At 41.8% G+C, this 143,440-nt stretch overlaps 4 protein-coding genes and 1 long non-coding RNA gene across 8 annotated transcripts in view; 1 reads left to right on the top strand and 4 right to left on the bottom strand.

The window, feature by feature from the left end:
- LOC135180207 (uncharacterized) overlaps positions 1 to 7,597 on the bottom strand; it is a 7,647-nt gene extending 50 nt beyond the window's left edge. The window contains exons 1-5 of one of the 2 annotated variants that reach the window (XR_010304328.1): positions 7,583 to 7,597; positions 4,490 to 4,599; positions 4,267 to 4,347; positions 1,521 to 1,681; positions 1 to 481 (exon numbers count right to left, since the gene is read on the bottom strand). The exon at positions 1 to 481 is cut by the window's left edge and continues 50 nt beyond it. This is a non-coding gene — a long non-coding RNA (uncharacterized LOC135180207). The remainder of the gene's footprint in view (positions 482 to 1,520; positions 1,682 to 4,266; positions 4,348 to 4,489; positions 4,600 to 7,582) is intronic. The other variant, XR_010304329.1, reaches the window with a different exon arrangement.
- Positions 7,598 to 9,713: 2,116 nt separating this feature from the next.
- Positions 9,714 to 32,452, top strand: TMPRSS2 (transmembrane serine protease 2). The gene is made up of 15 exons (XM_064152557.1): positions 9,714 to 9,915; positions 15,618 to 15,775; positions 17,001 to 17,066; positions 18,329 to 18,524; positions 18,818 to 18,901; positions 20,369 to 20,488; positions 22,810 to 22,939; positions 23,910 to 24,020; positions 25,003 to 25,046; positions 25,751 to 25,925; positions 27,505 to 27,680; positions 28,662 to 28,757; positions 29,643 to 29,785; positions 30,336 to 30,488; positions 30,737 to 32,452. The coding sequence occupies exons 3-15, from the start codon at positions 17,052 to 17,054 to the stop codon at positions 30,746 to 30,748; spliced, it is 1,455 nt and encodes a 484-aa protein (XP_064008627.1). The 5' UTR covers positions 9,714 to 9,915; positions 15,618 to 15,775; positions 17,001 to 17,051; the 3' UTR covers positions 30,749 to 32,452.
- LOC135180205 (interferon-induced GTP-binding protein Mx-like) lies at positions 31,776 to 52,346 on the bottom strand. Its single transcript, XM_064152555.1, has 15 exons — positions 52,276 to 52,346; positions 50,809 to 51,127; positions 48,284 to 48,479; positions 47,173 to 47,310; positions 46,549 to 46,703; positions 44,475 to 44,613; positions 43,808 to 44,006; positions 42,992 to 43,070; positions 41,887 to 42,009; positions 40,916 to 41,057; positions 39,002 to 39,160; positions 37,951 to 38,027; positions 36,284 to 36,526; positions 33,641 to 33,757; positions 31,776 to 31,927 (listed from the first exon to the last, which is right to left on the bottom strand). The coding sequence occupies exons 2-15, from the start codon at positions 51,025 to 51,027 to the stop codon at positions 31,805 to 31,807; spliced, it is 2,109 nt and encodes a 702-aa protein (XP_064008625.1). The 5' UTR covers positions 51,028 to 51,127; positions 52,276 to 52,346; the 3' UTR covers positions 31,776 to 31,804.
- A 10,775-nt stretch (positions 52,347 to 63,121) lies between these two features.
- FAM3B (FAM3 metabolism regulating signaling molecule B) lies at positions 63,122 to 80,035 on the bottom strand. 3 transcript variants are annotated; one of them, XM_064152163.1, is made up of 9 exons: positions 79,857 to 80,035; positions 79,558 to 79,751; positions 72,201 to 72,344; positions 70,831 to 70,954; positions 70,127 to 70,185; positions 67,602 to 67,652; positions 65,799 to 65,886; positions 64,930 to 65,062; positions 63,122 to 63,337 (listed from the first exon to the last, which is right to left on the bottom strand). In XM_064152163.1, exons 2-9 carry the CDS (start codon positions 79,622 to 79,624, stop codon positions 63,248 to 63,250), a joined length of 756 nt encoding a protein of 251 aa, XP_064008233.1. In that variant the 5' UTR covers positions 79,625 to 79,751; positions 79,857 to 80,035; the 3' UTR covers positions 63,122 to 63,247. The 3 variants fall into 3 exon arrangements, with proteins under 3 accessions (XP_064008233.1, XP_064008234.1, XP_064008235.1); XM_064152164.1 differs by lacking the exons at positions 79,558 to 79,751; positions 79,857 to 80,035 and adding an exon at positions 75,415 to 75,570; XM_064152165.1 differs by lacking the exons at positions 72,201 to 72,344; positions 79,558 to 79,751; positions 79,857 to 80,035 and adding an exon at positions 75,415 to 75,570.
- Positions 80,036 to 86,343: 6,308 nt separating this feature from the next.
- On the bottom strand, positions 86,344 to 139,981 carry BACE2 (beta-secretase 2). The gene is made up of 9 exons (XM_064152554.1): positions 139,370 to 139,981; positions 116,148 to 116,236; positions 108,917 to 109,133; positions 107,224 to 107,352; positions 105,404 to 105,538; positions 102,707 to 102,808; positions 96,841 to 96,990; positions 95,507 to 95,675; positions 86,344 to 88,551 (listed from the first exon to the last, which is right to left on the bottom strand). Exons 1-9 carry the CDS (start codon positions 139,919 to 139,921, stop codon positions 88,298 to 88,300), a joined length of 1,797 nt encoding a protein of 598 aa, XP_064008624.1. The 5' UTR covers positions 139,922 to 139,981; the 3' UTR covers positions 86,344 to 88,297.
- Between the last annotated feature and the right edge of the window lie 3,459 nt (positions 139,982 to 143,440).

Raw genomic sequence — 143,440 nt, 5'->3', positions numbered from 1 at the left:
ATCCCCTGTACACTGTCTAGCCCACCCAAGGGTTGCCAACACCTACGACACGCTTTATGGTGAGCTGTCTGCCTTGGCTGTTCCTGCTGCTGCTCTTTGAGAGATTATCTTGCTGTGCAGCCTACCGTTCTTTGAATTAGTTTCCCGGGTCTGAACGCTGATGTGGTTACCAGTTGACCTTCCCAGCTTTTGCGCTTGCACTCTCTTGATAAGCCACCCTTCCCGGGAACGAGCCTGCAGAACTCAGGAAGCGGCAGGACACAAAAGCACCGATTAACTTCTGAAGAACTCTCTCACTCCTGAGCCGCAAGCTGAGCTTGCAACTGCGTCTCTCTGGCTTCAGCCAAGCCAGTTTAAGAAGCAGTTAACTTGTTTTCACACGATAGGCGCCTCGGCGCTGTGTTCAAAGGTGTGAAAATCCTCCTTATCAAGAGTTCTTCGGAACTAAGGTCGCTGGAAGCAGGGCAGAGACTTGTTTCATCTTGAAAATTCGAGAGAAAGAGAGAAAATAAACCAAAGTAATGTTTTGACTTACTGCATAATACCTGTTAGTAATAACAGTTCCAACATGTATACAGACACAAGGAAAATTCAACAAAACCAGAGCCTTTAATAGAGGAGTGAAAAATGAATGAAAACGGGGGGGAAAAGCACACCAAGCAACTGACTGAGAACAAAATCACAATGTGTCTCCCACAAAACCTGAGTAAGGGAGGAAGTCTTGAAGTTGACTTTAAAATAAGAGAATAAATTGAAATACAACTCCCCCAAAACAGTTGTAGCCCAGTTGGTTCAGATACTTGTTATCTATGGGATTAGGTAGGAATGTGCCTGCAGAAAAAGTGGCAAGACTAAACCAGTCCAGATACTGGACTGGTTTAGTTTTTTACTGCTGAAGGATGTCCTTGCACCAGTCCATCTGTTCATGAGCACTGCAATGCCTATGTCTCTACATACACACAGCAACACAAGCTGGAGTTAGGGCATACTTCGCACACAGTAGGATTAATTGAACTGAACTGTGAGAAATGAAACCTGCTTACAAATATAGCAGGATAGAAAATGCCTTTTTGGATGAGAGAAAGAAGCTTGGAAGAAAGAGAAATGCAGTCTAGCGTAACAGGCCTATAAACAAAATGGTAGAAAAAAAGTCTGGGGACATGGAAGATTGTACCAGGAAAGAATTTTTTTTCCATGGGAAATGGATGAGACAACCTAATTTCTCATGTCTTCTTCCTCCACAACCTCTCTGTGGGCAATAAAAATACATGGTCTGAAATTGTGTTTAGTAAAACTATGTGAGGAGTCACTCTAAAGCAAAGCAACTACTTACTTTTATAGTTCCAAATACAAAAATGTTACAGGAAAATATGAACTGGTGGCACACAACTAAACTGCCAAATATCTGTAGCTACAACTCCAAAGCAACCTGCATTTTTATCAGGAAATTATTAAGATACTTAATACTTAAAAACAAGCAAGGCAGTTGAGTTAGATTTCCAAATACCTCAAATACTTACAAGTTCATGCACCTTTAGAGCTGTCCAGAAGACCATGTTCTACATACTGTGTTTTTTCCACATTTTATTCTTTCCGTTCTAGCATCCTCGCTAGGAGTTGGACAAGATGATCTTTTGAGGTCCCTTTTAGCCCCTAACATTCTGTGATTCATGGATCTGTGCTGATGCCAGAGGTGGGAAAAAGAAACCCTGAGCACAAACACAAGATGTTAATAAACTTAACTATCAGATCATCTTATTCTGTTATTTGACTTTCATCTATGCTACCTGTTCTGAATTGTTTTTTTCTTCAGACAGACAGCAATATAATCAGTAACTTGCAAAGAAACTCTATAAGCCCCACTCAGCCCAATTAGTAACAGAAATACAGTGTTAAGATCTAAAGCACAGGCTTTGTCAGCTTGGGATATTTATGAAAGCACTCTTTCCCCAAGGCCATTTTCTACAGTATACCTGCAGTCTTGCCCAAGTGGCAGTGAAGATGCCAGCCCTGGCTAGTTTTTTTTTGAACAGGAGGACTGCTGTTAGAATATTTAGGAATCATAGAATCAACCAGGTTGGAAGAGACCTCCAAGCTCATCCAGTCCAACCTAGCACCCAGCCCTATCCAGTCAACTAGACCATGGCACTAAGTGCCTCACCCAGGCTTTTCTTGAACACCTCCAGGCACGGTGCCTCCACCACCTCCCTGGGCAGCCCATTCCAATGCCAATCACTCTCTCTGTGAAGAACTTCCTCCTAACATCCAGCCTATACTTCCCCCGGCACAACTTGAGACTGTGTCCCCTTGTTCTATTGCTGGTTGTCTGGGAGAAGAGGCCAACCCCCACCTGGCTACGATGTCCCTTCAGGTAGTTGTAGACAGCAATGAGGTCACCCCTGAGCCTCCTCTTCTCCAGGCTGCACACCCCCAGCTCCCTCAGCCTCTCCTCATAGGGTTGGTGTTCCAGACCCCCCACCAGCTTTGTTGCCCTTCTCTGGACACGTTCCAGCATCATCCCTAGCAGAACCTTGTATTAGCTAGATTGTACTCCTCTCTCAGAATGGCTTCAAATAACCTTCTGAAAATCAGCCACCAAGTGACTGCACAGGATTCTGATGACCTATGTCTGATCAATCTCAGAGAAAACAAATACTTCCAGCTAGCTGCTTTTAGCTTCATATGAAGCTTTGGTGTGGTGGAGATTTCATCCCAACGGAATTTTAGAGCTAGTAAGAAAAAGCTTGGTAATCAAGCAAGTAAAATAGCACAGAAATTTCCTCTTTAAAGAAATTACTTGCTTAATTGCAAAGTGTTGGCAATTAAGTAAAGGTGAAATTGAAACATTAATCTTTCACCTCTTAGAAGAAAACAGTAGTGCCACAGTTCTCATTAGTCACCAGAAAGGATCTGTTTTCTCCTACCACCTTCTCTAAAGGCAAATATTTTGGCTTTGTTGTATTTGCACCTTCAAAGGCAAGACTTCTTTACATAGGTGGCAGGAAAGCAAACACAATTCTTTGTTAAAGAATTAATGTAGCCACCAAACCAGCATAAACCAATGAAGAGAGAGAGACCTGAATAAAGAACAATCAAGATGAAGAAATGTAAACCTATTTTAGACATTAATGAGGAAAATGCAGCAAGTAGTAAGAATGCCAAGTGTAGGATGTTCCACTACAGGTGGGTAAGTTTTGTATTGAGTTATGGAATAGTGGTAACTGTGATTCAGAAACATTTGCAGATATCACTTTTTTTCTTCATCCATATTGCTAATATGGCTTCATTGAACCTCTTCAGTAATAACAATAATAATTATAAATAAGGGAACATTTTGGAGTCAACCTGTTAAATGTGCCTTACTCAAAACCATAAAGTTACCCTGTGAAATGTTACAGATGACATTATCTAGCTGCTTCCATGGAAAGTACAGCTTCCTGAACATCCAGGAACTGCAAAAGTTCCTTCATTTGGAGTATTTTTTTCCAGAAATACAGTCACAGGAACAGAAGTAATGAATCTGCTTAAGCAAACAGTGCTTTCAAGTAATTGCATTTAAACATATCTTTTCCAGAGTCAATTGATGGGTTGCTTAAGACCATAGAGGTGAAACTGGATGGCATTTTCACTCACTTATAACATGCATGATCCAGTGAGCTGGATCAGTATTTTGTTTGTGACCAATCAGTGATTTACAGTTCTGTGCCTCCACCTGCACAGTTTATCAAGGAATTAAAACAATGTCCAATTGTTGATAAAAATCAAGTACTTATGCTGGATGCAGGAACAGACCATAAAAGCTTGCCTTGCTGCAGGTAAATATAAGGAGGACACTTTATTGTTACCCTTTTTTAACAGGTTAATCAACAAGTTTTCAAGCACACTGCAAATATTTGGTTAAATGTGAAGGTAGCTATTTTCCTCCCAATAATGCATACCATTGATTCCCTTTTAAAGGGCAAGAAATGGAAGTAGGTGGAAACAAGTTTTCCAAAGTTATACAGTAAGACTGGAGCTGGATTAAAAGTGAAAAAATCCCCAACTCTCTGTTATTCAGACAAACAAAAGGCAATTCTTTTCCAATAGGATTTATCTTGCATTTTCTCATGCAGGTATTCAGAAAATTCAGCTATCCAAATGTATAGCCATGGCACTTTGGGACATGGTTTAATAGCCATGGTGGTGTTGGTTTGAAGGTTGGGCTTGATGATCATGGAGAGGTTTTCCAATCAAAACAATCCCAAATGACAACAAAATACTACTTACCCTTGAGCTCCCAGTTCCACCAAGTACTTCAGTTTGTCATGAGCGAGCAGAGAGAAGCAGCTGAACATAGAGGAGCTCAGCCTAAATAAGGAGACCCAGCCAACACCCGTGGGTTATGTTAGAGTGACTATCAAGCCTCTATCCTGCCTAACCGGGGGGCCCACCAGGCCCCCCGGCCTTTAGATCCCACTCCCATTCACCCAGTGTGTACATGGGTACTCACCAGCAGCAACAGGATGAGGATCCCTCTGCCCAGTTGGGCACAGCTTAGGGTCCTACCTTTCCTGGGTCCATTAAAAAGGGGAGTGAGCAGGGAGAGCAAAGTGGTCACACCTGGGGTGGGAGGAGACTCAAATGGAACCCAGGTGCTCTGGGTTTGGGAGAAAAAAAGAGGAAATGCAGTGTGGGGGGGGGAATGGATCAGATATGGTGCAAAAGGTGAGGTGCTAGTGAAAGGAGGGAGATGGAGAGGGAAAGGATGGAGATGAAAACAGGAAGATGAGGGAAAGAGGAGAAGGAGAGGAAAAGAGGGAGATGGGAGAGAAGTGGGATTAAAAACAATTAAAAAAATGAAAAGTGGACTGTAAAAAAAAAAAAAAAAAAAGGTGGCCCTGCTCTGGCAGGGGGGGTGGACTAGGTGTGGACTAGATGATCTTTCTAGGTCACTTCCAGCCCCTAACATTCTGAGCTTCTGAGCTGAACTTCTGAGACTGTGTCCCCTTGTTCTGTTGCTCTCTCATCCTGTCATTGGACATCACTGAGAAGAGCCAAAACATTGCTTTCAGTTTCTAACTGGAAAAAGCAATAATCTTGATTTAAGAATTACTATGGTCTGTTGCTTTTTATTTTCCCAACCAGTATTTTTATGCATGCATTAGCCAAACTAAATATATTTGATTCTCATTTCTCCTGAAACAAAATTCTATCACTAACTGTTTAAAGCTAACTGCATAGGAACTGATTAATTTTCCTTCTTCAAATTAATACGCAATAAGATGTTTTTTAATGTAAGCAAAATTGTATTTGTGTAATTTCTTTATAGAAGAGCAGTGAAATCAGTCTGCATTGAAACTCATAATCACCAATGCATTGTAGTTGCTTCAGGCCTGTTTGCTGCCACAAGAGTAACTGTAAACCTGTTTTAACTGGCTGAGTCGTTTGGATTTATGGCTGCATTGTGTTACAAGTGCAAGAGAAAGGTAAGAGCTAGACCAGTGAAGAAAAGAATCCTGAGTATCATGAGAAAGTTGTACAATAAATTAAAGCTGTCATTCATTTTCTGTGTGTTATTTTAATGTGGATAGCAGGTTAAATTTGTAGGTCAAAATCTATTCTCATGTAGGAAAATGTGGCTGTATTTACATAGTAAGCCCCAAAATATCTAACAACGATCAGTATTTGATTTTCCATTCTCTCTTGCTTTATTATAACAGACAAGAAACCCATTGAAATAACATGCATTTAAAAAGTGAAGTTAAGGTGACTTATTATTCCTGACAGTTTCTTCCCTCTGGGAAAGGGTAAAGAATTTCATAACTATGAGACTTTCTCTGTCTATATACTAGAAAGCTAAACTGGGAAGGGAAAAAAAACCCAAACAACAACGAGAACCAAGAAAAAAGGTGACAATTTTCTGGTTTTCCACCTCCTAGGGCTTGAAACTCCTAAATAGAGTTCCAAAAGGCTGGGAAAGAAGTGAGAACGTTCACAGGGACACACCTTTCTAATCTGCAAGTCCATGAGACCCTCTCCTAGTTTTGAGATAACAGGGTAATTGCTTAAGGTATTGTGGTCTTTTTCTCATCATATTTAGTACCCTAACGAAGGACTGCCTCCTGTTTCACAAGCATTCAACAATTAGAAATAAAAATATTATTTGTGATGATGTCTGCCTATTTATTTTCACTTTCAAATACACCTGCAGTAGGTAAATTTATGTCTATGTACTCTTGGGTAATACCAGCAGATGCAAATGTACTTCCAAAGTAAACATATAGTTAGTTTAAGCTGAGTTATTTAATGACTAATTCAGTTCCCTGGTTTGATGTAGTTTTATGGGTGAGTGCATAACTAGCATCTGTTGTAAAGTGTCAGCCACAGAGCTTTCTCTGATAGTAATGATGAAAAAAAATGCACAAAGGGCTCCACTACACTGAGGCATAACCTGGTCTTAAAGCTGGCTTATCAAAATGAAGGAGATGTTGAGCTAGGTAAGTCAGTTCCACATCTGAATCATCTTGGAGGTTTTTTTTTGTTGTTGTTTGTTTTATATGTTTATATGCTTTAGCACCAAATCTTCCTGGAGATGCCTCTAATTCTGGTTCTGTTGGTGTGATACCTTGTGTGGTAGCCTCAAAGTGGCAAGGGCAAGATTGTTCTGACGTGCTTTGAGTAAGTCTGGGTCTGTTGGTGTGATACCTTGTGTGGTAGTCTCAAAGTGGCAAGGGCAAGATCGTTCTGACATGCTTTGAGTAAGTCTGGGTCTGTTGGTGTGATACCTTGTGTGGTAGTCTCAAAGTGGCAAGGGCAAGATCATTCTGACATGCTTTGAGTAAGTACTCTGTAGTTTGACTTTAGAGAGACCTTATCCTCCAGTGCTCTGGGTTTTTGAGAAGAATCGTAGGCAGGGATTCAGAAATGTGAAAGACAAAGGAGGAAACTACATATTGGTTATTAATAGAGTAGGAAACAATCTGTGGTGACAAAGCGCTGCAGAAACGAAGTGACTTATGATTAACAAGTGGGCAGAGCTACCTTAGAGAATAAAGGAGGCATCATAGCAAGACAAAGGTATCATGTGGTAGGATGTACAACAGTGGGTGATGCTTAGCACCAGCCCATAGAAGTGCTAGCTTGTATGCCTGTTTAAAAAAGAAAAAAACCCAACCCCCACAAAACCTGCACACACATAAATACGGAGGAGTAAATTGTTTACAAAACATTCAACTGTTAGCATTTAAGTGAGAGAAAGGTGTTTGGAGTAAGTGTTGAGACAGACAGTATTAGGCTGAGTCATGTCGAAGCTCTCAGACACCCGGAATTCTGGGCAGTGAACTCTAGGAAAGCACCTAACTCACCTGCCTCTCCTAAAACATACAGTCAGCGTGAAAAAAACAAACCCTGCCCTTATCTCTCCCTTAAAGTTTGCTTATAATTCTTTAATAAAATGAAAACTCGGCATCCTGTTCAGAAAAAGCCAAGTTACATAATTAAAATACAATAATACATTCATAGACCTATTTTGGAAGAGATTATAGGGCCAAACTGAACAGACTTGATAGCTCCTGCTGCCAAGGGGAGGCAGTGTGCCACTCACCACCTCTGCTGCCATTCCAGCTCTCTAGTTCCTTTGACCTTTGTTAGCAATCTGAGATAACCCTGGGGAATATTAACCCAGTTGAAAAAAGGGAAGTTAGAAAGGCCAACCGTTCAGCGAGCCAGCCTGCAGGGACAGAGGGAGGGGAGAACTGAGCGAAAGGGGGTGGGAAGGTGCTGCTCACTGGCCAGCTCAGCCCTCTCTCTGAGAAGAAAAGGTGTTAACAGCGGTAATCAACGAGCTTCTGGCTCATGCCCACATCTTCAAGTCTGTAACTAAGCAGAGTGCCATTCGCTTTGATGGCGTTAACCTGAATCCACCCCAAGGCAGGTCTGGTACTGCTTTGTAGTGCACAAAGCGAGGTGGGTCCTTGTAAACAGTGTAAAGCTTCCCTGGCAGAGGAGCACACTGCTCCTCGGCACAGCGTATTTGTTACCTGTTAACGTGTCCTTCTGCCCAGTTTCGATTGTAACGGCTGAAGAATTGCTGCAATGCCTAAGAAGTGGCAACATAAAACCACCAACTTACAAAGAAATCAGCCTTACATGTTTTACATCTCCCTTTCTCCTTATCTGTAGACATTGTGCAAGACATTTGCACAAATTCAAAGTGAAATCCAGGATATTCTTAAACTCAAAAGGAATATCTTAAAAAAATGGTTAGATATTCTAATAACTCAGTGAGTTTAATGTTGAGAGAGGAGCTAGATGTCACTCATACAGGAGTACATAGCTGCCAAATGACTTTCGAGGGGGGGAAATAGGAATTTCTGTAAAGCAGAACAAATCTTGAGGCATCTTTCCTTCTGACTGTAATACCAAGTGACTACTATGCAGAGCCATTTCTCTTCATCTTGTTAAAGAAAGAGGAAAACCTTAGGACTAGATACCCTATGTCAAGCCTAAAATATCTCTAAGCTCCTGAAAGCCCTTGACAGAGCTACTGTAAGAACTAGGACATGTAAGAGGCAGACATGTTAGAGAAGAACCACAAGAGGTAACAAAACAGTACATTTTGGTTGTGACAGCATAATTTTGTGTTTCCCTTCACGTGAAGTGTGAGGTCAAAGTTGAATCCATGTTGGAAAACTATTGAATCTCACTGATTCTTCTTCAGAGAGCATAAGCAAAAGTACTTGTACAAAAAGGGTAATCTGAAAAGCCCAAGTTAAAGTTTAAAGATGTTTCAGACGGTAGTCCTTATGTTTTTACACTAAAAGGTCCTTAGATATATTTCTCTTTGAATAAACACATAGAGCTGGAAGTATGATCTTGGCTTCTTGGTGTGCTTGATGTAAATTCCTTGATATGCATTTGAAAATACAAGTAAGCTCCAACACTTGTCATGCCAAACTGGCATACTCTGGCTTATCTGTAGCATGTAGCAATATTGTAGCTACTTTTGAGCTGCTATTAAATGTGATTGGAATTTCTTCAAACACCAAGGTACTCTGAGGTTTTGAGGATATAAGTAGGTTGGGCGTTTTGGGTTTTTTCCCCAGCGGAGCTCAGATTTGTCAGAGAAATACTTTGCTCGTTTGTAGGTCTGCTTTACAGAGAGTTCCCGCAAGTGAGTGTTTTAATCAACATGACGATAGTGGTTGCACTGACTTAAGAGTGGCCCTCAGTTAAATGGCTCTAAAGGGCAAAAGGAAAAGGAAGTAATTTCCATAGGCTGAGTATTTTATGTGCAATCTTTATCAGCTTCTGACCTGCCCTGTTCAAGGAAGCGTTGTAACTTACTTGCCTGCAAAACGCAGGCTAATGAAGGCTGATGGTGCATGTCCAGAAAAGGCACAGTTCACGTAAGCTAAAGCAGCAAAAGCAAAACCTGGGACAGGTCTGCTCAGAGGAGCCGCGGCGCTTCTGTTCCCGGGGGTTCCTTACACCTACAAGCACTTTCGGGGTGTTTCGGGCTTTAACTGGAGCTCTCTTTGCTTCCTTCAAGCCTGTTTGTTTTGCAAACAGGAGGAGGTCTAGGACAAGAGGGAGCCTCAGTCCGGTATGATCAAGCCGGAGGCGGCTGCCAGACCGCCCCCCCGGGCAGAAAGGGTTGTCTGTGCCGCACGGCCGGGCCCTCGTGGAAGGCTAATGGGCGCCGTACCAACATCCCTCGGCCTGCTTCTTGCCTGCGGGGCGGGCAGCGCCCTCCTCCCCGACGGCGGAGGAAAGGGGCCGGGCGACGCATCCACCTGGCGGCACCTGCCCCTTCCCCGCCGCTCCCCTCACCGGTAGCTCCTCCCCGGCAACTCCTCCCCGGCTGCAGCCGCTGGTCCCGCCTCGGCTCCTGCATCCCGTCCCGCTTCAGGTCCGTTCCAGCGGAGGCAGCCTCAGGTAAGTGTGGCGCTACCTTCCCTTCCACTCGGCCCAGCCGCGGCCACTTCGCCCCGCATGGGTTCTTCTCCGGGGCGAGTGGAGCCATCTCCCGGGCCCGGCGGCTCTTGCCGGGAGCCGTCCTTGTGGCTCCGAGTCGCGCCTGTGGTTTTGGGGAACTAAGGAACTCAAGGTCTGCTTTGGGACAGAGATGGGCTGAGGAAGTACCCCGGAGGCATCTGAAAGTTGCCGTCCCGCGGGAGCAGGGGAAGCAAGGTCCCGGCAGGGAGATGCCTGGCGCGGAGAGCCCGCGGGGGCTACCGATGCTGGGGTAATCGGAATCGATGTCTCCTGAGAGCTAGAAAAGGAGGCATCAACTGATGAAATTGAGGGGGAGCCGTGCGAGCGTCCTTTTAAGCCATATTTCACTCTGCTTTACCCGTTTGCTCCTCGCTGGTACGTGTAGGACGAAACAATTCCGTGTCCCCGCGGACCGGTGGGTGAGGCAAGTTGGGAGCTAAACGAGCGCAAAAGGAGTGAATGGGTGCTGCGAAGTGAATAACGCGATCCGACGGGGTGGAGGAGGAAGGTATGGGGCAGTCTACGCTGCCTCACCTTGTCCCTCTGAAAGCCGAGGTTCCCCTTTCCTCGCCGTCGTGCTGAAGGGAGGCGAGACGCTGCGAGACTGGGCACCTTTGTCAAGGTCACGTAGTCCAGGAGTCGCTCATGCGGAAAATACAGAAGCATCTGGTTCTTGGGCCTCTTCATTACGTGTTAATGTCACCGCCGCTTTGGTTTCTTAGCGCAAAAGAGGTAATTTTGGTTACAGTTGTGACAATCTGTCAAGTAATTTTGGAAGAGAGTAACTTCGTTCCTGGAGTGCCATCCCACGGGAGCCGTGCCATTGAAACTTCTCGGCCCAGGCTTTGCATACTGAAACCAACCCTGCTCTGTACCTCCCCTCGGGTGGTTTTACTGACGAGCACAGTTTATCTGGACCTCGAATTTCACCTCGTACTTCGGGGGGTGTGGGTGACAAATGCATTTAAAAGAACATTTTCACAGGGTAATGTTTTTACTACGTATTCCTGTTTGACTCGACGGAAGAGAGTGTGCCCTCAGTGTTTCAGAAAGAGCCAGAGGAAGCAGCTTCACCTCTGAAGGATGATTGGCATCAACTAAGGCAGTATCAGGTGGGGGTGGAGATGGACGTTGTACGTGACGTAGATCAACGAAACTGGGAAATGATTGCTGTTGCGGCTGTTACCTATGTACCCATGTAATTTAAAGGCTAAATGTAAAGCCGAAAGACAGGTGGACCGAGACAAAAATTTGATGTCATACTAGGACTTAAAATGTCTTCTTCCCTTAATTTTTAGACTTAAAAAAAAATTATACAGGTACACAGGAAAGTCAGGCTAGAGCAAATCTGTCATAGCCTAGCCTGAAAAAGGAAATAAGGGGAAAGTATATTCCTAGATCTTAATGGAAAGGGGAAGAATGAAAGAGTATTCTAGGATTTTGGTTAAAATATTTTTCTTGGAGCTCCTGTTCCTGGAGATATGGGCTTTTTCTTCTGTGTCAGTCAAGGACTGGTCCACACTGAGTAGTTGTTCTACTATTGCAAAAGTAGCTCAGCTGTGTCTCTGCTACTACATCAGAACTTCTCACATCTTTGATCTGTGCATCTTTAAACTTGTTTCTGGCAATCTGAGCCTCCCGGTGGAGTGAGTTTAAATCTCTAGCAAGCAAGCTTGCTTTTGTTTCTTTTCTGTCCCAGACCCCTTAGAAGTGCTTTAAAGAATTTGTGGTTTGCAGGTTGAAAACAGGTGACCTGAGCAAATCTCAAAGTAAGTCTGATTTGTTAACATTGCTAGTTTTTGTTTTTCTGCACAGTGAGTACCTACGGGTACCAGATTAATACAATGATGACATGCAAGTTGAATACGGTGAAAAAAAAACTATTCTTAAGAGGTTTTTCCTCTTGCCAGAGACTTTCAGTGACAGAGACTTGAATTTTACTGCCAGAAGATGAAGTTGTTTAGCTATGGAAAGAGAGGGGCAGAAGCAGAATCAGGAATGTTGTGTAGGGGAGGAAGACATCCAAATGCCAGGATGGCTGTAGCCACATCCTTTAGCAACACTGTGATCTGTGCACAAAAAGTGATGCGTGCCACAGCTACTGCTGTGGGCAGTAGTTACCTCTGCAGTAGTCCATGTCCTCCCACGCCAGCAAATCTGGTTCTTCTGGGCTCTTGGTCCCTTCTATTTCAGAAACAGCTGATTTTTGTGTTTTGGGTTTGCACGTGATGTGCTTCTTGTGACAGTCTGAGTTTCATGGTGACATCAGTTTTCAGAGACGACAAACAGATGACTATTTGTGGTATGAATACAGCATCCTATAACTGTTTAAAATGAGACTGCTACACTCAGAACTCTCTATTATTTTTTTCATTGTGGAAGTGCTATTAATCTTGTTTTGCTGGCCTTAAGAAGTGTTGTGGACTTTATTTTAGCTGCCTGTAGTGCTTAACAAGGGTTAATGTGGGTGGTTTTTCTTTTTTTGACACCTGTTGATAGGTAGTTCTACAGTTTACTGATATTTTAGGACCTAATCTAAAATAGCTTCAAAGCTATCTTAGGATATCTAAGAATGCTGAGGCTGTACTTGTTGCAACCTTTGATATATTTACATAGTTTTGTATAGTTCTCTTAAAAGATGTGTAACATTACTTCATTGGCATACTGAGTAGAGCTTACTCGTGTTGAAAAGGTTAGACAAAAGCTCAGGACATTAGAAGAACCTAATTTTAGTGACTTTCAGACACTTAGTCAATTTGTCTTTGACCCCTTCAAGAGGATAAATTTTACCCTGTGAAATAAATTCATTTTTTTATTAAACCATCATGCTAAAAATACTAATTCCCACTTACTGATGAAGTATCAAGGAAATCTTGTTAATGAAACAAGATGAACATTCTTATTTAGTTACTTTCTCTTTTGAGAGAAAACGAGAAAGTCCATACAGAGATGGACTTTTTTTTTCTTCTTTTTTTTTCTTTTTTTTCCTTTTTTTTTCTTCTTTTTTTTTCTTCTTCTTTTTTTCCCTGTTTTTTTCCTTTATTTTCTTTCATTTTTTATTTTCTTTTAAAATTTTTTCTTTTCTTTTTTTAAATTTTTTTTCTTACCTTTTCTCCCCTCTTTTTTCTTTTTTTCTTTGTTTTTCTTTATTCTTCCTTTCTGTACTTAATTTGCAAGTCATGATAATTTTTCGTGCTGCTTGTTAAGCAGGAATCTTGACCACGCATCTTTTCTCTTGCTCAGGAAGCAAAGTCAGGAATTCAGCTAGTATGTTAAAAGATCATGTCAATGAATCTGCAGTCACCTCTTTACTGTTTGTTAGCAGGTTTTTTTTCCTCTTTTTTTCTTAATTAGGAAAAAATCCCCTGCTCCCTTTCCTGCCTATGTCCATATCATGGTTATATTGCGTTTAAGGTATGATTTTTAGGTAGCCATAAAATATTTTCATACATAAAAAAATGAAAGAGTACTTCCCTCCTGGATGGAATTAGTCCTTTCTGTCTTCACGGCTATTGCAAGTTTGTTAATTTACATGTGCTGTATTTCTTCCCTTAGATAAAGGGAATGCTGTTCTCCTTTTAGAAGCTGAACTTGACTTCATGCATTTGGCTTTTAGCTGTTCTGTGATCTCCTTTCTTGCTTCCATGTGGTTGCTTTTGCTAGCTGTGACGAACTAGTTTGCGTTGGTGGTTGTTTTTGTTGATACCTATCATAGGACTTGGCAAACAGCTAATGACATTTCTATTTCAGGAAATAGCACAAAATACATATTGAAGTAAAATGTAAATGCAGGAAGCACTGTGTTGCCAGTGGAACTCTGGTTTCATTGGCTAAGTTGAAATCGCAGTGCTGTATTAGCATATCTGATGGTGATTTTTCCATCCTATTGACTTAAGCATCTAGGCATGGAAATAACATCTAGTCATTTCCTTGTAAAAACTCGTGAAAACTCTGTGCCTCCAAAGCATCAATATTAACTGTTATGACATGGTGTGTGCTAAGGAAGTACCAGTATTATTTCTCTCATAGAGAACCAGGATGAAAGCTGGCAAGTTTGGCTTCATTGACACAATGAAGCTAAATCTTTAGGATTTCTTTGTCTTTCTTTCTGCTGTCTTTTTGGGATGTTTGCTCCTGGCTAGCAAAAAAAACATGCATTATAAAGGAGCCAGGGCCGTGATGCTGCTGTGAGCATGCAGAAGTTGAGGCTCACTTTTTCCTAGCAGTAATGGAGTGAGTGACGTAGGAGAGTGTGGTGGTGAGGACCACTTAATAGCTAAGCAGCATGACTACTCTGCTTGGTGGTTTTCCTGCCTGCAGAATGGAGTGGCTGTCACTGTGATAGGAAGAAGGACAAGCCTCTGGAGGACTTATCAGCCTATGAAGTTTTTATTCAGTAAAGTATTATGTTATCAAATGACATACAGACTCACTCTACTGCAACTTTGGTTTAATGCTTGTCCTACTCTGTACTGGAGTAAAATAAAGGTTTTGAAATTCAAGGGCTTGACTGCCCATGAGTGACAGGTACCAAGGTATACTTTTTTTCCAGATCAAGGTGTTAGCAAGCTAACCTGCAAGGCTTTGTTTCCTTGGGCCCTGTCTCTTACACCTTCAAGCCTATTGCAGGAGTGAGCTTCATCCATATTTCCTTGCCTAAGGGATCTCTGTATGCTTTAACTCCACCAACTCTCTTTAAAAGTCTGTTGAGGTTTGTTTCTGCAGATGTAGCCAGTAAAGTGCCATTATAGCTTAGCAAACATCAGGACTGGCAACAGGAGGAAAAGATAATTACCTAGTCCTGCTGTACTATTTACACCAGAGAAGGTTTATGATACTTTTATGAGGGATCTGTTTGAGTCTGTGAGGTGAATTAGAGGCCAAAGCATTAGACTGAGACAAGATGGATCATTCTTTTCTAGCTCTGTAGTTGTTGGGATGGAGAATGTTTGACAGATTTGTTTCTCCATGATCCAGTTTCCTTATCTGTGAGGTTACCTACCATATCCTGAATGTGTTGTAAAACATTTCCAAGTGTTAATGATGAGTGGTTAAGAAGACAAAGTTATATCATTATCATCTGTTACACAGAGATTTTTGCCTTAAACTATTTGCAAACTAATAGGAGCCCAGCCCAGTGGGTTTAGTTTAATGGTTTTGTGTATGTGTAATACCTTGGAAATCTGTATGTACCTATGACTTCCTTGTGCTTTGATAATCAAAAATTGTTATTAATCAAAAGCTAGATGGGAAATGGATTAACAAGAACTAAATTTGGATTGATAATTGAAAGCCATTTAAACAATAGAGATTCTTTTTTCCTCAGTTCACTTAAAAAACAAAACAGAAAAGTCAAACCAAGAACAGTATCCCACACCCAACCAACCCCCCCCCAAAAAAAAATCAGAAGCCCCAAAACCCCAAAATCAAACCAACAACCAAAAAACCTCCAAACAAACTGAAACAGAAGCTAAGAAGACTGTCACTTGCCAATTTGCAAAGCCTTTCCAATGGTCGTGTGAAAAATACTGTGGTTATCCTTTGGTCACAATATTTGTTGGCTTAGCACAGAATCACCACATAGCATTCTTCTGCCTGCTGTCTCTAAATTTCCTAATCCTTTCCCCCCTGCTCCTTTTCAGAGAACAAGGAACAAAAATACCTTCTTGTGACTTCTTCCTTGCCACTTGGATCTGGGCAGAGCTACACTTTCAGACTCTGTTCTGAGAAGCTGGGTAAGAATGGATGCAACATAAAGCGGAATTCCTGAAGCCCTAGTCACCAATCTGATGGACTTACTGTAAGTTGGAGTCCTGACTTGTTTTTTGCTTGTCTGCTCTGCAAATAGAAGTTCAACAGTAAACTGTTATTTGTTTTTTTGCTAGCGCAAATAACCGTGTGCCAGGACCAGCCTTTCTGAGCTGTCACAAATTATTAGCATGCTCAAGGTGCCATGCTGCTTTGAAATCTGCTTCAGAGACATATGCAGTTATATTTTGGGTGAGATGACACCTTGGCACAGATTCTAAAACGTAGCTTTTTGCTGGGGGCCTGAATTGTGCTGTGTCCTCTTAAAGCTACTCTTTATGGTTGTGGCTTTCAAGAGGGGTCATGGCCATGTGCCTGTGTGCAGGGCACTGTTCTGTAAGTTGGGGCAAGGTATTTCTCAGTGCATGACTGAGGTGCTCACTGAGCTTTTTTTTGTGTGTGTGCAGAGAAACATTATGAGAGGATTTAATAGATTATTTATCAAAATGATTGCTTGTGAGGGCTTATAACTGCCTATTGCAGAACTGTGGCAATAAACATTTTGTATTTCTTGTGTCTTTCCTAATCTGGGGTTTTACTCCATGTTAATCTTTAACTTTAAAATAAACTGCTGCATGCTGGAAACATTGGATGTAGCTCCTCTCTTCTGCTCTATTTGAAAAACTTTTGTGTTGGTGTAACATGTTGGCTTCTCTGCCTGTTTTTGGGATGGTAGCTACAACACACAACCAAGAGAGCAACGGTTTGCAATGGATAAGAGTGAAAAAGATGAGGCTTGTGACGCTGGTAGCTGTGGCATTATCAAACGAGTTTGCTGAATTTGTGTTTTCTGATGCTTTGTCCATGTTCTTTTTTCCTGTGTCCTAAACCCCAGACTGATACATGAGTAAGTGTTGAGAGAGGCGGGAGGACCTGAACTTGGTGCTGACACTGTGTGGGATTGTTGCCAGGATATTCTTTAACTCTCATTCTGTCAGCGAGAGTGAGCACTAACTTAATCTGCTCGGTTTGTGTGGCACTCGTGTTAATGAATAGTTGCCACTGTATAATCCTCAAGGTTGTGTGGAGAAGCTATTGAGATCTGATTTCATGCTGCACCTTAATTTGTACTCTCTTTGAAATGCTTCCTTTTTTTTCTTCTTTTTCCCCCCCTCCCTTCTCCTCAGACCTGGCATTTTTCTAAAGGAAAAACTGACACGAAAGGCAGACAAAGTTCTGCTTGTGACTACTTTTGGGTTTTGTTTGTTTTTATTTAGGTCTGTGCTTTGCTTCCAAACACTTGAACTGTTTCTGTACTGCTGACAAAGATGACCTCCACTGTAGTAAGTAAACAAAGTATTTGTCACTGAATTTATTTTGCTCTTAACAAGGTTTTATTCCTTTACAAGTTGCAGCCTGTTGAGTGATGTCCTGGCTAGTGAGTCTTTTAAAACTGTAGAGTATTTGTTTTCTTTCCTGCAAAAAGGGCAAGATCTACTGTAAGGCAGGTGTGAAAGATTTGATTAACTAACATCTCAATTGCTCAGACACCCCTGTGAGAGATATATGTTTTTAAAGCTTATTTTTGAGGGATGGATTAGAATGGCTTCTAACTAGTTCTTAAAACTTTCCCAGGATAAATATTCCACCCCACCTGTTGCAGGCCCAGTGTGTTTCAGAAACAGCTTAAGTATGCCTACTCTTGTCATAGGACAAAATGAAGCATTCATCCTACAACTGCATACATGAAGACTGAAATGTGTCTGAGTTTCTTTTGATGACTGTACTGCTCTGTGCTGGTTTGAGGCTAATTGGAATATTTTAATGAGATCAATTAGATCATTGGTTGTGAAAAGAAAGCAGTGATGATGTCTGTATCATTCACTGCTTTTCTGAGAGGGATAAAAACCTAAAATGTAAATAATTTGTCCTGGGACAAAGTTGCCCTGTTCAGTTCTCCTTTGATCTGATCTAATATCTCTCCTCCAATCTCAGCTAACAGCTAACATACAAGCTTTTGGTTTTGTTTGCCTGTCTGAGGGAGAAAGAGAGGGTAGCTTTGAGCTGTTCTGGGCAGTTTCTTTGTTTGCTTTTCTGTATTATTTCCAATTTGCAGGTAGTTGTAAATACTTGTGAATACATTGTGTCTGCATGCTTGTAAATTTTGTCATGCTGTAAATATAGCTTCATCTTACCTAGAAGCCCTCTAAGCTAGTCTGGTAAATTTCAAATAGTGGCAGTGGGAGAAAGTTCCTAACCCACATCACTTATTTCTGCCTGTTCAGATGTTCCAGTGCAACGATTTTTGTGGCCAGCTAGAGGGTTGGGCTCAATAATCCTTCTTAGGTTGAATTACTTTGGATGGGGAAACTGATCTCTTCATACTCCTTCCAGCCTCAGTCTGTTCTTTTTATTACTGAAAATATAAGGTATAAGACATATCCTGTAAATCTCTTTCTGCTGGTAGCATGTGTACACACACATGATGTCTCTCTGGTTTGGCAGAATTAGTAGAATGTTGAATGTAGATGGCATCTGAAATTTATTTTGTCCTAACTTGTTTTGAATTTTTTCCCATTTCCTTTGCCTCAACATCCTCATATAGAGTCCAACGCCATACTATGAAAATCATGGCTTTCAGCCAGAACATGCCTTCTCTGCCAGGCAGCCTGTAGGTGCTAACCAGTATCAACAGTGCTTTCCAACAAATGTGCCATCAGTGCCAACCTACGTCCCGACTGTTGTTACCACCCAGTCAACTAGGCCAGCAGCCCCTTCGCCTAGGAGAACGTGTGCATCGAGTAAGTTTTGTTGGGCTTTCTTCCAATACTAGAATCAAGGCTTTCCAAAATAAGATAATGAATAAGAGGGATCTTACCCTTCCAACTCCTGTACTGAGGGGGCCATCCCCCTGTTGATGGAGAAGTAATAGCTGGCTGGGATGCTGGTGTGGTGATTTGGAGAAAAGGTGGTGGAATGGAGAAAAGTTTGCCTGGCAAAAAAATGCCTGGTGTTTATGTCAAGGATAGGACTGGAGGCTGAAAACTATCTTCTTTGTGAACCTAATTTATCTTTCTTTTTGTTCTCATTTCAGGCATAAGGAAAATCATAATCATTATAATATCTATTTTAATAGTCATTTGCTGTGCAATTGCTGCTTTCTTCATTTGGTATTTTGGTAAGAACTTCTTTGGTCTGTTATGAAAGCAAAGATGTATTACACTTCTAGACATACATTCTTATCTCCCATTTTGTGCTGAATTAAGGACAGGGAAGTCTTTGTTGCCTCTCTTTTGAGAGAAGAACTAAAATTGCACCTAGTGACTTAGTTTGGGGTGGTAGGATTTTTTAATTAGGTTGTGCTGGGGTTTTGGGGATTTGGGGGGAGGGAAGGGTTGGGTGTTTTTTGTTGTTGTTACTGTTGCTTGTTTATTTTTTTCCTTAATGAGCAATGCTGCTGTCACTTTCACAGAGTAAATATGTTCTTGATGTTAAGTGATGCCATCATATTTTTTACTCTTTTGGAGCAGCTTATTCAGGTGACTTCTCTGGAAAGCTCCAGTCCATCTGACAGAAGCTGATGCAGTACATCTGTACAGTGCTACAGCTATTAGTAAACAGCAGTCTGACCCTCTTGCAAGGGCTTTTGCATGGGGGGGTGACTGGCACATGGCTGTGTGTGGCCAACATGTTCTGCAGTGCGTTTCATTAGGGCAGCCACTGCTCAGCACCCTCTCTCTGTTCCAGATTTGAACTTTGATTCATTTCAAGTGAAGGAAACAGTCTGAAGTAAATTTGCATACCTTAACTACAAGACTGTAAACTGTGAAGACACTTTGTTTTGGTAAAATGGGTTCTCTCTTGTCAGAAATAACCAATGTCAGTTTATTTGTCTCTGAGAGGCTTTTGCTTTGAAAATGGGTTAATGTTGTGTGGGTCCAGTCTGTCTCTCAGCTGTTAGCCACACCACAGATGATACATTCACCTGGCAAGTCATGGCCAACCAGGGTGACTGAGCTCTGAAGCTGAGCTAGAGCAATTCAGTTCAGTTTTGATGAAGTTTGTCTTGTGCTGTCTTGATTTCCATTTCAGTGAAAGCCTCTTTCCAAAGGAAACAAACAAAAAGATTTGCTATGATTTTAGAAGCCTCTCTTTTCTGTTCTGTGCCAGAAAAGAAAGGGGGGAGAGAGAAGGGAGTTCTTTTCAGGCTATTAGGATGACACTTTGTGTTCTTAGCATTGTTTGGGTTTGGTTTTTTTTTAAACTCACTTTCCATTCACCCTGTGTAAACCAATCTAGTTTCAAGTGGTAGCAAAAGCAGAAGGATGTAATTGAAGTAATTGTTTTCTTCCTCCTTTTCTGTTTCTAAGTTTTGTCAGTGTGAAGCTGACTACTTTTAGACAACTTAATGGTGCTTCCTTATTCAGGGGTGGTAGTAGAGAAAATCCAGTCAGTTACATTAGCGACTTACTCTGACAAGTGATGTAAATGACAGAGCAGTACATCTTCTGTTGACCCAGGCTGGGTAAACTATCAGGGTTTGCTCTGTCAAAGTGGAATACTGCTTAAGATGAAAGTTGGCAGTAGTCCTCTGAGGCTAAGCTGACGTTCAACCTAACGCCTGTGTTGCTCTCTCTCCCTGTAGTGGACAATCATTGTGTCGTCTCCTTAATAGAGTGTGGATCTTCAGGAGTATGCATTCCACCCTCACAGTGGTGCGATGGAGTGAGTGACTGCCCCAATGGGGAAGATGAAACCCGGTGTGGTGAGTGTTGACACTCAAGGGAGGGACTGCAGTCAGCTGCAGTAGTTCTTGAGCAAATTGCCTTGTCCACTACTTGCCTAAGTTATAATAGGACCATTTTAGCCTTGAAGTCTGAGTCTAGACATTCAGTTTGTTCTCAGTCTGATTGAAAACATGAAACAAGATTGAGTTTGCTTAACTTTGAATCAGTTTTTAATATACTGCCTTTTGAATTGCCTGAGGTTTGTGCAAGACTGAATGCAACATTGTCTCTGGAATGAACAATTACCATTGACTTAGCAGACCTTCAGGTGACAATATAAATCCAGTGGTCTTCACTCAGGCCTGTCTTTTTTCTGCATATTTTGCATTTCTTGTTCTCCCAATAAGATTTTTAACTACCTCTTAACTTCTTTGTGTAAGAAAGCCTGGTCTGATCGGTGTTTCTAACTGAAAAGATGTTAAGAGATTCTTCAGCACATGTCAGTTTGTCCATTCCTGTGATGGTTTGGGTGTTCCTCACCCCCTCCCCACTTTTGGAAATCACCCAGACTAGACTCAGCTGGCTCTGGAAATATGAATGAAGCTTATATTTACAGCTGGCACAATATACAAGCAGATATTTCCAGTATATACAGTTATATACAGAAATATATAAGGTAAAAGGTAATACAGAAAGACAACTTCCCTCCCAGAAACCTGAGTCCCCAGGAGGGGCTCTCAACTGCCCCTTCACCTTCCCCCTACCCCTCCTGACCTTACCCCAGTGCCAAGGAAGAATAGAGGTTCGGCCAGGGGGTTAGGAAGCAAAGTGGATTAGTCCAAAATGGAGGGTGAGGTTAGAGAATGAGCTTCATCTCTGAGCTCGCCAACAGCAGAAGTGAGAGAAGACTCCCTTATCTATGTTTTGATTCCATTTTTACACATCTCAGCAAGCCTATGAGTGAAGTAGACCTCACCACTGTTTTAGTTCCACAGCCTGTAGTCTGGTCCCTCTCACCAAAATATTCTAGTTAGCTTCAAATTAGCACAGTTCCAAAGATGTGGCACCTGAGTGGTGCTGTTGCACTCTGGAACTCTGGCTGCACTCTTGTTCTTTCTCTGGGAACTTTTATTCTGCACATACCTCATGCAGGGTTAGCATTTTCTGGCATATGCTCCAAAGCTGTTCCTCTCCATTTGGTTGAATAATGGGATTTTGGAGAAGCTTGTTCAATCTCTTCTTTTGCTTGAAATGTTTGATATTAAATTGTTGCACAAATAAATGTGTAATGGAGCATGGAATACTAGATGTAATTGCTTCTTGTTACATTCTTGCTTTACAAGCACTTCTGAAGAAATTTGGTGTGCTAAAGTACAAAATATATTACAATGGATTGTATTTTACTTACATACAATCTGTAGTAAGCAAGAAATTTATAAGAAAAGACTGGCTATTGTAATCTTTATCAATGGTAGAATGGGAAGGGAATTTTGAGCATAAAAGCTGAAATGGAATCATAGAAATGGAAAGGTGAGCATCATCTCGTACACTTGCATTTGCAAATTGGCAGTTCTTTTAAATTGCCTTATGCAAAAGAATAAAGTCATTGTGATTTTTCCATCTACTTGATGTTTACTCAGTGTTTGAGGAGAGGTTGGCAGTAAATTAATACCAGTTCCTACATACAAGAAAATATTTTGAGTGATATTACACATAAGTAGATAAAGAGAAGTAGTATAACATGTGATGTTCTTTGTTTCTTTTTCTTTCTTTCCTTTTTTCTTTCCTTTTTTTTCTTTCCTTTTTTTCTTTCCTTTTTTTTCTTTCCTTTTTTCTTTCCTTTTTTTCTTTCCTTTCTTTTTCTTTCCTTTTTTTCTTTCCTTTTTTTTCTTTCCTTTTTTTTTCTTTCCTTTTTTTTCTTTCCTTTTTTTCTTTCCTTTTTTTTTTCTTTCCTTTTTTTCCTTCCTTTTTTTTCTTCCTTTTTTTCCTTCCTTTTTTTCCTTCCTTTTTTTTCCTTCCTTTTTTTTCCTTCCTTTTTTTTCTTTCCTTTTTTTTCTTTCCTTTTTTTTCCTTCCTTTTTTTTTCCTTCCTTTTTTTTTCTTTCCTTTTTTTTCTTTCCTTTTTTTTCTTTCCTTTTTTTTTCTTTCCTTTTTTTTTCTTTCCTTTTTTTTCTTTCCTTTTTTTTCTTTCCTTTTTTTTTCTTTCCTTTTTTTTTCTTTCCTTTTTTTTTTCTTTCCTTTTTTTTTCTTTCCTTTTTTTTTTCTTTCCTTTTTTTTTCTTTCCTTTTTTTTTCTTTCCTTTTTTTTCCTTTCCTTTTTTTTTTCTTTCCTTTTTTTCTTCCTTCTTCATTTTCTGGCAGTTAGACTTTTTGGACCAAACTTTATTCTGGAAGTTTATTCACCTGTCAGCAAATCCTGGTATCCTGTTTGTCAAGATGGCTGGAATGATGATTATGGGAAGGTTGCGTGTAAAGACATGGGCTACAGTGTGTAAGTTTTTGCACATGCAAGTTAAAACATCTCTCTTGCTGTTCTTAAGAATATCTGAAATAATAAACAGTGAACCTAGTTGGGTCTGATTTTTGTGATGCTAGCTGTTACAGAGTCAAAACAAAATGTTGCTCCCAAGAGTAACGAGGCCTGAGACATTTGAAATGGTTATTTAGTAGGGTCACTTGTATCCAAAACAGTACATACAGCCATCTTCCAGAGCTTGCTTCAGATCATCATAATTGCCCAATGGCATCCAGTCTGACTTAACTTGTCATCATCAGTATTACATGGAAAGCCTTGATAGTCTGATAATGCAAGTAATGCCAGCACATGGAAGATCTTCACAAACATTTGCAGCCCTGAGTGCTGTCGGAGGTCTCCCCATGTAACATCATAGCCTAAATTCTGCTGTGGTTGATGTTGCCTCTCTTTTGTACAGTTGGCAAATACTGTATTCTGTTGTGTGTGGAGTAATAGAGTGAATCACTTGCCCAGGCAGATAGAACTTGTGTGTGCCCATGGCTGCATTACAGCACTTTGAATTCAGGTCTCTACACCAACATTGACCCCAGTAGTTCCAACTCCAGCTCAGCAGCAACAACACCAAGCTGGTCCTCAGCTAGAAAGCCTTGCAGAAGAGCAACCTCTCTCATTGTCCCACAGACATGAGGCTCTCACAACTTGTTGGACCTGAATTTTGCTGTGCTGCATGAGTGTCTCAGCAAAAGCATCTCTTCTTCTTGCCCTGGTTAATGAAGCTGAGGATTCCTCTTCATGTTAGATAAAAAAATCTAGTAACTGTTGGATGGGAATTGGAAAAAGAACCTGAGTCTCTGGCATTGAGGTTCTGTGTTTAGTTGAAAATAAAAATGGTGTTGTTCTTGTCAGAAGATCTAGCTTGACAGATTCCTGTTGCCTGTTTGAAAGCTGAAACTACTGGTTTCATAATGGACTTTCTGTTTTGCAGAGATACATATTATTATAGTCAAGGAATAGCAACTGAAATCAGCTATAAGACTTACATGAAGGTGAACACAAGTGCTGGGAATATAGACTTGTACAAAAAGCTGTATAGCAGGTATCTTTCTTTATTACTAATTTCTTTCCTTTCCTCAGGGATCTTTTGAGCTGTTGTTAAGAGCTGTAGCTTCTGCCCGTAACATAATACAGGCACATCTTTTAATGGGGATTGTTAGAGGGAAAGAGACTTAGCAGTGGTTGCCATCAGATTAAGTACTCTTCCTTCTATTTAAAAATACAGCTGTCCCTTTTCCATCCTTTCTCTCATCTTCTAATGGAGAAAATGCCCCCTCCTGTTCCCTTGATGGTTTCTAGAAGGTTGCCATGTCAAAGACACCTTTCTAAAGCTCTGTGACCATCAGCAGTAATTTCTGTATGCTGAGAATAGCTGTGACACGTTCACAGCAGCTGGTACACATAGATATGTATACACTACATACATACATATATGAACATACAGCATGTAAAATGGCAGAGCACTTGAACAGGCTGCCCAGAGAGCTGGAGGCATTTAAAACCCACCTGGATATGTTCCTGTGTGATTTACTCTAGGTGATCTTGCTCTAGCAAGGGGGGTTGGACCTTCAGTGGTCTCTTGCAGACCCTACCATTCTGTGATTCTGTGTGAAAGTGGATTTTCACTGTGGAAAGTATATATATTTGAATGCTTATTAGACAACTCTGAATCATTTAGACTACTGTGCCTCCAAAGTTCCCATGGACTTTTTTGTTTAGGGTTTTAAATCAGCTCAATTTTTATTCATGTTGCCCCCTAATAGACTTACAAACCTTTTGTACTGGTGAATGCAGCCTTCCACATGACAATTTTGGTGCATGCAAGAAGTGGTGGAGGTCAGAGCGCTCCTGATAGGGTAGCTGGAGAAAGTGAAGAGAGGAAGGAGCCCTCAGCAGGAGGAGGAGGGTGAAGGCAGCTGGAAAGGGTATCTGGAAAGGGTAGGAAGCAGCTAGAGGCTGAACTTTTCCTACCATTTGCTTCACTGTGTGCCTAATGTGCTGTTTGTCTTTTAATTATTTCTTAGTGATTCCTGCACGTCAGGAAGTGTGGTTTCTCTGCGCTGCATTGGTAAGTGACTTATGTTTCTTAAACTTCTGCTTGTTCATGCTTTGAAACCTGCTGGCTGGGAAATCCTCCTGAATCTGAATAAATAATTGCCCTCTTTGGATGGGCAGATGATTGAACTATAGTTCCTCTGCTTGAAATGGTACAGTTTAAGGAGCAGAGCAAGAGAGTAGGTGAGGAGGATGCTGGATCCCTGTTTGCTTTTGTCTTTGCTGCCATTGATGCCTTTAAATTGCTTGCCTGTAGTGAAGCTTTTTAGCTTTCACTGGGCAGGGGTAGTGGCACATCTGTGGTGTATTTGCTACCCAGTGGCTGGCCATCGGGCAGTGTGTTCCTGACAGTGATGGCTGTTACTGTCATTTTTTGTTGCACAACACCAAGGTGTGTGTGTCTGTATGGCTTGTCAGAGATGCTTGAATGCCTCACTGAAAGGTGTAGTCAACCACTTTTTTTGTGGTGAACTGAGGGCAGCAGCTACCAAACGCTAATCTTTCATTTGCAGTGTGAAGGGGATTGAGGCTACAGGACACTCAGAATTTCAGTGTCCAAGGCAGGAGCCTGAGCTGTAGTATATTGAATGCCAGCAGTGCAGAAGTCAGACACAGCCTGCACTCCCCTCTGCTAGCAAAGCCTGAGATGCAGAAGCTCTCTTCCAGACCAGCTCACCTGTAACTAATGCCCATGTGTGTGTGTAATTGACTCCTCAGCGTGCGGCCTGCCCACTAAAAGTGTGAACATTATGAACAGAATCGTGGGTGGCAGCGGGGCAGTACTCGGGCAGTGGCCATGGCAGGTCAGCCTCCACGTGAAGGGCATCCATGTCTGTGGGGGCTCCATCATCACCCGCCAGTGGATAGTGACAGCAGCACACTGCGTGGAAGGGTGAGTCTCGCCCGTGTGGGCATCAAAGCAACTGACTTGCTCACTTGTTTCTCAAATGGCGACTTTTCTTGTTCAGCAAAGGCTAAATGTAGACCTATACCTGTCCAAGGAACACTACATGGGCATCTCTGAGGAAAATAGACAGTGCTTTGTTCATTTTTAACCTATGGAAGGAGGGGTGAGGGTGTTGCGGTACCTTGCGTGGAGCAGCAGGGTATGTTTGAAAGGTAGCTGCTTCTGCCGGTGGGAAAATCCACTTAGCAGAACCATTGTAATGCTTGGCTGGCTGGATCACCGTTTGAGTCCAAGCCAAGGGAAAATAACTTTGCCCTTAACCTTGAGAAAGGAATGCAAGTACTTAATTTTACATCATGATCTTACCCTTACTTTGTTTTCTGATTTGAGCTCTGTGGTATGCTTTAGGGATGGCAACCAAGCTGTAGCTCACTGACACGTGAGACCTCAGAAATAACTGCTTGATCCCCCAGCTGTGGAAATCAATAGACTCCAGTGTTGCAGTCTCAGACTATAATTTGCTGTGCTGAGTGGCTCAGGAGATAGAGAATGATACTTAATCTGTTTCAAAGACTTTGACTTTTTTTTTTAAACACATTTATGGGATCAGTCAAGCTTCCCCAAAGTTGGATATCTTGCAGTTTGTTTACCTTGTTTTTAGAAGCTGTAGTTGAGTCATAGAGTGGTTTAGGTTAGAAGGGACCTCAAAGATCATCCAGGTCCAATCCCCTGCCATAGGCAGGGACATCTCCCACTAGAACAGGTCACTCGAGGCCTCATCCAACCTGGCCTTGAGCACCTCCAGGGAGGGAGAATCCACAACCTCCCTGGGCAACCTGTGCCAGTGTTTCACCACCCTCACTGGAAAGAACTTCTTCCTAACATCTAGTTTGAATCTCCCCTCTGCCAGTTTGAACTCATTACCCCTCATCCTGTCTTTACAAGACCTTGTCAATAGTCCCTCCCTAGCCCTCCTGTAGGCCCCTTTCAGACATTGGAAGGCCACTACAAGGTCTCCTTGAAGCCTTCTCTTCTCAAGGCTAAAGAGCCCCAACTCTTGTGGCCTGTCTTCATAGCAGAGTTGCTCCAGCCCTCTGATCATCTTCATGGCCCTCCTCTGGACTTGCTCCAACAGTTCCATGTTCTTCTTGTATTGGGGGCTCCAGAAGTGCACACAGTACTGCAGATGGGGTCTGACAAGAGCAAGTAAAGGGAGAGAATCCCCTCCCTTGCCCTGCTGGCCACGCTTCTCTTGATTCAGCCCAGCACACAGTTGCTGCCTGGGCTGCATGCACACACTGCCAGGCTCATGTTGAGCTTTTCATCAGCCAAGACTCCCAGGTCCTTTTCCCCAGGGCTGCTCTCCAGCCATTCTCCACCCAGCCTGGTTCTGTACTTGGGATTGCACCGACCCAGGTGCAGGACCCTATGTGAAAGCATTGACTGTGTGTTCTTGGTTGTACATGCATTTGGCTGCAGTTTTTTAGAACCATTTTTGAAGCTCATAATCTGTTGACTCATTGCCAGAGAAGCAAAGCTTTTGATCCTTTCTTTTTTCCTGTAGGCGGTTTTCTGACCCACACGGCTGGAGAGTTTATGCTGGGATTCTGAACCAAAATGAGATGGTCTTGAGAAGTGGATATGGAGTACAGCTAATAATTTCCCATCCAGATTATGATACAGACTCCAAAGACAATGATATTGCTCTTATGAAGTTAGAGACACCACTGAGTTTTACTGGTATGTATTCAGCTCTTCTTAAGGCAAAAACCCAACAGCAATGAGCACATATTTTAAAACACTGCAGTTAATCAATAACTCCTTACAGATACTTATGGGAACAACACAAAATGTAGATAGAGATGCCTTAGAGACAGAAACAACAGAGTGGAAATAGAGGCAGAGGGCACATTGTGACTTTCTAAGTAAGATTTATTTAAATCTAGCACATTAAGGGAGTTTGTAATATATTTCTACCCCAGAATGCTTTATGATACTTAAGTGTTGCTTCATGTGTAGACTCAGCATGTAGCAGTGGAGCAGCTAAGTGCTAAACCAAGTTATGACAAATAATAATTGGAAAAAAAATCCAAGCCAGCTCCAAAATCGAATTTTACAAGAGACTCCTTGTAGGAGTAGACTATTTGTAAGCAAGCAGCAAAAATTAGAGGATAAACTAAACTTGAAGGTTTTTTTGTGTATAAGTCCTTTATGTTTCAGTACATCAATTTAAAGCTATTAGCAGTTACCTGGAGTAGCTCTCCTGCTGCTGAGAGCGGGGAGGTTGTCTGTTTGCCAGCCTTTTGTTTCATGTTTCTCGTACATAGGCATTAAATCCTACTTGCATTGTGATTATTGTCAGCAGTTTTGCAAAGAGAATGCAGGAAGGTAGTTGTGGAGATTTTCTGCTTGTCATCTACTGAGCAAAGAGCTGGTGTTAATTGTTCTAGCTGGCCTGACGAATTGAGCTAGAAACCTTTAACCGGGCTTGTTCCTCACTTTGAGGTGAAGATTAGGTAGCCATCTGAGATGAGCAGCTGCCAAGCTTGCTGCTGTAGCTTGCAATGCACAGTATTGCCTATCTGCAAGGAGGTTGAAGCACAGAGAAAATGCACGGTGTATGTGCTTTTAAGCAATGGTCCTTCAAAGACCTTTCATGTGCATTTGTACTGAATTGTTTGGCCATGTGGGATTACAGATGTTACTGTGTTTGCTTTGTAGATGCTGTGAGGCCAATCTGTCTGCCTAATCCAGGAATGATGTTCCAGCCAGATCAGCAGTGCTGGATATCTGGGTGGGGAGCAGAGTACCAAGGAGGTAAAGAATGACTCTGGTATAATTAAACTCTGGATAAATTTCTGTAATGTGTCCTTCTCCCTGTCTTATTCAGTCTGCAAACCACCATTGCACAGGCTGGGTGTGCAGTTTGAGCCAGATCAGTTGATACACTACTTTTTCACCCACTTTATAGATCCTAATATTTACACAGGGCGTTCTGTCTCTAAGCAAGTTGTGATATGTTGCATTCAGCAGACTGAGAAGAAACCTCAAATCAGTACCAGGGGCCAGAAAAATTCACACAGGAAACAATTCTGTGTCCCTGATAGCAGGGACACTTCTGGTATGACAAGGACAGCTGCATGCTAAGCTTGTCCTCTGGCAAGACCGGGAAAGGACACAGGTTTATGTTTTCCACCACCTTAGGCTAAATTATTATGATGCAAGTAAATTTGTGAGTAGCAAAAAGGAAAGGGAGGAAAGGTTTCTTTCAGTATAAGAAGGTGCTGGGGAGGGAGGATGATGTTGGAGAAGCTGAACCCTGAATATGGAAATTGGAAGCAGCTTGTGCTGGACTGTGAAATTGTGGGGAGGTCCTCTTCACCTCTTGGAGACTTCATGTGCTATTAATGGCGTTGGAGATAACACAGTTGATTTAGGGCTGGAGTTAAGCAGGTAGGTGCCATGTTGTCTTGCTTTGCAGTATACTGACAGCAAAGCAGGGTAACTCATTGACTTGGAAGGGAAATCCAATGTCAGTTGTCTCTGCATGATGGACAGTACAGCTTAACTGTCCATTCCAGTATTTCTAGTAAGTTTATTTCATCTTGAACCATACCAGCTGCTGGGATTTGTATCAGCAATGCCACGGGATGCTTGTTCTAATTTTGCCTCTGTGTCTTTTTGTGCATGTTTCAATTTTAGGTAAAACATCAAACAACTTGAATTATGTTATGGTGCCCTTAATAGAACGTTCCAGATGTAATTCTGTCTATATCTATAATGGCATGATTTTGCCTACTATGATCTGTGCTGGATATCTATCAGGAGGATTTGATTCCTGTCAGGTAATTAATCCTAATTAACAGCTAATAATGATTATTTTTGTCATCTTATTAGTAGACTTTATTAAAAATCTATTAATTACAAACATATTCCATGGATTAGAAATTAAATAAATTGGCTTTGGGTTTCTTTTATGGTGCATTCCTTTCAAAAGGAGAGCTTTTGTTTCATCTTCTGAACGGCTGCCAGCGCTGAGTTCTTGCTAAATACCCGAAGAGGGCGAGGCAGTGGTTTTTAGTGCTTCAAGGGTTGGTTTGTTATCTGGTACTTGAAAACGAATGGACGCTCTTCATCTTCACGGTGTTACCTTCTGTTATGCTTGTGAACAAAGAAGTCAATAATGCCTGTGTCATTCCGTTCCTTGAGCAAACAACTTGGAGCCCTATTGCAAGCTGAATTCACTTAATACTGTCGTTGCCTTTACAGATTGTTGCAGTGACTACCTTAAAACGGTGGTTTTGAAACTGAACCTGTATTCCTGAAGTGTGTCTTCCTGGATTGTGTCGTTCCTGATATCCAAGTCCCTTAGTAATAGGCTTGTATTTTGTGCAGGGTGACAGTGGAGGTCCGCTAGTAACTAACAAAAGCTCTGTGTGGTGGCTGGTTGGAGACACCAGCTGGGGAACTGGCTGTGCTAGTCCCAATAGACCTGGCGTGTATGGGAACATGACCGTCTTCACGGATTGGATCTATAAAAATATGCAGGTAAAATATGTGGATCTTTGGAGTAATTGTAAATGGCCTCTAATCCTCCAACTCGATTTGATTTATGTCCATCGATAAATGCATGTGACCTGTCTGCTAATCAAGCTGTTCGGTTGAGAAGCAATTCATGAGGTAGGCTGCCAGCCTGCAGCAGAATGGGAACCTGTGATTATTTTTTTTCTGGTTTTCACGTTTTGGGGGGATGTTTTTTTTTAATCTAATGTATTTATTTACTTGTTTTTAAACAGGCAAACAGATGACAACGCTTTCTGTCCTTGCTGATTGATGTCTCTGAGAACAAGAGTAAATGAAGCCACGGGTGCCTGGGATATTTATTCTCTTTGCAAATGATTGTTTTTTTTCCTCTCATCGAATTTGCTTTCTAAAAAATGACATGAAGGATTGCACACTTGGTTCTGTGCTGGCTACAGTGACTGATCTAAATCAGCGAAGGATTATCACAGTAAGCACCTTTCTTGGGGTGGTGCTTGGCAGAGTCTGTCAACTGCCTGCTGAAACGTCTGCTTTTAGTTGAGTGACTTTCACTTGATAATCAGGCACAGGCTTACAATGGCAATTTTAATCACAACTTAATTTAAGATTTTTTTCCTAGCAGGATGCTAAGGCAGTTGGTTTGGTAGTGTTTTAAAGGAAATGTTAAGTAATGTGAATGTTCAATCTCTAAGCTGCTGGTTGGCCGTTTAAAAAGCAATTGTTTTTTTGGGTACATATGAAGGGAAGTTTTCATGCACTACGGTAGAGGCACAGAAAAAAAACATTACTGTATATTCAGGTCGTTAAAAATCCTCAGGATCTCAACACAACAGTCATCCATGCCAGATCATTCAAAGTGAGACCAGTCTGACTGTCTTAAGAATTACAAGTGTCATTCCACCTTAAGCTGTGCTGAACCCCAAAAGAGGCAAGCCCTGCAGTCACCCTCGGTGAAGAAGGTGCATGCCTCAGAGCTGTCGCAGGGAGAGTTAAGTGTTTCGACGGCGAGGTCCCCGGCGGTGCATATCAAAGCTGACTCTTGAACTCTCCCTGCTGTAAGGCAAAGGGCAGTGTTTCTCAGTGAGGCTGTGTTGCAGGTGACCGGCCTCTGCTGGCAGGCATGCATACAGAGCCTGGAGGTTTTGTTCAAAGAAACACAGCTCTGCCTTTCTGTGCAACCAGATGATCTACCTCATTTGTTAAATTTGGCTTTTAACTCCTTAGAGCTCTCTTTTATGTATCTGCATGTATGTTTTTAGCAAGCTGTGATTCATATCAGAATGCCACCTCATCTAGGGGTTGAAAAATAATTTATAATCATATTACAGAGGATCAAAAAGCCATACCAGGTCACTTTTGTTAAGAAGGATAAATCTTTTGAATGAAATGACTCTTGTAGTCTTGTTTTCTCTTTTGGTACTGAAACACAATCTTACATATAAACGCTGCAAAAAAATAAATATTTTGGTTTTTTTTTACAAATAGCTTTCTATAGTAGTGGTTTTTATCTGGATCTCTTTGTAAGCAGTTGCAGGATTCAGTGTTTGAAGCACTTTGCAAATTTGATGTGAAACAAACAATCAATGCCCCTATCAAATAAAAGGAAAAAGAAAAACACCACGGGAGGTTGAGCCAAGAGATTGTTTTAATTCGAGTATGTCAGGCCCTTGAACAAACCCAGGGAAAGGGAGCTGGGTGTGCAGGATTGTTGGATGTCTTTAGAGACATCACTCTGACGTGAAATTAGGCTTAAACTTCCTTGTTTGACTTAAAGGCAGCGCATCATTCTGCTGCTACAGCTTATATTGCCTGCAGCAATGCGAACCTGCCTCGCTTGGTGTGAGACACACTCTCTTCAATGGCTCCTGAGCATCAAGTATGCCTTGGGGGATACCACAAAATAGCCAACATGTACTTCCAAAATAGAAATTAAATCAAGTTGTTATGGCATCATGCTTTCTTGTGCCTTCCGTCCTGCAGCACTGCAAATCAATAGTAGCAGTATACTGACACGTGGGAAATTTGCTGTAGTGCTCAACACAGTTAAGAACGTAGGCTGGGTCACAGATGTCAGCGATCTGCTACTGTAGTTCCAACTCATTCTGGCATGAGCCTGAGGAGAAGGCTTCCTTTCTAAGCATCTTGGAAATCACTACATGACACACTGGTACACACGCGTTTTTTTTCAGCTGAATGCAGACATTACTCTTGCTACATAAAGCACAGCTTTGCCCATGAAACTAAAGCCTCCATATGAAATATCTCATGAATACAGCATGCACTGTTATATTTTGCACTGGCTGCCAAGAAATGAAAAAGCTTTTGGGAAGCTTCTCCTTCCCCTAGGGAGAGGAAGGAGACAAGCAGGAAGCAACATGCTAAAATACTCTTCTAATGCTTAGCCCCCTGGGTGCTTTCATCCCAATCCTGCCATCAATTGAATTGCTTATCAGTCCAAAAGAGAGCCTCTCAGCCTTTCTTTACAAATCAGAGAACTGAAAAGGAGAAACGAAACCAATGGCATTCTGTGGATGTTCCCATCAGACAAAGTTCCTTTTCCTCTATAATAGCTCCTGACCATCATGTGCACTCTATCTCCTGCGCTAAGACTTTACAGTAGTGACACAGAATCATCTTTCAGGCAATGGCAGGAAATACAACTGCCCCAGTGAGGCAAAACGACAAAGGAAAGCAGGATTGCTGGGCCTATAGAGCAAAGTCCATCTAGGAAAGCTGGTTAGATAATTCTGATTTCTCCAGTTTGTGAGGTGTACAACTGAAACCCCTCAGCCTAATCAAAAAACCCAAACCAAAGACAAAACACAACCCTCAGAACTCAGGCTTCTTAATAACAATTTCAAAGGTTGTACAGAGTTCACAAAGCAAATGTTTAAAAAGGGGGTAACGTTTAAGCACAACACTCCCAATGAGTGAAGTGTTAAAAGGTATGTGTTGATGTTGCATTTTTAGTGGACTTTGCAAAGTTCTTCAATAATGCTAGATAACAAAAGCAGAACAATACGCCTGGAAACTGAAGGAATCTACATCGAGGTGAAGTTTTTTAGGTACTGGCAGGCTTTGGCGAGACGAGTAACTTGCTGTCTGAGGTAGTCCCTCTGCTTAGCAGTTTCGCTGGCCTCCTGAAGGAGATAGCTTACCTTGTCTTTTTCTTGCAAGAGATGCAACATCGCAACTTGTAACCTATCCCCAAAGTCGTGAAGGCCAAAAGACAGGATGATAAGGGGTATCTGATTTAAGAGGCGTCTGCTTGCCTCCTGCAAGAAGGGTAAAAAAAGCAGAAGACTTGCTTCTGATACAGAACTGAAAGAGGAAGAGGCTTTACACAAGCTGGGAAGAACTGACAGCATGCTTCTTAGTATGTTCTACAGAGTCACTCTTCAAGAAGTGAGTGCTTCCAGGAACTAAAAATTCTTTGCCACTACTCTCTTTTGTGCCTAAAGACCTAAAGGTTAAGAGTTACAGGAAATGTCAGCAGTTAGGGTTTTTTTGGCAAATTAAATCCAAGGTAGGCCATTCCCTGCTTAGCTCTGCCAGCTATTCTTGTGAAGAGTTCCATGAGGACACACTCAATGGGTAGTTCTTGTCAACAATTTCTGGCATCACACCTATATCCTCTGCATGCTGCTACTCTGTTATGCTAAAGGAAATCAAACAGATTTTTGCAAAAGGCTGTAAATTCTTCTATTTCAGTGGTGTTTCCCATGTGGTCATCCAGCTGTAAGTGTAAGACAGCTTTTGAGTAACCTATAGCCTTAAAGGCAAATGTCTTCAGCAGTATCAAGACTAGAGTGGGTCTGCACTACATCTATTAATATCTCCTTGAGATAACTTTCTGCAAAACCTGACAAGCTGCCTGGTCTAGTTATTGATAGAAATTAAACCAAATTGACCCAGACCTTGTGGGACCCTTTCTTCAGAGATATCTGCATGCCTTCAGGGCTTGTCTAGTACTCTTGGGCAATGGGAGGTTTACAGCCTCTGCAAACCTGGGAAGGAACTGCAGCCAGACCTCCTGGTGCCAGATGAACGTCTGTGTCTGTGTGACTGACTGTGGCTGTGTCATCTTCCTTTCTTTTTGTGGCATTCGACTTAAAAGTGATGGCGGGAAGATGAGTTAGATGCATATTTGCTTTGTCCTACAGAGTTTAGGCAGAGAAGTTAAGCTGTTTGTGCTTTTGGATACCTCTGGAGCTTGTGTGGAAGGATGGAGCTGAGTTCAAGCTGAAAAGCACCCAAGACTTGATGTTTGGAGTTTTTTTTCTAGTCTGCAAAGATCTAGACAATAGGAAGCATTTTGTCTGAGACAGCTAAAACACTTGGTCTAGGCATTCTCTTGGTACTGCTGACCACGGTGGGAGGGAGCCAAGGTGCTATAAACAGCAGGTTTTCTGCAGGCAAATTCTACCCAGAATCGTGGTAGTCCTGCTGTAGGCGACACAGCTTCATGTATGTCATTTCCACTTAACAGCTTCCATCTCATCCAAATTCTATTTGGCTCTGCATAAAATTCTTGGATATATGAGGCATTTGTTATTGCAGAAAATGTCACTTAGGACATTTAAAAAATGTGTAGTAGTGTCTAAGACTTTTGTGTTATAACACAGAGTATGGTGAGATGGGAGGAAAGAGATTATGCAGTTCTACCTTTGTCTCTTGTTCTCTGCAAGCTGATGGCTTTCTCTCCACCAGCTGGAGCAGCCTGAGCATTTCACTGCAGGAATTTGTCAAAACCCTCCTATTGAGATTCAAGGCAGGCTACTACCTACTTTACTGCATTATTGATATTGGACTTGTTGCTTTCTGAGTGAGTTGTACAAAAAAATCAAAAGCAAGTCCTGAGACTGCATGTTCTCTTTGCTCTCTTTATCATGATCCTTTGCTAAAACACCACATTTGTCCTCAGAGACTCAACTTCTGTGGAGGTATCTGCAATACAGCACATACATTCTGATCTTTACAGCCAAATCTATTTTAATGCAATGTTTTTTCATCCCTCCTCCTACCATATTCATTTAGGATCTGACTGCAAATCATTACATTCTGCAGTCAGCAGGAATATGCAGAGGGGCTTCAGGCTGACCTGAGATCTCAGGCACTGCCAAACACTGAAATGCTGTATAAAATGTTGTTAAGCTTGCAGAAATTAGTGTTATTTGAAAGCTGCAAGATGAACTTGCAGTGGAGAAAGCAATCCTAGGACTGTTGCTTCCTTTGTTGGAGAGTGGAATTTGCCATTAACTGAATATCAGTAGCAGTTACAGGGCAAAGGGCTCTTCTCCATCCTATCATCTCCTCTGTACTATAGCTGACTGTCCTTTCCTCTCCCTAATGCTTGCTTCCACAGGAAACTGTATAGACAGCAGGGAGACACCCACTTCTCCAGGAAAGGCTAGAGAAAGGTGAAAAAAAGACTCACTTGCCAATGGCATGTTCTCTGAGCAAGGGGCACCTGCACCAGGGAGCCGTGCCAGACTTGGTAGCTATCAGGGTGGTTTAGGAGCCAGGTGTCATTTTAATAACCTGCAGGCTTTCCTAATCACCATACCCTGCCCTGTGCAACTACTTCTCCCTGGTGACTGTGCTGACACAGCCTAAGACCAGCTTTGTCCTGGCACTTTCATCACTGGTCAGAAGCTGGAGGTAGCTAGATGAGACACTTACACCCTTTGGCTACTGCTCCATGCATAGTATGGCATGACTACAGCAAGATGTGGATGAGGGGTAGGTGCTACAGCATTCAGAATGCAGTGGAAGTGCTGTACTGTAGGCTGTAAACTCACATTGAAATAGGCTGTTGTGTGGCAAACCATGTCGTTGACAAGGGAGGGCTCTTGTCTCAAATTGAGTACAAGCTGAAACTCTTTCCCGATGCCAACTTTGTCAGCCTTTTCTGCCCTAAGAAGGTTTAAATCCTGAAGGTAAAGGCCATCCTGGCAGTATACAATTCTCTCCATTTTAAACTGGGTCCGAATCTGTCTTTCAGTCTCTGCTGTTTGTTTCCGTATAATGTCTTCAATTGTGATCTGGAAAAGAAAAGAATGACAAGTTCTTAGACATTTGATTGCTTTGCAAAGGTTCTGGTGCTTAGCAGTGTCCCCAGGGAATGGCAGGTTGGGCACAGTTTTCAACAGTCCTTACTGCAGCACTGCCTAACCCCAGACCAGCTCTTGGGAACCAGGTGTAATACTTTAGATTCTGATTCCTCTGTTGTGAAAGAGCAGGAAAATGTGGCAGTTTTGTCCCCTCCTTAAACGTGAGTGATATCAGTCAATACCTGATGTTTGGCCCCCAAAGGAAAACAGAACATTGTTGGGAACAAGGAGTGATGGCCAGCCATGAATTCAGCCTTCAGCCTGTCCTCAACTGTTGTATGCATTTTGTTTGTGACTACCTCTTGCAGTAGGCAGTGACAAGTAGGCACTGATGTGAACTCCATTGCCCCTCCTCCTCTTCTCAAAAGTTGCAGTCACCAAATGAACACTGCCTAACCCCTCACCATTTGAGACTTTCACTGCAGTAATCTGATACTTTCTGACTGTTTTGATACTTCCACCTAAAAGTCTGGTGTGGGCAGCAAAATTCCCTTAGTCATCCTCAAATTCCCTCAAAATGCTTGCCTAACAGCCCTAAGAAAGCCTCTCATCTTTTTTCCCCCTCATCTTCAAGCATCTACCAGAACTTCCTTTTAATTCCTCTCACCGTCATGCCTACAAACTCTCCCTGAACACTTGTGTTTGGCTGAAAGAGCTTCTTTGCTTGCTGTCTGCTTGGCCTAGGAACTCAGTAGGGTTTGACTACAGAAGTCAAAAGGCAAACCTTCTGTTTCATTCATATTTGCCTGTGAGTTCCCTTTACAAGGAATACTCGGTGAAAGACTCTGCTTTCCAGCTGCCCAACATTGCTTCTCATCTTCCTCAAGCATTGCTTCTCACCTTCCTCAAAGCACTTTCTAAGAAAAGGCCTTCAATGACACCCATATCTTTTAACTGTACCCCTAAACATACATTACTAAGATCGTGAACTGTCATCTTAACTCTCCCACAGTCAAATAATTTTGGGCTTGTATGCTGCTGCTGCTACTCCCTTTTATCAAAGATGAGGTTCCTGACTTGCCTTTCAGGGAGGGAAAAACACTGTTTAGTGCTCCGAGGCTGCACTTAAATTTGGAATGAATGGTGAACTCTCTAAGGCAGCCATAGCACACACTGTGTTGTATGCAACAAGGATGTGAACAGTTTAAGTGAGGAATAGATATTTCAGATCCTGTCAAAGTTCTGCTGAAAGGCAAAATGCATTTTCATTATTGTCATTGCAAACATGCTCTAATTTTCAAACTCTTCCTTATTTTATAAAAATCATAGGCCTGCAAGAAATTCCATGCTTGCAAGGGAATAAGTACTATAAGCATGACTCTTGCTCTTATTTTGTGCTATAGAGAGTGTCTTACCTTGACAGCCCTGTTTAGATTGGGAAAATTAGCAAAATGCTTTTTAGTGAGTTCTGTAAATTTCTCTTCAATCAATCCTAAGACAAGAAGAGACAGGCAAAATAAAGTCAGTTAAACAAGTGAGTTTTTTAAAGCCCTTCTTAACACAAGGCTTGCAAAAACTGTTTGTTTCCTACGTGGAAAAGTTTCATGTAGAAATAGCTGAGCAGCTGTACTGATGCCTTATGCCTTTATGACCAATACAAATGAGTAAGAATTTAGATTTCTAGGTGCAAGAGTGTGAGCCATGAAAGACCTCCTGTAACCACTTAGCTTCTGAGAGACTGAATATCACTGAGATTTCCTAGATTAAGCCATTTCTGTGCTTACAGCTGTGTCTGACCAGATGCACCATCGCCTGGACAAGTAAACACATCTTCATCTCACCCCCAAGTGGCTTCCCTAACAGGAGAAACTAGTGCACATAGTACAGAGCATCTAGCACAGGCCCTGTAGCTGCCTTCTGAGGTAAACACAGGAGAGAGAGAGAGGACTGTGACTACCATTTGGGGTTTTTTGAGTGTTTTTACTCAATGAACTACATACCCTTTCCTCCAGCTCCAGCAGTCACTGTACAACGAATGCCACGTAAGTAATATAATAGATATTAATAAATATAATAAAGAGTCATGTAAGGAATTGGCAAAGAAGCTAAGTTCCTAATTCACATTTGTGAATGCCATTCCCTGGGCTTCAGAATACCATGCCACTTGTCTGGCACTAGGCACTTCTACCATACTACTACTTTGCTGTGTTATTTATTATAGCTACATTTGAACTCCCACCACCCGCTGAGGAAAGTATAAAAAAATGCTAGAGACCATGTGCAGAATTTGGAGGCTCTAGAGAAGAAACAGACTCCCAGGATGAATTGGATTCACTTCTCCACTCTGAAGTATCCCAGCTGGAGTTCATGCTCCAGCAGTGAGCACAGCAGCTTATCCAGGAAAAAAATTTGCTGGACAGACCCATGCCTCCCACATGACAGCTTGGTGAGGCCTGTGAGACATACCAATCACTTTGTTCAGTATCTCAAGGGCTGGCTGCACCAGTTCTATGATTTGCTCTTTTACGATGTCCTCAAATGTCTGGTAGTTGGAAAAGGATGTGAGCTCCCGTCCACGATACTGGTCTTCGTATTTCCACATTTTACTTGGTGTAGCTTCTTTAGCTGCAATGGTAAGGTAACATTGCTCTAGTACTAAATCACACAATTTACAAATTCCAGATTTAAGAAGGAAGTATTGTACGTATGTGATTTTGGGGTAGCATCTTGTCAGCAAGAGCTGTGCTGCTCTAAGACCTGCTGTGTGCTGCTACTCTGATCTTATTGTGAAGTCAGATGTATTTGTTCAGATCAATGGGTATAATCAATCAGGTTGGAAAAGACCTTTGAGATCATCAGATCCAACCTATGACCTAAAGTGTCCAGAGGATTCCCTTGCTGGTTTGGCTGCCATGTGGTGCCTTCTGTATTTTCTGCAACTCAGTTGCCCTTTGTTCTCTGAAGATGCTGCATCCTTCTGCTAGTGCTTTCTGCTGGTTTTACATCTATTGCTTCTTGCTAGCATTGCCTTACTCTTTGATTCATCTTGATAAAATCATGTCAATTGCTTAGGTAGTTCACAGATGGGACATAAGAGGTATCTCTATCTTTCTGTCTCCACATACATGCATACATATACATATCCTTGTCTTTGGCTGCCAGCACCTCTGCAGTGCCCTTGCATTTTAGAGCCACTCATGATGTTATCATAGATGTGCATCAAAGACTAAAAGAACTTGTTTCAAGAGTTACAGCTTCACTGGCAGCTGATGAAATTTCATCTCTAGGAGCAAATGATGAGATTTCTGATGGATGTGAAAAAGATGTTGCAGGAGACAGTGAATGTCCAGCAGACTTCAGTCAGTATGTAGTCCCCTGCTCTTCAGTTCTTAACTGGGTTCAGTTAAAGAATTGGCAAGGTGGGTGGTGGACATATGGAGTATTATTTACAAGGTTTTGGTTATTTCAGACTCAGAATTGTTTTCTCCACACCTTGCAGATTAAAAAAAAAAAAAAAAAAAAAAAAAAAAAAAAAAAGACCAAAATTCCAAAACATTCTTAATAACAATAATAGAGCTAGCCAGGAGGATGACTGAGGGACTTGAGCATCTTCCTGAGGGAGAGAGACTGAGAGACCTGCTGCTTAGTCTGGAGAAGAGAAGGCTAAGAGGAGATCTTATTGATGTATACAAATATCTGAGGGGTGGGTGTCAAGTGGATGAAGCCAATCTCCTTTTGCTGGTATGCAGCAACAAGACAAGGAGCAATGGCTACAAACTGGAATATAGAAGTTTCACTTCAACATGAGGAGAAACTTCTTTACAGTAAGGGTGGCAGGGCACTGGAACAGAGAGGTTGTGGAGTCACCTCCTCTGGAGACTTTCAAAACCCACCTGGATGTATTCCTGAGCAAACTACCCTAGAGGGATCCTACCCTGGTAGGGAGGTTGGACTCGATGCTCTCTGGAGGTCCCTTCCAGCCTCTAAAGTTTTGTGATTTTGTGAACTACAACAAATTTGTTACACAGTGTAAATATATCATGTTGTGGTTATTATTATTTATGGATGTTGTCTTTGTTAATGAAGGCTGGTTCAGAGAATCGCCACATAATTCTGTGCCAGGGTCCACACTCTTGGTTTCCTTGCTTTGCTGGGAGAAGGAGACATCTGCTGATCTCTGTAATGGCAGCACTTAATGCAAGCTGGGTCTTTGTCCCCAGGGACCAAAGCAAAACTGGCCTATCACTACAGCAGACGAATGCTCCCAGCTTCTTGTTTTTTACCTTCTTGAAAACAATGCGTTGATGATGATGTGTTTACATTTAAAAGCAAGGGAATGGAAGCTCAGGTTAGCTCCAAGTGAGGGTCTTCCATGCTTACCCCTTGCAGCACACTCTTGGAGAATCACTTCCCATGTCTGAAACTCCTTGCGGATTTTTGAGAACAGTCTGGTTTCATTTCCAAACACTTGTTCCTCTCCAAGTACCATCCTGGAAATGTCTTGATTAAAGAATTTGATCAACTGTAACAAATTAAAAAACATGTAAGTAATGTAGTGAGGTTTCATTTTTCCAGACTAACTTGCTGATATTAAGTAAATCTGCTAGCATTTGATGTCAAAGCAGGGAGATGGCTCATTGAAAACATCCTTTCCTTAAATATTCAACACTTTTAGCTCCTGGGTCTTTGGTTATTGTTGTTTGGTGGTTTATTTTTTCCAAAACCAGCACAGATACAGGAGAACAAAGGTGATACTTTTTGCTTGCCCTTTTTTTTTTTTAATCCCTTTTAAAAAAATGTATTTTTGGATTCTTGTAGGATTCTTAAAACCATTTACTAAAATCTAATTGACCAAACTTGTATGAAGTCATTGAAGGCTGATGAGTCTTCCTTCATAAACACCCCTGCTAGGCCTGGTGAAAGCTTAGTGTGACCAATGAGCCCTCCAAGACGAGACACTGAGGCACTTAGATGGACTTGCAATCCATTTTTTGCAATCAGAAATGCACTTGGTCTTATGAGTGCTGTCAGGCAGGCAGGAATAAAAGCTTTCCCTATCTGAGACGTCTGATTTCAACTAATCAGCTGAGTCATTATTCAGTTCTGTGGTCATATATTAACAGAAAAATAAAGATTAGAGAAGGGGCCATGAGCTCCTGCGCTCCGTTATTTTTGCAGGTCTGATATATTCCTTCCGTGTTTGCTACGGTACTTTCAAAACACTTCAGTGATAGCTACCACAAGCTTCCTGGTGGTTCATGCTGCCAGTTTGCCTACTTTTAGGTGGGATCTTTTTCTCCCATGTTTAGCTTTTGGCTCTGCTCTGTGACCAAGCCAACGGTGATACTTACATCTGTGAGGAAATAATGCTTCTCAGAATCTGTTGGGGGTGCACCTCTATTATACCTTTGTAGATCCTGTAACATCTTTTGGAGTGTCTCACGTAGTTGGCTCTCTAGTGTTGGCAAAGTTTTCTAGGGGGTAGACAGTAAAGAAGGAATTTAGGTAGGTTGAAGGGTTTGGAAGGAAAACAAAATCCCTCTAAGCATGATCTACACCTGCATGTGGTCATCGCTGTGTTCAGGAGTCCAAGAGCTTGTTGTCCTTGCATCCCATGAGTGACAGTAAGTGTAGCAGTGCAGATATGGCCTTCATCAAAAGAAGGCAGGGGGCAAGGATCTCTCTGAGAAATAAAACTGGACCTCGCTGCAAGGCAGGCAGAGTAGCTGCACCCCGGGGCAACATTCATCTACAGTGAGACAAAAAACTGTCCTCACAGGTAATGGCAGGGAGGTAGAGATGCAGGGAATGCAGTGCTCCCTCTACTCCTCACAAATACCTGATTGAACACCACTATTTAGCTGCTTGCTTTATGGAAGGATACACACATTTTTTTTTTCTCCTTCAGGACTGAATTTAGAGTTTCCCCAAATTTTAGCATTTTCCATTAATGAAATAAGTAATGTAATAATACCATGTAATGTAACAATACATTGCTTACATGTATATAAAATTAGCACACCAATATACATATACTGATAGAGTAATAAAAAACATTAGATCTGACTTGAGAATTTCAAGACATTTACAGTTAGATAGAAATTATTGTCTTTAAGTAAGCTCACAGCAGTAACTGGTCACCCAGCCCATCCACACTCCACCAACAAAAAGAAATATCATCACTGGCATTGAAAAGGCAGGAGTCACAAACAGATGAAATGATTTTCCTACTGTCAGTCTTCAGCTTACAGGTAAATCTGAGGACAGAGTGTGAGTTTCTTTACTCTCAGTTCACTTCATTCTCAGATAATCAGACTGAAGGATAATTAAGTGCTATCTATGGATGTAATCCATATCTAAAGATGTAATTCAGTTGCAATCCAGGGCTGAAGGTCTGAACTAACATTTAAATAGTCACTAATATAAACAGGTTAGTATAGCACCTCTGATACTTACAATAATGTGTCTCACGAGTTCGTTTGTGAGCCTCTCTGCCAGACAAGGGATAGTAGCCCTTCCTTCTTCCAAAAGAAAGCTGAAAAAAAGAGGAAAAGGTGATTTTGAATAGATCATAGGTGCAGGGCAAGGAGGGAAACAGTACTGACACTCCACTCTGCTTTTCCCAGTTCAACTATATAAACTGAGTAAAGAAAGAGCCCTCTGGAAAGTGTTAGTAGAGATGCAGCAGCAGCAGCCTGTGTCTCTCTGAGTAGCATGGCTTTTATGGAAGAGATTGACAGCTATTGCTACTGGCTAAGCAAAGGGAAACAGAAGAATCTAAAAATCACACTCTAACAGCAGATTAATGTGCTGCTGTATTATTTCTGTATGTGCTAAGTATATTGATTCAAGACCCTTTGCACCTGCCATTCTTTATGTTATGCTTGAATTGTTGTTGAGTCATCTTCTGGGGAGATCTGCCCTCGGCAAAGACAGTATTCCTTCAGTGTTTGACTTGTGCTCAACCTGAAGTGTGCAGATGCTTAACTTGGATACTTGGAACTGTTACAAACTTCTGAAGTTCATTGCACTTCTCTCAGGGTTAAGGAGACATCCATATCAAACTTGTATCCAAAGCACACTTTAAAGAGTTTATCTGACATGTAAAATTCTTCTGACATACTGAAATGTGTCAGTACGAAACACAGCGATGAGGAACAGTGAATACAGTGAATGCCTCTTTATAGCCCTAACTTAACACTCAGCAAGTTAGCAGGAAGCTTTCAAGCTATTTTAATGGAGTTTTGATTAGGTCCTTTCTACAAGAAGTACCTGAAATGTTTATGACTCTTGAAGAACATTCTCTCCTTCTCAATTGCAGAGGCCAAGTCCAGTTCATCGTAGATGTCCTGCTGCCCACGACACTTCACCATCATGTAGCCTTTTTTCAGGGGGATGAGCAGGTTTTGCATTATTTTAATGACAGACTCCTCTGTTCCTTTGTCCACCAGATCAGGTTTTGTGAGGATCCCTGTGAGTTTACCCAGAGAGTAAGTTAGTTGAACACAGAAGTTAATGGTGAGAGAGGTGCAGTAGGACACTTTGTCACCAGAGTGGGAACACTCTCTACCATCTTCTATAAAGCAACTTCTCTTTGTTTTGTTTTCCCTCTCCTAGAAAGCTCTCAGCACCTGGGCTTTGCAGTACAAACCATGCTGTACAGTTGGCCTCTCACCATGTCTTTTGCCATGCAAACCTTTTTGACAAGGTAGCAGCAAAGTTTTCCCACCATTAAGCCTGAGATTTTAACTTCTCAGTTTTCACAACAGGAATATCAGCAAAACTCAAAACTGAGTGATTATTAGAGCTATTGACTCAGAGGCTGTTTTCTTCTTTGCCCTTCTTCCAATTGCCAGTTTCACAGATCTGGTATGGAATACAGAACATCAGACAAAATTATTTGCACTTATCTTCAACTTGTAATTTAAAATCACCTCACCTAGTGTCCTTTCTCCACTGGGGTCCACCTCTTGAGCCATTTTCAACGCTTCTATTGTTGCAATATCCACATTACATGGCACCACTACCAAATTCAGTGTCTCTTTGCAGCCTATTGTTTTTTTAAGTAGCGTTTTGATCTACAATGCAACACAATAGGAATGAAGTTCAGTAAAATCATAAGTTTGCATGCAGGATGTGACTATTTCTATCAGTATGACCCACCCTCTGATGACATTAAACATCACATATACTAAGGATTGTATTACAACTGCTGTCTACAACTACCTGAGGAGTGGTTGTGGCCAGGGGGAGGTTGCTCTCTTCTCTCAGGTGGCCAGCGCCAGAAAGAGAGGACACAGCCTCAGGCTGCGCCAGGGGAGATTTAGGCTGGAGGTGAGGAGAAAGTTCTTCACTGAGAGAGTCATTGGACACTGGAATGGGCTGCCCGGGGAGGTGGTGGAGTCGCCGTCCCTGGAGCTGTTCAAGGCAAGGTTGGACGTGGCACTTGGTGCCATGGTCTAGCCTTGAGCTCTGTGGTAAAGGGTTGGACTTGATGATCTATGAGGTCTCTTCCAACCTTGATGATACTGTGATACTGTGATACACACTAAAAATGGCACAGAAATGGGTCAACAGAAAAATGCAGCCTCTTTTCCTACTTCAATATTGAACTAAACATCTAGTATGGATGAGATCAGACTGTTGTTATACATGTCCTGAAAGCTATGTGAAGTTTAACTTCTCATGCATGTAATCTTTCATCTTGGAAATAACACAGATACTTAATAAATAATGACAAATTCTGACATTCAGGTACACATTTATGGACAGAAAGCAAGCTGGGTTACGCTGATAACTCTCAAACTTGTATTTCTGAAAGGAGAACAAACATCTTTGCCTTGTATTTCAGTGGAGTATTTGTGGAAAAACAAATTCACAAACCAAACCTAAGCCACATGTGACACTTAGCTGTTGCTGTTTCTATGCTTCAATGCCAAACTAGAAGAGTTGCTCATAGTTCATGTAGCATTGCAAAAGGTTCACACAGCTCTGTTGTGCTCATACTGAAGCCATTTTTTTCTGAGTTAGTGCCTCTCTTTTCTACTTCCCACCCATTCCAAATATTTGACATGCTACAATGCTATAGCTTCTAACTCTGAAGGATGCAGACAGCTGGGGACAACACAAGTGTGTGGATCATGTCATATTTGCTGTTTTCTTCAGAATGCAATAGAAAGATTACTATCTAATTGTGAAATTAAATTACTCTTCTCCAAGAAAGTAAAGCTCAGACTAGTTAGTCTTGTCTCATTTTCATAGGCATATCTAATTTACTTCAGGCTACTCTTATTCCAGATTGTTAATTAACAGTACTTTAGGACAAAAAATACACTCAGCTTCTGCACATCACTCACAGCTGGCCTTGTCCAACCAGAGTTTTATTTGCATTTCCCAGCATTTCTTCTAAAAGCAACCAGAGGAAGAGACCTCCTCCACTTTTAACTCACATTCTGTCTACTTCAAAAAAAAAAAAAAAAGGTCTACTAGGATCCCTTGAGGGATGAGATAAAACCAAGGTTGGTCTGATTCTGATGTGCATCCCTGTGTAAGGGATGTAAGAAGGCTGGTTTGCTACCTTGCTCCATAAGAGCTTAGAATCAGATCTATGCATCTTTCACAAACACATCCACAGAGCTGGTAAGAGGCAACATGTTTTTGGATCTATCTACCTTCTAGACTGATCTACCCAAGGGACATGAGGACTGCACTGCTGCACTGTTTTCAGGGTCCATATGGCTGGGTTATTCCATGGGTAGGTTGTGTCAAGGCACCTGAGGTGGTTCCTTCACAGATAATGTAGGTAGCTCCCTCTTGCACGATAGGACAGACAGGAGATCCTGGACCTCACTGTTCCTACTGGCAGTTAAGGGGTAGGCTGAAAAATAGGCCTGTTTGTCAGTGCAGCTGTACTGCTGGCTCAGTGGTGCAGTATAATGACTGCAAGGCTTGGATAGGAGATAGGTTAGAGAAGTGACCCTGTGTACAGGCTGGCACATGAGACTGCATTTTACCTGTAGCCCGATGTCTTTTGGCTGATTCCCCACAGGCACTCTGGCAATTCCAGGAAGATCAATTAGTGTCAGATCTGGGACATGTGGGGAACAGATTTCTAGGGAAATCATTTCTCCACTAATGGCACCTCCAGGACCAGCCACAATATCCTGGGCTGCAAGGAGAAAAGAGCAAAGCAATGAATACCAGCTTCAAACAATGCATTGAAGTGAAACAGAACACAAAGACTTTACCAAGTAACCACTACCACCTAAGGCTCTTTTAGGGTTGTTTTTTTTTCAGATCCAGCCACACATGTAAATTGATTTATGCAAAAATCTAAGGAAATTATTATTCAACACCTAAATATGTGGAACTGTAATATTTTACAGAGTATATAGTATGAACTTTCATTTATGCAGACAAAACACATTTAAATAGTCCACAAAGACATTGACTGCATAAAATACTCATCAGCTGCAGAAATGCTTCCTCCACATCGAGATGTTTTGTAGGCATTAATTAAGCCTTGGCTGCCTTGAAAGACAAATAGGTGATATTCTAGACTAGTCTGAAGGAAAGAGGAGAAAAGACTAAGAGGGGATTGGACAAACCAAATCAGAGTTGAATGCATTATAACTCACCAGCTCTTATTGCTCCATCCACCTCAGAGGCATTCTGCAGCTCTTTGCTGATGTTGTGGTAGGAAATTTTCCCTTTCCATGCCTGGCAGGCAGCTCCTCTTTTCAATTTCAGTTCCAAGGGACATCGAGTAACAATACCTACAGCAGTTTCAAAGACAGAGGAAGTTTTAAGCAGCTGTTATGTATGATACACAACCATGGGCTGTGTGGTGCACATGGGTTTGCCTAGTTCTTTTTACAGAGACACAGAAATTCTCAAAGGAACTTGGCCAAAGGGCTCTTCTCTGATTCCTTGTTCAGATGAGGACTGTCACCAGCACCAGATAAGGTCAACCATGGCTCTGTCCAACCACATCTTGTCATGCAAACCTCCAAGGATGGAGATTCTCACTTCTCTGGGTGATTTGCTTCAGTGTTGCATCTACCCCCTATGAAAATATTTTCCACATGAAGCCTGAAAGACCAAGTTATACTGCCAACTCATACAGATTATATGTGTGTGTATACACACAGAGAGAGCTGGAAAAGTGGATCTTCTTGAGCTACAAAATCTTCCAGCAATATTCTGTAACTTGAACAGCATTCAAGGGACGTAGTGGCAAATAAGAATCTTTGTACATTTCTATCCCCACCCTCTCTCCCCCCCTCCAAAAAAAAGGAGTATCTGTAAGAAAATCTTGCTAAAGAACCCAAATGAATCCCCAAAAAGAAATTTCAAAACTAGTCTTCTATGTGGAACTGATAATCTGCAGCAGTACTCTTTGCTGGGAAACACTGATGCTACCTTTCAGTCTGTTCACAGTTTAGGGCAAATACGCTGACACTATACTCTTACGTGCACCATGCTGGCACTACCCTGCAGTGCCCCAGCTGGACATCCATATCTTTTACTGCAAATGAGAGCTGAAAAGGCCCCTGGGGTTTCACAATTTACATACAATCTTAGTCATGGAAGTATTCAATCCTAAACCAAAACACAGGATAGAAACCAAAATGCAAACCCAAACCAAAACCCTGAAAACATTAAATAAAAAAGAAAAAAGGGGAAAAAAAATCTCTTCTTCCCCATCAAAGTGAGCTTCAGGTGAAAACCTGAGAAGTCAGTTCTTACCATTGCCCCGAGGAAGAGCAACACCAGAAAGAGCTTCTAGGACAGAGCTTTTCCCAGAGCTCTGGTCTCCGATCACTGCAATGGCAGGTAAAGACAGGTCTTTTTCTATGCCAAGAGATCTCAGACTGTCGATGAGATCAATGCAGGGTCGGATCTTTTCCTCATATTGATTGTACAAGGTATGTTCTTCTGCCTCCTAGAGTTAAACTTACAATTAATTTTCCTTAATTTTACGTAAATTGTTTCCACAAAACAAAAACTAACCCATTCTACGGCATGTTTTCCAGCTCATCCTTCATTGTTTGTCTTTGCACCTCTGTGTTAGGAAGAGGTTATCTGTAAATAGGGTGGAAGAAGTTAAGGTGGCTCAATGACCATCCTGATTAAAAATACCAATCCTTGTAAGCTAACCTAAGAAGGTAAAAGGTGTCCAGTTCTGGGCCCCTCAGTTCAGGAAGGATAAGGAACTGCTTGAGAGAGTCCAGTGTGGAGCCACAAAATCGATTAAGGGAGTGGAACATCTCTCTTACCAGGAGAGATTAAGGGAGCTGAGGCTCTTTAGCTAAGAGAAGAGGAAACTGAGGGGTGACCTCATTGATGTTTTTAAGTATGTAAAGGCTGAGTGCCCAAAGGATGGAGCCAGGCTCTTCTTGGTTATGCCCAATGACAGGACAAGTGGCAATGGATAGAAGCTGAGGCATAGGAAGTTCCATAGAAACATAAGGAGGAATTTTTCCACTGTGAGGGTGACAGAACACTGGAACAGGCTGCCCAGAGGGGTTGTGGAGTCTCTGTCTCTGGAGATATTCAAGCCCACCTGGATGTGTTCCTGTGTGGTCTGGTCTAGGGGATCCTACTCTGGCATGGGGGGTTGGACTGGATGATCTTTCAAGGTCCTTTCCAGCCCCTGACATTCTGTGATTTTGTGATTCTGTGTAAAAGGAGACCTCATTATTAAGTGTGCTTGACTAATTAACTTTTGTAATTGCCCTTTTCTTCCACTCACGTGCAGATGTACTGAAGTATGTTTATGTAAATGTAGTCTCAGTAATAAGAAAATTTAGTATAGAATAGATTGTTAAATCCTTGTTTTGTCAGACTTAGTTTGCACACAGACACCAGAAGTGTTCTTCTGTAGCATACTTAAGAGGTGGCTAAAAATCTTTTCAATCATCATGGCTCCTGATTTGGCTTACAGGTTTTATTGTCACTTCTAAGTTTTGATACACACACCAGATATTAAGGCAGGCTCTTCACTTTGATAAAAACAAATGGAATAGTTTTCAGCCCTTTACAAAGCTAGTCCACCTGCAGTCAGATATGCTCTTTATGTTCTTCTCACCACGCTCCAGTCTGACTGCTGCTTTTAGAAATGCAGTTTTGAGAACAGCCATATTTTAAAGTCCTGAACAGGCCAGGCACATTCAGACTTCATTTTTTGAAAAGAAAATCTGATGCCTCCCACCATCACCTTTGTCTATGAAAGCCACCTCTGACAACAGACCTACCCATCAGATCATAGAATCAACCAGGTGGAAAAGACCTCCAAGATCATCCAGTCCAACCTAGCACCCAGCCCTATCCAGTCAACTAGACCATGGCACTAAGTGCCTCATCCAGGCTTTTCCTGAACACCTCCAGGGACAGTGCCTCCACCACCTCCCTGGGCAGCCCATTCCAATGGCAAATCACTCTCTCTGGGAAGAACTTCCTGTAACATCCAGCCTACATCTCCCCTCGCACAACCTGAGACTGTGTCCCCTTGTTCTATTGCTGGTTGCCTGGCAGAAGAGACCAACCCCTACTTGGCTACAACCTCCCTTCAGGCAGTTGTATACAGCAATGAGGTCACCCCTGAGCCTCCTCTTCTCCAGGCTAAACAACCCCAGCTCCCTCAGGGGGGTTGTGTTCCAGGCCTTTCACCAGCTTTGCCACCCTAGATGTAATCAAAGAGAGCATACTTTCCTTTCAAGATGACAAAGACAGTACAGGTTAGTGGAGACAGGTATTTTAATACCTTATTGGGAGCCCCTCTCCACTATCTTCAGTCCAGCATTTCCTAGCTAGTAAATTCTCACCATTCTCAACTTCATTAACTGTTGCATAGACTTGAAAGCAATCTGTTTTCCGTGTCAAGTATTACACACAGGTTGCTATTATCCTTTCTCTATATTTCTGTTGAAGGTAGCAAAGCCTTAAAAAAAACCCACACACACAGAGATTTCAGGATTTCTGTTCAACATTTGCTCATTTTTACCAATGAAACAGGTACATGTTACACATGAGATAAGCTGCTAGGCTGCTGCCATCCTATTTTTCACACTTGCATTTTTTATGCCTGCAGATTAATTGCAGGTACCTTTCTTCCCAACGACTGCTTGGCCCTGATTCCAGAAGTACTCCTCTGCTTATACCTAACAACGTTAGATTGCCCAAAGACACAGGGGCATTAATTTTGCAGCACAAAGTGTAAAATAGGAGTAAGAATAAGAAGTGTTGATGGCCTTCTCTGATCTCTGTCTTACCTTGCCCTGTTCTCCATGACACTGTTCCTTCAGCTCCTTCTGCTTTCTGTCAATCTTGTTCTCAGATGTCGGAAGATCATTATCTTCTAAGTCTGTTGGGAGAGGTACTGCAAAACCTTCTGTAAGTGGTTTGATGGAAGGTGATGCAGAAACATCTTTCTTTGGGGCAAGCTTGGTTCTTTCAGGACCTTTCTCATGTGCTATACTCTTACTATCCATGGCCCGCTGATTATTTGTTTTTGCTGATCACACAGGCTGTTCACAACTGTTTCACCAATTAGTGATTATTATCTGGTTCAGTCACTCTTGTATGCAGCTTCTGAAATCAAACATCAGGCACTGAATGACATCAGCTTGCAGCAGCGATCACGGCAAAGAAAACCAAATACCACTTTTATGTACTGATTCAAACCTTCAGTAAATATCAAGGTGCCACAGTTCTAAAATCGCTCTCAAGGGATCAGGCTTGAAATACTTCTCCCTACTTCTCTTATGCTTCGATTGTGTTTTCAAAAAAAGAAGTTGCCACAGGGTAAACAAGAATATTTTGGGCAGGGGGTAAAGAAACAAACAGATAATTCACAGCAGTTTCTGCAAAAAGACAATTTTCCTCAATAAAATATTTTGCTGAGAAGTGTTTTGAGAGAGTGTAAATCCTTAACTTCAGTCACCTGGAGCCAGGAGTGCAGGGCTGTGTGGCTGCACAAGGAGGGGCTACATAGGTATGCCACTGGCAATGGCAGTAGGACACACCAAGCCACAGCCTGCAACGTGGCCAGTTGGTTTCTTTTGCATTAGAAATACTTGCCAGAGGAAAGCTTTCAAAGGCTCAGTTTGCTTGTCTGTGTGTTGGAAACTTCCCCGGCACAACATGAAACATTGCACTACTTAGCCATATCTGCATGAAATACCAATCTGCTGCTGATCCTGAAGAGGAGTTGCCTTGCTTTCTTTTAATGATCCTGGCTTTGCATCTCAAGGGCTAATAAAATTGCTATCAAACCCAGGCTGTAAAGCTGCAGCACTCAATCCACACAGCTCTTTCATTTATCCACTCTATGTCCAGACAGAGTAGCACACCCATTTCTGTCTGACATATCCTGTGATTTCAGGATATTTGGGTAAACGACATAGCCTCTGGGCTGTGCATATATTAGTTCTGTCTTATGGTACCACACATGAATACTACCAGCTAGAATGTATTGCTGAACAATGCCCTCCCACAGTAGAGACATTAAAAAGCATTTCAATTTCAATGCCATGTCTCTTCTTGAAAGAAGAAATCTTCTTCTCCATCCCAGAAAAAAACAAAGCCTGCCTGTGGCAACTTTGATCATACTTATTCTAGATTTCATACTTATTCTAGATTTTTATGCAGCCTTCTCAGATGCAGCTATTAAAATGAATGAAGATAAGAGTCAAAAATTGCATGATTAGTTTTAGAAGAAAGAAAAGAAAAAAACCTACCTTTGTAGTGTCCCAGGGCAAGGAGAAGCAGGAACTTCTTTTCAACTTTGGGTGGTTTATATTTAAAGACTCCACCCACACAGGCTAACAAGATTCAGGAGAAATGAAACCAATTCTGAGCCAAACAGTGACTCGCTTCCTGCTAGATCTGGAAATACCAGTATCATGGATTTCACTTCTCATTCCCTCCTGTTGCTTAATAGATTACAGAAACGAAACCCCTCCACAGGCACGGCTGGCCACCTCCTTGCCTGGCTCTACTACCCTGCCAGGACAGGGGTGACAGGGATAAATGGCACAGGTACTTGGAAATACTACCTACAAGCAACAACCTCCTTTTTCTCTCTCAAAAAGTCAGATCACCAAGTCAGCTAAGTTGTATTTGAGGTGTGACTTATCAGTGCTAGGCACTGTTTCAGGGCATTCAAAGTCTTCAATTGTTTTCAGGTCCTTGTGCTGTTTTCTCAACATTACTCTGTCAGGATGCTACCTCCTCTGCTGTCTTTTTTCTCCTGCCCCCAGTTTTTGTTTTTATAGGCTCTAAGCTGTTAAACATTACAACATTAAAGCCATTACAACTCTGTAGCTGGCTGTAAGCAGCTCTGCTGGTGCAAGAGCATAATTCTGGTAATTGTCAATTAATTTTCTATATATCCACAGGAAATCTACAGCACAGAAATGTGGTGTCAAGAACAAGAATACACTTTTGAGGTTTAATGTTCAATGCAACCTTATTCTGAGAATTGGCACCCTGTTATGAAACCATTTGTTCAAAGGATACTGAAATTCCTTGATGTTTAAAGGTGCTTCTGCCACTCTACCCTGCTCTGGTAAGACCTCACCTGGAGTCCCATGTCCAGCTCTGGAGTCCTCAACACAGGACATAGACCTGCTGGAGTGAGCCCAGAGGAGGGCTACAAAGACAGTCAGAGAGCTGGAGCATCTCTCTTGCAAACACAGGCTGACAGTTGGGGTTGAACAGCCTGTAGAAGAGAAGGCTCTGGAGAGACTTTATAGTGGCATTTCAATATCTGAAGGGGACCTACAGAAAGACTGGGGAAGGACTGTTTAGAAAGGCTTGTAGTGATAGGATGAGGGGCAATGGTTTTAAACTGGAGCAGGGGAGATATAGGTTAGACATTAGGAGGAAGTTCTTTAGAGCGAGAATAGTAAAATACTGTAACAGGCTGCCCAGAGATGCGAAGGGATCCAAGGTCAAATTTGATGTGGCTCCTAGCAACCTAATCTACGATTATGTTGGTGGTATCTAAATAGTTGCCAGGAGAAAACAGACTCTGACATCTGGATAGTTACAAGGGGTGAAATTTTTCCCTATTTTTTTTTTAGCTCTCCTAGTTTCTGACAATAAGAAAGGAGTGGAACAGCACTATCTATTATAGATAAGGGAAACAAAGTCCTCATTACAGTGTGTGTGGGAGAGGGAAGTCTGAAGCCTAAAATACTACATGTACTGTAGATGATTGTCCATTAACTGCTTAGGGTGACCTCAGCTTTGCATGTGCTTACTCTGTCCTGTTCCTTTAACATGCACAGGCACCCTCAGGCCAGTGTTGTAGCAGATGAAGTGAATAGGGCTGTGTGGAGTCCTCACAAATATTGAGTTTACATATCTCTCAAAACCATCACTTGTTTGTTTGCATGGAAGAAGCTTTGAGTCTACAGGACTTTTCAGCCTGTAAAATCACTACACATGCCAGACAGAGCCTTTGCAAACCTCTTGTGATGAGAACAATATAACTTGGATACTTGATACAAAAATCTACATCAAAAGGCATCTAACAATAATCACAGCAGAGGAACTCCTCATTCAGCATAGGCATGACCCCTACAAGAGGCTCTTTCTTTTCCTGCCTCAGCAAGCTTTTCAATGTGCTGAAAAGATTAATAGATTAGTGCTAATTTTGGATCAAATATGTGCAGTGCCCAAAGAAATGGCCCTCAGCAAAGGGCCTGCAGTCTAAGCCTTCTCTGCCCCGGCTGGAAGCATCTGCTATTAACACACATCTGAGCCATCACCTCTTTAACTGTACATTAAATAGCTCAATCTGGAGAGTCCCTGAGAGTAAGTGCCAAAGCAAGTGATGCTTTGCTGGTATGGAATTATAAATGTACTGGGCTGCTGTCTGCTAAAAAGCTTCTTCTCAGCCAACACTGTGAACTGTGGTAGTAGTCCTGCACACAGAGAGACTATCAGAAGCAGAGTTAAGCTCCTCTTTTTACCAAAAGGGGATTATTTTCTTTTTAACATCAGAAGGCAGAAGTTATTTTGGGCGGTGAAGGAGATGAAAAGACCCGGTCCTGCACCACTGAACTAACTGACAGTTTGAGAACCCTCAGAGCATCAAGGGCTTGGCTTTGCCAGCAATTGCATAGACCAGAGATGGTTGTTAGGTGAAAGCACAGTCCTGAAAGTCCTGTCTGTATTGCTTTTTCTAGAGACTGCATTAAGGGCTCACTTATTAGCCTTCCACTTCAAGTCTCCTGCAGTACTATGACATGCAGAGAAGCTTTGTTTTGTCCAAGGGTGCATTTTGCTTCATCCCCATGTTTTTTGAGTTCCTTGTAAAGCAAACCTCAGGATCTCAGTGTCACAGCACTTTGCCTCATGTCACAGGGGAGACTCAGTGCATCCCAACTGGATTGGTTTTGGATCAGGGCAAGTCAGAAGGTTTGCTGCAGGAGGGCACCTAATTCACCTTAGTCACTCCTGGGTTTATAATCCCTGAGAGCAAGCAAAACATTGTCCAAAGCAACCTACTTTTCTCCCAGAAGCTATGTACGGTGAGGCAAGGAGTATTTTTGCCCAACAGACCTGCCTGCATTGGCCTATGCTGAAGGAGTCAGACAGTATCTGAGCAAGCAGGAGCAGAACCAGCACAATATCTGTACTTCCAGGAGACAGGTGAACTCGTGTTAGGTTCTCAGCTGTGCCTCCAACCCTTTCTATCAAATTGAGCTATGGGTTCATAAAACAGGTCTAACCATGTACTTACACATGCACAAATATGATGGTAAAGAGCAGTGTGTGTTTTAAGTGAAGGAGATTAAAAGCCTGATGAGAAAATCCTGTGTCAGGAGAAAGCGCTTACCACAATAAATGTTAGATTCCTTGAGTTTTAATATTGGGCAACAGCACAGCAGTTATGGGTAGTGCCGTTGGTTGCAAAAGAGAAACTTGTGAGAAGTCCCACAGCAGCAGTTTCTGCAGAGTGAATGGTAGTTTTTCATTCTTTCTGCAGAAGGGACTTGTTTTTGTTTTGCTTTGAGCACATCAGCTGCAGCAGCAAAGTGAATGAAAGGCTGTTTTTCACTTTTTCCTCTCTGAATAAATCCCCCTGTAGATACACCATTTCATCTCCTATTTCTAGACCAGATTTTAATGGCCGTTAAGTGAAAAGTGCATTTAGCCATGCATGAATAGCCACTGAAATCAGGTCCCCTGCCTCCCAAGTGCCAGGGATCATGAGATCACCTGTGGGAGATCAGCCACTAGATAGTGAACCTAGAGAGAACTGAAAAGGGCTCCAGCTGGGAAGCTGGCACATTTCTAAAGGTAAAAGTTAAAGCATCCTGGGTTTTGAAGAGATTTTCTGTTACTGGTGGGGGGTATACGGAGTGCTGCAGGCTGGTCCCTGCAGAGGTGCAATTTGTTCCTCGGAGAACAGAAGAAAGTGAAGAAATGAGGGCTGTGAATTTAGCACAAAGACATTTGTGTGTCATCATGTCTGAGTAGAGGGAAACAACTTAATTCTATAGAAAAGGCTGCTATTCTGGAAACAAGGAGACTTTGATTAGGATTGTGTGAAATGGTTTTCTTTCGAACACATGCTTGGGTTTTGAAGCCCTGAGAGGCCCCCATTTTAGGGTTGAGCTTTCTCTTTCTCTGCTCCGTTTAACTTAAAACTTTCCTATTCTCTTTCCCTCCCGTACTATTGAAAGAAAAGAGTGGGAGAGATTGATTTCTTGCTTGTAGTATCCCAGGGATCCTGCCACCATCACGTGGAGGACTCTGATCATTGAAGCAGTCCTGAAATCTCATGCACGTTTGACAGAGTGGGAAAGTCTGGCTCTCCTGGCAGACTGTGGCTAGTTACACTGAAGCTGAGCTTTGGGCAAGACACTGGCCAAAACAAAAGGCCTACCTATTTCATCAGCAGTCTGCTCTCTCTTTCTCCCACCATTTCTCTGTCTCCTGCCTCTTGGAGTCCATGTTTCTTAACACTGCTTCCACATTTGGTGCTTGTAAAACTAGGGCAATTAATCCATTTTGTTGTGTTCAGTTTTGGGCACCTCATTACAAGAGGGATATGGAGGTGTTGAAGCAAGTGCAGAGGAGGGCAACAAAGCTGGTGAAGAGCCTGGAGAATAAGTCTTATGAGGAGCAACTTAAGGAGCTGGGGATGTTTAGTTTGAAAAAGAGAAGGCTGAGGGGAAACCTCACTGTTGTCTACAGCTACCTGAAAGGACATTGTGGAGAGGTTGGTGCTGGTCTCTTCTCACAGGTAAATAGTGATAGAACAAGAGGGAAGGGCCTCAAGCTACACTGGGGTCATGAGACATGATAAAAGGGTCTGAGAAGTTGTTGCTTGCAGCACTTAGCTGCAAGCACAAACTTCCATTCCTGCTGGGTCACCAGTGAGAAAATGCACTGCAAGAGGAAGCTGGAGCACCCTTGCCTTCAAACTCATGTCTATGGGGAAGAAGCAAGCCACAGCTCACAGCTATACAAAGCCGTCGATTGAATGTTAGTGGGATAACAGACTAAACTCAAGAATCATTATTATATGATCGAATTATGACAGAGAAACAAAGAACAATAATGCAAATAGTGTGCTTATACACAGAAGGTGTCACAATAATGGCACTAATACAATTAAAACTGCAGCTCACACTGCTTACCTCACTCCTCCACTGCTCCTCTGGGTTCTAACGTCAGTGGTTTCATGTTAGCAGTGCTTCTGGTGGGATACTGCAGCAAGCTGGCAGCACTTCAGTCCTTCATAGGGAAGAATACAATGTTCACGTTGATGGCTTTTGTCTTCTTCTTTTCTTTCTCCCTCACCCTCTTTTTACCTCCCACCCCACTTCTTTTCCTCCTTCCACATATGTTTTCTAATCAATCATGGATTGGTTGCCAGGCTGTTTGAAACGGGAGCCCACCTCTGGAAAGTGCAGGAAAAGAATCATAGAATCAATCATGGATTGGTTGCCAGGCTATTGGAAACGGGAGCCCACCTCTGGAAAGTGCAGGAAAGGAATCATAGAATCAATCACGGGTTGGTTGCCAGGCTATTGGAAACGGGAGCCCACCTCTGGCAAAGTGCAGGAAAGGAATCATAGAATCAATCATGGATTGGTTGCCAGGCTATTGGAAACGGGAGCCCACCTCTGGAAAGTGCAGGAAAGGAATCATAGAATCAATCATGGATTGGTTGCCAGGCTATTGGAAACGGGAGCCCACCTCTGGCAAAGTGCAGGAAAGGAATCATAGAATCAATCATGGGTTGGTTGCCAGGCTATTGGAAACGGGAGCCCACCTCTGGAAAGTGCAGGAAAGGAATCATAGAATCAATCACGGGTTGGTTGCCAGGCTATTGGAAACGGGAGCCCACCTCTGGCAAAGTGCAGGAAAGGAATCATAGAATCAATCATGGATTGGTTGCCAGGCTATTGGAAACGGGAGCCCACCTCTGGAAAGTGCAGGAAAGGAATGATAGAATCAATCACAGGTTGGTTGCCAGGCTATTGGAAACGGGAGCCCACCACTGGCAAAGTGCAGGAAGGGAAAGTTTGGCAGGTTAGATGCAAAGCTGCTGTCTTCCCTCCTAGTCGCAAGTGTGACCTCCACCCCTGTGTGTGGCTTCTAGAGCCTGCCCGGGACAGGTAACTGCAGAGCTACCGACACAGGCGAGGCGCTAGAGTCCAGAAGGACACTGCTGCCACCTGCTGGTTGCCCTTTTAAATACACAACCCCCAGCGCCGAGTGACGCTGCTGCATAAAGCTTCCAATCGGATTCCCCTGCCAGGGTTAGAAAAAGATGAATTTGCTCTGCAGGTTTTAACCTTATATTGTGGTAGAGATCCTGCATGCTGTAGTAACCACTTAGAGTGTTTCACAAAGTCACAGCATCACAAAGGAGGAGAACACAACGAATCGCTTCCTACCTGCTGCTTGAGGTCTGTCAGTGTCACAGAATCACAAAACCTTAGGAGCTGGAAGGGACTTCCAGAGATCACTGAGTCCAACCCCTCAGCCTCGTTTAGGGCAGGCAGCACAGGAGTGCATCCAGGTGTGTTTTGAAAGTCTCCAGAGAAGGAGACTCCACAACCTCCCTGGGCAGTCTGTTCCAGTGCTCCGTTAGCCTCACTGTAAAGAAGTGTCTCCTCATGTTGAGGTGGAACCTCCTGTGTTCCACCTGGTTGTTCCTTGCTCTGTCACTGGGCACTACCAAAAAGAGACTATAGCCTCCATCCGGGCAGCCACCCCACAGATACTTACAGATGCTGATACGGTCAGCCTTCTCAAGATCAAACAGTGACAGATCTCTCAGTCTTTCTTCATAGAAGAGATGTTCAAGTCCTGCAGACATACTTGCAGCTCTCTGCTGGACTCTTTCCAGCAGACCCCTGTCTCTCTTGAATTGGTAAGCCCAAAACTGGACACAATATTCCAGGTGTGGTCTCACCAGGGCAGAGTAGAGGCAGAAGGGAACCTCTTCAGACCTGCTGGACACACTTTTCTTAACGCATCCCAGGATGCCATTGGCACTCTTGGCCACAAGGACACATTGCTGTTCTACATAGAGCTTGCTATCCACTAGGAGTCCAAGGCCTTTTTCCTTGGAGTGGCTTTGAAGCAGGATGACCCCTAGTCTGTACTGGGGCTTGTTGTTATTCCTTCCCAGATGCAGTACTCCACACTTGTCCTTACTGAACTTCAGGTTTCTCTCCACCCAGCTCTCCAGTGTGCCCAGATCTCAATGGATAGCAGCACAGCCTTCCCCTGTGTCAATCACATCCCCAGGTTTGTATCACCCACAAACTTGCCAAGGGTATGTCCAATCCCCTCATTCAGGTCATTGATGAAGATACTGAAGAAAACTGGACCCAGTATTGATCCCTGGGGAACTCCACTCACCACAGGCTTCCAGCTGGACTCTGCACTGCTGATCACAAACTGGCACTGGCAGAACTGACCTCCACAGCTGGAGTTTGCCTGTGATTTAGAGCACATGACTAAAGCAGGTAAGGAAGATCTGCAGTAGGGATCACACACCTTATGGTCTTTCCACCAAACAAAATTATATGTTTAACACCAGCATCTTGTGATTACTATAAAATCCAAAGCTGTTTAACATTTATCTAGATTATTTTTTTCAGAACTGCAGTTCCATGGAAAAGCTTTTTAAGGTCCTTAAAAAGCAGTTCATTTAACAGTGCTTAGGTTCTGTGTGCCAAGCCAAAATCCCTGTAAAAATGCTTTTAATCTGAAAAACTACAGAAAAACTAAATTAGCATCTTTTGGCTCAAGCTGACCATATATCCACAAGTTCTTGAAATCAAAGTACTTCAGGCTCCTCTGCCTACCATATCTAAACACTGGCATGAAAAAAGGAAAACAAATCTGATGGTAGCTGTGATAGTTTGGGTGTTCTCCACCCACCCACACTTTAGAAATCACCCAGACTAGACTCAGCTGGCTCTGGAAATATGAATGAAGCTTATATTTACAGCTTAGCACAACATACAAGCAGATATTTACAGTATATACAGTTATATACAGAAATCTACAAGGTAAAAAAGCAATACAGAAATACAACTCTCCCCCAGAGAAACCTGAGTGCCCAGGAGGGGCTCTACCACCCCTTCACCTTCCCTCTACCCCTCTCAACCTTACCCCAGTCCCAAGGAAGAATAGAGGTTCAGCCAGGGGGTTAGGAAGCAAAGTGGATTAGTCCAAAATGGAGGGTGAGGTTAGAGACTAAGATGCAGCTCAACCAGTTCCCCAGCAGCAACCCAAGTGAGAGTGGTTATCTGTGTTTTTATTTCTTGTTCCTATACATCTCAGCAAGCCTATGAGTGAAGTAGACATCACCATTGTTTTCCTTTCACAGCCTGTGATCTAGTTCTTCTCACCAAAACATTCTAGCCTGCTGCAAGCTAGCACAGTAGCTATTCAGTACTGCAGATTATTAACACTCTTGTCTAGATGATTCCATGGCATCTCTGAAAAATCAAACCCACAATGGAGCTGATGAACATTTTGCAGGGACTTGTGCCATGAAAGGTTCTTGGGTGGCTTGACCTTTGATTCACGTTACAGGTGTGCACCTTCTGCAGCTGATAACTTGTAAAGCACAGAATGCTTGCACAGGCTGTGAAGAACAGCAGAGCAAACATAAAGAATGCAAGGTAGGGAGCACATGCATGCAGAGAATGGAGAACGTGGAGTACTTGCACATTTCATGGTAACTGCTAAATGGAAACTGATGTAAACTTTGAATGAAAATTATGTAAGAGAATTGTGGCCTAGAGTAGAAGGCAGTGATTGCCCAATGGCACAGAGCTGAGGGTTGTCTCACAGCTTGGCACTCTGAGGGCTGCAAACCATCAGTGCTGTTAATTATGCTATTCTAATTCAGACATATTACAAAGGGTAATTACAATGTGAAGAAAGAAATGTTACGCCAGTAGCAGGGGCACTGCCTGAGGAAATTATTTGTGACATGAAGCTCCCACACATCCACATCCACATATACACAAGTCATACATCTTGGTATTGATCTGGATGAGAATGCTAAAGTATAATTGGTTAGATCACTTAATTCAAAGCACACGAAAGGTCTGATTTCCCTGCAATGCCTTAGCATCCCTAGAAAGCACACAAGAGGCAGGTGGAACCCACTGCTTCAAACCTCTCATGGAATAAGCACTGGAGTATCTTCAAAACAAGTGTGTTCCACCACAGGCACTTAGGGAAGATAGATGTCTCTGACAACTCCACTCTCTTGCAAGAACATGTGTGTAAGGACAGCAGCAGATGCAGTTTTCTTAACTGCAACGTAGCCTGCAACTGCTATCAAACCTTGGGTCTTCCCTAGGTTTCAAGAATGAGGCCAAGTTCAGCAGTTTACATTTACTGCTGGATGTGTGAAATACTAAAAGAAGAGCCCTGACCTACATAACCTGTCAGATAAACAAGGAAAAAGAACAAAAGAAGAACGACTTAGATGTGGAAAAATATTGAAACAGCTCCTAAAGTACTCAGTTTGTAGCCACCTCATCAGTAACAAGGTGACATAAGGAGCAACTGTTGTGTGACTGTGAAAGCCAAAGTGATTTAGCTGCTTCCTTAGGCAGCATCCCTGGGATACAGAGATGTTTGCTCTAAGGACTGGTAGAGACTTGATACCAGAAAGCTGCTGGGAACACAGCAGCAACTATGAGTGATAGGTTTTAAGCACCATTGAGAGGGCTTCAACCAGGCAACACTGAGAACAAGAGCAGACTTAATCTGACTGTTGTCAAACACCCTGTCATGTCACAACTTCTGATTTTCTCTGCCCAAAGTCTAGAGTCCAGGCCACTCCTAAGTAGCTGCATAGAGTGCTGTAACCCATTAAAAGCACAGCACATTAAGAAAGTTGATGCTAAACAAGTGTTTTAACATTGACAAAAATGCAATGAAACATTAAAATATACCAAGTAAATTCAAGCCCAGGGATGAGAGAGCTAATGAAGACAGTCTTCAGACACTTAATAAAGACTGGCATGGTGAGTTATTCTCTCAGTTTGGTCCTTTTAGGTTAATTCAGTGTTTGGGGAATAACTAAAGTGAAAACAGTGAAATGCTACAAGAAGCAACTAAGCCCCATGGGAGGCTCCTGAAGCACAGGGGAACAAACAACAAACACCAATTAAGAAAGGTTCTGCATACTTAATGTGCTTCAGAAAAAGGGAATTTGACAAAATGGCTTCTACAGTTTCCTTACAACCATGTGTTTGATTGTGCTCAGTGACAGGACAAGAGGTCACAGGCACAAATCTGAACATAGAAAGTTCCACCTAAATATGAACAAAAATTTCTTTACTTGGAGAGTGGTAGAACACTGGAGCAGGCTGCCCAGAGAGGTGGTGGAGTCTCTGTCTCTGGAGTCACTCAAAACCTGACTGGCTAACACTCTATGCACCTGCCCTAGGGGACCATGCTTTGGTGGGGGTGTGAGGGTGTGTGAGGGGTTGGACTAGATGATGTCCAGAGGTCCCCTCCAACCCCTATCATTCTGTGATTCTACACTGCACAAATAAGTCATCATGACATTTTTTGAAGTAAGTTGAACTTACTGGAATGAAAAATAATTAGAAGAAGCCACAAAAGACTACAGCTAATATTTGGTAAAATAATTAAAGTAACTTGATCTTTACAAGTCATTGCTATTCCATTTGTCAGCATCATTAAAATGATAGCAAATGTAACTACTAGGTCTATATTTTTCCCTGAAGTGACATCACTAATAAACTGTCATCAAAATATTTTGCTTTATTGCTGGTGCTTTTGTATTAGAATTTAGACTAAGTTCTATTTCCAAATCAGTCCTTACAGGGAACAATAAAAAACCAACCCACATACAACAAAAAATAAATGAACAAACAAAACCAACTTCCCTAAAGTTACTAATGACAATGTATGCTCACTTTCAAAACTCCTGGTATTTTATGACTGACTTCCTGAACACTGTAATTCCACACCAGGGTATTTTATTTCCACTTCCCATCCTCTGTATCTCTTCGTTTTCAGGACACAGTAAAACCTCACAGAGGAAAGAAAGGTTAAAAACTGTGGAAATTATTTATTTTACAATTAGTGTCCAGATGCTAATTGGGTTCTGAAGAACATTTGCTAAAGAAATAAAAACACACATTCATCTTTACTGATGAGGTATGCATTTGTTCAGATGAGGCTTCTTGGGATACAGCCTTCTATTTGGATTTCAGCTGGCCAGCCACTGTATCTGTTCCTGTTCCTGTCAGAGTGGTTTATCTGTTTAAAAAAATTCATTTAAAAAAATCAGTATTTGATTCTCCATTTCATAGAATCACAGAATTGTCAGGAAACCTCAATGATCATCTAGTTCCAACCCTCCTGCCATGGGCAGGGACACCTCACACTAGATCAGGTCGATCAGAGCCCCATCCAGCCTGGCCTTGAAAACTTCCAGGGATTGGGTTTCCATCACCTCCCTGGGCAACCTGGTCTAGTCTCACCACCCTCACAGTGAAGAACTTCTTCCTAACATCCAATCTGAATCTACCCACTTCTAGTTTTGCTCCATTCCCCCATGTCCTATCACTACCCGACACACTAAAAAGTCCCTCACCAGCTTTCCTGTAGGCCCCCTTCAGATACTGGAAGGCCACAATAAGGTCTCCTCAGAGCCTTCTCCTCTCCAGACTGAACAGCCCCAACTCTCTCAGACTGTCTTCATAGGAGATGTGCTCCAGCCCTCTGGTCATCCTTGTGGCCTTTCTCTGGACATGCTCCAGCATGTCCATATCCTTCTTGTGTTGGTGGCTCCAGAACTAGACACAGTACTCCAGGTGGGGTCCCACCCGAGTGGAGTAAAGGGGGAGAATCACCTCCCTCAACCTGCTGGCCACACTTCTCCTTATGCAGCCCAGGATCTGGTTGGCTTTCTGGGGCACAAGTGCACACTGCTGGCTCATACTGACCTTCTCACCCACCAGTACCCCCAAGTCCCTTTCCTCGGGTCTGCTCTCAAGTCAGTCACTGCAAGTGGCTTGTCAAACCTCACACAACTGAAGAGGGTAATAGGGAAGGACTGGGAAGCTAAGTAGCACACTGCACATCTTGCTTAACAGAATGGGTGGAGATGCCACCAGTTCCTTACGCAGAGTGCTCTATTTCTGTCCCAGATGGCTGTCATAACATACGCTAAATTGAGTAACTTTTTCCTGTAGCAGCTGCGTAACATGAAGAAGATTTCAACAATATTGTTTTTCCGGGGGGAGAGGGGGAGGAACCAAACCAATGAAAGCTTCACATGCCTTTGGAGAGAGTTGGTATCACCAAGGGAACTGATTTCTGTATGGGCTTTTCTCATTTTCTGTCTGTCATACAGATGAGCATGACTGGGTTTAGAGGCAGCAAATACAAGGTCACAGATGCAAAGAGAAGTCTGACACAAAAAGGGTTGCCTTAGGCCTCCTGAAGACACCTGAGGGCAAGTTATTCAGAAAAGGTCTGTGATGTAACCACTGCTGTATTTGCTGGCAAATTTGGCATTGTCAATTTTCATATAGAACCAGTTTTCAGTTTTAGGAAGACCTTGGAATTTGTCCTCCAGAAGAAAATACAAGTCAGTATGTCAGGTTGGACCTTGCTGGTGCCTTCTGAAATTTGTCTACAGATGATTCAGTGCCAGTGTGGTAGAATTCAGTACTGTATACGGCCCAAATCGAAAGTAAAGCATGATGATGCATTACAGAACTAGCTTTGAGCAACTGAGGCTTACTGAACAGACTATGGTTATCATAGCAAATGCACAAAATCTGCACCTCCAGGTTGTATCTGATACACAGACAAACATAAAGTGAAAATAAAATGAACCTGACCTTTTCCTTCTGGATATCATCTGGCAGCTTGAAGCCTTTGGCAGCTATAAAAGCCCAGCTTGACCTGAACTTCATATTCCATATTTCTTTACTTCCCAGCTCTTCCACTAATTTTTTTGCATCATTCTTTAGCCTGAAAAAATGTATTAAAAAAACAAAAGTGTTAAAAACTCAGTACATAAGATTCCTGAAAAAGAACACAACTGATTCATGCTTTTAGATTAGTAAGTCAGCAGCAGCAAAAATGAGACGTTTAAAGATTCCAGAGAGCTGCCTTAGTAGCATGCCATTAAATTTGCAGAGCAAAACTCTTTTTCTTCTTTCTCTCTACATTCCTGATGTTAATAAAACCTATTTGCAACAGCACAGCAGAAAGGAAAATGTGTCTCAAATGCTATCTGATGTTTCAATCCTTCTTAAATAAGGACATGGACATAAGATGTTTACCAAATGAACTAAGTCTTTCCCTGCTAATTATCATACCATGAATGCAACTTAAAAAAACAAACCCTTAAAAGCACTTAAATAATTAGGCTAAGATGTAACAAAGAATGCAAGCTAGACAAATTATAAATGGAGGAATGGATACTTTCTTAATAGAAGATTGAGACCCAGTGATAACAGCAGTGCCCTTTATAATGACAACTGGTGCTTTTCAACAGATACAACACCATGCACCCACATCTTGGGAAGCACTGATGTGAGCTAGCATCAAATGGACATGGAACTAAAATCTCTGTAGGAAGGAAATGGGAGAACAACCCTGACTACAGAGTGAAATTTACCATTCCTTTAGCCCATTGTGCATCAGTGATTTGCAAGCTACTCATTGTCTCTGTTCCTCAGCCTATCAGGACTAACTCGCTTACCGGGTGTTTCCATCATCATGAGTTGCCATCAGAAGAAGGGACCCTTCTGGTGCATTTTTAATGAAAGCCATCATCTCTCCTGAGTGGTCTGTTGAATTAATTACACAACTGATTATTAATTAAACACATGTCACAGTCAATGCACTGTTTTTTTTCCCTCCCACCTTTTTTTGTCTTGTCTACTCAAAATGAGGTCTGATAGGGCAATTTTTCTGTTTACAGGATGAGTGCTTCATCCTGAAAAGGGCAGAAAGCTGCTAGCTCTCTCTGAAGGTTACGACAGCACAGATTGATCTGCACTTCTCAGTAGTAAAAAGAGATACTTCTGCACTTCTACAAACCCATGCACACACAGAACAAGTATGTATAGGGTTTCTTATGTTTACCTCACACAGCATTACACATGCAAGCAAAGCACGAAATAGCCCACTGGACATCATTGTTATTCTGTAGGTTTTCTACTACCATGCCAACTGCAGAGCTGAGTTGCACATTCCACTGTGCACCCCTTTCATTAAATGGCAGCCTATTTGCAGCACTAAACTGTTAATTGATTTTGCAATTGCTAAACTTCCAGAAGACACTATTTTTCCACATTAAAAAATGCAGCAGGCACCCTGGAGACACTACAGCCTACCTAGTGTACATAAAATTCTAGCCCCATGATTAGACCTAATGTGATTTCTATTCCTGTGGGTAAGCTCACAAGCGTTCTTATGTGGACAGAGAACTGGCTTCCAGTGCCTTATGGCATTTTGTTTCTCCTTAATAACAGGCAAGGAAACCAAGATTGTTCAAAGTTTGAAAAGTATGTTAAAAACTCTTTTCTTAAAGTAGCTATATGGAGGGATATTAAGAGACAGACTGGTGTATTTCCTATGATAATTTCAGAACTAAACTAAACACTGAACTAAACTGTGTTCAGTTCTGGGCCCCCTAGTTTAGGAGGGACATTGAGATGCTTGAGCGTGTCCAGAGAAGGGCGATGAGGCTGGTGAGAGACCTCGAGCACAGCCCTACGAGGAGAGGCTGAGGGAGCTGGGATTGTTTAGCCTGGAGAAGAGGAGGCTCAGGGGTGACCTTATTGCTGTCTACAACTACCTGAGGGGTGGTTGTGGCCAGGAGGAGGTTGCTCTCTTCTCTCAGGTGGCCAGCACCAGAACAAGAGGACACAGCCTCAGGCTGCGCCAGGGGAAATTTAGGCTGGAGGTGAGGAGAAAGTTCTTCACTGAGAGAGTCATTGGGCACTGGAATGGGCTGCCCGGGGAGGTGGTGGAGTCGCCGTCCCTGGGGCAGTTCAAGGCAAGATTGGACGTGGCACTTGGTGCCATGGTCTAGCCTTGAGCTCTGTGGTAAAGGGTTGGACTTGATGATCTGTGAGGTCTCTTCCAACCCTGATGATACTGTGATAATGTCAGGAACAGGAATTTTGCTGAGTGAAGTATCTGGATGTGGTACCTGCTTAAGTTCTACTCCTACCAGACTGAAGAAACGGTGAAAAAAACCCAGACAATATCCCTCCATCCCACCTCCCAGTTAAAAAAAAAGGCAACAAGAAAATTACAGCAAGAAATAAAACAAGACCAAACAACAGAACTTTTATCTCAATAAAGAGGAGAAATGCAGTTTTTCTGTTAAAATCTGTCATCAGATCTGGCCAGAGCATGTTTTATGAAGACAATAACTGTTTGCTTCTAGTTGATCCCTGTCAATAATACAAGCATAGTAATTTGAAAGAGCAGAATAATACCCTTTCTTAATGCTGAGACACCAATCAAAGGTCTGTTGCACTCTTTTCCTTACCTCCTTCCCACATGTCAAAAAAGTTTGCTGATGTAACTTTTCCTGTTTTATCTGTAACAAAAGTTGTGTAAATATGAGCAAAATGGTTAAATTAAATCAGCATATACAGTACTTTCAGCTAAAGCTAGGCACCTCAAATTTTGTGTATTGGTTGTTTTCTGAGGTTTTTATTGTTGGTGGTTTTGGTGGTTTTTTATTGGAAGGAATATGAAATAACATAAGTTTAAGATTTGGGGAGAATGTTTTCTATCACACAGTCTCTGAATTATCAAATGTGACCTAAACATTTTTATTACCTTTATTTTAAAGTAGGAATTCAGTTTTCTCTGTGATTCCATGTTTTTATATCTATATATTATATCTATATATGTCATGCTAGGTCACAACCATAAACAGAGAAATCAGTTAAGACTAAGGCTATTTGAATGAGCTTAATAATCTACACAGAGAGAGTGATTTGCCATTGGAATGGGCTGCCCAGGAAGATGGTGGAGTTGCCATCCCTAGAGGTGTTCAAGAAAAGACTGGATGAGGCACTTAGTACCATGGTCTGGTTGATTGGCTAGGGCTGGGTGCTAGGTTGGACTGGATGATCTTGGAGGTCTCTTCCATCCTGGTTGATTCTATGATTCTATGATTCTGTGCAAACTTTCATACCACTGGAATCTCAGTGGGCAGAAACTGAACACTCACCATTATTCTATCAGAAATTGGGCACACAAACAATTAGTCTTTCCAAAACACTTTGGTCACTATTCCTCATCAATTTTGCTGCTGTTTAGACAGCTATCTTTGCTTAAACAAGACATACACTACTGAAAATACTTTCCAGATGTCTAAATCCATGGCAATTGCATTAACTGATTTTCATTATCCAAGACCCATATCCCTGCTGCATGAGTGAATCCTTTCCATTTAGAGTGCATCAGCTCTTTTCTAGTGAAAGATTCATCAGTTCCTGATTAATTTCTGGCTCATCTTTGCTCCATGCACAGTAAAACCCATGAAGCCGAAGTCTTCTGAACATAGTATTCTAAATGGCATGTTTATCATACTGATGACGGGAACAGGTGGCAAAAACCTGTCAGAGGTAAAACAACACTCTAGAATGAGGCTTCTTCTGAGCAATGATGACAAAAAAATGCTGTAGCAAGGACTGCAGAAAACACCAAAATTCCTTTTCTCTCCCTTCATGTTGTTACTTTGGGCTGAATAGTCCTGTCTTCTTTCTTACAAAATATTGTATTACTTCATTCACAGAAAGAGTTGCTATGGAATACAACAGGATAAATTTATTGAGCTTGACTAGCTTAGCTGATCTGAATAGAAGATGTACAGAAAATGTGTCTCATAACAAAGTAGTCTGAGGCCACAGGTGCATTTACTTGCAGGTGGAGATGAAAGTGTAGCTAAAATGACTATGTGTGATAAAGGAAGAAGCTGCGTTTTAAAGTGTGTAAAATTTGATTTATCACTTCTTTTTCCTCACTAATACACAAAGATAATGTTAGTTCCCTACTCCTATTTGCTATAGCCTTGCTCATGCATCCAGGATGAGCATTTGTCTTCTTATTCTACAACTGTATGTTGAAAACTATGTTTTAACTGTTTATCTACTGTAAGCAGTAAAGTTTTTATGATTCCTTATTGGAAAAAAAATTCAGTAGCTAACTGGGAAAAAAAATGGAACAAATTCTTGTCTATGCTAACCTAATTCAGTGACTTCAATAAAAAGCATGAAGATTTAGACAAGGTCAAGATCTTGCTTAGCAATACTGAGGCAAAGAAATGGAATGTAACTCTTTTGTGATCAAATCAACCTGCCTATGCACCTGAGCACCCTTTCTCTCCCTTCCCCCACAACATTTAGGCACTGATTTTTCTCAGGACCCATTAATGAATACACTGCACTTCATCACTATTCTCCTTCATCCTAATTAAAATGGTGCCTCCAGATCTGCACCATCACCTTTCCAATAGCTCCTACTATAAACAATGACATATTATGACAATTTAATATAGACCAAGCTTTGAACTTATCTTTCTGTGCACTGACGAAGTCTGGAAAAGGAATTTGTACCTTGGTTGTACCTTGGGGCATAACTGCAATCCTCAGTTATACTGCTTGCCTCTTATCAGTAGAGCAGCAGATATCTTTTATCAAGCACTGAACCTGAAAAGCAAGTCTTTCTGCTGGAGATCATATTTTCACTATGTCACATAAGAAGCACTTCTTTTATCTAATAAAATATACATATACTTCCCTGTACCCAATTTTTATTTTCTTACACTGATTACGAACACATTTCTTTTGTTTATCCAGGAGACTATTCCCCTCTAACACAGATTTGGTTTTCTTACATTTAACATGAATTAAGCTTGGAACTTCCCTCCTTCCTTTTCTTTCTATATTTAGCTAGTAAACATTACTTGAAAACAAATAAACAAACAAACTCAGTCCCCCTAAGGGCCTTTGTAAATCAGTGCAGTACAAAATTATGTCTCGCTTTAACACTTTGACTTACAATTCACAACAGCAATGTTTATACCTCTTCCAGCATTACCCTTTTCTTTGCTTATGAGCCTGGAATTGAAATAAATACAGAATCAGTAGAACACATCTGTCTAGCATCAGTAGAATGCTTATCAAAATTTACATTTGCCAATGCTAAGTCACTTTCTGATGTCCATGTTTTCTTCAGTTACTTAAAACAAGACTTCAGCAAACAAGAGCTGTAGCTTAAAAAGCTTGCACATTGTATCAGTCCTTCAAGATGCACAATGAGTCTTTCAAAATGAGCTAGATCAGGAAAAAAACTTAATAACAATCCAGCCTGAAAGATACAGTAGTAAAAAAACATAAGATAAAATGTGAGTTCGTAGCAGTGTTATGCAGAGGCCATAATAAACAAACTATCACTGCAAGTTTTGAAGTTACTCTGTCCAGTTTGAAAAGCCATGAAAGAACCTGACTTTTGGAAGGTGTTGACCATTTAACATATTACAAATAGGCTATTTTGTGCCATGAAGACTAGAAATTGTACTTGACACTAACAGCTGTATGCATCTGATGTAGAAGAACAAATTAAATAATCTGAGATTAGGTATTCAAATAAAACGGTTTAAAAAAAAAGCCCTTTGTTAGGAGCTTACTTGCTACTATTGAACCAAAATGCAACACCTTTCTTCACACTATAAAGCAGCTGCTTAAAGTTAGACTGGTACTCACAGCTCATCCTCAAAACAAATTTTAGCCAGCTTTTCTCTGCCGCCACCAGTAAGAATCCGATATGCGTAGTTCCCAGGTGAACAGGGAGACCAGTGATCACACTTCTGCCTTTTTGGCACTGGGACTACAATAACAAAGATGAGAAAACGTTTTCTTGGATGATGCATAAGCAATTTCTACACGGAAAGAATTACTTGATATCAACATGCTAAGCTCATATATACACAGAAGCCAACCCTGCCAGAGCTTGAGTATTCTGGTGACAATATCACAAGTTCACCTGAGCTGAATTATCATTGACCTACAAACAGCTGCTGGGATCAAGAGAAGGAGATGGCTTATACAGGAGAAAATGTCCCATATAGTATTATCTGATTTGAATCTAGAGATATTATTATTGGAATACATCCAGAGATGTGCAAGAAAGCTGGTAAAGAGACTAGAGAACAAGCCTTACAAGGAACTGCTGAAGCAACTGGGGTTGTTTAGTCTGGAGGAGGCTGAGATGTAGAGACGTCGTGGCTCTCTACAACTACCTGAAAGATCACTTCTCTATAGTATCAGGTGATATAAGAGAAAACAGCCTGAAATTGTGCCTTGGAAGGTTTAGAATGGAGAGTGGTCAGGCTTTCAAATAGGTTGCTCAGGTACGTGGTGGAGTCAGAATCCCTGGAGGTGCTCAATAAATGTGTGAGCATAACACTTTGACAAATGGTTTAATGGTCATGGTGGTCTTAGGCTGATAGTTGCACTCAAGGATCTTAAGGGTCTTTTCTAGCCAAAACAATTCGATGGTTCTATGGTTATGTTGTGCTATTTCATAACAGGAAACAAGAACTAGATGCATGAAATTGCATGCCAATAGGTTAATGTCTATCATTGTAATGTTAGACTTTTCTTCATGATGATAACACAGTCAATGAATACAATGGTAAAATAGATTTGAGAAAAATGTATGCCCTAAGTCACCTAGTCAGATTAGGGGGATGAAACAACAAGAATATAATCACAGATTTTGGTTAGTGATTAAACAATTTACCATAACTATACAGTACATGTGACAGGACCAGGTTGCAGCTGCACTTTTGTGTTTCTACATCAGAAAACAAACAATTCTGTTCTGTAATTATTCTTTTTTTTTTTCATACTATCAGAAATAGGCTGAAAATCTGTTTTTTTCAATGACAGTGTCTAAGAACTAGTTAAGAGTTCCACTAATACACTTCACATAGTCAACTCCATTCTTACAATAGCACATACCAACTAAATTACTAGATAATAAGCCATTTATCATTTAGCACATAAATAGGCAACACTAGATTAGAGTATAATAGGGGGGAAAAAAGAAAGAAAGAAATACAACTACACACCCCTCAGTACTGGTTTCTTTCCAATCTCTTGAAGATTAACAACAGATGTTGCTATAGTCTGTTCGGGTACAAGATCAGCAAATAAGTATCCCATGTACAAACCAGTAAACGATGCCAATAGGAGCCCTGCCCACTTCACAAACTCTGCCAAGGAAGAAGAAAACAAAAGAACAAAATCCACAGAGATAAAAAGATGTTTTCATAGCAACACACAAAATCTTGCGTTCTCTCTGTCATTGCTACACAAATTGGGTTATTTTATTTCTGATACACTGTGTTAACAGCAGTCTTCAGAGGTGTGGCAATAAAGTATTTGTTGCATCCCCATCTCTGACAGTCCTTTTTGTTTATAGAATGTGATCGTCAAGCAGAAAATTCCCCCTAAGACTCCCCTCAAATCACATCCACAATACCCAAAAGAAAGTTCAACTTAATCCTAGTAGAACATTCACTCTGGAAAGTATCGGATACTACACATGATTACACAGTTAGTAGGCAGTTATCACTGATTATCTGTGACAGGCAGACACTACAGACATGTTTTTAAATGCTGATCTTACAGGGAAGAAGTCCTTCCACCCACCATGTTGACAGGCTGTTTTAAATGCTGATCTTATAGGGAACAAGTCCCTCCACTCACCCTTTTGACATGCTGGATAAAAAGAAGTGAAGAAGGCCCAAAACATCTCATTCATGCAATGAGCTCTGGCTGTAGTCAAACCTGACTAGAGTACCTGTTTCATCTTTTCTCACTTACATCACAGTTTTTATTGACTGGATTAGTAGCATCTACACTCTATAAAAACAGTAGGGTTCACAAGTTCCTGATTATGAAGAAATAGAAATAAATGTGATATTGGATATCTCCTTTTCCTCATCAGAAATGTGAACACGTGTTTCTGTTCTAGAAGAAATGCCCTACTTAGCTTTATGGTGCTAAACAAGGAAATATCAAAGTGCAATTGTGAAACACTGCCATTTCGATGTCATACTTCCTGATCTATAATGAAACATGCCCTTGAACATAAATACCTCTAACAGTGAAAAGGACAAATTTTCATAGTCCTGAAAAACAAGTACAGCAGAACCGACGTCCACTTTGCCAACCTTCTAGGCAATATTGTGTATTCTCTAGCCTAACTCTTCTCTGTAACAGTTTAAACTCAAGGCAATGCTACTTTTATTCTTTGAATAGCCTTTGATAACTGTTAAGATCTCTGCCCTATCCCTTTTCCAGAATAAACCCCAAATTGCTCAGTTATTTTCCTCGGGTTCTATTTTTGCGGGTTCTATCACCCTCCTGTGATTTCTGCCCAAATGGTCTGCATCTTTTACTGTAGAATGGACATGCTAGTCCAAAACACCCATTCCAAGGGCTCTACTTCTGGTTATTCAAGTCAGAAGGAAGTTTGACAGGGTTTTTTTTTTGTACTAAGAGTAAACTTATTGAGCCAGCTTCTGTTAATAATGCACCAGAAAGACCAGATCTTTCTTCCAGCAAAGATTTCCCCTCTCTAGCTTCTCCCTGTACCGTATTTGTGCAGGTAGTCCTTCCTGTATTCTACTTAGTTTTAAAAATAGAAAGCCTAACAAAACACTGCAGCAAACACAGACTTTATAATAGCAACAGAAATAACAAGTGGCTCTCTCAATCATCTTTCCCATCTCAGTCATACTTTTACCCTTCTGTAGAAAGTCCCCGTTTCTCCATTCCTGCAACAGTAAACAACAAAAGAACAAAGAGAAACAGGAAGGAAGAAAAGGAAAAGAGAGGACAATAAACCAGTGCTGTGTGTGGAAATTGTGCTTGCATTTGTGTGGCTGTAAAGGAGATACTGTGGGAAACACGCTGTATTTTCAAAGGATCGAGAAAAACACAACAGATCGTCAGAGAAACAAAATTTCCCAGTTATTACCTCAGTCTGAGAGAAATGTCTAACTCTACCACTAGTTGTGCACTGAAAGAATACTGAAAATTACTCCATCACCTCATTCATACAGTGAATGCAAACATTACACTGACAAAGTTCACATGGATACAAAAGGAAGCTGCAGGAACCAAGCATAATTTAACTTAACTCACCTTTTTTTTCCCCCTTATTATCATTTTTATACATAACATTTGTATATAATTGCTACAAAACCTATATACAATTTGTAAAGGAGACCAAGCAACAAGATTCAAAACTGAAATTCAGGCACAATTAAGTGAAGACTACTACAGCATGCTTGTTTAATTAAAGATTTCTAACAACAGTTTTTTGGAGGGTGGGGTGCATTAGGAAGATCTGTAAGACCATGGGCTTTTGGTTTGCTTTTTCTGCTGTTGGCTTAGTAGACTTAGTACAATAATCTTGCCCTGTTTTTCCTCAAAACTACAAAGCAACTCTGTTTCAAAATAGGCTCAACAGTGAAGCTTTTAACCTAAGTAGAAGGAAAAGCACCGAATGTCCAGCTTCTTAAAGCTATACAAGCTTCTTAAAACATTTCTCAAATACACCTCCGAAGGTTTAAGAAAGACATTCATCAACTCTCCTGCAGAGTCCCTACTTACTTCTCAAAACCCTCACAAAATATTTTCACCGTCAGGCAACCTGCATTTGTCTTTCTTGCATTCGGAAGGTGCTGGGGGCTTGCACTGCCCCTGACATTCGGAAGGTGCTGGGGGCTTGCACTGTCCTTGACCGCTATAGGTCTGCTGGGAGCTCTCAGCTTCACTGCCGTTACAAGCCTTGCACACACAGGCATGAACTCCCTGTACAGCTGCTGTTAAGCTGAAAAAAAACCAAAACAAACCACGACAACCGAACCGAAAATTTTCTTGCTAAAATAATTATTCATACGTTTAAAAAGAGAGCTTAAATAAATGCAACCACAAAAGCTGGGTGTCATTCTGGTTTTAGATTCTGGCTAGAGCCCAGCCGCGAGGTCCAGCACCGGCCCCTCTAAAACCTGTCCGGAGTCGCTGCCCCCTCTCGCCCCCGCTTAGAGGGCACTGTCGGGAGCAGCCCTCTCGCCCCCATCCCGCTATGAGTGCGCTCGATTCGCCCGCCTGTACGGCTAGCATCACCCGGGCGCCACCTGAGGAAGGCACAAGGCGAGAGCGAGGCGCCGCCCGCCCCGCTAGGGGCACCGGACCGCGACACCGGCACCGCCTGCGCCCCTCTCCTCAACTGGCGGGGTGAGCCCCCGGCGCTCTGGGGCTGCTACTCACTTTGCCGGCTCGGCCACATTATTCAGAACGGGGGCGGGCTGCTCGCCCTTCTCCCCCTGCTCCTCCTCCTCCCGCTTGCTGTTCTCACTCGCCTTGTCCTGCAGCCACCGGGACAGCGCGGGAAGGGGAGCGGCCGCATGTCAGCGCCGCCCCGGCGCCGCTGACAGCTCGGTAGGGCAGGCCAGCCGAGCCCCGCACACCGCTGCCCTGGGTGCTTTCCTCTAATGGGGAGGTCAGAGGCTGGGTGCCGGGGAGATGGTCCTGTAGGCGCTATTGCCGGGGTGAGGCGCAGGGCACCACAGGGGTGTGGAGCTGGGCACGGTCACGGCACAGCCAGATAGGAGCGACTCCTGTTTTGCGTGCCCGGTCGCTTTGCAACTTGCTGGTGTCAGGAGAGACCTGGTCGCATCAAGGCCTCATGTTACTTATTTAGCAATGGTAGGGAAGGCAGGGAAAGAAATTACTGGTGTTAATGAGGGGCGCAGGTGCTCTGGAAGAAGAAAGGGCAGGTAGAATTAGGGAGAAGAGGATTTATCCTCCAAACTATGTCTCTTTTGAGCCAAGGAGATAGGACAGTAGATGCCATCTAAAATTAAAACATAAGACATACTGCTAAAAGTTATTTTCCACAGGTATAAAGCAGCTGGCTGACTGGATCAGGAGGAAGGCTTGCATGCCACCCAGGAGCCTGTTTGAAAAGCTGTTTGCCCCTAAACGTCACAACAAACCAGTTACTTTAACTCTGCTGAACCCAGCCTAGAAAACCAGCGTGCAAGACCCTTTCTCTGACCATGGCCAGGGTCTGCATGGTGTTTTAAATGAAGCCACAGGGCAGGGCCCCATTGGGATCCCTTTCTCTTTCTTCCACCCACTGCCACAGCATTAGGGTAACAGAAGCCATACCGCAGACACCAGCCCACCGGGCTGAGCCCATGGTTCATCTCGTGGTGGGCTCCGATGGAGCTGTGAGCAATGTATTGTGTACCTTCACTTGGATGCTTTCTTTCCCTTTGGGTAGCTTGGTCAGTTCATGATTCTTGTTGCCCCACAAAAAAACCAAAAAGGCATTGCTTGCACCCCTATTTCTCTCCCACTCCCCAGGTTCCCAGATGTAACGAGTGTGAAAGTTCAACAGTGCAGCAGTGTACATTTTCTAGTCTGTGTCAGATAACAGAATACTGAAAGTTACTCCATCCTCTCATTCATACAGTGAATGCAAACATTTCACTGACAAAGTTCATATGCATACAAAAGAAAGCTGCAGGAACCAAGCATAATTTAACTCACCTTTTTTTTTCCCTATTATCATTTTTGTATATAACATTTGTACATAATTGCTACAAAACTTATGTACAATTTGTAAAGGAGTCCCACACCACAGATACGCTTTTCTGCTTTTTAAAACTTCTAGTTTCCAACATGCTGTAAGGGGTAGGTGTTTGCAGGCCTCTGTTGATGCAGAGTCTCACCAACAGCAGTGAGCCCTGAACCAAGAAATTACATCTCACATCAGGAACAGCTTCTAAAGTCACAGAGAGAGTGATTTGCCATTGGAATGGGCTGCCCAGGGAGGTGGTGGAGTCGCCATCCCTGGGGGTGTTCAAGAAAAGTCTGTCTGAGGCACTTGGTGCCATGGTCTAGTTGACTGGATAGGGCTGCGGGATAGGTTGGCCTGGATGATCTTGGAGGTCTCTTCCAACCTGGTTGATTCTATGATATGATATGATATGATATGAAGACTGAAGTAGCCACTCAAACATGTTTAGGAAAATGAGCTGAAGAAACTGCCACTGTCCAAGTTGGGCAAAATTCAAACAAGGAGGCCAGTGATTTTGAAAATGTCTCAAACAACTATTTGCCCATGAGACTCTGTGATTTGTTTATTACCTCTGCCTCAAATAATGCACTGAAATTATGTTTAGTTACCAAACAGATGAATAAAGTCCTGCGGGATGGTGCATAGAGGACTGCAGCCAGACTGGGGCTTTTGCCTTCCTCCCAGGACACCCATGAAAGCTATAAATATTACCAGTCTCTGGAGATGAGACATTTCTTGTTCCTGTCTGTTGAGTGGAATAGTGTAGTGTCTTACTCCTAAGGGAATAATTGCTGCTAGTTATTTTCAAACATACCGGAGCTTGCAAATGAAAAGCATTATCCAATAAAACCTAGGTGTGTGAGTAATTACAGTGGCAATATGGGTCAAATTAAAAATTAAAAACATAGGACAAAAAAGGAGTTATGACTGGGCAAAAGAAAGTTAGAGACAACACAGCTCTGGGTTACTTTTCCAAAGATGCAATTATTTCTGCAGGAAATGTTACCCTGCAAGACGGCACATTGGAATATTACATCTCTTCTACTAAGTGACTGAAGAGTGCATTTCCAGCCTTTAAAGTAAAAAATATGCATCTTTAAACCCAAAATGCTATAGCTCATGATAGTCAAATGAAAAATACTGCTACTTTTTTTGTTTGTTTTGGGGTTTGTTTGTTTTTGTTAAGGAAAATTAACTGGGACTCAGAATAACTTATTTTTTAAACACAGTTATTGCATGAGCATTGATGAGTCACAGAATCCATGTAAAGCCCCTAGGGGCTTTGTCACTGTCTCAACACCTTACTGTGAAAAAAAAAAAAACATCATTAGAGGTCAGTGCCTATTGGGTAATTGCTATTTCACCTGCTTTTTACCCACAAGAAAATGTAAGAGGTTACTTCATTTTCATGACTGCCTAAACTACACTGAACTACGCACCCACATTTGCTACACAGCCACACAACACAGTAATTGGTTGGCTTGCCTGCCAAAATCCAGGGATCCAGTGGTCTCTAGCTCAGGAGTCTTTCCTACCAAAAGACTAGGAAGCTTTAAAATGTTTTATTTACCTCAGTAAAGTAATTATCTCAGTTTTGTGTCTGGAAAAGAAATGCAATACTGTTCTTTCTTTAGTAATTAATCATAGATGTGGGATGCAGAACACTTTTGAAGTATGATTTTTGTTCTTACTCTGTACCCATTCATTCTGTGATTTGAAAGCTTAGAGAAAAAACATTAAAAATACTAATCTTCACTCTCAGTGCTCATGAAGCTGATAAGCAGCACAGGAGATCTAGTCAGGAAACAAATTACTGTTGCAGACACTAAATGGAGCAGGTGAGTGTATATACCACTGTGTTTATGTATTAATCATATTTTATCATCACAGAAGTCATAGTCCTTAGAGAAAGTTTATGGGCATTTGCTAACACTGAAAGTACAGCAGACCAAGGCTCTGCTTGCCCTCTGATCTACTGTACCTACAAGATGTTTACTGCATCCTCCTCACTTGAATAGCCAATTAACAACGTGCTATTCCAGTCCCTGCAGCTGTTTAATGTACATGTTTTCTGCTCATCCACAAAAATCACAGAACCACAGACTGGTAGGGGTTGGAAGTGACCTCTGGGGATCATCTAGTCCAACCCCCCTGCTAAGGCAGGGTCACCCACAGCAGACTGCGCATGGTCATGCCCAGACATATTATATTAAGCTGTTGTTGCTGATGCTGAGGAAACTTTGCTGATCAACAGCATCTATCTGGGTGAAGTGCAACTGAATTTAATCTCTGGATTAATGAAGCATAAGAGAAACATAAAGATGGCACAGCTTTGTGGTGTTTAACAGTTTAGCTATGTCCTGTCACAGCTTTACAGGTTTTCTAGCTTATCAACTGAAAGTAATCACTGCTTGCTCTTTGTCTTCTGTTAAATGATCCATTTTTGCCTATGTGGGGGGAAAGAGTTAAAAGTTTAATATATCCACAAAAGAAGCATCTAAAAGCTGTCATCCTGTTCAGTGTATCTGCTCCTAGGTTTCCTAGTCATCTTTTGTACACAGCAGCCCAAACTGCTGTCTGTGAGAGAGAGAGAAGAGCAAAATGAGAGGGAGAGGAAAATCCTTCTATTAAATGCTGGATATTTTGATACAGCTTTGCACAATCCTACAGGATCTTGGTTGTCTGTTTTCTTGAAATGCTGCTGTCAGCACAGTCATTAGACCTATAGGTCTGTATCAGCACAGGCCCTGTGCAATCTCATATGGTCTGCAGCCAAGTCTGGATGTAAACAATTACCCAAGCTCACTCAAGGAGTAGAGATTTACCAGAGGAAGCTGGATTGGCAAGGTCCCTTCTGTCAGCAATCCTGAAGCACTTGTAGTGTGATGACATCTAGGACACAGTATGTCCTAGAGCTCTTTCTCCTCAGATCCATTCTGCCAACACCAGGTTTCTCATCAGGGTGCCAGGCTGATGCCACTCTGACAGGTTTAGGTCACTTGAAGGTGATGCTGGAGTTCTAAAAGAGACAAAAACCTCACAGTAAATCATTTTACACACCGAGTGGTGCATTAGATTTCTTTCAAACCTAGGGAGGGGGATGAGCAGGAACAAAAGGTATCACCTTGCTTGTGGGCCAGGATGGCAATGGACATAGGCAGTCCCAGTGGGTTGGTATTTCAGGACAATGTGAAAGAAAAGGTGGGTGTAAGTCATATGATGGAAGGCAAAATATGCACAAACCAGAAGGCTGTAAAGATATATCCACAGTTAAAAGTCAGTAAAAACATCAGCCTAGAGAATTGCAAGATCTATGATAAAAAGTCTCATACAGTAAGAATAGGGAAAGCTGAAGTTAACCTTAAGCTTACTATTGAAAGCTCAGCCAAAGTCAATAGCATTCTTATGCACAATAGTTCAGAAAAGTGCTGGGTGCATGAATAGAAAGAAGCTGAAGAATCACAATACCCTACCTATGAATAAAAAAATAGTTTCATCTAGCTAACAACCATAACAATCCAATATGCTATTTGTGTATACACTGGCAGCATAGATTCTTGCAGTCTTCACAATAACCCCCATTTCTTTGGAAACGTTATTGAATTTCATAGAAAAACAAATGAAGTGTCAAGGTATAGACAGCCTCTAGAAGGGGAAAAAACAAACCTCCAAATCCCCAAACCATTTTTTAAAGAGTTTGTTTTGGTGCAGAAATGAAAGAATAGTTAATTTTACAGTGGCCATCATCAGGATTACACATTGCCCTGAAAATATTACATTGTGAGCCTTCGTGTATTTGTTTACACTGCAGCTATCATTACAAAAAAAGTGGTGTTCTTGCAATAAATCCTTACTTTCCTGCTTCATACACCAACGGAAATGGTATTCTGTTCAGATGTGCCAGCTTTAATGGGTTAAAGGCACAAGTGGGCAGACCATTTTACAGTTTTGGATTCAATAAGCCTGAAACACAGAGGGTGCTCTGAAGGTGATGGCAATTTCAAAAGCGTTAAGAGATGGTTAGTCACTAGAAATGTAAGTTGTGAACTTGTCCCGTCCCCTGTGAGCAGAGATGTGTAGCAACAGGCAGGCTTCACTAAATACCAGGATAGTAGAAGGTAAAACCAGAAGCTTTCCCAAGTGTGAAATAAAAGCACTGTTTTAAACAGTTGGTGTTAATCTGTCTTGCCTGACCAATGCCCTAAATTCACAACATGCATAATACACCACCCTCCCGCTAAAGAGAAAAGCTTAAAAAGAAGGGATTTTTAAAACAGAGACTTATGAGGGTGTGAGAGAAGCGGGATATTACTAAATGATGAGAAGACCTCATGCTAAGGATCTTTCTAGGCAGGCTATTTCAAAAAGAGAAGAATGCTAAGTACTTTTAACAAGAGTTCAAGGAAGACAATGAATTTGCTTCAAGCGCAAAACTCCATTTGAAAACCAAACCATGTGCGCCACCTCCCGGGGTACAAACCACAAAGCACAGTAACCACCACCTCTGGGCTCTCCCGAGGTGAGAACCAGAGCTGCCGGCTGTCTTAGGGACACGGATAGTTAACTCAGATTGTAGAACTTCTTGTTTCATAGTTTAGCGCAGTAGGGAGCATCTGTCGAAAATATTCTTAGAATTCATCCATCCCAAGTGATCAGCAGCTTCATCTTCTCTAATTGATGTTTTCTGTGCTTGATTTCTGTCAATACCCAAATGAACTGAGGAAAGAAGTTGAAGCAATATCATCTCAGTTATTTGGGCATAAGTAGGAAAAAATCACCTTAAATCTAAGCTTGACTGCCTCTGTCCCTCCGTGCTCTAGCTTCAGATGAGAGCTAAAGCAGTTCTCCTTTCTTTTCAGAGCTAAAGCCAGAAGTCAGAACTGAAAGTCACAAAGTACTAGGAAGAATTTGAATGGATATAATTTATCGGCTTTGAAGTTCATCTTAACAGGATTTAAAAAGACCCACAGAATAGGTTGAAAGAATTAATCATTTATTTTAAGCAGCATAAAATTTGATTTTTTTTTTCCCCCACACAGCATTTATCTGAAAATGGCAAGACCTGGAAGTACAAAGTATCAGTTTCTGGAAAATTCAGTAATGAGGCTTGACAGTAAGTGGGACAGACATCCTAACATCACCTGAAGACTGAATTAAAGAGACTATGCCCCTGTTTACAAAGTGTTGATTTCATTTTTTTCCTCTCACTCAATGTTAAAAGCACTATGAAAAAAAACCAACATTAAAAATCAGGTGAAGAAATGCCTCTACAAGATGGAATCATCTCCTTAAAAATTAAGACCTTTCCACACTTCTTTATTAACTATCAAATAACAGTTATGTAATGTTAAAGAATTGAAGATTTTTGCATGTCTATCTGAAATTGTCAATAAAAATGTGAACTGCCCATTTCAGATAAATCTTAGACACTCGATCTTGTACAGTTTATGCACACATAGAGCATTGGCTAGCAAAGCAGTTTTTCCAGGACATACTGCAGTAGTCCATGCCTTGCTGCTAACACAAAATTGCCAGTTGTCTTTTCAGTACCACTTCAATGTGACTTTTGAGTTCTCTTTCTCCCCCCCAGAACTTTCCAAAGGATAGTGACATTGCAATCACAGCACTTAAACATTCATCTATAGAATTCCTAAGAACACAGGAGCAAACATAACCTTTGCAGGTTTGATACAGCACTCTGAAAATGCCCCTCTTCAAAGAGGGATGTGGTGAGAAGGTGGTTACAAACAAGGTAGTTCATTCAAATATTTTGCTTAAGCACACATTGCTGTAAAGTCAGAGCAGGCTTGTTGCTCAGCTCTGAAAGAAGCAGAAGTGTCTCAGTCAGCAAGAAGAATCAACAGACAGTAAGGGCCCAGTACAACTGGTGGTAGGACAAATGGCAAGGCCTTCAAGAAGGGGATGTCACCTGCGTAAGGAATGGCACTAACTTGCACAGCTCCTTGTGGTCCTCCTCTCCATACCTTCATTTTGTAAGGACAGAGAAAACAGAGAACATACAGGACCAGTGAGGAAGACCAAGTGGTTAAGTATTTCCAAGTGGGAAGTGAAAGAGGTCAAAACATGCAGGACTGCTAACATTGACGAGGTTTTAGTTCTAATACTAAGATATTTTCAGCCTTGAGTTAATTTCTAAAGCCATACAGACTACTTTAAAATAAGTCTGTGAGTGGACACCCAAGAAAAACATCTTTGGACAGAAGGCAGAAATTCAGATATAGAGATCTTCAGAAATTAGGATTTCTTTTTTCTGGGGGGGGGTGTGGGGTGTGTGGGTGGAGTAAGGAGGCTAAAAATCAGAAAAATCAGAAGCTTTACAGCTAGCAAATTAGTAGGACAGGAGCTATACTAAATTTCCTTGATTTTAAGCTATTACCATCAGTTTAAAAGCATGAGGGAACATTTACTGAGGGCTGTTCCTTTTAAATGCTGAAAATCACCTGTGTTTTACTTTTTGGGTAGCTTAAAACAAATTCTGCATAAGCCTTCATAGTCTAATCTAAATTTCCAGCGTTTCAAAAACCACCCAACTAGAATGATCCAGCCAAAGCCTAGATACAGTGAAAAGGAGAATACCCACCCAACCAAACACAAGCCATTTTACATTACAACTGTACAGTCACTGATGTTGGCATGTTTTAAAGTGTTGGTTTTTTGCTGGGTTTTTTTTTCCCTGCAAACAGACTACTGCAATTTTTTTATGGAGAAGGGAACATTCAAAAACTGGTCAATGATTCTACTCAAAGGTGATTGTGCACTTTTTTTCACCTCTGGGTAATTCCCAGTAGCAGCAATAGGCATTACAGTACATTGGCTTTCAAAATACTCAGCCAAGTGAACCCTTACAAAAAAAGCCAAGTGACTGACTGTCATTACATTTATATCCACTTGTCAGCATTTGCATCTAATTCTGTTCTGCCAAAGAGCCTCAGCATTGATCTGGTAGTCTGGCAGAAAACTCAATTGTTTGGTGTCTTCACATTTCGTATCACCAGCCAGCTTCAACTCCCTGTAACCTTTCTGTTGTAGCAGTCATAGCAGTGGCTTTTGCATTATGGATCCATCTCAGGCAGGGGTTCAGGTAACATTACTGAAGAGCTATTACCATGACTCTGGACTACTCACAAGCCTGACCTAATGTCTATTTAGGCCTGAGAAGCCAGAAAATCTGACTGTCTCAGAAGATTGTTTGTATCCCATTGCCCACCTGTCCTCACTTCTCTCAACAGCAGCAAGAACTTCCATCATCCAGAAGCAAACAATTTATCAATCAGAGAGTCAAGTTTTACAGGAATTAATGTCATGATAAAATGTACAGATCTTGTTTTTTTAAAGGGTCAATTTGTTATGCTCTTTTTTTTTTTTTTTTAGATGAAGTGTAGTTTACTTCTATCTCTTTCCATAATTTGCTTTACTTTCACTTCCACAGGTCGTTGTACCAGCCCCATTCATCATGCTCATGTCTGAGATGAGGATATGACAACCAAACAACCCAGCTGTTGGAAACATCTACAGACATCAAAAAAGCAGCTTTCAGCAGCGTGATCATCCTGCAATATCAGAAAATGTAAGGGGCTCTCTCTCTTGAAAAGGTGCTGTGTTAAGCAGCCCTTGTTAGTATTTTCGTGTTTAAAGTTTACTACACAATAGGGTCATCCATACACAGCAAGTAGCTAAGTATAATACCCACAGGTTCATTTTAGCTGACAGCATGTTAAATGCTGTAAGCAACTGATAGATTAACAAGAGATACTAAACCAAACAGCTCTGTGATTACCACTAGTTAACCTGCACAGCAGCAGAGCTGAGGGAGGCTGCACTGCCTCGGTACAGTGCATTCACGTTGATCCAGCATCTAAACGCTAAATACAACCTCTTTCACCTTAAAAGCAGAACAATCCCCTCTCTACCTAATTTCTTTTATAGGACCTGAGAAAAGGCTTATTAAAATCCATCAGTTTTCTTCAACATTTGAATTGAGCTAAAAAGCCCATGATAATATTTCCAAAGCTTGTGAAGGCAGTAGGATAGAACTAACATATTCCCATGCCTAAGCTCAGGTTTAGCTACTTGAACTCAAATCACACATCTTCAAATCCCTAACGATTGCACTGACAGCATCAATTATCTAAAGGGCTGCATCCAGCAAAACATGACTTGCTGGCATTTTCATGGAACATGATAGTACATTCACATTACTAGAATGCTGGCTTGGCAAGAAATATCAGTGTGTGCACAAGGAATTGCTTGGAGCATCCTGCATTCCATAATAAGGAGTATTTTCAGGCACCATCTTTATTCAGAGCTCTGCTTTTCAGACACACATCCTGCCCCCCCACACTCTCCCTTTATTTTTTGTTTTGGGATTTTTTTTTCTTTTTTTAGGTACAGTTTAATCCTATCTCTGAAGTTAACAGGAGCTTAAAATACTTAACAGCACTCTCCTTTACAAATAAAATATCAGAGAAAGAGATGACTAGTAACACACACTTGGTAACACTGTAGTCTGTCACTGTCTTTCATCTTCCACAGAAAAATGTGCAAAAGCATTATTTTTCTTAATGTGCTGTAGGCTAAAAATGAACCCTCAAGAGTTTCTATTGCTCTTCTTGTTGCCTGAGCAACAAAGCAATAGTCACCTGAATATCTGCCAGTGTAAGTATCAATTTACAAGCTGAAGTTTGTGCTGCTAGCAGATGTTGCTAACAGCATTTCTATTATAAACCAAATTTTAGTGGCAAGGGCATCATGAAAACTCAAGAACACATTGAGCTAATATGTTGAATATAATACATATGTGATTATTGCTCCTGCAATTCAAGTGCTTGTATTAAAATGTCTTGACCAATGACAATCAAAGTGAAAAGATAAAACTGAAAAAGGCTTCTATATGAAATCTCTCACATTAAAAAGACTTCATTAGCCAACTCAGAGGAATCACAGAAACATCCAGTTTGAATAAGACCCTCAGGATGACCAAGTCCAACCTTACTCTACAAGATTCACCTTAAATCATATCCCTAAGCACCACAAGAAACCTTGCTTATCATTTGAAAGCATACCAGCCAATAAATTTCATCCCAAAACTCTGTGGTAGGGAAATGGGAGGGGCTGAGGACAGGGAAGCAGCTGAGAAACATTTGAAGAGCATTCAGGTGTTATTACTTTCAGAGCTGAAAAAGGGCTTACTGTTTACCACTTCATCTATCACTCACACTGTATTTGAAACTCATGACAGAAGCATTACTTACATTACCTTGCTGTAGAAGAAGGAATACAGCTTGGAAAACCAGACCCAGAAGGACAATACAAAGCCCAATCACAGAACTGGAAACATCATTTATCTTTTCAGGGAACTACTTCTTGTTATAATATGTACTCAAAATGTTAAGACAGTAAGAGGGAGACTTAGGAAAACATAACATGGAGAAAGCACCAAAGCTACCGAAGCACTGTAGTTTCTTACATTCCTTATAATTAATAATTTTTCTCCTCTTAAAAACTAAGAGGCAGAAAAAGTAGGAGGTAAATTAAAAAAAAAAATCCTCGTATTTCCAACTTCTAATTCCAAGATAAATAAATCTCAGATGTTGGATCACAACACCAATTATTTATTCAGCCAAGAAATTGGAAAGTGCAAGAATTAAAAAGCAAAAGGAAACCGTAGGCACTTCCAGTTACAAAGTGAAATACACAAGTTAGTTTAAAAAAGACCCAACAATGCTTTATTTTCACACACATCAGGTGCACCTCTGTAAAAGCACCATTCCTGGGGAAAAAAAAAAGGGGGGGAAAAAATCATTGCTTATTCCATGCGGAGTTAGATGCAGAGGCAGAGTGAATCAGAAAGCTATGTGAAAGGATAATAAGCAGAACATTTTCTAGACAAGGTACTGGGAGTTTCAGCACTAAGCTTCCTTCTTTTTTTTCATCTCCTTGTTTGGCATACAGATATGCAAACTGCAGACTGCTTTACTATAGAAATGTAAAGGATTTCTTTTTCCTTTTTAAAGAAAAACAAATAACTGATAGGTATCACTGAACCCATCAACCTTGTATTGTTTATCTCTCAAACCTGCTATGCCAGTGGTATTGAAAAGTGATGGATGTCCTGCAGTGCTCACTGAGAACCTGTACTGTGTGCAAAGAAAATATCACGTTCTGACCTCAGCATTAAGATCTCTGTTTGTGCAATGGAGGTCTGGTTAAATATGTTCTTCCCTGTTCTCTCCCACTATTGTTTTCAGTCGTTCCACGTTTATTTTCCACTGGCAAGTACACACACCTTTCGTTTGACTGACGCACCAGTGAAGCCAAACAAAACACCTCCAACTGCTGTTCAAGTTGGACAACAAATCAGCATTAAGGTTTTCACTTCACAGTCTATCCATCAAGACAGATACTTTTCCCTTGAACTTCTAGGGTTGCTGAGCTCAGGGAAAAAAACAAAACAGTCTGTTTTGTTGCTTACATTTTGTTACATGCTCACTAGAAGTACCAAATGGCACAGCAGAACATGGACCTTAGCTCTATCATCTGTACATATATATGCAAGACCTGCTGTTCTAACTATCAGCCATCCTCAAAAACCCCAACAAACCTCACAAACCTCCACATTAGGGAGAAAACTGAAAAGCTCTTTTTTTTTGTACCCAATTGGAAAGTTGTGACCTATTAGTCTTTATAAAATCCACCGTATTGAAGCAAGGAGTTCCATTTGGTCACATGGAGTGTCTTGTGCTTCAAGACCAGTTCTAAGCCACATGCTTACCAGTGGTAGCACCCCCATCAATTAAGAGAGGTAGTCTTGTTTTACACTAAGGCTGAGCAAGTTAATTTCCCAGGTTTCACCACCTCAAACTGCTTTGTAACAACATTCAGGAAAGGTAACCCTCTCAAGTGGCAGCAGTGATATCTTGAGGGGAAAAAAAAAAATACCACAAACCAACACTTCTTTTTGACCTGAATTGTTTTCTCTGCTGCTTAACTCTGATATTTCTCCCTCCCCTGCACCATAAGTAGTTTCAGAATGAACTGATGTAAACAGAAAGCAGTATCCATTTAATGCAATTAATTAGAAAGGTTATTAAGTTGTTTTTCTTTTTCTTTTTTTGTCCTTTTCTACAGTTAGGGCTTAATTAATTAGAAAATACTGACAGCTCCTTGGTTTTTTTTTTGTTGAAAGGAGAATGAACACCTTTGCTCAGACAGTGGAAGAACATAATGGTGTGGGGTTTTTCTTTTTTTTTTTCTGGTGCTGGGTTTTGTTTATTTTTTTTTTATGAAGGTATTATTAAGAGCATAAAGGCTCAATTGTATTGCAGTAGCAAATCCAGTACCGTAGCACTTCAGAGGTGGTTAACAGCGCTTTGGTTCGGAATCAGTGTTAGAAAATAAAGCTTGAAAAAGTTATGACGCAGGATATTCGGTGGGATTTTAACAGCAATTTGCAATGAACATGGAAAGGACTGAGGCATTGGCTTCTTCCCCTTGGCAAAAGATGTTGTTCTTCATTCTAAGTCCCAGGTTTCATGATCAAGTTTCTCATTTCCATCGATGACGCACTAAGGAGGATTCATCATTGACCACGTCGTTGTCAGTGTAGCGATGCTGACACCGTGGTGGAATAAGGAGCAGGATGATCAGTACAAGGAGGATAATTCCACACAGGCTCATGAGAGCATAAGAAGCAATCCACAACACTGGTTCATGGAAAGAAATGCTAGAAACACAGTTGCTTGCAACATCTGCTGTTGTGAAAGGGCCTTCAATCTCAGATACTGGAGAGCCATCAACTTCTGAGGAATTACAGAAAGAAAAACATTAAGTCTACAAACATCATTTAAAAGCAAATAAGAAAACATCGAGCCTAAGTACCTATACATCTTTTTCCCTCCATCATCATACATCTTGACATGCTGTTATTTTACTGTATTTCTCATTGTAAAAAAATGCTATTACTCCTTGTTCATAAAATGGGAATCTAAAGCATAAGGAGACAGTGACACTCCCACATCTGTACAGGCTGCCAATGAGAGAACAGACATTTAAATCAGGTCCTCCACTGCCCTAGTTAAAGCCCAAGCCACTGGATCACCATTTCTCTCTGGACTAACCTTTAAGAAATGTCAGTTTAACAAAGATTAAAAATCTTACAGAACCTATATTGGAGCAAGTCAGGGCTTGGGCAGTTTTTGTTTGTTTCTGGCACTTGCAAGAACTGGAAGAGCACCTCAGATGAGTCTTACATCTTCTGTGCTTGCCAGGGTTTTAGGCAGCAACATGCAGGTTCATTAGCTTCACAGATACCTTGAAGGATTTGTAGCCTGAACACAAGGTGCAGGAGGGAAAGCAGCACAGATAGTCTTGTGAGTGGAGGTGAAAATTCAGAAGGGGAAGTGAGTCAGGAAAGCTGGGTGACAGCTGTCCAGAAAAGCAGAAATTTGATGGAGACAAAGGGAAATGTCAAGAGTGAGAAGCTGGGACATGAGACAGCAGTGCTGTTGGATGGGGAAGAACTAACCAAGTCCTTGAAAAGTGGAGATGACAAAGCTAAGGCAAGAAGCATTAAAGGGTGCCTCAGTAGCTCCATTTTTGAACAGCCATCCATCTCGGTAACATCACAGACTGTGTTACTTGTTTCATCCACTACTTGTTAAACCAGTATTTGCTAAAAAGGGTTATGCTGACCGTGGTTGTCACTGTAATCATGGCAAGAGCAGCAAAGTTCCCCTGAGTTGTGGACAGCATTGTAAAAGCAGAGCAAGTGAGTTGCCTGGGGCAACAAAATATTCAGAGCATTTGGTATCTGCAGGTGCTTAGCCAGGGAAGGGTGGATACCTTTCAGCTTGCTTGGGGCAACGGGGAGCCTGCAGTTAGTACTGTTGTGCATTTTAACAAGTCTTCCAAACAGCTGCAATTCACTTCTCTAGTCAGGTACTTTAAGACATATTTGTGTATTCCATATAGAGGCCTCGGTTTTAACTTTCCTGCTTCATTTCTCTTGGCAAATTGTAAGTGATGTTGGCTACTGAAAACAGTATCTTGTTATTTGCACAGATCTTAGACATGATTCCTGAAAACACGTTTAAAGGGATTAGCATAAAGTACCCTTCAGAAGGAAGAGGGGTTTTGAAGAGGCAGGAAGGTGGCCTGTAAGTTGTTTGGGTTTTTTTTGTTTGTTTGTGGAGAAACAAATGCAGAACAGGTAGGCTGCTTTATCTGCAACTTACTGGGAGAGATTTCAGTTGGTATTCGGTCTCTGATATCCCAACACCTCATTGTTTTAATGTTTAAGTCTCATTGGATTTAATTCAACTTAATTGCAGGCTGCTGCTGAAAGAGGACAGTTCTGCTTTGCCCTTGCTCCTTTCCCTCACCTCCTCTTTGGTACTGGTGCTAGTGGTGGGTAGGCTGCAAGGAGCAATTCACTAATCTAATAGAAAAACAGCCTGTCATTAACAAACAGACAGTATGCCCCAATGAAGAATTTTCTGTAGGCTCACTCATCTGAACCAACTCCTTCTCCAGCTGCAGGTGTAGGAAGACTCCTTTAGCAGGAATGTGCTGTTAGAGCAGATTGGGTGAAACTGAGGCTGTGCTCACAAGCACCCTAACACTGGTGAACACCAAACATACTCTCCTCGCAATTAAAAGGGTAAAAGTAAGCCCTGACTTTACCTCATATGGTCAAGTTTGGCAAAGTGCCATTCTGATTGTCTGATCTGTGGCCAAAGAGCCATTAGTCTCAGGCTACACTGATAAAAAGAGATGAACAGGTAAAGACAATGTGCTTTGCTGTATTGTGCTTCTGCCTCATTGCCGTTGCATCCTGCCGTGCTCTGATACTCTGGGCAACTGCCTTGCTTCAAGTTTGCCGGGGAATAGTCATCAAGTGCCTTCATGTGATAGGCTCACTTAGCCAGTGCGACATTATGCCCGTCTGCACATCAGCAAGACATCCTGCCTGCAGCTCTGCAAGCCTCCGTGCCAAGTCGGGAGGAACCAGGATCAGGTCAGAGATTGCCTCTCTCCCAGCACCCTGTTAGAGCCTGGGAAGCCTCCATGTCTATCAAGACACATTGACAGAACTCCCAGTGAGTCTTTGGGTACTGTCTGGAAACTGTAGTTAGCCCCAGGAATCCAGAGATATTAATTTAGTGAGTAAACATTCAAAGCCTCTGTACTTAAATCCAAGTCTCTTCTGTCTTATGCAGAAAGGAGCTTCTCAAGTCCATCTAGCGGGCAAGCTGCATAATCAACTGCAAGGACCTCTTCCCAGTTCTAATAGTTTAATGTTTGTATTTTTGCTAGTTATTTCTTAAGGGGTCTAGATTCCATGTTTTTCCTTTGTGTAATGTTTTCATGACCACCACAAAGAACCTATTATTAAAAATACTGGTGAGTGGTGAGAGTCCTGAATATCAAAAGTAATAAATTAGATGAATTTGGAAAAAAAAAACAAAAAACACCACACTATACCTGCCATCACACTGTGGCAGAAGCAATTTGGTCAGTATTCAACTTTTTCTACCTTGCAATGGTTTCTTCTGGACATCTCACCTCCTCACACCATTTCAACTGTCTTTATGAAGTCCTGTAGCAAAACGTAACTAAGCCACAAGCTAATGCAAAATGCAAAGCACCAAGTATTACTACTTAGGAATTTAGTATTTGGAAGAGGTTAAAATAAAAAGCAGCATGTTTTTCCACTCTGGATATAGCTTTGAAAATAAACAGTTCCTAATTATTCATTCTTTGGCTTGAGTACAATAATGACTCCTATTAAAAAGAGGCAATACAAAACTGTTGCCATAGTGGCTGACATTTTAAATTACATTTTGAGAATGTTTGATAGCAGCACAGCCTCTGCTTTCTTCCCTTCTAAAAAAAAAGAAAGAAAGAAAAGTTTTCCCTCACTCTCTCCCACCCCCAGAGAAACGGAGAGGAAATCCAAAGAAGGGAAATTTGCCTAAATTGTTCAAGCAAGCTTTTAACAAAGTAACAGCCACACACACTTAGCATATTACACATTAGTTGAATTGGGATATTTTGGCATATTTTTATCAGAACATCTGGTGGTAGCTATTGATAATAATTTCCTGACCTTGAATGAATGGGATTTTATTCAAAATAGCACTGCTGGAAAAATGCTTACCGTCTTGGGTGGTTTAGAAAGGGAGCAAACCTGGACTTAGATCAAATATAACATAAACTGTGTCCTGTTCTGGGCCCCTCAATTCAAGAGAGATGTTGAGGTGCTGGAACGTGTCCAGAGAAGGGTGACAAAGCTGGTGAGGGGCCTGGAACACAAACCCTATGAGGAGAGGCTGAGGGAGCTGGGGGTGTTTAGCCTGGAGGAGGCTCAGGGGTGACCTCACTGCTGTCTACAACTACCTGAAGGGCGGCTGTAGCAAGGTGGGGGTTGGTCTCTTCTGCCAGGCAACCAGCAACAGAACAAGGGGACACAGTCTCAACTTGTGCTGGGGAAAGTACAGGCTGGACGTTAGGAGGAAGTTCTTCCCAGAGAGAGTGATTGGCATTGGAATGGGCTGTCCAGGGAGGTGGTGGAGTCACCGTCCCTGGAGGTGTTCAAGAGAAGACTGAATGAGGCACTTAGTGCCGTGGTCTAGTTGACAGGATGGGGCTGGGTGCTAGGTTGGACTGGATGATCTTGGAGGTCTCTTCCAACTTGGTTGATTGTATGATTCTATAAAACTGTCAAGTGCTGCTCGGAAAGGGCCCTTGGAAGTCACCTACTCCTACCAGCCTACTACTCAGAGCAGGACTGTGACCATCAACAAATCAGCTCAGCTGCAGCTTTTTATCCAGCCATGTCCTGCAAAACCCTGAGGATGAAGTCCCCATGATCCCTCCATCCAATCCTTCCTAGATGTAACTGATGGATGCTGCCCTGTGTTAGGTAGCTTTACTTGCACTCATCCTTGCACTCAACTCAGGGCCCACCATAACCTCCAGTTCTTCTTTCCACAGAGCTGCTCTTCACTTAGTCCCTTTCCAGACTGTACCTATGCATGATGGTTTCTGCTTGAGGTGCAGAACTTTACACTTCTGTTCACTGCAGCTCTTGAGGTTTTGTCTGTCCAGTCTTCCAGTTATCAAGGTTCTGGACTGAAGCTCTGCTATTCATTGTTCTTCTAAGTTTAGTGCCCCAAATGTCATCACAGTATAGCACAGAAGCCAGTTGTGATTACAGTGCTTGGTGTGTTTCTTCCCTAAAAAATATTTAGGTCTTGCTCACTTACTCCAAAAATACTAGAGGTATAATTTTGCTTGATGCTGAGACATCATTAGATTACTTCACTGGTACTAACTAGTTGATCTGTCCATTTTGTCTCAAGGTACCGGATCCAAAGCCTTTCCTAGTCATCCTGTAAACAATATAGTAACCCTGGAATTACCATCAGGCAGCCTGAAACAATTTCTAATTAGTAACAGGTAGAATAAGTCTTAAAGGGTTTCCCAAATCGAGGAAAATGCAAATTTCTTTTTCTACTACAATGGAATAGCTACCTGCAGCCATCTATCTAACTTCTTACTCTCAGTACATCATGGAGAACAAAAAGGGTGCAAGGAATGTTGTGGGATAAGCCAGCTCTCATCTCTAGCCAAATTTCAAAGAACCTTGTGAGTTCAATGAATTTTAAGGCTTTTAAGTGCTGTTCACCTAATTTCTGTATTCAGCACATACCCATTAACATCTTACAAAAACATGGGCTTAAATGTAGTGTTAATACCCTACTGTAAACAAGAAAGCCCAGGTCACTGCAATGCCACACCAAATGGTCTTTCATAATTCTGTTTCTGAAGATTTATGCCACCGGTAATTCAATTTAATTTATGCTTATGAACAGACTTTAAAGGTCCAAATAATTACATTAATATAGTTGCTATGGAGGACATGGCTGTCCTCCACAGGAAGCCAGTTAGGCAGCTTAATCCCTCACAGTGCAGTGACTGCTAACCACTCACAGTTGTGTTTTTCTGATGAAAGTAGTGTTAAATATGGAAACCACAAGCTGTGAAGAAGAGAATTTGGAATAGCTGGCACAGCCAGCAAAATGTCATCTGCCTTGTGTGAGTAGACTCTGACAAATCAGTGTATCTTGTCTCAGTCAGTAGTTTGTGTCACCTGATTTCTCAAGAAGCTAAGTTCCCATGATGCTAGGTCAGACATGTACATGAAATGTGGACAAAGAATGGAGGAAATGCATTCTAGCACCAGTTGGGTATGATCATGTCAAAGCTCGTGTGAATTCAGAATTCCTTTCTATTCAGCAAGCTCAGGTCCTTTCTAGATGAAGCTGACAGAACTACAGAAAGTGGCCAAACTCTACACTTCTGTGCAGTAATACTGACTCTTAAGGTGCCATTGTGATTCCCTGACTCTTTTTCCCGACAGCGACAAGCTGTCAAAGCAGTTCTGAAGAGCATCAGCTGGCTTGTGTTCCATGCTGACCACATCGGTCAATATGTGGTCAAAATGCTCCCTCTCTTTTCCATTAATGGATGCAGCATAGCTGATCTATGCTTGCTCAAAGTGCAGCTAGGAAGCACAAGACTGAAAGGCAGGAAAACTTGCTGTGCAGTATTTTTCTAGTTACACTTTCCTTCCAGATGCATTCACAACATGTATTTCATCGCTGCATGGTACCTCCTAATAGTCTTCATAAAGCAACCCACATTAATGCCCAGAGTTTTTCTCAGCAAGCTCAAGTAAGACAATTTTGAACCCATTAACAATGGAGAGGTTAAAAAAAAAAGGCAGCAGCATTTAAAATGCCCTGAAGTCGCAACTCAGATAGCTAGTACCTCTCTTCAGCCCCCCCCCCCATTACCTGGTTACTTTAAGTACTCAAGTACTAACTGCCCTTACAAAAATACTGGGGATTAAAGAAACCCTGACAGTCATAATTCTTTTCTCATGCAAATCTCAGATGATACAATGCATTTTAGGGCACGGACCACTTCTGTCTGGCACACTGATCTGCATCCTTCCCTCGCTTTTATGTTCTTGTGGTGGTAAAGCAATGTCTCATCAGCAGGGGGAAGAACCCCCAAAAGCTTTGGTTTTAGCTACCCACGGTGAGATCAGAGAAACCAGAGGAAAAAAAGCACAAAAAGTTAACCAGCACTATAAAATCAGAGGGGCATTATGAGCGTTGACACATTTTCTTGGCAGCTAATTAAAAAAAATTAATGGCTTTCTACTTACATTGAAAGACCTATTTGTTCAGAACCAATACAAACACCACAAGTCTTAATTTGAGTCCCCTTTTCATCTTAGCTTTTCTCTGAGTGTTTCTGAGAGGGTAAAAAGGCACAATTTACATTAAGAGAAAAGTGGGGTTTAAGTACTTCACTGCACATTGAAAGGTTAGTTGAAGAATTAATTCATCTGCACATTAGAACAGGAACTAGATAAAGAAGAAGCTGCATTAAAAACAGAGATGTAACTCTTGGGGAAATGGCACACAGACAGATGTCTCAAAGAATATATGCTCTCAGAGAGAACAACACAGCTAAGATACCCAGAGCTGAGGCTGATTTACTTCATGCCAGAAGACTGCTCTCTGCAGTACAGATTTTCTTCTTTCATTCCTTGAAATCTGAATAGCTTGGGATTGGCTCATAAGCAGCTATGCTTTTTCTCATCTGATAACTGGCAAAGGTGTTTTTCTGAGAGAACAGGTGTTTCATCACTCACCAAGTCCTCAACAATATTCCTCTTACCTGCACATGGACTTACTGCAAAGCCCACTCTCTTCTGAGCTCTGTCAAATATTACATAGAAACCTTCCATGACTGTAGCACCAATAACTAGAGCGTTTGTGGAGGAAGAGATGCCGAATCGGTAGCACTGTAAGTTCTCTCCTATTCCAAGGATGGGTTGAATATAAAGCTATTAATTAAAAGAAAGAGGGAGAAAAAAAAAAGGCAGACTATAAAAACCATCACCACACACTTAGGAGTTCAGACATTTTGATTTTTATATTCCAGCATACAAACTTCACTACAAATAGAGGATAAGCTGGGGCAAGCAGATTTCTGTACATTACTTAAAACTGGTTAAAGCTTACATGCAAAGGTTGGATTCCATCCTTAAATTTGAACAGTCAGTCACTATGTGAAGGTCAACAGCAAATTAATGTGAGCTGCTTTTTACTGTATTTTCTGTATGGGAAGGATAGCTGAGAAACATCTTGGGATATAAGCTCAAATTAGAGAATAATTCTATTATTACAAAAATTATCAGGATGAAATCAGTTCAGAGAGTGTTCAGTGGCAGCTTCAAGGCTCTAGATTCATAAATTCAAGTCACATTTTACCCTTTGTCTCCTCAGGGAAGATGAAAGATTTCCAAGCCACATGATCAATACAGAAAAAAGCTTATCACGAGGCTTTACTATATTTGAAGTTAAAATGTCCTTAATAGGCTTATTCTTTCCTTTACTCCTGACCACCCCCTGAAGTGAAAGACTGTATTAGTGATGTTAAGAGGATACTAGTCTGTATTGCAACCTGGGATGGGAAATCAGAGAGGAAAAATAAAACTGGCACATTACATTCTGAAAGCTGGTATGGGCTATTAATAAAAGATAAGCCAACCAGAAACTGGTGAAGAAATCACATAGGCTCATTGCCAAGATTGTCATATTCACAAGTGCTCCAACTCAGATTGCCACAAAACCCAAATCAATTTGCTTCCCAAAACAAGATCAAAACAAGCATTCTGTATTGTCATCTAATGTAGCTGAGGTTTGTAAACAAAGCAAAAACTTGCCTGTTTTTCCTGACAAATTGAAAAAGTCCCTCCCAACTACTTGAACTGCACTCAGAGGGAAACTGATTTTCTTCCCCCCCTTTTTTTTTTTTGCTTTAGGTTTGACAAGTTTGTTTTCCCTATTTAAAATTAGCTTTTTAAATTTTAATGTAAAAAATTGTCTCCCTTGCATGCAATAAACTCGTTCTCTATTATTGCTAAAAATAGGTCCTGTTTTGAAGAGTAAGAGCTTTGCAACAGCAACACTAAATGCAAAACTGAATAAACAAAGAAAGGTTGAGACCTGTGGTAGGATGGAGATCCGAAACGATCTACTGGAGTTTTCGTCCCTCAAGTAGATGGAGAGTTTGGGAAATAGGGACCAGGGTCTTTCACTGTTATCCCAGCATGCAAGCTGTGAACCAGTCCAGAAACCAGAAGAGAATTCTTGTATCTATTGGGGGAAAAAAAAAAAAGAGATAAGGAGGGAAAAAAAAAAAAGAGTATAGACAGACAGCAATTGCACATGTTTTGATAGACTTTTGTAAATGATCACCACCACAGCTCAGTACTTCCTTTCAAACATGAACACAAGTCTGACAAAGAGCCTTTTCTATACAGACCAAAGCAACACACAAACCAAGGTGCGTCATAAGCTATTATGACTCATATGTTGGGTTTGGGTTTGTGCCTAGAGCAGGGGATATTGGTGCGGCTCCTGTAGGAAGCTTTCAGAAGCTTCCTTGGCTCTAAGTTGGACGTATGTCTGGCCAAGGCCAAGCCTAATAGCAATGTGGAAGCACCTAGTCTATAACTTAAGATAGGAAAAACCTGTTGGGTAACTTCTTTTGCTTTGGAGAGGAGTGGAACCGGAGGCAGCTATGCATACATGAAGGTCAGCAAGGAAGGAGGAGTGGGGAGAGCGCCAAAACACCTCCCCTGCAGCCTGTAGTGATGTGGCAGGCTGAACCCTTGCAGCCCATAGTGATTAATGGTGGAACCTGCAGTCCGTGGAGGCCCCCACCTCGGAGCGGGTGGCTACACCCACAGAAGGCTGTGACTCTGGGAGAAACCAGTTCCTGAAAGGATTACAACCTGTGGAACAGACTCACTCTGGTTAGAGAGGCCCATGGAGGATTGTCTCCTGTGGGAGAGATGCCATGTTGCACCAGGGGATGAATCCTCCCTGTGAGGGGCAAGGAGCAGCAGAAACAATATGGGATGAACTAATTGCAGCTCCCATTTCCCTGTGCTGGTGAGAGCAAGGAGGTAGAGATCAGGAGCAGAGCTGGGCCTGGAGAAAGGGAAAGTGTCTGGGGAAGACGTTAAGATCTAGCTGTATTTCTCACTATCTTACTCTGATTCAATTAGTAAACCGACACTGGTTTTGTTTAAATTAAATTGATTTTCTTCCCCTAAGTTGAGCCTGTCTTTCACTCATGACTGGAACTGGTGAGTGAGCCCTCCCTGGCCTTTGTCTCTGCCCTAGAGCCTTTTGGTGTATGTTCTTCTCCTCATTCCACCAGAGGGGATGGCTGTGTAGTGGTTTGTTGCTGAGTAGGCTTAAACCATGACAACTTGGACAAGTGGCAAGAGGCAAAAGCAAGCTTAGCTTGCCCTTCCCTCCCCTCCTTGTTTGTGTCTCATTACTTCCACTTCTGCAATGACCAAGTATGACTTCCCTGAGCACAGCCAGTGCCACAAAGAGGCAAAAAGCATCAATAAGCTTTTACTATCCACCTCTTCTCTGAACGTCTCTGACCAAACATCAACATTTTGAAGCAGCAGACTTAAAAAAAACCCCCAACAGCTAATAAAAACAAACCACAAGAAGGTGTTATGGAATAATCTCCCTTCTTCACATAGCTGGTTTCCTACCTTATGGTTTTGAAGAAAAGGGCTAAGCCAAAAATCTATCACGTAGGGGAATCAAGAACTGCTACAGTCAATGGAAAGATGTGTCCCTTCCCCTCTTTTACTGCCCTGCCACTCACTACCAATACAACTTGATATGCTTTTGAAATAAGGTCAATAGTACTTCTTAATGTATCCATGGCACTAACAAAGTAAAAAACAAACCACTGCAGGGCTTGTTTGCCTAAAACAAACATTTAATGTTCATGCTTCCTGCAGCCAATCTCCTGCCAGATCAGAGAAAAAACCTTCCTTGTTGGAGTGCACTACTTTGTGATGGTTCTTCTTCCCCACATGAAGCAACACCCAAGGCAGTATCTTGCTCCAACCCTGCACAGACAAAGCCTCCTGTTTGGGTGAAGAAGAAAGAAGCAATCCCACCTCTCCATTCCCCTCATTTATCTTTATCAGTGATATTAATTACCCTGTAATCATGAGCTTAGACATTAGTTATATGGCATTCTACACAGGAATAGTATTCCCTACCCCACACAGCTGCCAGTGAAATATCTGTTAGGATTCCATTGTATTAGAGACTTAATACTTCCAGGTGCTCCTCTCTGTTCTTGAGCCAAGCATACAGTCATGTAAACACACAGTGTGTCTTCCCAACACAAACAGACAGATTTTACCCTTAAATCTCATGTCTTGGCATTAGACAATGCTTTAACCCTCATAGCTAAGTCTCAGGCAAATCCTGCTGAGAAATACAGCCACCTTCTCATTTTTTTTTCTGGAAAGTAGAGCTTGTGAGGTGAGACCAAGTCTAGCAAGTGTTCTAAGTGCCTACCCTTGCCTTTTAGAAGACTTATTATATTGCATTTCTTTGCCTTAGTTCTGTGCACTGAAGAAATACATTTGGGGGGAATTTGGCTGTATGATACCTAAAAGGTTACTAAAATAAACATTTGAGCCTTCCTTTCTTCAACTTATTAACTTAGCATTATATTAATGAATGAGTAGACATGCTGTGCTGACTTCAGCTCGGTGAAGTCAGTAGCTGCCACCCCCTCTGTGGCTCTTCTCTGCTCATCTGCCAAAACCACTGCCCTTCAGACCTGCCAACATCAAACTGCCTCTGTATCTGCTCTCTAGGAGACCTCAGTCCAAATAAATAAGATTTTAAAAATGATCTGCACCACTGAAGAGCATAAAGCTCACAGCCTTGGATTTAAATGGAGCTGAATAAAGGAATGCATCCCAGCATATCTGAGGGGGAAGTAACATCTTGCTGGGAAGATCAGAACAAGAGACTAGAAGCAGGAACTCGTGAACCTGGCTCACCTGTGAGAAGTATGAGTGATGACAGCAGATGATTTTGCATTTCAGTGGTACATAGTCTGCCATAGGCACAAAGTGCTAAAAGTGCAGTTGTGCATGGCACAACTGCTAAAAATACCCATTGTCCTGACATTGCTTCTGCACAGCTTGATTCTGATCCTTATATCTCATAACTACTTTCTTATTTGATAGGCCTTGTTTAGAAATGTGAAAGTAATTTTTAGTGAGATCTGGACAGACATAAGAGTTGTGTGGAGAGGAACCTAATGAAATGAATGTTTTTGAGGCCGGGATGGATGTGGCTCTGGGCAACCTGACATAGTGAAAAGTGTCCCTGCCCGTGGCAGAGGGGTTTGAACTAGATGAGACTTGAGGTCTCTTCCAACCTGACAATCCTGATTCTGTGAAATTGAAGGACAAGTGTAGATTTGTATACCTGGACAAGAATAACCTCGTGCACCAGTATAGGTTAGGGACTGACCTGCTGGAAAGCAGCTTTGTGGAGAAAGACCTTGCAGTCCTGGTGGACAGTAAGTTGAACAAGAGAGAGTAATAAGCCCTTGTGGCCAAGAGAGCCAATAGTGCATTAGAAAGTGTGACCAGCAGGTCAAGGGAGGTTCTTCTGCCCCTCTACTCTGCCTAGTGAGGCCTCATCTGGAGTACTATGTCCAGTTCAGGCCTCTGCAGTTCAAGAGGGACAGGGAACTACTGAAGGGAGTCCAACAGAGGACTGTGAAGATGATTAGGGGAGCACAGCATTTCTTTTTGACAAAAGGCTGACAGACCTGGGGCTACTTAGCCTGGAGAAGAGAAGACTGAGAAGGTATCTGATCAATGTTTACAAATACCTTAAGGGTGGGTGTCAAGAAGATGTGGCCAGTCTCTTTCCACTACTTCCCAGTGATAGATGATGAGCAAGGGATACAATCTGGAACACAAGAACCTCCTCCTCAAGAAGAGGGAGAACTTATTTACTGTGAGGGTGAAAGAGCACTGGAACAGGCTGCCCAGAGAGGTTGGAGTCTCATTCTCTAGAGACTTTCAAAACCTGCCTGGAAGAATTGCTGTGCAGCTTGCCCCAGGTGATCCTGCTTTGGCAGGGTGGTTGGCCTAGATTGTCTCCAGAGGTCCCTTCCAGCCCCTACCATTCTGTGATTCTGTGGTATGTGTAGGGAAAGGAGTAGGGCAACAGGTCTCTTGAGATGAAAAAGAAAAGAGAACAGTTACTTTATGCATTTTTAATAGAGAGAACAGACAAACAACCCCAAAAACATTAAGCAGAGTGAGTGGGTCTCCTCTAATGCCTTATCATCAGTTAACTATTTATTTGCCACATGGAAGGCCCTAGTTCAAATGACCTGACCAAAAAATCAGAGTGTGTTTTGCTGTGACCTACTTCATGGGAGAATGCTCTATCCACAAAGTGCCATTACAAGAGCTCTTGTGTAGGTTTCCTTCGATGGACTGAAAGTGCTTTGCAAAGAGAAGAAATTTTCAACCAGGGAAGCTGAGCTGCAGAAGGTAACTGGTACATTTATTTCAGATACCGGACATCTGCAGGCTATCAAGAACATTTCATACCAAATCTTCGCTCTCAATCTGGTAGGAAAGGGATCTCAATTTTGAATTATCAGCATACAGGCAAATACTTTTCTGGGCAGGCAGCCAATAGTCCAGCTAGTGCAATTCCTGTGAATTGCAGTGATTACTGCCTGCCTGACAGCGAATCCAAGACAAAAATATTAAAACCATTCCCTGTGAAATACCTGAGACTTGTTCTTCATCTTTAACCTTCTTGGTGCTCCTCACTGTATTCAGTAGACATTTCTGATTAGCTTTTATTAACCAGAAGATGCTGCTTCAGTTACTCTACACTCAGAGAAATCCACCATCCCCATGCCCTACTTCTAAACTCCACTCTATTTCCAGAGAAAGACGCTCTTAAACATAAACACTAATTCAGTAACTGAGGTCAAAAGCAGCTTTGTTGATATGAATAATCCTAACGAATGACATCCACTCTATATAACAAAAGTATTACACTTGGAGAGGAACTGCTTGCAGCAGCAGGTTCTTCTGCTTTATAAACACTCCATTTTGAATTAAAGGACTGATTTTTGAGCTCTTAACACTTTGAATCAGAGCAAGAGGGATGATTATGTCTACATTTCTGAAATGCTTAGAATAAAAGTATTTCACCTCTTCTTTATTTCTGATTATTTCCATACAAACACTTCTTGCCTGTACTTGGATGCCACTTTTGCCTCTTTCTTTTCCCTTTTCATCTCTTCCTGTCCTCTTCCTATCTCCATGAGTACCTGTAATTTCTAGTTTATTAACATGAGTAGATCAGGAAAGATTTTGCTCCACCTTGGGTTAAAACTCTATGACTTTCATGGTAGAAAGATGACACTTCTTTCAAAGATGATGTGATGATTTTTGCATTTAGATTTGGGATCCCCAGTTCAAGGACACGGATCTACTTGAAAGAGTCAAACAGAAGGCTACAAAGAGGATTAAGGGGCTGGAGCACTGCCCTATGAGAGACTGAGGGACCTGAGGCTCTTTTGGTGAAGAGAAGACCTAGAGGAGATTTAATAAATTTATAAATATCTGAGGGCTGAGTGTCAAGAGGCAGGGGACAGGCTCTTCTCAGTTGTGCCTTGTGATAGGAGAAGGGGCAATTGGGATAAAATACAGCACAGAAGTTCCACTTCAACATGAAGAACTTCTTTACTGTCCGAGTCACAGAGCACTGGAACAGGCTCCCCAGGTTGCGGGGTCTCCTCCTCTGGAGACATCCAAGCCCAGTCTGGATGCATTCCTGTGTGACCTGCACTAGATTCTATGGACCTGCTCTGGCAGGAGGATTGGACTTAGTGATCTCTGGAGGTCCCTTCCAATCCCTACCATCCTATGATCCAGTGATTTAAGAGGAGTTTAATATTTCAAGCATATTAATGACATTAGCTTACCAGGGACGTGCGAGCTATTGCTTGCACGACAGCACTGAAGACTTTCTGGGGCAGACGGAGGAGCGTGGTCCCGCTGTCTACTATCGCTTTATCAGCATTGTACTAAGGAAGGGGAAAAGATAAGGAAAGACATTACACACTGCCATGTCTCCCTCTCTCAATTGCTGAAAACGACTAAAACACAGATTAAAATAAAAGGCACAAAGAAACTTGAAATTTCCATCTTGCTGCCTCAAAAACATCACTAAAAGAACCAACCAACCCTAAGCAAACATTTATCTTCATTATTAAAACTCCAACATTCAGATCAAGAGATTTCAGCAAACAAAGAATAAGCATTTAAAAAAGGTGTATATTTTTTTCACTAACTCCTTAAAAATTATGATTAATTGGGGGTGAGGGGAAAAATAGGCAAGTAACAATGGCAGCTGTTTGCATTCTGTTACCAGCTTAGGCAGCAGGATCAATGTAACTGAACACTGACATGTTTATGGCATAAACATAAGACACAGGGTAGTACACAGCATAAGATTTTTGGAAGACATCAAACAACAAGTGAATTTAAAGTAAATAGGTTTAGATGTTATCAAGTCACATGGAATATCTTTAGTGCAGTGACAAAAAATAAACTCCACCAAAACACAAAAAGTAACTCTTAGTTATGTTCTTTTCTGAAGAAGGGCTGCTGCAGGCTGCCAAGCGGAGCTGAAAGTAAAGCCAACCAGACACACTCAGAAATACTTCCGAAGAGCAGAGAGAAATATCAAGGCATAGTCCACAAATATGCAATTGCCAGCATCCTGAAAAGCCACCTTTGGAAAAAAGTAGTTAGAAGGCACAGCCAAGGTGGTCAGCCACTGCCATAAACCCATGCAAAATGTCACATGATTGCTTGGTGAGGAGCTAAGCACCTAGACTTCCATGCTGTGTACGCAGTGCTTGCAGCGGGCAGCCACTTGCCTTCTTAGTCTTCCTAGTTAGTATTTAACCATGCAGTGCACTTCTGGCAGCTCCGTATTTCTCTCAGCCCTGGTCTGCCAGGCTCGAGGCCACGGCTGCAGTGTAACACTGGACAGATTCCCAGCATTGAAGTGAAAGGACTACTTTTGCCTGGCAAGGAAAGGAGTAGTCTCTGGTGATAGTTACAGAGAATGTTCCATTTCCTAGAAAACAACTAAGCGGAGAGAGGGCACATAGTTCATCATCCTATACAGTGAATTATGTATCCTCTGCAAGCCTCTAATCTGGCCAAACTTTAATCATACTAGCTCCGAGTTGCTGTTCTTCCTCTGAATTTTTGCAGGAAGATCTCCTTTGATGAAGAACAGAATGCTGCCTTCTGTAGTAGTGACTAGCACACTACGCTAATGTGTACAACGTAAAAGCAAATCCTGGCTCAGAAAAGAGGAACAATAACAGGAAACTTTCATAACACTGCTAGATTTAAGTGAGTTGTTTTCTGGAAATAGCATGTATGAAACCATTAGTACAAGGGCTCCTCTTCAAAAACCATGCTGACTGTTTTTTCAGGCAGAAAAGGAAAGCAAGGACAAACATTTATGTTACAGGAATAGCAGTTTTGCCTTCCTAATAATGTTAAGAGAGAGGCGTTTAAATAGACATTGTTTTCCATAGTAGGTTGAGAGGCTATATGATTAACTTAAATTTTTGCATGGGAATTTGTTTTCCATACTTTGTATGGAAATATATTTATGCACATATAAGATCTTTACCATGAAGGTAATTTAATTTGTACAAACTATAAAAGCTCAGAATTATCATGTCCCAGTGATTTCCAGCTAAGAGAACAAGCATAAGATACAATTAAGATGCCTAATGGAAGCAAGGCATGAAAATTATAGAACTAAAATCAAAACATGAATACCAACAAGCAATAGTGAGCAACAAATAAAACACACACACACACACACATCCTCCAGAGGAAAAAAAATTAAACAGCTTCGGAATAAAAATGACAACAACATAGTCTCAGACTGATTCAGAGATAGTAAAACATTATTCTCAATAAAACCACAATATATATCCATCAGGAGTAATAACTGGCAAGGCTGAAGTAAGCAGAAGTGGACTAAGAAAGAAAGAAAGAAGGAAATGAGAAAGAAAAGGAATAGGATGAGATACTTTGGGAAGAAACTCAGGATGACGACCTGCCCACTGCCACCATGAGTTACATGCTTAGACACCTTAATAGGGGTCAGTCCAAAAAACCTTCCTTTTTCTTAGTCTGACCAGAATTGCTTAAAACCCCTTTGATTAGATTTTAGTGTATGACAGCAGGCCACAAACTGTAGCCGTTTAAAGACTCTTGTTTCCTGGGATCGATGCACCATTTTTAGACACCTTTGTTACAACTGAAACTAGTCAAGAGAGTGACCCTTTCCAAATCACAGCAGCCTTATTTTCAGTGGATCATTCACCTAACAATTGTAGCTTAGTTCTTAATTTACTGCAAACACCATCAATGACTTTAAAGTTCTCTTTGAAGCAATTCTGGCAGGCTTGACATACACACTGTTTGGCAGGGCTTAATTTCTTTTCAAAGTTACTGTGCAGCCTTAATTCCCATAGAAGACTGCAAAACACATCTGCCTGAAAAATAAAAACCTGATCAATGATGTGTTTTTTATTTAACCAAACTTGCATTTTATAGAGACAGAAACACAACATCACAAATACCTCTCTACAGTCCAATTCGAGGTTCTGTCCTCCGACCTCCAGTTTGAGAATTTCAACCTGGTAATACCACTCCTCTTTGATTGGTGTGTACCAAATATCACCTGTGTATAGACTTGGTTCAATTCCACCCAGAACCTATGGGAAAGGAGGAAAGAATTCACATGCTTCAAACTCCTGGATGTTTAGTTTTGAGGCAAGTGCAGGAAAAGAGGAGAGTATTTAATTGTGATACACAAGGTATCAACATTTTAATTTAGCACCAATTTATAAGGATGTTACTGACAAGGTCTTTGTCATCAAGAGCTGTAAAACATCTAGACATTTGTTCTTCAGTCAAACAAAATTCCCATATTGGGCCAAATTACCAGCATCTTCATCTACAAGTTCATGTTTACTCTTTTATGAAAGCTCCACTATTTAAAATCAAATTAATATTCAATGGTTTAATCTAGACAATGTACAAAAACTGGACAGAATATTAATCTATTACATCATAAATTAACTTTATCAGATCAGAAAAGCCTTAATACTGTTCAAGAACAATTTTCCTACACATATCCAAAAAAGAATATGACATATCTTACTGTTGCTATCACTACTAGCTCCCATCAAAAGTTATGTTGAAGTTGACTGGGAGAATTAGACCATCACACTTTGAACTGAACTAAAATAAATTATTTCTCTCTTGGGCTTTGTCTGTCTCAAGTCTGTTAACATTTACAGTATGTGAATTCACAGCCTAGTAACTATTTGTGATCAACACCTGTTCTAATATCATCTTGAATACTGTGTTCAGTTTTGGGCTCCCCAGTTTAAGAGGAACAGGGATCTGCTGGAGAGGGTCCAGCGGAGGGCTACAAAGATGATTAGGGGATAGGAGGGCATGGCTTATGAAGAGAGGCTGAGGGACCTGGGGATTTTTAGTCTGGAAAAAAGAAGATTTAGATGAGATTTAATAAATGTTTATAAGTATCTGAAGGCTGGTCAGAAGCACGGGGGGACAGGCTCTGCTCACTTGCTCCCTGTGACAGGACAAGGAGCAATGGGTGTAAGTTGCAGCAAAAGCAACACAAGGGGGAACTTCTTTACTGTAAGGGTCACAGAGCACTGGAACCGGCTCCCCAGAGAGGTTCTGGAGTCTCCTTCTCTGGAGACTTTCAAGGCCCGTCTGGGTGTGTTCTTCTGTGATAGACTGCATTGTCCTGCTCTGGCAGGGGGCTGGACTCGATCTCTTTGGGTCCCTTCCAACCCCTAACATCCTATGATAACATACTTATTCCAGAATAATTTGGGCACAGTCATTCTAACTACTGGTTACAGATATACAATGGTCAATTCTTAGTCCCACTAAAACTGGTGGAAAGACTTTCCAGAGTAAGAAGTGTAAGAATTGGGTCTTCAGATTTCCTCCTTTAATATGGGAAAAGACACTTAATTCCTCTCCCCCTTTTCACATCACATGAAAAAACTTTACTGCAGCATTCTGATGAGCTTGAACAAGAGTAACAGTTGAGTAAGAGACTACTCAGCTTGACAAAGGTAATAGAATCTGCACTAAAGATACAGCACAGGATTTATGTTTTTCTTTATTAAAATTGGACTTGAAAAAGTTTACTCAAATTTGAGAGACAAAAAAAAATAGAATGGAGAATGAAAATAGACACTTGAGTTTTGCATAAGTGCTTAACTTCTTAAAAAAAACAAACCCCAAACATTTCATATATTTAAATACTTCATTTGGAAGAAGTAAAATAGTCATAGAAAAGAGGGAGAGAGATTAACAGAGATACGTCTTCCCTTTCAGATTGACAGATACCCACAAGACTACCTCCGTTGGTACCACTTCCAGAAACAGGCAGTCCAGCACCACACATCTGCAAGGAGAAAATATTGGGGATCTTTGCCTGCCTCACAAGAGAATCGAAGAATGTCTCCACAGAACTTGAAGGCTTGAAGGTGTTGAAACAAAACAAAACAAAACAAAAATTACAAAGCATTCACTAAAAAGTTTCTTTGCATAAATAAGCAAATCATTCAAGCAGGACCACTTTTCACAAGTAAACTGAATGTCTGACAACCAGGTGATGAAAACCCTGGCCATTAAAAAAACAACATCTGACATTCTTTCTGTTTCTAAAAACACTTTTACTCTTGACCACTGTCACAGAAATCCCTAAAGCACAAGAGTATTCTTGAACTGCAGTTTTCAAACTCAAATGCCAGTTTCAGTGAGAAACTCATTGTACCTTTTTGGCTGGAAGAGACTTTGGCCTTTCCAAAAGCCTTAGAAGAGTCAAGTGTAACTTGCCCTACACACCCTTCCACAGTGGAAAGGCAGGTCTTTAGACAGAGGATTTTAAGGTTTTAAATACAGTTTAATTCTAATGAACTCTGAATTCAATGTCCCTTATTTCCTCATCTTTCTTTTCAAGCACTTCATATGCAAGCACGCTCCAGCTGATCACTTGGCATTAGAATCTTTCCTACGCTGTGTGTTGTGCTTTCCTTTGCAGTTATTAGAACAATTCCTATTCTAATTCCTATTTCTGTGCAGATACATCCTAGGACAGGCAGGAATCTTGGCTCACTGACAAAGAGCCAAGTGCTCTTGCTACACAAAGCACAGAGCAGCCTCAGAAGCCACCACCACTTAAATCTTTGGAGGAAGGGAAAAAAATAAATGCCCTGAACACAGTATTTGCCCAAGCCAGAGTTTGGGAAGCAGCTTTTCTCTGTCTGTTGACAGTGTGTGTTAGCAAATATGACAGCAGTCAATATGATGATCACACAGCTCTTGAATAAAGCATTTTAATTCCAGAGCCGGCAGGCAGTATCAAATAGTTTGTTCTAACAGGATATATCTCTCTCTGAATTTCTCAGACAGTTATGTGTAGGTTGAAAATGATGACTGTGCAGTATTCCAATCATGTTTTCAGTTTCAGATTTTAAGGTTATAAATTTATAGTCTACAGTTTCAGGTTTTAAAGCTCTATCTGAATTTCCTACCTCCCTAAGCCCTGGATGTACTTGGTTGTGTTTCAGTGAGAACACTGTAGCTAGTATTTGTTCTGAAATTATACATATATGCCTTCCACCTCAACTTTTACTTGATAAACAGATAATGTCTTAGAATGAACTGCCAAGGAGGTTCATCAGTCCACTGGCAAGTCTTCAGAGAGATCACCAAAACCCTGATACAGACCTTCCACACTATAAGCCTTTACTCCCATACTTTGGCACTACAAGCCCTGTAAAAGTTCCTTCATTCCAGAGGAGCTAAAACCAGAGCCTTCATCATCAGAAAAGCCAAAATGCTTGCACAGGACTACAGTACCATCACAACTCCATTTTTATTCTTCCTGGAGCAAACGCAAAGGATTCTTAGGAAAGACTGGTTGGGAAGGGATGAATGTAAAGCTGACAGATTGTCCAGTCTCTTCATTTAATTAATCAGATTCCTTTTTATTGTCATTGTGAAAAGAAACAACAACTGCTGGAGAAAGGATTATTTACCTTTGCTAAGGCATCATAGGCAAGACCAAGAATCCCGTGCCATTTAACCCCTGGTAAGAAGAAATTCTCTGATTCAAGAATGGTAGCAATGTTGATGGTGTAGCTGCCATAGATTCCTTTTGGGATAGTAATGACATCTGTACCCAGCACTCCAGTCCAGCTTCCTTGACTGTACTTAACTGTGACATCAATCCCTTGAGATTTGTATGTACTTGACCTTTAAAAGGAAAAGACAGACTTATGCATGACCTGTTCATTCACAACGCAAGACAATGGAACATATTCAATCTCAAGTTTTTCCCTGAGAGGAAAGTGAATTCAGCAGTCAATCACTTATACTCACAGAAGGAGGAGGATGGGTCATAAAAACAGTAAAAAAATGCCCTGTTTTTATCCTGAAGCCGTCAGTGACTCAAATCTTCACAATGCATGTCTTTTTCTTTCTTTCTTTCTGTCTTTTTTCCCCCCTCCCATATCTTAGGTATTATGCCACCTAATGTAATGTATCCTTGACTCAGACTGGTCCATCACAATGGGAGTAATACACTTTAACTGGAGATGGAATATATTAAGTGGTGCTAGAAAACAGAAAGCTTGTGAATTCAAATCTAAAACTGAAATGCTAAGCTAACTGAATAGCTGTAGACTAATACTTCATTAATATTATTTTAAAATCCATTTGAGTAAATTGGAATATTATTGTGAGCATCAGCAGGAAGAGAGAGGTTTTCTAAATCTGCAGCTTGGTCTATCTATCAGGAAATAGAGTTGGGTATTATTAACAAATGATTCACTGACTCAGAGGAGACAATAAAGGAGTTCTTTCTAGATGAGGGAAGCAAAGGTAAAGTAGTTAAGCACAGCAAGTAAAAAAAAAGGAGAAGAATCCTGTTTACAAGTCATAACAAAAACATTAAATATGGTTCAACAGATTTTTCATTTCAAAATCCTGTAGTATAAATATAGCAATCATCTTCCACCTGCATCACCACTGAACAGCTATAAAATTTTGAGATCCCTTACAATTTGTTTTGTTTCTCTTCCTAAGCATTGAGCTTCCCCTTCAGAAGAGAGGAATAACCATGCTTGGTACGTCTGAACAGACTTTTCACTTGATAGTTTTAAGTAAATAAAAAGAAGGCAAGTTTAAAATGGTTTCATAATGCCTTCTTTACATCTGTGCCTTCACAATGAAGCTGCAAGTGATGTAAGAAGCATGGACAGTTTTACCAACACCGCTTTAATTTAACAGCTACCGTGACACAAACAGCTACATGAGGTGGCTTCACAACCACTTGTACCTGAGCTCACCAACATTCCTCTTATGGCAAACAACCTTCAGATGGCAATGCAGGCAAATCCCATCCATTCAGACACTCGATTTTGAGGTACACTTTGGCCATATGGACCATGAAGCTGATCCTCTTCCTAGCTAAGGGAGGAAAGAATAGAAAACGCCATGCTCTAACCCTGAGCAGTTTGATACTTGAAACACCTAACACTTCAAACGTCTTCAAGGTTCATTAGGTTGTAGCTTCTAAGATGTCAAAAATACATTAGATAATGGGCCCCTCAGATTCCATTTCAAAATGTATGAATTTCAGAGAGAGTGTTAATACATAGCTCTGGTTGCTTATACAACTGTTTTATGCTACTGCTGCACTTGTATGACACCTAGGCAAAAAGACGTCTCCACTCATTGTCTTTGGAGCTTCACTGTAATACTGGCAATACATCCTACAAATCAAAACAGGACTCTGAATCATTAGTGGCATAAGAGAGACTGGAGGAAGCCAGGAAAAGGAAGGGGAAATACAGAGTTCTTGGCTAGGAAAATGTCTGACTATTAAACAGAGGTAACATCTGAAGTCCAAGAGAAAAGCGAGTTCTGAGAGAATAAAGCAAAATGAGTCTGCAAAGACAGACACTGCATGACCAGCAGCAGCACACAGCTCCTCTTTTGCAAGTGGTTAACAGTCTGTTGGATTGAGCTGTGGACCAGAACACAGAGAGACTGGGTTCATTTACCAGCACAGCTAGTGGTGGACTTTCCCATGGAAAGGCAGGACAAGTCACTTCTTTGCCCTCTGTGCCTCAGCTGCAGAAATGGGTATGAGGATACTTATCTGTAAAGTACACAATGCCATATTCAAGAGAAGGCCTTATTATTCCCTTCAAGAAGCAAAATTCCTAATGTGGCAGTAAATCATATTCTGTTCTGCAAAACCACTTCCTGCACCATCCTCTTGGCTGTAATCACCCTGTGTTTTTTTACCTCACTGATGTAAAGGAAGAGAACTCTTTCAGAAGTCAGAACTAGAGACTTGTTCTAATTGATGGGCTGAGTGCTTTAAAAGAAACACACAGCATGAAAAAAGTCCAAACAAAATATTTTGGCTGCAATGAGAAAACAAGAAATTAAAAGTCTTCCAAAAGGACAGAGCATATCTTAGCCAGAGGCAAGGAGAAAGACTTTTTAGATTATGGTGCTGCAATGACTACTTCCTTCCTCTCTCTCCTGGCTACTATCTTTACTCCAAAGCAGCCAAGAGAAACATATCCCTCAAACTTTGAATGGATCTCAAGCCTGATCTGAGGAAACTAGCAACAGATTAATTTTCTCATGCATAGTTAGTCATCCTTATTAGCACACAGCACTGAACAAAATACTATTTCTCATGCCATGCTGCATTTGAAGGAAGGTCAACATGGCAACAGCAAATCCACTACACAGAAAGCCCTCCATATCACCAGCCATGCCAAACACATGCTCTCTTGCTTCTCTGAAACAAATCAGGACTTCAGATTTTCTTGTGTACCCATTCACTTTTTCTAAAGCACCAAATTCCATGTCTCCACAGATGGCAATGGCAAAGAAGGGTCAGAAAACAGCAATGAGCAAAAAAAATCTTGAACAGCATTTATTCCCTCTCTAGTGATCATCAGTAACACAAGGTAAGTGACTTAGGGCTAACAACTTGAAGACACAACATGAAAATCCAACTTCAATTATTGATTTTCAATCTAGAAGTCCCATCTTATTTTCAGGGGTTCTGGAACAAGTTTATAATTTACTCTATACCATAAACTGTACAGTATATATAGCCAAACTCACAGGATCACAGGATGTGAGGGTTTGGATGGGACCTCTGGAGATTACCAAGTCCAAAATCCCTGTGAGAGCAGATCTATATATAATCTAGTGTAGGTCGCACAAGAAAGCATCCAGACAGGTCATAAAGTCTCCAAAGAAGGAGACTCCACAACCTCACTAGGGAGCCTCTTCCAGTGCTCTGTGACCCTTACAGTAAATAACTTCTTCCTTATGTTAAGATGATCCTACTAAAAGCAGCAGTTTATTTTTTTGTTGCTGATATATAACTTCTTGTATTACCTCAGTTTATCACCCATAATTTTCTTAACCTCTCTATCTCTTGCAATGATCAACTCTGGAGGAGTTTGTTCTTGAAATCTTATAGATAATGAGGCAGTAGTACTCACATGAAATAAAACCAAATACTGTTGCTAAGTATTGACAGCCCTGAGCATGTCACTCTTTCACATACCACTACAGAGCCATCACTGGCAGTTTATTTTCAAGTGTAAAAATCCCTTTATACACCAATTTAAGTAGCTCTTTTATCACAAGTAGGGCACTCAGCAAAAACTACTAGTTATTTTGAATAATGTGTGAAACAAATGTTGTGATTTCTTTCTAATTCAGGACAAATTAGGCCACTTCCCCAAAACTTACAGATTGTGGTGCCTTATACAGCATGATCACCACAGCAGACTCAGAAGCAAAGTTTTGTCACAGCCACTCAAAAGCCCAAGCTGTGAAGAGTTCATGATAACAGCTTTATTCATTCTGTACAGAACGACCCAGATAATTAAGCAGTAGAATAATACAACATGGATTATGGGATGTGCAACATCATTTAACACATTAGATCTAAAATTGCTCAAGGAGGGCTCTTACTGAACAGCACAGCCTCTGGGTCCTTTGAAACAAAGATAATGCCTTTGCTATACACTCTCCTCAATTTCAGGCAAAAAACATTCATGCATTTAATTTCAGATTTTGATGATTTGAATGAAATTAAAATAAGAGCACAGCAATCAGGAAATTAAGACCCATCATTCACTCTCTCCAACATAATATTAATATTCTAATAAGCACACATCTATAACTCAGTTCCATTAACTTAACAAATTACTAATCCCTCTTTTCCTTCAATTTGCAGTTTATAACTCTCACATGGAAGCACTTCATGGCAGTATAGGGAAAAACTCCAGGAATGGTTATCAGAGAGGAAACCTCCTTATCTAACTTGCAAGTGTTCCACATAGCATGGGAGAACAGTGCTCATAAGTAATTTGTTTCATTTACACATTGGTAAAGGTCACTCTTAGGTAATTTTAGGGATCCAGCTGATGTGATATCAAGAGTCGTGTCCATCATCTATGCAAAGTCATAACAATTAGGGTAGGCAACCCAACTACTGAGAGAAGGTTATTGTAAGGCCAGTCTCAAAAGGAAATGATCAGCAGGACCTGGAACACTAGCTTCACCCCAAGTCAGGAACAGTCTCAGAGAACAACCTCTTGGAATCTGCTTCCAAGCATATGAAGGACAAATTATATGGCCACGCTAATCATATGGTCAAGCTTTTGACACCATCTCCCATGGCATTCCCATTTGGAAGCTGAAGATGTAAGGTTGAACAAACAGACTACTGAGTGGGTTGAAGATGGGCTAGGCCAGTGGGCCCAAAGGGCAGTGAGCACTGGATCAACATCAGGCTCATGACAAACGTAGTGCTCCATGGATTGTAAGTGAAAGAAAAATTGTTCAACTTTTTTTTTTAAGAACCTATAGGCTGGACAGACTGCACCCTCAACAGATTTGCACAGGACATCATAGTAAGAGGAGTAATTGACATGATGAATGTCAGAGCTTGAATCCAGAGGAATCTTGAAAAATGGGAAGGCTCTGCTAAGAGAAATCTCCTGGCATTCAACAAGAAGCACAAAGTTATGTAGTTCAGAGGAATCAACTCCATGCATAAGGACAGATTGAGAAGCAACTGAACTCAAAAGGATTTGGGTGGTGGTCCATACTATGCTGATTAAGAGCCAACCCTGTACTTGCCCTGTGTGTACAGCAAACTCTACATCAGGCCACTTTTCAAGGGCTATAGGCAACAAATCTAAGGAAGACACTCTCACCTTGTGGTCAGCACTGGTGAGACCACACCAGGAATAAATTGTGGCCAGCTGTGAGAACCCAGTTCAACAGGCATCTGGAGGAAGAGAAGAGGGATTGGCAAAGGGCTACTAGACAGATTAGGGTCCATGAACACAGGACCTGTGATAAGAGACTAAGGGGAAGTAGGCTTTGCTTCTGCAAACAAGAAGCTAAGGGAAGATGTTATGGCAGTTTACAACTTGAGAGACCACTACAAAGATGACACAGCCAAATTTTCTCTACGATGTCAGTTAATAACATAAAGGGCAACACCCACAAGTTACATTCTGTGAAGTTCAAGTTGGGTAACAGGAACCATTTCTTCCACAAGAGTGTGGCTCAGCATTGAAACACACTGTGCAGGGAGAGAATGGTGTCTCCATCTTTAAAGGCTTGCAGGACTTGGCTGGACTCTGCAATGGCTGACCCGAAATGGTGATAGCCCTGCCTCATTTAGGATAGGTAACCTACAAAGGTTTCTTTTGGAAACATCTAACTGATTTCAGTAGGGCCAGGATCCCTCCCAGATGTTATTTAATTATATTTAAAGTATTTAAAACGGTGTAGCCAGGCTCAAACACGCTAATGGTTGCACATCTTTCTGGCCACACTGCAGTACTCCATCAATCCAGCCCAAACCAGATATTGTAATGACTTGAGTTTAAATAATTTTACAAAGCACAGAACTCCTTAGGGCCTAAATTTCAACTTTTCATTATTAGCTTTACATCAAAGTTCTCAAAACATAGTGTACACTTAGAGTGCTGATGAGAGACTCTAACCTTTAAGTGATTTCACAGCCTTTCTCAACAATCTCTGCCATTGTTGCTGTTTCTAATATATTATGGTACTTATTTGAGAGGCCTTGCCCTTTCAGATAAGATAACATCACTGAAGAGAAAGGGCAGAAGGAATGCTTGTGCTTTTAATTCCTTGCAACGAAGTTTCCTCTAGCCACTACCTATGGGAGAGGATAGCTGTCAGGTAAAACTCTGCAGTAGAGCAGAAACAACTTTCAACTGCAAATTCTGGCATGACCTGAGTCACAACAGAGTGAGATGTGAAATACCTCCACTAAGATCTGAGTATGTGACGGGATGTAGAGCTACTCTAGCAAACATCATGGAAATACTGACTTTCCCTCTATTACCAGTGTGTCTTACTGGGGGAAAAAAGTCCAAAACCCCCTATTAAAATACATAAAGAGCTAATGATGACAGTGATACTCTCTAGCCTCCTGGTCCTCTATTTTCATCCATATGCTTCAGCTAAAGATAGATCCTGTTTTAAAGAAGTTTACCGGAAGGAAGGAAGGAAGGAAGGAAGGAAGGAAGGAAGGAAGGAAGGAAGGAAGGAAGGAAGGAAGGAAAAGGGAGAGTGATTGAGACAGACAAAGCTGTACTTGGCTGTGACTAACGTCAGCTCATACTGATCACACTGAAGACTACCAAAACCACCAAACTGCATCTTATAAACAACCAGATTCAGCTGGGTCTGTCCAGATCACTAACTAATGAGGCTCTGGGCCAAACTAAAGCACAAATTAGGTTTTGACTAACTAATTTTGGTTTTGGAGAAAATGTCAAGTAACAGATACAATTACTGGGGTTTAACTTTTTTGTTTTTAAACAAAGGGAAATATATTTAAACTTTTGATTCCTTGCCAGATTGTTCAGATAAGAAATTGTATGAAGTTGGTGTTATTTTGTGAACATTTTTTTCCCTGTAATCTTCTTTCCTTTTCTCCTGCTCTAATCAGCACTTCTCTCAGAGCTCAGCTCTGCTGCCATGACTAGGACTGTTTACAGTATCAGGCAGGATTTGCACCCAGCAAGTCCAATCTTCCCATTCAAGCAACAAACACCCTACTCTCATGGGGTGTCACAGGAGCCCCATCAACTGCCTATTCAATCTCATTCACACAGAGGAGCCAGAATTTAAAAGCCATCCTAACCCACCATGGCATGCAGAACAGGTACTTACAGCTCAGCATTGAAGTAGGAGGTGACATCAGGATCAGGCACACCCGCTACCGCGAAATTACTGCTCCCAGTGTCAACCAGAATGTTTAACTGCCAAAAGAGAAGAAAGGAGAAGTGGTTTGCACATCCAATCAAACAAACACATTACTGAAGTTTTTGTCCAGGCTAACTTTAACTTTAGAACTCTGAAAGTTGTCCTAAAATTAAATACAGAGAATCACTTTGGGGAAAGATAACACTGCTGAAACCCCTTCAAAACAGCTGATCATAAGGAAGTGCTTTAAAAGTCATGTTTCTGGAAGAGGAAAACCCTTAGAGCACATGTTCTCCCAGCAGAGGAATTCATGACCATCTTGAATTTCTTTTTGGCCCAACCCATCTGTCTTGGCAACCTGGCTCATCCAGGACACAAGCTGAATCACATACTGTTTAAAGCACTGTTTGCTTAGAGTTTATGAGGTCTCAGGATAAGAGCTGAGTGCATGTCTGAGCAGAAATCAGCAGAAGCATGAAGGTGCCTTGTGGCTTTGAAAGCATGGGAATGATGCCCAGTTTTGTCTTGAGCAGTAGCAACCTAGCACAGCCTTCACTGAGTTTAAATATAAAGATGGTAGATTTATAAATACCATGAAAAGCATTATCTGGAAGGTAGCCTAAGAGTGGCCCACTTGTTCAGCTAATTGAGAGGATCATTTAGGCCAAAAATTGCCTAACAAAACCACATGGATAAAACGAGACACCTCCTTTCCTCATCTGACTCTGTTAACCAAGTTGGCTCACCACAGCTGCAAGATGACTTGTGCTAACACAAAGAAGAATGTAACAGCACAGAGGTGAGCAGCTGGGTGCAGGGTCACTCTTTCAGTCAGACTTTGAAGTGGTATTAAATGATAATTTAGTCAGAGACTGTGCTGCTACAAAAGCAGCAGTCACACTTTTGCTTCGCTCTTGCCTGGATGCTTCATAGGTCTTTTAGGGACATGAACTAGTACCCCAGGGGGTTGTGATGTATATCAGATTAGGTTCCTCACCTACAGTTACTAAAAATATAATTGCAATCGGCCATATCAGACAGCTACTTGAAAAGAGATGGTAGGAGCAGACACTAGAAAAGGGCAATTGTGCCTTTGGTGACAGGGTGGTCTCAGAATGCCTTAAAACAATAGGCAGCAGGGAAGACCTGCTCTCCCAGAAAAACAGTAAGAAGTTAGGAAGGAGTGAGACATAAAGACTGCTTCACCCCTGGTTTAAAGCTAGCTTGAACCTGGCACTTTGGTAGTCCTCACCACTCCTTAAGAAATGAGGTAGCTTGGGATCTAACAGTGAAAGTGGACATGGGAAGTGTAAAAGGAAGAATAGAATAGGGGAAATATGTCTAGTGTTGTCAAAGGAAGTGGAGAAACGGGACTGAGCTTAGAAGAGCAAAGACAAAGGATGACAATGCATTTGCAGAAGATATGCTGAATGCTTTGTAATTAAGACCAAGCATGGACAAAAAAAAAAAAAAAAAAAAGCCTGAGTTGATATTCAAAACATTTTTGGTTTGCTTATGGAAGGGGAGGGAAGAGATGGTTACCCTTGTGTATCCTAGTTCATGTAATATGGGACTGAAGAGCTCCAAAACGAAAACATGAACACAAGCCCAACTATGAATCCATGGGACTCTCTTCTGAATGGCACACACAGCCTGCCATTGGCATTCCCAGTGCTCAGCAGCTGAAAAAAAAATGAAGACTAAGGAGAAACAAACCTACAACCTTAGTTGAGTGCCTTGCTGCATCCCAGATTTTAGTTTAAAATGGGACAATACATTAAAATTTATTTTGCAACCACACAACCTAGGCACAGACTTTTAAAAATACAAGGCCATCTTCAAGTCCACCTGACTCCAGGAGCTGAGGCTTTAAAAGAAAATAAGAATCTCTGAGGCATGGCTTGCAATAAAATCCAAAGTTTGTTACATACTTTATTTCAATGCTATCAAAAGCCTGACATCTTTTTCAACTATCTATCAAAGTAAGAACTATTCATTTTTAACTTCTCTCTGGGATAGAAATCATGGTAAAAATATGTAACAAAGAGCAGCTACAATGTGTGCATCTATCAAGACCAACAAAAGTTGCCTCCAAGGGGTGCTGCAGGGCTTAAATTAATTAGCCTTTCTGAGGCAGCTTGTGATGCTTGAGTAATGGACATTATACTTCAGCTGCATAAATAAACGTAGGTGTTGCCCTAGCTTCAGTAATATGCATGACATCATATACTGAGGATGAGTTGGGGAGAAAACCCAACCACAAACAAACCCCCAATCACTAAATATGAAAGGTGTTTTACCCCCACACCTTAAATTCACAGATTGCTGAAGAAAAGGGAAAATTTACTACTGATAGTACAGGGCAAATCAACATTTCTAAAAGAAAATAGGTGTCTCCTACAGAGAAAGAGAGGAAAAAAAGTGTAAAAAAACCCCACCAAAACAACAAAGAAAATGACAAAGCTGGCTAACCATGCAAGTGGCAGCCCACTCGGGCACAGCAGCATTCAAATGACAGATCACTATTGAGGCTGACATTCTCTATCCACATGTTTATGCATAATGAGATGCAGGCGGCCAGGGCAGACACTGATTTATTGTACTTCTCACAATAGTGCCAGTGATTAGCAGTTCATTTTGGATGGGTATAACCTACTGAGTTCTCTTTCTTTCCTGGTTAGCCTTTAGGTCTGAACTTCCTTTAGTGTCTCCACATCTCATTAAGATCCACTTTCATGCGTTCAGCATTGGAGCCTACTTTAGCCTATACTGCCTGTTGCCAGTTTAATGGTGCTGCTGGAGGAGCTTCAGACAAGCTCTATTGAATCATATGGTGGCAACCAAAGAAGCTATGGTCTAGGGCTACCCATCCTGCCCCATTCTCCAGAGGTCAGCCCTGCCCTCTCAAAAAATGACTGTGTACTCGCTCTGCAGCCTCTGCATTTCATTACCCAGCTCACTAATGAAACCTGCAATCAATGGCACATCACTTTGATTCACTGAGCTACGCATTTGATAGCTGGGGAGTGGTCATACCTCTCTGTGCCTTGACTTTTCTGTCACAGGCACAGATGGCCTCAGTGCCAAAGCAGAGCCAACTGCAGTGGTAGCTGCCACCTTTCAAGCCCCAGAGATGGTGAATCAGAGCTTTCATGGGCAGGTGGAGCTGGTTGCCTGGGTTTACTGTGGCCATCTCAAATGATTCATGTTCTGTCACTGAGAGTTGATTACTTAGTGATTACTCTGTTCTGTCAGAGGTCATCAGATGAGGTCAGATTTTGCAAAAGCCAAGGTTGGAAAGACATGGATGAAAGAACCTATGAAGGAAAAGCTGTCTAAAGACTGCTGGCCGCCTACGTGCCCAGCATCATAAACAATGAAGAACTACCTTGCTTTTGCTTTTGGAGGCACAGAAGGAAAGCCCTGGGTGTTCTTTTTATTGTGGTTTCCAAGTTCAATTTCAGACCTATCTAGCAGAAAGCACACAACAGATGCAGAAAGCTGCTACTTTTTCCTCTTGAAGGTCACCTTTACCACAGCAGTGGGATATAAAATCTGCGCCTGTCATTGTAACTGGACATTATTTTGCTGGATGCATTTCCTATATGGAAGTAGTGTTGGTGTAATTATGAGTTTCACAAGGAACCCTAGCAATAGAACAAGCCAACACCCACCTCTGTGCCATGACAAACTTACAGAGGAAACCTGACACTCTTTATCTATATGCCATTAAGTTGTGCTTATAAATAGAAACAAGTCCAAACCAGTTTACTGAAAGTCATGAACACTGAAAGCAGAAGCCACCTTAGCATTTTTTATCTTTTCTACTCTGAAGGGGTAGAGACACTGAAAAAACCTCCCAGTCATAATGATTTATTTCAACTGGAAGTCAAACACATTGTCAATACTTCAAAGATCCCTCAAATTTTCCAGTGCTTGATTTAGCTCTAACATTCAAATAGCACTTACTGTATGGCATCCTGCTTCAATAATTTAACTTACTGCTATGTCTTTAATATTTTTTAAGCTTTCCATCGCTGTATGTTGTTGTATTTTGATATCAGAACAAAAATTGCCTATTGATCTGTCATTTTTTTCTCCATTCAGCAAAACTTCGCCTGTCTGTTGTTCAGGCACCTGCCCTGTTACAGCAAGTGGTGTCAATGCAGCATCATCAACACTAGGCACTATCCATGCCTCATTTAACTGCCTGGCAAACAGCAATTTGCAGTTATTCCATCATGCATTCAGAATGTTACTTCCTCCACATTTTCAAGGAAAAGTGATAAAATACTGCAACCATTCCATATTTGTTAGGTACAGGTTGCTAACATCCTCTAGCAGGGACAGATACTGCTTCTATTCCAACCTCCACCTTACTTAGGCTTAGACTAAGTTTTATTTCCTGTCTTAGTTTGAGGTCAGGAGTTTTTGGCAACTTTCAGAAAAGATAAACAAAACAAATCCCACGGGCTACAAGTGCATAATGCATTTATTTGAAGCATCTCTCTGCATGGCTTAGCATACACAACATTTTCCAGGTGGGAATCCTAAGGCTTGCACGCAATCCCACCACGCTGCTGCTTTTGATATGATTCCTTGAGTAAGCCACACTGGGCTAGTGATAATCTTCATCCCCACTGAAAGACTGGTCCACAGAAAAATCCACTTCCCCCCCTCCACTCCTTGTTAACAAGTTTTAGGTCAAGCAATAAAGTTTCACTACTGGGCAGACAAAATGCAACTGAATAAAATTTATTCACCTCTCCATTCTTGCTTCAGTTGAAGCATAGGGGGGAGAAATAAAATCATTTACATAGATAGCAGCATAAATATAATAATCAATCTTATTTAGCCTCACATTTACTCCAGGGTTTGTCAAAGTCTTAATGATAGGCAACTGATAGCTTCCAGCACACAAACCAGCAGACCAAAGAAGCTGGTTCCTTAAGAGTTCATGATGAAAACTACCAGTGAACATGCCTTCTCTGGGACTGAAGGGTGCCCCTTTTCCCTTCTCTCTCATTCCCAATAAAGAGAGTGATCATTCCATGCTAGTAATGTCCATATGCCACTTAAAATCTTGCCCTGTTGTGCTTTCAAGGTTTCTCCCACACACATACTCAAAATAGGGCTCACAGTCCTACTCTGCTTGATGTAGTATGCCACACAATGAACTATTACTAAGTAAAAACCTTTCCCTCCCCTCCCATTGTCCACATGTAGAGACTATAAATAGGTAGCATCCCATTATTGGCTCATGGGTTGTTACCACACAACATGATGTACTGGCTTAGCAGAGGTCCATCCCATATAACAACCTCTGAACTTAGAATGGTTTACGTTGGAAGGGACCTTATAGATCATCTACTCCAACTTCACCACCATGGACAGGGATACCTCTCAACTAGACTCAGCCGTGCAAGCCTCATCCAGCCTGGCCCTGAATATCTCTTAACTCCCTCTCTTATCCTGTTCTACATATAATAAACCCTATAGGAAATAATTTGCTAGACAGTGCTTTGAAAACAGTGTGAAGTGCTCCATTTCTTTTCAGGGATTAGCAACTAGAAATCATTTGGGTAACAGCTCTTCTTTTTCAGGCCAGTTAATAGATAGGAAAATTAGTTGCCAATTTAAATGCTGCCTCATTTAACACAACGATTCCTAATTACATTATCAGCCCATCTGGCAAGAATTGCTTATAACCATCACTTGAAGAAGAAAACACACTAGCAACTATACTCTGTGTTTGCCCACATTTATTACATGTCATCATTGGCACAGACCATCAGCTGGGTTATTTCAGCAATTTGTTTTTACAAATTAATAATGTTACAAATATGCAGTGGCTTTTTAAGCACAGACTTTTTTGCCCTGCATTGTTCAGAAACAGTATTTACAGTCACTTTCTGACAAACAAATTCAGAAGACTAGGCTGTAATATTGACTTGTTCCTATGAAGAAATAGAAATGAAACCTAATTAAAATATGAGTTAGAGGAATCTTTGGAACTGCATCTAGAGGTAGTGACCTGTAAAGTTAAACATAAACTGAAAAAGCTTCCACAAGAAGACATTTCTGCTTGCAGAATAATACATATTTCATTGAACAAGTAAGACTGAAACCTAAAAAGGTGAAGTTTGGTGGTCTGTATCAGCAAGCTGACCTTGAATACTGGTGCAGGGACAGGACTCTTCCGTTTTTCATTGTTCATAAATGGTCCCTGGACCAGAGCAGCCCAGTCTTCAGCACTCTGCAGCACCTCACAGAATGATTAAGCCTGAACAGACCTCTGGAAATCATCTGGTCCAACCCTCTGCTCAAGCATGGTCTCCTACAGCCAGCTGCCCAGGACAACACCCAGACAGCTTTTGCATATCTCTCCACATACGGAAACTCCACAACCTCCCTGCACAACATGTGACAGTGATCAGTCAGTCTCATAGTAAACTTTACTTCCCAATTTTAGCAAGAATCTCCTGTGTTTCAGCTGGTGCCCACTGCCTCTGGTCTTGTCACTGGGCATCACTGAAAACAGACTGGCTTTGTCATCTTTACACACCCCCCTTTAGATACTTATGCACATTGATGAGATCCTCCCTGAGCATTCTCTTCCTCAGGCTGAGCAGTCCTTGCTGTCTTAGCCTTTCCTCACATGAGAGACGTTCCAATCCCTTAAATGCCTTCATACCCCCTCACTGGACTCTCTCCAGTATGTCTGTATCTCTTGTACTGTGGAACACAGAGCTGGACAAAGCACTGCAGATGTGGCCTCACCAGTGCCAAGCTGAGGAATCCAAAGAACAACTCAACTTTTTGGTGCACAGTTGCATGGCCGCTGATGATGATGGAAAACCAGCCAATCCAGAGCCAAATGCTCTCTGCAGCTCAGATGGTACCATATTTCAGTTATGAAGAGGAGGAGGAAGAGGGCTGAGTCCAGGAGGAGAAGCTTCCCTGTGATGCCTGGCAGAGGTCACTGCAGCAGCGAAAACAGACCTATCTGCTACCACCTCCAAAAAAAATTCCTCCTGGAATCATAAGAAGGGTTTAACCATGCAGTCAAGATAAGACAGGCATTGTGGAAAAGAAAAATGGAACATAGATTAATGATTTTCTAATTATGTTTATTCAGCAGGTGGTGCCCATGTTTCACTGCAACGTCACACTGGAAACACAGAGGAAGGTGGTAGATTGCAGCAAGTCAAGTCTATCAGCAAAGATAATTCCCACTTTTGCAAAGGCAGAAGTCAGTCACAGAAACCATGGTGTGTTTGCAGGTTGTGGAGTAAGCAGGAGAACAAGTGACAAATGTATGGCCTTTAGGGCAGCAGATAAAGCCTGCCAGACAAGGTTTGGTGCTCACAGTCCACATTCCCAGACGGTGTCAGGACCCTGTATCTACACAGGACAAGGGATAATGGCTTTAAACTGAAAGAGGGTAGATTCAGATTACATGTAAGGAAAAAGTTTTTGACTGTGAGGAAAGCAGGGAGACACTGGGAACATGATGCCCAGAGAGGCTGTGGATGATCTCTCCCTCAAAGTGTTCAAAGTCAGGACGGATGGGGCTTTGAGCAGCCTGGCCTAGTGGAAGGTGTCCCTACATACTGCAGGGGGTTTGGAACTAGACAATCTTTAAGGTCTCTTCCAAACCAACCTGTTCTATGATTCACTCTCTCCCCCAGCCACCTAAACCACTTAGCTCGCCCTGGACACTCACATTTGCATTGAACCCAGCAGAAGATCAAGGTCTTTTGCCCTCAATCTTTCCATGATCTTCACTGCTAGACTGAGAGGAGTATTTTATTTCTTTTTTTTCCTCTCTGAAAAGCAATAATCTCTTTCTTTGCCAGAAGATTACAAAGTACTATCTGGATTAGCCAATCTATCCATGCTTAAGAACACTGCATGCTTCTGTAGTTGAGATTTGTACTAAAAACACAAATGCTACAATGACTGATTGCTCTGAAGTATAAACTTGCTAAACTAAATTGTGAGTTGAAATATGAGCATCTGACTCTGGGACTGATGAATAGTCATTTTGAAGAGAAATATTACAGGAAGCGCTTTATATATATTATCATTTTGACAATAAGGGAAAGCTATTATGGTTTAAAGACACACACGTTAAAAAAAAGTAAAAGAAAGAAAGAAAGGCAGCCAATCAATCCTGGTAACAAAACAAAATATCTATTCTTCATTTCTGTGCTATCCTTTCTGCCAATGCCTTCGGTTCCCTCACCATTAGCATTCTTCCTGCACATGCTCTCTCATGTGGCGTCTTATTTTTCAGGCTGAAATTTATTTGCTGTGTCTAGATTTATCATACAACACATCCATCCTGTTCATGCTATATGAACATGCTTTGCTGTTGAACATGAGCTATTACTTGCTTATCTTAGAGCTATGTGAATTGTAGCAATTTTGTCTCATTGCCTTTTCAGAAAAGATTAACTTCTCTTTTTTTGCCCCCCCAGACAGAAGTCTCTCTCCCATATCACACCCTAGCATAGAATGGCTTAGGTTGGAAGTGGCCTCAAAGATCATCTAGTTCCAGCCACCCATAATAGACAGGGACACCTCCCACTAGAAGAGGTTGCTCAAGGCTTCATTTGACCTGGCCTCAAACACCTCCAGGGAGGCAGCATCCACAACCTCCCTGGGCAACCTATTCCAGTGTTTCACCACCTAACATTAATTTAAATCTCCCTTCTTCCAGTTTGAACACATTAAGATCTTGTAAGTAGTCCCTCCCCAGCCTTCCTGTAGGCTCCTTTCAGATACTAGACGGACACTACACGGTCTCCTCAAAGCCTTCTCATCTTCAGGCTGAAAAGCCCCAACTCTTGTAGCCTGTCCTTGTAGGAGAGGTGCTCCAGCCCTCTGATCATTTTCATAGCCCTCCTCTGTACTCACTCCAACAGAGCTGACAGAAAACTAGGTGTGTGAAGTTCAGATAAAGCAGCCACAGATGAAATCACTCCCTGCTCTAGGCATGAGATTTTAAGTAAAATCTGGACCAGTTAAAGTTCAATGGCAAAAATAATTTAGACATCTAGAAAAATCTCACCTGTAAATAACCACTGAAAGTGTTGGACTGGTTTGAGAAGACTGAGGAAAACTGTGATAGTTTTCTAAGAGATGTATGGCTGCCACAGAGACACCTCTCACCCTCACTCCCCAGGAAATGTCACCTTTCAAGAACAAAAAGGGCTGCACATGAGCCGACTGGTACCTTCATCAGCTTTTCCCAGTGTAGCTAGCAACAAGTTAATATCAAGTATGCTGAGAAGAGTTTTCACTAAGAACAGTAAGGCACCCAAGTGCTCACAAATTTGAGTGAGGAAAAATCTGTATATTTTCTATATTTATATTAAACACATTCTTGAAAGATAAATGTCTAGATAAATGGAAGACTAAAAAAAAAACAAACAACTGACCATAAACACACCCTGAAATCTAAGAATTAATGCAGAAGACATCAGCTACTTACACTAAAGTACATACAGAGCTCTTGTTAAGTCTGAAAGCATGGTTCCACCAGTTAGTAGGTTTATAGGAAATAAAATTAGTCCATTTTTTACTAGTTACAATACAGCACTGACAAGACAGGGAGACTGTGAACTGAATGCCACTGGGACCATCACATCTATCTGCAAGACTCATGAGGAATGGTTTAGAGACACATTATGTCTAAGGTCTGTGCCACATGTAAATTACTGAGCATCTCATCCAGAGCTCACCTTTCCCTCCCTAGAGAACACAGCAGCCAAAGGGGCTGGATATACAGCTATTAATTCAATAATTCAGCAGGTAAAGAAACTGAAGAAATGCCTGAAGTTTGTCCCTCCTACCAGTCTGACTCTTGGAGATACAGTCTGGAATGCCATTACCAATTTCATAGACACTTTCAAACCTCTTCCTCACTGTGAAACCACCAAGCATAGCCACTTCAGAGCAGACCTACTGAGCACTGCTCAGCAGGATTCCGAACTCTTCTGAACAAGGGCAAGCAACACGAGATGGCTACTACTTCATGAAGACATGAGCGCTGCAGGAGGACCTGAAGAGGAGGACAACTCCACAGTAAAAAGGAGGGTGGCCACGGTGGGCAAAGGGCTTCACAATACAGAAGCACAGAAATCACCAGCTGGCGAAAAAAGGTTTCACTGTCCTCAGACAGCTCCTCAGCAAGCCTCCAAGCACACGTGCTTAACCACAGCCTGCCTCACTTCATTCCTGAAGAAAACCACTGTCCAATTATTTCAGTTGACTCGAAGCTAAACATTCTCTGCAAAAAAAAAAAAAAAACCCAAACCCACAGCCACCTCACTGAAAAACAACAAATCATACACCTTAAGTGTCTCAGGTTAAATGTGTGCTATGTCTATTCTATTTACCAGTACGACTTAGGGCATGATACTTCAGGGAAAACAGTCTTATGCCAAACAATTTTAGAGGGGTATACTTTTATGGGGAAGGCAAAAGAAAAAAAAAGGGAGAAAAGCAATCATTATGATAATATACTATCTTTCAGAATATTATACCCAAGAAGGTTGTTTTACTTTGAGTTGCTTATTTTTTTTTCTTTAAAGGAAATGAAATCTATCAGCCTGCGTTAATGTGTTATGCTCAGCAAATGATTACAATTTGAAACTGCATACAGCTCAGAATTTCAATTTTCTGCAGCTTTTGCTCTCCAAAATTAGCTTCCAATTTATTTTGTCAGGTCACCCTTTTCTTTACCTCTATTGTTCATTACACTCAAAGAAACTGCTGTCTGAAAAAAAAAAAAAAGCCAACCACACAAACCAAACAAAAAATCCTATTAAAAAGTGTTTTGAAACTAAAAGCAACAACCCTCCAGCTGCAGTTGCTGTAAGACTACAACAGTCGTACACATTTGCACAGAGCCAGGCTGTACTAAGTAAACTCAAGGAGGCTTGAACTAACTAATCTTTAAACCTTCCTCCTGCTGTACACATTTCTATGTGAGTCACTGCCTGTGTTTACAGTGCCAACTGGGAATAACAAAGTCACACTGGGAACCAAGAGTCACATTTCAGACTTCATCTTATGAAACCCATTTCTAATGTTCTTGAGCGTGGACTAGGAGGTATCTCCAGCTTCATGAGCATTTGAGGTTTTTTTGGGTAATCAGCTATTAGTTAAAGACACCACAGCACTCTTCCCTTCAGCAGTGGGCAGAAGCCTCTCAGAAGAGATTCACAGATTGCACTGGGTTGGAAGGGCCCCTCAAAGGTCAACTTGTCCTACCCCTCTGTAGTAAGCAGGGACACCTCCAACTAGATCAGGCTACCCAGGGCCACACTGAGTCTGATCTTGAATGTCTCCAGGGACAGGGCCTCAAGCACATCCCTGGGAAACCTGTTCCAGTATTTTACTAGTCTCATTGTAAAGAACTACTTTCCTTACATCCAACCTAAATCTATCCAGCTCCAAATTAAAACCATTGCTTCTCATCCTATCACTACAAGCCCTTCTAAACAGTCCTTCTCCAGTCTTTCTGTAGGTCCCGTTCAGATACAGAAATGTACCTTTCAAGGTCTCCCGGTGCTTTCCTTTCTCCAGGCTGAAGAGCTCCAATCCTTTCAGCCTGTCTTCGCAAGAGAGGGACTCCAGACCTCTGATCATCTTTGTGGCCCTTCACTCCTTTATTTCTATCTCCATTATAAGGTCTCTCTTGCACCAAAGATCTGAATCTCAAATTCAACAGGATTTCAAATCACACTGGAGATGTGAAACCAAGTGTCAAAGCTGCTGCTGCAATATTTAAGAAGCTTTTGAAGGCAGTGATTAACTTTGAGAAAGGCTACACTTCAGAGACAGGTAAGAAGAAAAATAAGTTTGCAGGACAGTAAGTGATAAAAACCAAGGTTTCGAGAAGGGCACACAACAGATCTGTTCTCTTCCCTTTCCTCTACCCATCAACTCCCTTCCTTAGCAACACAATACCTTTCAGGAATTTTCCCCTCCTCTGTCAAGATGTTTTGAAGATGAGTGTTTGCAAAGGTTTTTCAAAGCCTGGACAGCTGCTAGGAGAGGTGAAGGCAGGGCATTCTTCACACACCAGGGCTATCCATTCTCCCCAGAATAAGCTGTTCCCAGCAGCACTGCCATACCCATACAGCAGGGCTGCTCATTATGAAGTCCTTCTAGCCACACTTGTTTCCTGTTTTCAGGAAGGGCTTGCTTTATGGGGTTTTTTAATGCTTTTCTTCAAGAGGACACTGAATGCTTATATGGTATTTTCCAGTTGTTGCCCTAGAACACCCAAACAAAATCCAAGTGTAAAAGTGTATTTTTTTTTTCTTGGATTTTCTCTCTCCATATGCTGCACTGGGAAAATGACCAACCTTCCCCAACCAGGAAAATCAATGGCCACGATTACACAGAGAGCTCTCACCTTGCTGCTTAGGTCGAGGTCATAGCTATGAAAGCAGACCCTCCCTCCTAGACACGAGCACCAACAACCATGTGCTCATGCACTGGGATCCCTGGATTAGCCAATATTGTTGGACATGGAGAGGTAAACTAATTAGCACGCACCTTGGAAAACCAACTATGAACTCCGTGGACTTCAGGACTCCTCATATGCTGTTTAACACACAAGAGCTGCTGCAGTCTTCCACACTGCCAAATAGGGATGTTTCAGCTGGGAGAGCCAAAAAGCCTGGTCTCTGCATTTACCCATCCACCAACTCTTCACCAGCTGCCACAGTAGCTGCCACCTCCATCTCTCCCGTTCTGCTCAGGAGCAGCCATGATCACATACTTTCACACACCTACTGGGCTACCGCTAGATGGATGGCAAAGGATACGACCTGATCCACTGCTGCAAGCAAGGGGAGGAAAGACCAATCAAGAAAAATAAAGTAAGTCCAGCTGTGTCAAGCACAAGGATCAGATTTATTCTGATTGTACTCCCTGCTAGAAAAGCTATGCCACATCTCTGGGGAAAGGTGTCAGGTCAGGCAGCTGCCCACTGCTCTGTGCCATCTTTAGTGGCCACAGGAATGCACAGAGGCGGCTCCAGGTCTCAGAGCACAAACAAGGTGATGCAACTCCAGTATTTTTATTTCCTCAATAATTAATAAAGGGAATACAACAGGAGGAAGGCTTTTGCTCCCCATTCCACCTGACCTATTTAGGGTATTACCAAAGAGCAGAATTTGCTTGTCAACATGGGTATTTTTTGGAATGATAAAGAGGAGTTCAAAGGCACAAACAGAAAGCAGCTTTCCATTCCAAAATATCAGGAAGGACTATTTGATCATAAGAAGGAAAAAAACCCAAAAAGGAAAAAAAAAAGCAGCTGTTAAGCAATGTCACAGTAACATGTTTGATTTATTAAAAAGAACAATAGTTTTTTATGTTCATATATCTAACATTTTTACTTTAAAATATGGCAGGGCAATTTAAAAGGCAGATTTGATTCTTAAATAAGACATGATTTTTTAAAAAAAAGGGGGAAAAAACAGCAGCAGCAATGTTCTTCCCCTTGCTCTTTGATTCATTTATTTCTCTTTCTCCTTCTCAAACATGCACACTTCCCTCTTTACCCTGGCTAATACTGTAGAGGCAGCAGCTCTGGGAAATGAACCAGCTTCGCCTGTGTCTCATACATCATTACAATTGTTAACCAAGTTCCACTGTAAAAATCTTTATTGCACAAGAGAACACAAAGGCATGCAGGAACACAGCTTTATTTTCAGATATCAGGTTGAGTTTGTAGGGCAGGAACTTAAAAGTCTTTTTTATGCTCTCAGGTCAATGAAGTCTGCTACTACACACCACAACACCACACACAATACAGCTTCTTATATTCTTCCACATATTAGTCTGTTTGCAGGTCTAAGCTTGTGCTTCAGCCAGAGGTTACAACCTTTTGCATGACAATGACAGCAGCCCAAGGCTCCAACATTTTATTCACTATGAGGAAGGCAGCAAGCGTAGCCATGTTGCTGCCTACACATGAGCTGATAGCTCTCAGGCCGCTGGAATTGTGGCATTTCACTCATTATCAACAGTGAGCATTGTTGTGCACTTCTGCTGTGGAGGAACTTTCCAAACCTGAACAAAACTGCACATGTAGCATCACTAGCATTTTGTCACTTTCCATGAAAAGGTTAATCTGAAGGCTCAGCAGACTATAAATTCAAGTTAACTTTAGCTGGAACATGCAACTCACTGCAGCATTCGTAACTACAGCTGCTGAGGAATTTTCTGAATTTTTTTCCTCCCCATACATTATTTATCTTAGCAGTCCAAATGCAAAAATCTGGCACTTTGGATGATGTGAGATGTTTGTGTTATTCCCTGAAGGACTTTGCATCTGTGAAGTAATGAGAAGATTATTCTGTGACAGATAAACTGAAGCACTGTGAGTGTATCAAATGTCATCTTGCTACAGCACTTCTCAGACTTTTGGAAATTGGGACCACTTTTGGACTCCTTCATCTTATCTGCAACCTTAGATTCACCAAGAAGAAAAATGAATTAATTAAATGAAAATCTCTTTAGTCTCAGAAAAGTATCAGTAGAGCTGATGAACCATTTTTTGACACACCTCACATTTCACTCTTACCTACAGCAGACACTTACTAGACACCATAGTGAATAAAAGCAGAGGTCTTTCCATGCCATGCTTAAGCAGCATGGTAGCTAATACTGCCCTGAAGACCTCCCTAACTGGTATAGCATGCTCTGTCTTGAAAAGACGCCACAGCTGTTAATTTCTTAAGTTGCAAACACCAACAGTCCAGGTTTCTGTATAAACAAGTATCACAACAGAATCTGGGATGTAAAGTTTCCCATTAGGTAGGAAAAAAAAAAAAAGTCAGGAAAAAGACCTCGAACAAACCCCCCTTGAGATTTTGTAATGTCACAAATTAGAAAATAGATCTGAAGCCTTCAGTCAAAATAGACACCCCGGTGCATTATTATCTATGCCAAAACTACTGCAGCCAAAGGCAACCTTCAAAATTTACCTTTTCCTGACATGATGTATTTTTTTCCTTCCCTAATATTGCAATAACATTTTCAAAGGGGGATATGCAAGACCCAAATCTCCATATGATGTCTCAGCAGCCAAAATTTTTGTTTCTCTGGAAACCCCAAATGGAAGCTTCCTATTGCAGCAAAGTAAGAAATAGAGCCCAGGTAAGCATGGCAATTTTCACATCTGGCCTTGACATGAGGTTGAGTACAAACTGCAGCACCACAGCAGGCTCTACAGGACCTCTTTTGCAAGCAGATCTACTAACAAGTATCACGGAAACATCTAAGAGGCGGGTACCAAAAAGGGAGAAAATAATTGGATCTATTAACTGGCAGGAGATGACCTTTCATGTGAAAAGGCTTACACTCCCTTCCTCAAGTAGAGAGGTGACTCTCAGTTCCTGAGTTGTCCTCTGCTTTTCTTTAGAATAAAAACACACCACTGAGAAAAAGCAGGGTTACCAAGCAGTGCAGATCCCTAGGAATGGATTCATTTGTAACTTCGAGGCGAAGCTTACCAGGTGTTACTGCAGTGTTAGTACTTTTCCTCTTTTGAAATCAAACCAGACTAGCAATGACTTTGAGACCAACACTGTCCCTGAACACGTGCAGTCTTGCTTAACAGCAGTTTTTGCTACTAAGAAGGTACAAAAACCAAACCAACCATAAAGCTAAATAAAATTAGCTAATTTCAGTATTCACGAGTTCAGCAAAGAGAACAAAAACTACAAGTAATTTGTTTTTCACAATCAAATTAATAGTAAGCAGTGGCAAGGGAAATAAAAGATTGAAGCATGCAACTACCATCTTAACAGATTCTCTTCAAAAGTCTTTTAATTATGAGATATCAATTATATTCAGTGAATAGTAATTTTCTCTCATATAACATTTTCCTGTCTAGCTTATTTTCCTCAAATTCCCTCTGCTATGACCCACAGGTTTCACCTGTTTGAGGAAGACTCTTTGGAAAACAAGATAAAGCTCCAGAACATCTGTGGCCCTCCAACCTCCCTGTAAACTACTCACAGGCATAAAAAGATAGAGAGAGCAGGAGACAGGCAAAAGGAAGAATGAGGAAGAACTCTGAGGGAGGAGACAGGAGGGGGGGGAAGTATTATTTTATCAACTATTTGCAAAAGAGGGAACAAACACTGACTCTGGCCCAAGGCTTTCTGGAGGCATGAAAGATAAATTTGCTACATCACTGCTCTCGAATCAGCACAGTCCAAAGCTCATGTGACAGCCATGCCTGAAGGAAGCCTTCCAAATGAGCTGGGTGCATGGACAGTGGCACGTTCGGCAGCCAAACTTTTATGACGGGGAGTTTACCAAGCCCTTCATCGAGGCTTTTGGGCAGTTCCAGGCTGCTGCAGTTCTTGCTGCGCAGACCACGCAGCTGCTGTCTTAGCAAAACCAAAACACAAGGTTGATGCAAGACGTATTTGTGCTACCTTAGGTGCTGCCAGCAGTAACGAAGCTCTCTGCATGTTGTAGAGCCACCCGGAAAAGCACAGTAGGTTGCTTTTGCAGAGGTTCCTGTTGTCACAGCTAGACTACTAGTGTCCTTACTTAGCTGGTTTCTACCAGTTTGGTTCTTTGACACTGCAATCCAGTCACACAGGTGGCTACAGCATAAGCATATGAGAAGAGGAAAGAGTCAGCTAATTTGTGATTGTAAAACTAAGGGAATCCATGTGCAAAAAAATTAAGAATAAAATCTATTTTAGTTCTGGGCCATTTCAAACGTGTTTGATTTTAACAGCACTCTGCTATCCGTAAAACACATGCTGTATTTGCTTCACAAACTCAGATCTATGCAGCAAAACCAGGCTGAAAAGCAGCAAGATAATGACAGTCCTAGCAATGGCAGCAAAAAACACGTCCTTTTGCTGGGGCAGCTGAGTGCTGCCTTCTTTACTTTGAAGATCTGATCTCAAGTCCCACCCTGGTCAGAAACAAGAACAAGTTCCTTCGCTTACTTAGAGAAATTATTATTAAATCGCTATTTTGTGGCCAGTAAGAAAAGGGAGAGATACATGCGTGATGCACACTGGAGATGGACAGGTGCAAAGGTATATGGGTATGCCATTGTATCCACATCCTTTGTCACATCCAGCTACACTTGACAAGGATCAGGTAACATTTCAGGTCAGACTCCTTTCACCTACAGTAAGTGAGAAATTTTCAAAGATGATAAAATGTGGAGGCAATGCAACATCTAACATGTCCTCAGAGAATCAGAAGTTTTAAGAGCCCTTCCGAAAATAAAGACCCTTGCAGGGTGTATAGCAGTTTTTAAATCTGTCTTGCCAGATGCTACACCTAAAGCTCACATCCTTCTGGTCAGAAAAAAAACCAAACAGACAACAATAACAAGACAAACCAAACCAAACAACAAAACAAATGAATAAACAAACAAAATCACAACAACCTGCCCTGCCCTTCCCTTCCCTCCCCCTCCCAAAGATTCCTTAGTAAACATTCAAACATATGGGAATTCCACATGGGCTTTCTTTCGTCCACCAGGTTGTTTTTATCTCATTTCTTCTCCAAATCTTGACTAATTCATTGCTTAATAATAGGCAAAATAGCTTACCTTCTACTTTTGTCCTTGCAGATTTAACTGATGCTTTTGCCTTGATAAGCAATGAAATGCAAGGAGCATACATAAAAATGTGAACCCAACACCTATCACCATTGCTCCTCACAGATTTTCTGCCCCAGCCTATCGTGACCTGAATGCACAACTGCTATGATTGACAACCCTGGGTAGTAAAGCTTCCACCATTTCTCTGAGGAAGAGCAATGGTGCAGTTAGTGGGGTTTTAATTCAACTGAACCTGGGAGAGCAGTAGTTCCTGTGAAGAACTGTGAAGAGCTTCTTCCATTCAATGTCACTCTGGGCAGAGACATTGCAGGGCATTGCATCTCACTTGCAAACAGAGCATAAAAAAGCCTTGCTACAAACACTAGTTGTGCTATACTCTACCCAGGGCAAATGCACTGCAGTGTTTTGGGTTATTTTTATAGTACAGGCTCCACCACCTCCTCTTGCAAGGGCTGATTTTGTGTGGGGACCGTTCTGTCAAGCCAAACCTGTTAGCTTGCTTTGTCTTTGGTCAAAAATACATTACAGCCCACTGCACCACAGCACATCATTATATTAATCCCATCTTATGCCTTCCATAACTCTGTCATTTTAATTTTGCAGGTATAAATCAACCAAAAAATCTACCCAATTTATCATCTAACAACAGGAGTAGTTTGCATTTCAGCAGTACTTCCATTAGACTGACCTGGAGGAATTTTGATACTGATGCCTCAAAATACACCAAGAGCCCACAGCACTCATCTTTGTGGGTCTTCCCTCACTCTTCCTTTTTTCAACTTTCTTGGAGAGCTCAAATATAAACACGAGAGACCCACACAATTATTTTAAAAAGAAAACACAGAAAAAAGAAACACTTGAGTTGGAGCTTGCCTTTTGGTATGTTAACCTGGAAGGACCACAGTTTCAAAGCTTGCTGTGTCTACAATGACTGAATTAAGAAAGCAGAGCTTCAGTTCTTAGGGAAGAGCACCACTCCAAAAATCAAGCCCATAATCACCTTATATAGCAAGACTAGTGAAGCAATGAAATTACAAGAGCAACTGAATCCTTCACCACTCAGGAAGTAAGAGTTATCAACAATTAAGGAAGAATGGCTACATGTTCAGAACTTCTTAATGTGTGCATTTATCACCTTCAAAATACCAAGCTATAAATTTGAGAGTCCATGACACACTTGAGGTGTTTAACATATATGCTCCTTTATTATTATTTTCCTTAATAGCTGGAATAAATTGAAGGAAATAAAACCTCTCACCAATTAAATGGAAAAGTGGAATTCATGTTTTGCAGTGAAGGCCACTAGATCCAACATTCATGTTGACCTTAAAATTTTAGAGCAAATTTACAGGACAGGTGTAATGTTTATGCTACAAAATCACACATATTCAGTACAGGGGTAGAGTTGTTACAATTAGTTCTGGCAACATGTGGAGTTATTACAATCAGTTCCTGGAACTCATTTACATAATGTCCCACCTCTTCACACATGCTCATTGCCACGTGGAGGTCGTCTTTTGGGGTCTCTGGGAGGAAGGCCAATGTTCTCTTCAGTCTGACCTCTCTACCTTTCATCCACCTGGCATCAGCTGTGGGTCACATTCTTGGCTGGAGTTTCCGATGTTCTCTTCTTTGAATATAGTATTCTTCTTCTCCATGAGAGTGTTTCAAGACCCTCTCAAGCTTAACCCACCTCCTTTGTGTTTATCTGACTGATGATGCTTTATATCAGTGCTCACAGAGTTGATCATTCAACTAAGTTCCTACACTCTATGTTCGCCATCCGTTTTTCCCTTATCAGATCCTATTGCTCATGAGACCACAACTATGTGACTCTCAGCTCTCGGGAAGCACATGCCTGGACTCACTTCACAGAGAAGTTGCAAAAGTAACATTTACGTGGTCTCAACGAAAATACAATTTAGAAACACAGTAGGATCAGCAGAACTGCCACTATTTCATACAATGAAGATTAGCACAAAAGGTGAGATGAGGCAACAGCACTTTCTTTGCAAACATTCAATGCAGTCCAGATGGATTTCAAGGAAGCTGTGAAGAACATGCGGTGCTTTAAGAATTCTAGTGGTCAACAGCTTATAAGAGAAACAACAATGAGAAGAGAACTGCAGTGAAGATAGCAAAAAAAAACCCTAAATGATCTTTGATTCAACATCTCAGTACTTAAAACCTCAGGGCAGGCAAAATAATAAAAGACAGGGAAAAAGAATTCTATCAGATAATTTAAAAACTAAGCAGAACAAAGCACACAATTCATATTGGGCTCTTGCCATCTCTTACTTAAATCTGGAATTGAGAGAAGTGCATCTACACAGACAGGTGTAAACCACATAATCTGTTACAAGTAGGACACACAATACATCCATGAAATAAGAGACAAACATATCACACTCTCCAATACAATAGATCTTTTTGACCTTCCACGTAATTCTTAAGCAGATGTGCACATGAATGAATGAGAATTAATGGTGGTAATGACAGCTGACACCAAGCTGGTTGCTGGTCTGGAGATCCGATACTATTAGGAAGGATACTGTATCATAAACCCAGAAATGATCAGAAATACTTTGCCTGCCAAGCCTTTGCAAACCCGATTGACTGCACTGAAGTTTTCTCTCTTGAAAATAAATTTGACTTCACACAGCTGCTCTATTTTTGTATCGTCAGAACAAGTATTTCAGAACTGCCATTGTGAAACTCAGCTCTGTACTGTGTTTATCTGCTATATGACAAATCAGAATTGGAACGAAAGCCAAACAGCGTGCCTTAAATGACCTGAAAACCAAAATTCTTTCATAGTAGCTGCCTTCCAAGAACAGAAATTTAAAAACTAAAATTTCTAAAAATGCAACTGAGCAGTAAAGCAAGCCCAGGAGTGCTGAGATCTCTCACAAATGCTCATTTCCCATACTTGGCACAGTAGCTTTCAAAACTTAAAGCACATACTTTGAAAGTTACCAGGCATCAACACTATCGTAAATGAGACATTAAGTCTTGTGCGCCTTTGCACAACCTGCTATTTGGTCTCGACCCACTACAAAGAGGGGATGGGTAAATGCAAACAAGGCAGAAAGGGACCATGACCAAGTGGCAGGTTGTGCAAATGGTTGGACTTGATCTTAGATATCTTTTCCAACTGAAACAACTCTGAGTCTGTGATTCTGCCACACCGTCTGGAGCAGCAGCTCTGCCATCCACCTTCCTGTTCAGACAGCGCAGAAGCAAAGCCATGCTTCTCCACTGCACTTCTTTATTGCCAGTTTTCCTCCTTGGCAAAACATCAGGGCAACATTTTGCTGTCTTGGGAGGGGCCTTGGCTGGGAATGGAGTTAGCTTGGAGTAAAGTCCCATGCCAGAGGGGTACAAGAGTACAGGAAGGCATCCAAGTATCACTTCATGGTGCAGCTTCTAACATGAGGCAAAGCTGGGTTGGGAGGAGCATTTATTTCAGCAAGATAGATATCTCCTTTTCTACCTAATCATGACCCACTCTGACTCCTGTGATTGCTTGCCCAAGGAGTTCAACATGATTCCAGCACCTGTGAAGGATTCAAACAGCCTGTAGTGACCACTGAGCTTTATACCCTTCAATGCAAAGCATTAAAACAAGAACACTTGTGATTTTTAAGTCTTCCAGTTTCAAACAGAGAAGGAGATAACAAATTCATCTCTATCTAAAGCAGAGAATAAATTTTAACTGCACTCTACTGAGTCACTACATGCCAAGATCTGATTTTGGAAACAGAAGTGCATTTATAACCTTGCTTACAACCTCGGTGGGCCTACTCGTGAATAAAACTTCATATGTGCCAAACACCAGTGGCTGTCTTTTAAATAATTAACTTTGCAAGAACTTGTTTAAAATACCAAAACCTTTGCAACCAGATTCAGAGTGGTTGTTGTTTTTTTTTATGAAAAAAAAAAAACAACAACCATAACTGAGGTAAGTTTCTCTCAATCTTACATCACATGTAATACAAGTAATATTAGCAGTTAAGTGAAGCCTTCATGTGCACTGAAGGAAGCCCATTTCTCCCTCTTAGACCTTCAGTCACATTATGAAAAGTCTGTTACATTTTTTTTCCTTCTCCATTTCTTCCAATTTCAGAACCCCTCTAGACATGTAAGGAGATAGCAGTCACATTTTCTACTTTAAACTATATACTTTTTCTCATAATATGGATTGGATTACTGGCCCAGTCAAACCTGGGATCTTGATTCTGGCAGACACCAAGATTGAACATTCCCTGTAGTAACGAAGCACGCACCATGCCACACTAATAGAACTACTCAAATAAGCAGCACATAATGTGGAGGGAAAAACGCTATCTCCTGGCCTCTGTAGCTATCAAGCCACACCTTGGTACATCAAAGCTAGTTAGCTTTTGCATTTTTCCCTAAACATCTACTGATCATAGAACACCACCCCCCCTTCTCAACACATGTATTGATCCTACTGTCAAGCAGTTCAATTAGAGCGGTGCTTTGGGCAATCCTCTTACACACAAGGTGATAGGGGGAAAAATAAAGTGCACAGAAGCCCAAAAATGTCACAATGGCTGAGTGCTCCCTGTTGGCCAGGCATTTTGGCATTCAGTGGCTTTTTATTACGTAGAGAAGCTAAAGCAGGAGAATAAAGATTTTTTTTTTTTTTGTGTACACTGGGAATGCAAGGACCTAAACTCCCCAAGCAGACACAAAGTTTGGAGGGAAAGCCCCGAGGGCTTTCAGGAAATTAATCCCCACTCAGCTGACTAGTCATCCCCACCAGCAGCCCAGCGCTGCTCCTCCTGGGATCTCATGACACAGATGAAAGAGCAACTACACCGAAAAAAAAACAACCGCAACAACCCAAAACACAAAAAGAAATCCACGCAAAAAAACTTCACCCGTTCTGGCAAAGGCAGACGGGGGAGATCAAAGGAAACACAGTCTATTTGAAAACAATATCCCACACACGCGTTCTTTGCGTTATTAATGAGTAACACAAGAACTCCCGACAGAAGGGGCTGGTTTTCCCTAGCCATTGCTTAGTTTAGCAGGAAGACTTCGAGCGATTCTCCCGGAGACATCAGAAGGCTCTTGTCAAAGCCTCTTAAAAGATAGAATACGAAAAGCACCCTCGGAGTCTGTAACACAGACTAACAGAACAACTCGCTTCGAATCTAAACGCCATGAGACAGCCTGATATTGGGAACCAGCTCCTCAGGTTTCAGAAGCAGTCACCGGACCCGGGTAAAGCAACCACTGGCCGGCAGCCGCTGCCCATCGCTGCTCCCGGCACGGCTCTGCCGCCTCCCCCGCGGCCTCGGGAGGGCGAGCGCAGACGCGCCTCTAGCCCGGCCCGGCCCGCAGAAACTCCCTGCTTCTCCGCGCCAGGCACCGACACCGGCTTTCGGAGGGGTGGTGGGGGGGCACAAACACTAAACACAAGGAGAAAGTTGTGTTTGGGCTGGGAGAGAGCAGCGGAGTCCTGTCCACCAAGGAAAAGTTTGCCCCTCCCCCTCCAAGCCTGCAGCCCCCTGCCCGCTCCTACCGCCTGCGGTGGGGTCCCAATCAGCATCTCCAGGTAGTAGCCACGGCCGGAGTCCCCCTGCAGATTCTCCACCATGGCCAAAAAGTTGAGGGTGCCTCCGGGATCCGATGCCAAGGCCAAGCCGTCCGCGCCACCGAGGGGATCATGCTGTCGGCTGTCGCTCCCCTGCCGTAACACCACCGGGGCAGGCGGCGACCCGCTGGGGACGGACGGGTGCGACACACGGAGCGGGAGGGAGAAGAAAGCCCGGCAGAAGCCCGCACTGCCGACCAGGAGGAGTAGGAGACCGGGAGCCGCCAGCGGCGTCCCCATCCCAGCAGCAGCGCAGGGGCCGAGGGGCGCTTCCCAACTGCAGCAGCTCCGGCCAAAGGCAGCGGCCGCCTGCTGCCAGACTGGAGCAGCCGGGGTGGGGGAAGGAGGAGGAGGAAGAAGAAGGGAGCGGCTTCCCCACGCCCTAGCTTCATCTCCCCCTCCCCCGAATCGAGCTCCTCCTCGCGTTTCTCCCGTACGGCCCCCGAACAGCTGAAGCGGCTTTGGCTGCCCAGGCACCATGCGCGAAAGTTGCTCCGGCGCAACATCGGCAGCAGAAACTTCCCGGCCCGGCTCGACCCGGCCCGGCTCGACCCGTCCCGGAGCCGCCGCTAACGGAGCCTGACGGCACAGTAGAGAAGAAAAGTTTCTGAAAGCCTTAGAGGGAGAGCGGCGGGGCGAGCAAGCGGGGCTCTGCGTTGGGGGTTCCGCTTCCCTTCTAGGGTTGGCCGCTTTCGACCCTTCCCCAGTCTCCTCGGGCGGTCGCCCGCCTCAGAACAGCACGGGACGGAGGCTGTGGCCGGGCGGGGTGTGGATGAAGATGAGGAGGTGGGATTGCGGAGTCGCACGGGTGTCCGTGGCAGTGTGTGCCTGTGGCGCGGGTGACAGCAGCCGCGTTTCAGCGCGGCGGCATCTGCTGTGAGAAGCGGGCGTGTGTGTGAAAAGTCATCTGCTGCGCTAATAAGAGCGAGGTCTGAAAGCCGGCTGCTTGTGAGAAAGCCTGTGAGGCCTTAGATGTCTTTATCGCGCACCGAATTAATAACAGCAGCCAAGTGCGGCCTCTTGAAGCATGGCAACTCTTAAGACAATTAGTTTCCACGCCTCTGGGGTAATGGCAGTGCTAGACAATTCATGGCATGGAGCAGATAGTCAGAAAGTCTCGAAAAATTCTAACTGGGCAAGTCTAAGCAGTCACTTCTGTGGTCGTTTCTGACTCTTCTCCCCCCTCCCCCGTCCTCTGTAGTAGATAAAGTTGAAAAATATCCAGCCTAAGTCATGCATACTGTGGGAATCTCCTGAGCAATTTGTTGTCCTAGGCAACCACCTGGTCTGGCCTTGTGTGTAAATCTACTCCCAGCTGCGTGAACTGTGATCCCTTCTCTGCCACAGTAAACAGCAAGGGCTCCCTTCCTTCCTTTCTTGACAGGGCCTAACTACCTGCAAGGTTTCCAGGTGGTTCCCAGATATGAAGTGGAGCTTCACTAGTAGTGTTCATTCCCAGAACGGCTGAGCAAACGATTTGCTGGAAGGGTACTCCCAGGTGAGACTGTTATTTGTAGGTATTGCCAGAGTTTCTTGCAGAGGATGATCCTTAAAATTGAAGTCCACCTGCCCCTGCTGAAAGAAAAAAGATTATTGCACTTTTTTTTGAAGTGATGATTTTAGTATTCTGGTGCTCTGTCATTTAAGATCTGGAGCTCCACTTTGCTCCCACTTTGTAGGTCCTCCCTTGGACTGTTTCAGTGCTCCTAATGCACTTGGATGCATCCACAGCAGAAGAGTGATGCAACTCTGTCCATACAGAGCTCTCCACAGGAGGAAGAAAGTGCTTTAGTGGTCTGAACCTCACTTTTCCACAGCTGGGAACGTGGAATCTTGCAAGGAAGGCCTTTGGTCTGGCTGGAGACTTGGGTGAGAGCATAGATGAGGTTGTGCTCAGGAGGTTACTTTACTTGTGGCAAAGTACTCCTTTTAGTAAAAAGTGAAATTGTACAAACTTCTCCCACTGCAGGAAGCTTTTATTAGCCTGACAGGGAGGAATGTGAAATATTGCAGTCCTGGTATGTCTACTCTCACCTGCTTTAGACAGAGTTGGAAAATGCTGCTCTAGACTGATGGCAGCTGAACACCTGAGGGAGTGGCAGTGTGGCTCACACAAAGAGGTTATCTCCGGGGTGCTACAGTAATGGCTTTTTCTAATGTAGCTGGGATAGTGACAGGTTATACTCTAAGGCCTGTCTGCTCAGAGCTGAAGGGGAATTAAAATGCTTTGCATTCTTCATGGGTGAGCTGAAAACTGGAAAAATGCCCTCACCTCTTTGAACAAGGAAATGTGAAAAGTAATCAGGAGTATAATTGAACACCCCCTCAGAGTGGTAAGGATGTATTTATAACAGTCAGCAGCTCTATACATTTTAATTCTTTTACAGTACAGTAAGTCTTCCCTCGTGCCACTGTTGCTAAGATACATTACCATACTTCTGAGTAAAGCAATCCCAGTCAAAAGAAGTGCATAGCTTTCAAAGTATAGAAGATACAGCGTAGCCTTCAAGTGTTTGAGAGAAAACTTGTCTCTTTTCATAATGTTTGCTGGAAGTTCTTCTTGTGCTGTTTCCCAGACTAGATAAATCCTGTAGTGAATGCGTATCAGACAGCTACTGCATATGAAATGGTGTATGTGTAACCTTTCTGTTCTCCCATGGCATCATCACAGCAAGCCTCATGTTCATACAGTGTGTGGGGTTTCTGCCTTTCTTTGTCTGCTCCTATTTTTACCTAAGTATTTGATAAGGCTTTGACTGTGCCATGTGCAGGTGAGTAGTTCTAGTGCATTTATGAACAATGTCAGGAACGGGCCTTGAAAGAGCAGTGTAAAACAACTGCATTTGAAAGAAGACATTATAAATTCCTCCCAAGGGTCTGAATGTAACTGTATCCAAAACATTATTTGGAGGGAAAATTATCTGTATGCAGTATATACACTACACTTAATACACACACTTATTTCTTTGTGTATGACATACAGAAGAGAAATGGAATGGTAGAAACAGACACATTAAAGTTCTGTACTCCTTATTTTCTGGATTATTTGGAGAATTCATGTTTCAGTATTTTTGTTACTCAAAATATGTGTTCTTTAAGTAAAGAATTAAAAAATATCTTTAAATATCAGCCCCTTTTTATAAAAATGGGTCTTTTTAAAAAGGTTGTTTGTCCATTTATGAATTTTCAGGAGTATCCTGACTTTGATCCAACTCTGCATTGATTTAACTTGGTGGTATTGTTATGCTTTCAACTTTGAGCCACTTCATTATGGAATAACATATGTCTCTATAACATAAACTTCCACCAGTATTTATGGAATACAACATATCATAAAAATGCCACTGCTCCATGTTATGGTCAAAGGATATTAACTAAGTCAGAAGGACAGTTGCTATATGGAGATGTTAAATCAGGACATTGGAAAAACAAGCAGAAGTTGAGAAGGCGGCTGAAGCTGCAGAGGAAGTGCTGAAGCTGATTCGAGCCGAGGAGCTCTCCATGGCTAAAACGAGATCCTCTCCTTCCAAAAGAGGAAGCTGTTAGGGGACTGCTCAGACTGAAGCAATTCTCTGCTATGCAGCTGAAGAAGTCCATCTGACCTGTGCTATTGTTATCAATGATAACGGCAGATGGGCACACAGTGAAGACTTCTGTTCCAAAATCTGCTTTCTGTGTTCCTACTATTAGCATAATAGTTTTAAGAAGAATGATTGCTCCTTACCACTAATTGCACACTGGTGCTGAAGGAAACCCAGCTGGACCTGCGGCGTGCAAATGGTTCATTTGCAGTATGCTATAATTTTGGGAGAGGGGAGATTTTTCTCTTCCTGGGACCTGACTTTGAAATAGGCTTTTCTGTCTCTGATTGTCTTGCAATCAGCATTTTTATGTTTTGGGCCTAATCCAGTGAAGAGTTGCTGCTGAGTGATGGAACAGTAAACAGTCAAGTGGCAGAAGAGGCCCCAAGTCTTGATTGTCACATATCTGCCAGGACAG

The sequence above is a fragment of the Pogoniulus pusillus genome, chromosome 12 (genome assembly GCF_015220805.1).
Source record: "Pogoniulus pusillus isolate bPogPus1 chromosome 12, bPogPus1.pri, whole genome shotgun sequence".
Lineage (NCBI taxonomy): Eukaryota > Metazoa > Chordata > Aves > Piciformes > Lybiidae > Pogoniulus > Pogoniulus pusillus.
This window is presented reverse-complemented; position numbering and strand designations above follow the sequence as displayed.

Excerpts from the sequence above, each read along its gene's own strand:
- TMPRSS2 (XM_064152557.1), top strand. Across the intron at positions 27,681-28,661 it reads GACACCACTGAGTTTTACTG|ATGCTGTGAGGCCAATCTGT; the intron begins GTATGTATTCAG and ends TTTGCTTTGTAG. Across the intron at positions 28,758-29,642 it reads GGGAGCAGAGTACCAAGGAG|GTAAAACATCAAACAACTTG; the intron begins GTAAAGAATGAC and ends TTTCAATTTTAG.
- LOC135180205 (XM_064152555.1), bottom strand. The coding sequence starts at position 51,027 with ATGGATAGTAAGAGTATAGCACATGAGAAAGGTCCTGAAAGAACCAAG. Across the intron at positions 48,480-50,808 it reads GTCATGGAGAACAGGGCAAG|GAGGCAGAAGAACATACCTT; the intron begins GTAAGACAGAGA and ends GTTTAACTCTAG. Across the intron at positions 44,007-44,474 it reads CAGTGGAGAAAGGACACTAG|GGATCCTCACAAAACCTGAT; the intron begins GTGAGGTGATTT and ends GTAAACTCACAG.
- FAM3B (XM_064152163.1), bottom strand. The coding sequence starts at position 79,624 with ATGTCATCACACTACAAGTGCTTCAGGATTGCTGACAGAAGGGACCTT. Across the intron at positions 67,653-70,126 it reads AAACATTGCTGTTGTGAATT|ATAAAACAGGAAAAGTTACA; the intron begins GTAAGTCAAAGT and ends CTTTTGTTACAG. Across the intron at positions 63,338-64,929 it reads ATGATATCCAGAAGGAAAAG|ATAAACCACTCTGACAGGAA; the intron begins GTCAGGTTCATT and ends TTTTTTAAACAG.
- BACE2 (XM_064152554.1), bottom strand. The coding sequence starts at position 139,921 with ATGGTGCCTGGGCAGCCAAAGCCGCTTCAGCTGTTCGGGGGCCGTACG. Across the intron at positions 107,353-108,916 it reads CCTATGATGCCTTAGCAAAG|CCTTCAAGTTCTGTGGAGAC; the intron begins GTAAATAATCCT and ends AACACCTTCAAG. Across the intron at positions 102,809-105,403 it reads TCGAATTGGACTGTAGAGAG|TACAATGCTGATAAAGCGAT; the intron begins GTATTTGTGATG and ends CCCCTTCCTTAG.